The sequence below is a fragment of the Rhinichthys klamathensis genome, unplaced genomic scaffold (genome assembly GCF_029890125.1).
Source record: "Rhinichthys klamathensis goyatoka isolate OS25496 unplaced genomic scaffold, OSU_Roscu_1.1 h1tg000311l_1, whole genome shotgun sequence".
Taxonomy (NCBI): Eukaryota; Metazoa; Chordata; class Actinopteri; order Cypriniformes; family Leuciscidae; genus Rhinichthys; species Rhinichthys klamathensis.
The window spans coordinates 204,659-348,837 of record NW_026606829.1 but is presented as its reverse complement, the minus strand read 5'-3'; the positions used below and the strand labels follow the sequence as shown (position 1 = coordinate 348,837).

The window sequence follows — 144,179 nt, the reverse complement described above, 5'->3', positions numbered from 1 at the left end:
AGAAAGGATCTATCCGTCTAAAACCACTCTCCTGCAAGATACAGCTATTGAACATGAAATCTTACTATATCAAAACCATCACATTTAGCTGTTGTTTATTGCAGTAAACAGGCCAGAAGCGCCTGCAACCATGCACACAAGAGCTGCATACTCCCAAAATGAATGAGTCTGTTTACAGAATAATTAAAATGTAACTGCCTGATCGATGGCTCTGATTGTGTGTTTGATAGGGATGGTCCTGAGGGGGGGTTGCTGGAGCCTGGAGCAGCATGCAGAAACCTATGCGCCTCAGATATTAATTAATGCATGGATTTTCTGTCAGCCACAGCAACGGTATTATAGGAGCCCAATAATGCTTTTAAATACAGTATTTTACATCTCCATTGATCTCTGGGCTTGACTTGATCAGCAGAACAACAAACTTAAGAGTTGGGAAAGTTTTCACATTAGATGAGATTATTTAGCAGGGGGGCAGAGATTGTCCCTGCATTGCAGTATCTTCTGAGGAAGAGAGAAAGCATTGATTCTGCACCATTTCAACATCTGTGCCTGTCCAGAAAATGGATTATGGCAAAGAACTATAGTATTATAATGACACCATCACTGTGCCAGACAGTGATGATAAAACATCTGCTCAAACTGAACCCTTCCAAGTTCCAAAAGGTAACAAAATATGCTTTATTTTATTCTTCTCTAATTGTTACTGTAATATCAGGAGAGTTTTATATTATTGTGAAAGTTAGAGATCCATCCGTGTTAGAGATCCGGGTCGCTAAAGAGCCGAATATGTAGCTAATAATGATTGGCAAAACATTCATGCATTTATGGGTTGAATAAAAAGTTTTTTTTTTTGTTTTTTTTTGGTGAACTATCCATTTAACTTCTATGTTGTCCACATAACCAGTAGGTTTCAATATGAGTCCAATGAAAATCTGGGATTCAAATTATAATTATTTTAACGTGAACAGACATTCTACACTAAAATAATGATAATATTAAGGAGATTGGGGACAGGCCAAAACACACACCCTTCATGATGAAAGAATAAACTGAATACAAAAAAAAAACTTTAGAAATATTGAACATTCTACACTATTTCTATGTTCAAAATGGGTCCAAAAGTAATTAAAAATTCATATCTCATAATGCAAGGGGTCTAGGTAGAAGCAAGGTCTCATATCAGCGGAGAAGGCCAGCAGGGAAATAACACTGGCCCAGCCTGTGTGGGCAATATCTCCTCACTGCCATCCAAAGAGCAGTCACATTTCCCAGTCCCCCATCTGTTACATTGAAAAAGCCATTGGATGCAGGATACTGGCTGCAGTGGCTGACAGTGCTGTCCCATTTCTTTCGATCAGCACATTACTCAGATAGCTCATCAGGGTGACAACTAACCTGCTCGCAGCCGCAAGGCACAACAAGCTGAGACAGTGATAAAGATGCACTTTCAAATCCCTGCAGTGGTGGTCTGCGAGTAGAGGTCTTCGTTGTCATTTCACTGATGTTGATGTACGGACTGCTTGTATGTCATGTCTATTTTTAACACTAGGGAAATTTTGGAAAGTTAGGTCACGGACGCAGAAGGAAGGGTTGATGAATATGTTCCGGTGTTTATCTTCTCTGTGCGCCGCTGTGTTTAATCACAAGTATTGCATCTGGATGGGAAAGCCTGAAAAGTCAAAGGAGCTTTTGGGTCATTCTATTAAACAGTGCCTTTCTGGTTTGATGAGGTGATTTTTAAAGTAAATGTTTGTAAGATTTAAAAAAATCTATAAGATATATAAAATAAAGTGTTTAAGTGTTATTAAATTGGTATGTGCCAATTCAAGCTAAATGTATTAATTATAAATAATGTCTGTAAATAATATCTGCTGGCACATAATTATGCTTGACAATTTTCCAAATAATACATTTAATAAATAACTATAAATTGCACACATTTGTGATGGTTATGAAACTAAAAGTTGCTTCTTAGAAATAATAAATAAAATAATAAAATAAAATAATTGTTGCTGCATTTAGAAAAATGTCTAACATACTGTAAAAGTTATCTGTATGTATTAGGGGTGGAACGGTACACAGAAGTCACGGTTCGGTTCATACCTCGGTTCAGACATCACGGTTCGGTACGATTTCGGTACAATGGAGGGAAAAGCAAAACAAAAATGCAGAAGGCATTGTATTTTTTAAATAAGTTTTATTAATAAAGGCATAGAACCAGTTTATTTGTAGTGCACTGACAATAGTTTTATATAATTCGTTTATTAATTAAATTAATAAAAAGACAAAAAGACCTTGCGATATGCTTGGTAATTGATATAATAATTTGGTATAATGAATTATAAATAATTGATTTCTGTATAAAATAATATTACCATTAAAAACGCATTCGATTTTCTTTTTTAATCAATGTAGAATGTGTAAGATTAGTGCTCCGAGGACGAGAAATGAAAACCAATGCGATATGATGAATGTCTAAAAGATGGGACCCACAGACTGTTTTGAAATGGAGTTGGATAAATATGTTTTGCTTTTAAAACAGTGTGTGTGTGTGTGTGTGTGAGAGAGAGAGAGAGAGAGAGAGAGAGAGAGAGAGAGAGAGAGAGAGAGAGAGAGAGAGAGAGAGAGAGAGAGAGAGAGAGAGAGAGAGAGATTGGGTGACAGTTGTAGGTTACAGTTTGACAAGAGTTTACAGTGTGACAAAAGCACAATGTGGTGTTTTATTGCGAGTGTACACAAATATAAGTAAACACTTTGCAGGTTTAATGATCTGTATGAACAAAATGACGGAGTATGTTTTTTATGTTTCCACTGTTCAATCGCGGCCGCGCCTCTCTCTCTCACACACAAACACACACACTCCAGCATTGCAATCTTGACATCGCAGCCTGTTCATTATGCGGTCACACCAAACGCGAATAGAGCGTTAAATTCGCGTCTAGTTCGACGCTAGTCCAAAGCGAATAGGACGCGCGTATAAAGCCAACGTTTGAAGTGAACGCGCGTTCAGAGCTAAGCCGATGGTACAGATTATGTGTCCCTAAAGAACCCGCGTATCTAACAGTAGTTCCGCATTACATTAATTAATTTTCACGCGAGTTTTATTTATTTTTATACCGTGTATTCTCCGTGTAAATTCGTGCACCGAACCGTGACGCCCGTACCGTTTCGGTTCGGTACGAATACATGTACCGTTCCACCCCTAGTATGTATTTATGGGAAATAAGTGGCACATGCTTTGTAGAATAGAATGACCCTTATAGTGTAGTTTTCCAAAGCTTACTAGATTGTATTGTGTAGAAGAGCTACACAGCTTCTGCACCACATATACTGTATAGATCTATAAAAAGGACGAACACCATGACCTCCATCTGATTACGTCCATCCAGGCATTTCATAAGCTGCCTCTGCTATTTGAGCTGAAATTTCATGGCTGTCACTTTAAAATGACTTTTTTTTTTTTTTTTCACAGCATAAGAGGTCATCAACCTTTATAAGCCTGACTATTTTTCCAATGCCAAATCTCAGAGCCTGCATCAAGAGCAATGTTAAGAAAGCAGCTGCGGCGCACATTTCATTACAGCTGTTTGCGGGAAAAAAAATGTCATGTAGGGCATATGATGGTGGCGGGTGCTATCTGACAGCTGAAATATTCCTCTATCTTGGTCCTGATGGATAAGTAGATGGAAAGGCAAGAATGTGTGCGGTGCATGTCGCAAAAGACATTAATGTAATGGAAGAAGTTGAGGGCCCTCTGTTAAACTCAGTGCTCTTCGCCTCTTCCTTTCCTGCTGCTTGTCTGTTGATTCATGCCAGATGAATTGCCTCTCTGCCAGCCTGCCCTCTCTAACTCGATGTAAAAGCCTTGAGCTCAGTGCATAATTCATTAGCAATGTGATTAGCTTCAAGTGCTACACTGATCGGTTGAACTGAGCTGGAGCTAGAAAAGAGCAAGGCAAGGAGACTTTCAAATAGCTCCAAGCTTAAACATTAAACATGTTCTTCTAGATCCTAACCACATAATTAACTAATGCAAGTATTTCAATATTTTGTTTCTTGATGTATACGTAATACCAACATTATGGGATGGATGTTATTATACTGGTGCTGTTCTGTTTTGATAGAGGCCATAAACTATAATCGCTCTTGAGTACCAGCCTTATTAACCTTTTCTTAAATGGATTGGTACACAAGTCATCAATTTGCTCTAAGAAAACTTGCTTTAAGTTCGCCATCCGTCTTTGTCAGGAACAATCGCCCACTTCATCACTCAAGCCAGGGAGCCAAGCGAGCAGGATTGGCACACCGGTTCTTGTGCCTTTCTTACTCTTTGCTGCCAGATTTGGTCCTCTACCCATCCTCTGTCAGAGGGGTTCCTCCAGAAGGTTGTCAAGGGCAAGGACAGTAGCCATGCCCCAGTGATAACATTTCTTTGCCAACCCGATCAACACACTATCTGCAAGCAGTCAGGCCTCAGCGGAGTGTCCTATCCAGGACCTCTATAATCTGAATGTGTGTGGTCAGAGAGAGGTCAGGCTTCAATGCCTAGCAGAAAAAAAAGAGGGTACTTTGGAAGAGACGAGCATGGTCATACCAGGGTGGTGGACTATTCAGAATTTTATTTAATTTGAATTTTTTAAATACATTTTGAATTGAATTTGAATTGAGGTAGCAAACAGGACACATAATTGGAATTGAAATGTAAGGAAGTAGAAATAAAATTATATCAAAGAAATTCAAATAACTCTAATCTTTAACTTTAATTAAACCATTGAAGGCTTATCAGCCTGATTACGGACGGACGGACGGATGGATGGATTGATTGATTGAAAGGATGCGAATTATTTAATTCTGAATTTTGTGCAACCCTGGAAGAAGGAAGACACAAACAAGAAGCAAGACAAATGCCCCAGTCATCTTTTTTCGCGCTCTCAGCCTATTGTTATTACAATCTCTGATTGAATGCTTCAGTTCACACCTTATTGAGTTTTGTGCAGTCTTTGCCATTTCCTGCCAAGTTGCCTCTTCCTCCATTTCACCCTGTATGAGCACGGGTCTGTTTGGAGCTGTCCATGGTGCTGAAACCTGAGCTTTGCCAAGCTAAACTCAAAGCTTTCCACTCTGTTCAACTGCTTTTGTTTCCCCCCGCAAAACTCCTTGCGTGACTGCTTCTATTTTGTCACCAGGTCTTCTGGGATGACATGCAATACTCCTAACCTCGCCTTTAATCCACAGTGCAATAGTAAAGAAATACAACTCAGAGCTGCACTAAGGGCCAATTTACACTGAGTCTGACTCTTGAGGTTTTTAAGCTCGGGGAGCAAATGAGCCAAATCGATCAGGAATGCCGTCTTCTTTAGTAATGAGAAGACACAGGCCTCCCTCTGGGGAGAAGAACCTGGACTGCACGCAGGCTGGAAGGCAGCCTATTCACAATGAGATCCCCAGAGAAAAGACAGTGGTCCAAACAGCCACAAAGGGCCCTACTGGAGACCAATTAGGGACATTGCAATGTCAGTTAGAAAGTAGGTGAGCTGAAAAGGTTGCATCTTTAAAATCGACAATAACAAGGCGTAGTGCATTTTTGGGTTTATTATCTTATGACCAATGTCTATAGTTTTTACCGTGGATTTCGATCACTTAATACATCAGAATTAAGACAACTAGTGGAGTTTCGCTTGGGTTTTGTTTCCAGTTACCTCGCCGAGTCTATTGTCACAGAGACTACAGCTTGAGAGGGTTACACTCGCTCTCCTCCACACCCCCTGCCATCGCACCAGTGGAGAAATCAGCAGGCGATGACGGCTTTCATTTTCACACCCTCGCTATCTGACAGGCCTGAGGGCACTATGTTTTAATAACAAATCAATAGCTGAGAGAAACTCCATCCTAACGGCAGCCAGAGCTGACAAAGTACCAACAAAACCCAGTTTTCCTTTCAAACGTTAATCTATCCTAACATGTAGCACAGGAGGAGGCAGCTGAGAATACAATCTATGAGAGAATGGGTGCAGCGAAACAAGGTTATTCCATCAAATGTGAATGGGAGATGTAATGATGAAGATAGCAGGAAATTATTTCTATGCATGGGAAGCTGTTCACTCGCAGATATAATATGAGTGTTTAATTGAAACGTGCAGCGCTCCCCACGAGTTCTGCTTTCTAATCGATAGTTTTGCTTCAGGCTGACTTCACAGTTGCTGGAGAATAGGGAGGTGGGATGGGGCAAAAGGGAAAGGAAATGTGCACGCAATTAATTATAAATGGAGCTCTGCAGATTGAGCAAACCGCACGGGTCACAGACTTCGCAAGAACGCAGTTCAGCTGCCGTTTCCCCCTGTAGATTGAAGCCCTCCATCTTGGCCATGGGCTAATGAACGGCCTGATTGCTTTCCCTAATGAGAACCACACTCTGGGAAATAGGTTCCTGCATCAGAATGGAACAGTGGGTCAAGAATTAAGAAAAGAAAAACTAATTTGCCATTGATACAAAATTGCATTACTTCCTAGTCTCCCTGCTTTGGATTTTACAGGCTAATCTAGAAAAGGCAGGGATGCACCATATATCTGTACCACATCTGACTGGTACTGATTTATACTAAATTAACATATCGACTGATATTGGATATTTTATTGTGCATGAACATCACCGTATTAGAATGATATTTGAAGGATCATGTGACACTGAAGACTGGAGTAATGGCTGCTTAAAAATCAGCTTTGCCATCACAAGAATAAATGACATTTTCAAATATATTAAAATTGAAAAGTTATTTTAAATTGTAAAAATATTTCACAAAATGTTACTGTTTTTGATCAAATAAATGCAGACTTGGTGAGCACAAGAGAATTATTTCAAAAATATTTCCTTACAGATACCAAGCGTTTGAACAGTAGCTTACATTGCCATGCGTGTTTAATGTTAATCATTAAAAAATATATACTTTTACAATCCCAGCTGGCATTCGACTGACATTAAACGTTTAAATGTGGTTGAAATAATGTCAGTTTATGAAAAAACATTAATTCAACGTTAAAACAACGCTGAACACCAAATAGTTGAAGTTGTGTTGTTGACTCACTACGGATTCAACATAGAAATATCTAAAAATTTTGAGTTGTACGTCAAATCAACATTATTTTTACAACCATGACTTTTAAACATTTTGTTGAAATATATCAGTAGAAAAATAACGTTGTTCCAAAATCCAATTTGCAATCTGATTTGCAAAATCTAAACAAAATTCAACGGTTATCCAACACTGGCACCTGACGTTGATTCAACAGTGACTCGACGTTAAAATGCCAGTCTAAACGAAATCTCAATATCTCAATATCCAAATCTCAAAATAAAACTATTGTGTATACTGTACACATTATAATGTTTTGCCTATTCACTTTAGAATTTAAAGCTACTGAATATAATTTTAAAATCATACCATAAAATTACAGATCACCACATGAACATAATTATCAGCTTATCTGTATGGACCAGAACTGTAATTTCAGTGCATCCCTCCCTACACGCAATCAATACTGGTAATGGTTGACAAATGGGGACCCATTGGAATTGGGTGTATATTGAGCCGCCTTAGGCCCAAATAATATAACACAGATCTTATTGTCTTGAAAGTGAAGGTAATATTAGGATTTCATCTCTGGAGAGTCAGTTGCTTGTTCTAGCAGAACAATTTACCAGGCTGGAGTCTCATGAATCCGATGTGCATTAATTGACCTGAGAACACAAAAATAACCACAGCATGTCTGCACTGGTTATTGTCAATTAGACGATTCTACATGACTGCATCTCACATTTCAACCTTGCTTACAATTACAGATTATGTCAAGCAGATGACCACAACCCTTCCACTTGCCCTGTGGGTATTAACAAGCTGATTTTACTCTATGTTTTTAATTAACAAAGACATACCATGCTGTAGACAGTAACTCTGGGGAACAGCAGCATTTCATGAATAGATGAGGCACGAGCTACTTTTCCCTGAGCGCTGCGTGTGCTTTACTCTATAAGGATGCAGTAAAAGTCAAGTGGATATATGTAACAAATGCTCTAACATATCAGGCCGGGAACAGCACATGCAAATGAGAGACTGCAGGAAAATTGGATTGCAGAGCTTTGAAGGTTATCACTGCATGTCTGGCCACTGGCAGCTCTGTAGTAAATAAGCATTGAGAAAAGACTGAGAGTCTATCTTAGCAAGCAGGAAGGTGAGTCACTTGAATCTAATAAAGAGATACTGTCAAAAAAGTCTCTTTTCTTGAAATGCATTGCATCATCTGCGGCAGCTGGACTTGTTTAGGGATTTATTTCTTAGATATCTCAAGGGGGAAAATCTATGGACAAGATTTGTATTTCTTTTGTTTCTTTTGGCTTTTTTATCCGTTTTATCCATTATATAGATATAGTATGAGTAAGGGCCCAAATGTGACACTCAGTTTTCATTTGAGAAACTGATGAATCAATTAATAGCCCAATAGTGCACAACACAACAAAACTTACAAAGTAAACAAGCACAAGGCACAACACGGCGTGGCACAAGGAACTGAGACACAACAAATACTGTAGATCAGGGGCGTAGAATTTAGTAGGGACGCTAGGGACGTGTCCCTACCAATATCCAGTGACACTGATATATCCCTAGCAATATTTTCGATCAAAACTTAACATATATTAAATATTGATATCCCCGTCCCCACCAATTTCAAAATCAAACCTACGCCACTGCTGTAGATAGATCCATCAAGAAATCAAGTGAGAAAGCCAACACTACATCCACTGAAAAATCAATTAAGTAATCAACACGTGGATCAATAGATGAAAGAATATGCAACTGGATCATCAAAAATAATAAATTAAATTAAAACGTAGACATTGTACGTTGTATTTTCAATCTGTTCATTTTCTGTTTTAATAAATTGATCATTAGATCTTAAATCTATTTATCCACAGGCACAGCTGATTTCTTGATTTGATGTCTCAATTTTCAGCTCAAATTCTTTAAAATATGCAACTACATAATGACATCAACTCGTAGTTAAACATGTAAACGTACACAGCATGTGTTGGACATTAAAGAAGCAATGACATTGAAAGTTTAGTGATATTATTTCGTTTTTCAACTGCAGGCTGTTAATAAATGCTACCCCAGTTGGCATATCACATTACAAATAACACCAAGCAGCTGGGTTTATCCCCTGGTGTTGCCTGCCAGGCAGATAGGCAAAGCTTGATGTCCCCAGGGAGGAAAAAGAGATAAGAATCTGTGCTTGAAGGAAGGCAGCAGAAGGCAGCACACGGCGCCCGGGAGCGCTGGGCTCAAAACCTTTACACCTGCTTCCTCCGTGCAGCCCATGTCACCAGGCAGCCTGAGTGGCAGCTGATACAGTGGCCCAAAAAACTCATTAGTAACTAATAAAAATGTCTGAATGTCATATGACACTATGGCTCAGATTTGCCTTGACTTTCCTGAGCCATTGTTGGAATGAAACCATGGTTGTCTATTACATTTCTATTACAAATAAATGCTGTTCTTTTGAACTTTCTGTGCATCAAAGAATTCTGAAAAAAACATGTATCAGCTTTCCACAAAAATATTAAGCAGCACCACTATTTTCTACATTGATAATAATAAGAAATGTTTCCTTGAGTATGCTACTAAATCAGCATATTACAATGACCTCTGAAGGATCACGTGACACTGAAGACTGGAGTAATGATGCTGAAAATTCCGGTTTGCCATCACAGGAATCAATTACATTTTAAAATACATTAACATAGAACACATTGTAATAATATTCCACAATTTTTACAGTATTTTTGATTAAATAAATGAAGCCCTGGTGAGCATCAGATACTTCTTACTGACCCTAAACTTGGAATGGTAGTATATATGATAAAACTGAAATGTAACAAATAATATACATATATATATATATATATTACTAACAACTCTAATTCCTATATATTAAGGTTTGCAGAAATATAGTCAGATATACAAAATATATTATTTCAAAACTTGTGCTTTTTTTTTAAAATGACACTTTTATTTAACGATATTTTATCTAATGCAGTGGCATTCAAACATGAAGTGTGGCTTCAATATCCAAATATTTTGATGCCACTGAATACTCGTGCTATATCTGAATAGCTGTAAAACAAAAACGAGCAATTTTGAGACATGGGTTGAAAAAGGAAGAGAGAGAAAGGAAACATTAGATTCAAGGACGGTGCATTTATAGTTTGGACGGATGGCAAAACCTCTTAAATGCCCCTGAAAGATAAAAGGTAATGGAGAAAAAAAGCGTAATGATATCAGTCAGGAGCTCTGGCAGGTTGATATAAGATCAGGTGTCGGCTTTCTTTGGAGCCACGGCAGCATCAGAGGAACACATCTTCTCCCTGCCGCGCTGCTCTGAACAGACCGTGACTGAGGGACGGATGACTCCGGCTGTCTCTGTGATTGAATCGACTACCTGGAGCACAACGCAAGATCCCATAAAATGAGCACAATTTTCTTTCCTGAATCCTGTGCTGACGTATTTACTGTTGAAATGGGTAGATGGGACTTAAAGTAACCATGAAATCAAAATGGCAATTTTTTATGTTATATTCCAGTTTATTATAAATGACTTACCCGTGCATATCATTATTTATTCTAATTCATGTGGCCTCATAATCTTTAATCAAAATAACTTCCCCTCCCTCTTGCAACAACATCTCGGCTGTGTCCGAAATCGCATGCTCTCTTGAGTAAGTAGGCTACTTATTTTAAATAAGTAATTACTTCACGACCGCTAAAAAATTATGTTGTATAGTATTAAGGCGTGTAAGTAATCCGGACGTACTAGATTCGTTGTCATTATCATGTGACCTACCAGTGTCAGTTACGACGCCTCACTGCCATTCACAAATCCTCTCCCGTGGCCTCATATGGGATAATAAAGTGTCCATCATCTGCACACTTCAGAATCTCCCCAGAAGTAGAAGGTCATCCGGGTACTTACTCTTTTATGAGGACTGTGAATTCGGACATACTTCTTTTGTCACATAATGTTTTTTGCCTACTATATACTGTAGTAGGGAAGTATATGCAATTTCAGATCCAGCCCTCATCTCTTCTCTGATGGATGTCACTCACATGACATCACAGCAATAGACAACAATCCAACAATCCCTGATGGACAAAATCTTATGACAAAATGTCAATTGTCTTAATGACAAAATGAATTATAGCTGATTCCATTGATGCTTAAACACATTTCCTCTACCTCGTCCTATGCCTGCCACATCACAGTGGCATTGGAATCACAAACCCAGTCCAAATTTCAGAGAATGAGATGTCATGTTGAAATAACATGCTGTCCGTTTCCCAGTACAGAGCATAACTAATTCATACTGTCTGTCAGTCCAAATCTGACACGTCTCTGTGGATTGGCCTTGTGTTTATGCCACTGCTATTTAATGATTAACAGACCCTGTCTTTATTGTGATAGGCCACAAACTGGGCTTTTGTTGTGCTGACAGGCTCACTTATCTCTCAGTGAGTGATCAGAGGCACGTGTAACGGATGGTGAGTTTCAATCTGGGATTTGCGACTATCAATACAATTCGCTCTTTATGTTGGACTAAGGCCTGTTGCAGAACGCACGCGAAAGCAACATGTAATTACCCCCATTAAGCCCGTTCACACCAAGAAAGATAATGATAAATATATTAGAGTCCACACCAATGGATAACAACATTCTGTTTATTATAAGCGCACAGCAGTTTTGTCAACTGCCGCTTTAAATGCTCAAGCTCAGGCTTAAAGTCAGGTGGATTCTGATTGGCTGTCAGAGTTTTTATCATTCAGTTGTAAGAAAAAACGTTCTGAAAATTTTTCCAACAATACTGTTGGGTATTACTCCAACAATACGCATCATTTTCAATTTAGTTGTGATGTGGACTTCTAACATAATTAGAAGGATTATTAAAACGCTACATAGTTCTATATCGTTCTTGGTGTGAACAGGCCTTTACACAGCTACTCGGAAAATAAATAAACACAAAAAAAAAAAATCCATAAAAATAAGGCCCAATGTATCATGGATTACGGAGCCCCTAAATGGACATGGTGATGGAATGAGATGGGAGGAAAAACATTGTTTTAATACTTTTGCGTTCTCTCGCAAAAGTTTAGCGTTCCCCCGAGAAACTTTTTGTGCAGGCAAAGTTTCTCAGGGGAACGCAAAACAATTGCCTTTTTTTCCACCTCATATTTTTATTCATCACCATGTCCCTTTAGGGGCTCCATAGTGGATGTACTGTACTGGAGGATTAGGGTTAAAAGAAATGTCTGTACACTTAACGGAAAATGTCCTGGCAGAAAATTACCAGTACCGTTTTTCTACAGATTGTTTTTCTTACAGTATATATGCTGACTTGAACATTAGACTTGAGTTGATATTATTTTATAATACTGCCTGTATATTATCTTAATGCAGGAAACAAAAGAGTCTGATACAACTTCAAAACAAATCAGCCAAGTAACAAAATGAACACTGCAATAGTACTACAGTAATAATAATAATAGAGAGGTTATTTGCACTGATCGATAAATCAGGAAACGTCAGAACACTGAATGCCATGATTTATCAATCAAAATATAATTATTTTATTTATAAAAAATATTTTATTCAAGTATCAAATGTAGTGTAATAATATATAGGATATATTATAATATATATACATATATATATATATATATATATAATATATATATAATAGGATATATTATAATAAGAATATAATAAAATCGATTTTTTACCCTTTCGCCTGATTGCATTTCTTTCTTCTGTGAAACGCAAAAGATATTTTGAAGAAAGTTTGTTATCAAACCACTTCTTTGTATGGCCAAACACAAACACACACACACACACACACACACACACGAACACGAACACAAACACAAACACAAATTTCTCAAAAGAAAATCATACTGTTTTGAAATGACAAAGGTGAGTGATATATAATAATAATATATATAATCTAATGTAATAATTTAGATGGTAGCAAGCATTGCAAATCATTTTCAAAGCGATCACCTGGAAATGATAAAGGTTAGTGTGGTCAGCAAAGGGTAAGATCTGGGTAGGCAGAACAGGTTGATGGGCATGTCACCTCCTTCTCCTTCTGTCATCCATCTAGCACTGAAAAGTTTTCTCAGCATAATTTTTTTTTTGTCTTAACCTCAAGGCAATACATCAAAGAATTAACTTTGTGCAAGTGTAACTATGTGCGGTGTGGGAATAACTGCTGATCTGTCACAGGAGCTCAATGACAAGAGTGACTTTGTGGGAGGTAAAGGAAGGACACATACAAAATATTGCAGCAGAACAGTCTGGGATTTTGTGTCAGGCTCTCACACAAATCTCCTGAATGGCCTCCACAAATGTGTAGAAGGGGAGCTGGAGGGGGGTTGTGAAAGAAAAAAACCCCCGCTGAAATACCTAATATCTCTCCATGGACACGCCACAGCCTTGTTCGGTTATCTCTCTATTCATCCGTGCATTATTTTTGGAGAAAATTGCAAATTAAGTTAGACCTTGTGCCAGAACTGCAGTCAACAGCATTGAAAATATACCTTTTGATTTTTAGGTGACCTCATCTCCCAATTGATTTTCATTGATGCTTGTAATGTATCGTTAGCTTTAAAAAAAGGTCCCCATGGTTACACTTTATTTCGATGGTCCACTTTAGACATTCTACGAACTATAAATAACTTAGCAACTACATTCTGTGTTATTCAATTCAGTGGTTGCTCAGGAATTTGATTATGAATACTTTCGCGGGGGGTGGTACACTTCGGGTTTAAGGGGTTAATGCATTCTTGCGAAAGTATTAAAATCTTACTGACCCCAAACTTTTGATTGGTAATGTGTGTGGGAAGAGGCGAATCATATAGAACAGTGTTACACAGTGACCATCTTTTTGCTTACACACTCAACTTGTATCTCACAGGAGATGGATCACATGAGCTCCACTGACTTCACCACAGCAAATTGCTGCTCATTTGCATAAAGTTACATTTTTCTGAACTTTGTTGTGTCGTTGAACATGATCACAGGCGCTGTCGCTCATGTCCTTAGAAATAAACTCTCGTTACAAAAAAAGAACTGCAAAATAAACATAGCTGCAAATCCCTATCTTTCCCTATACAGTATTTCCATTCAAGCAGTTTCTTAGCAGTGTCACATGGGTCATTTTCCTACTCTTGGGCTCATTAGACGAAACAGCCTCCTCTGTACAAGACAGTGATTATCTCCACTGTCACTGTGCAATCTGTCATTTAGCTGGCTAGCGGTTAGTCTTTGCCCAATCCATCAGGGAATGTGTGCACTCCAATGTCAGCTGGACTCTGAAAAACGAGACTCGCTGCTCACAGGGTTGTTTATGCGGCGCTGGAATCATCGGTCTTGTGTGCCGTGGCTGGCTTTTGTTAGCCTTAAACTGTTTATGCTCGCATTGACATGCTGTATTAGTCATTTGAAATGTCTGAAAGAAGGTGCTGAGAGAACAGACACCTAAAAAGAATGCATGGCAGAGACATGAACATATTCCACACTCGCATTTGATGGACTGATAATAAGCGTTAGACGTGTGGGCAAAAAATTAATGTGAACTTTGTGCTGATGGATTTTATGGGATTCAAGTGTGAAGGCTTAATACAAGTCAACAACGGTATAACTGAAGCAATGGTAATGGATTTTTGGGAAGGGGAAAGATAATGGTCAAGGGAATAGTTTGTGCTCACCTCGTAGGCAGCGCTCAAATCTCATTGCTGTTTGTGTACATTCAAATAAGATGCAAAAAGACACGCTTTCACATCAGGTTTCGTATTCATCACAGCAAATGACAGCCTTTAACACAGCAAATAACTTTTTTTTTTGTTCCAGATCAGAAAAAAAGTCATAAAAATGACACGAGGCTGAATAAATTCTAACAGTTTTTTGATCCAACAATAGGTTGAGAGTTCAGCAAGACTAAACCAAAATCTACAAGTTAACTGGGTTTGTATTCTGCTAAAAATAATCTATTTCTTTTTAGATAAGAAAACATCTGATAAATGCTGTTTTGACATTGCAACTGGTCTTGTATGTATGTAATTGCTGCCCTCAAGTGGCCCTTTTGTGTAATGTGTAATGAAAAAAAACAGTAACCTTTAGGCTTGCCAGTCAAAAAAGGCCAGATTTCATACTTTCCCACAATCCTTCCTTGCAATTTGAACCTGTTATTAGTTCAATCTGACTGAACTTCAGCTCTTCTGACTCAAATGGCAAGGCTTTTGAAATTAGTGTACAAAATAAGCAGTTGGTTACTAGTTTGGCTGCTAATTCTGTCAATAACGAGAGACATGCCTCACATCATGTGATGGGGCGGAGAGGAACAGAATCTGACAAAGTTCCCCAGACTGGACGAGATCAAGAGACACAGCTGAGTCATATCTGCCTTGAGGGAGCGCTGAGCTCCTTCCTGTTCCTTGTTCCCCCATCTTACTGGAATCAACTCCCTCTATCAGTCCTAAGGGGGGAGAGCCTCCTGAGACAGACTATCACTTCCCCCTTTCTGCTGGAATATGTTCTCTATTAAATACATTACTTTTTGCTTACTTTTAAATACACTATTGCTAATTTGCTAATCTCAAATGGTTAAAAAGGGACATTTAATTGCCATGCCATGCATGGCCTAAGGAAACTGGGCTTCACCCCTATGACCCTAGAAGGTCATATAAGGAATAGAGAGTATAAGGAGATCTGTTTTGCTGTTGAACTGTCAAATTTCCATTTGCTTATAATAAGCATTCTTTGCAAAGACGCACAACAAATCCTATTAGAATAATTACAGAACATTTTACAATAGAAACCTGATTGTGACACCATGTAGTAATCATTCAGTCATCAGTAATCATGTATCTGTATTTGTATTATATATAAGACTTGTTTTCATTGTCTATATTATTGATTGACTGCAGACACTTTGTTCAACAGTAAATTTGGAAAGTTTTGCAATAATTCCAACTAATTCACTAGCAGAAATCCTGCTTGACTTAAGCCATAATTAACGCTGACAGCAATTATGCATGTGTCAGATGTTTTTAACACACTTCACAAAGAATTTTGCAGATTAACCAGTTTTGCTCTACCACCCACAAGAATTTCAAACTGCATTACTACCACTTTTAACTTTTCTACATACTGTAGCAATGCATGACATATCCACCATCACCTCAAAGTACTAAATAAATAAAACGGGTAATAAAAATAACTTTAAAGAAATAGTCACATAACATATAGGCGCAATTACGAGAAATAAAGTTGCAATTTAAAGATACAAAATTGCAATTGCAAGATGTAAAATCAGTCATATTACAAAATACAGTCACATTAAGATATTTAAAGTTATATTGTAAGAAATAAAATCACAATGAAGATAAATAAAGTTCAATTGTGACATATAAAGTTACAATTACTCTCAGATCATGATTAGATATCACTGTAGAAATAATGTGAATCTTATTGAATGGTCTCATGGTTTAATCAAAATGACTTGGATTGCACTTAATACTTTATATCTTATTGTACGTGAATTGCATTACATTTACATTTAAAAGATAGGTATACTTTTAAGGACAGTGGTTTGAAAAGAGCTATAGTGTCAGTTTAATAATAAGCTGCTTTATTTGAGGGTTTGAGCATATGACAAAAACAAAAGGTGGTAACAAATTCTTGAAGCCAGCCTTTAAGTAACAATAAAATAATTCAATTTCTTTTTGTGACATATTTTTTTAATATTATTTACAATGTACAATCAACTAACACTTATAAAAGAGGATTTTTACCAGGCATTTGCTGTAATATACAGTATATTTTTTAACCTGAGAAATGCATCCAAAAATACTCTTAACGTACACTATTATATTAAACAAAAATTCTAATGCGTTTCACCATAACTAGCATAAGAAAAGTTAGTGCATACTCAGAAACTGCTGGTATCCATGACATTGAAGGTAACTCAGCTGCAGAGCCAGAGATGGGTTAGCAGAATCTGCATAAGTTTCCATGTGGTTCTGATGACAGGTGACCCTTGTCCCATGTTGATATCCAGGTCCTCCACTGTAGCAATCACTGCTTTGGTCCTCCCAGCGGTGACCAAAATGTCCCTGACTGTTGGTTGCGCAGTGGTTGTAGTTTTGAGATGGTGTCGAGTTTGATGAGTCCTGATACATCTCTGTAGAGACTGTGAGCTCCGGCTGATGAGGAATGTAGTTATCCATCGGTTCCTGGAAAGTTCCGGTCTTCCCAGACAGGGAACTGTTCTCTTCCGGCTGCCGGTAGCACTCCATATGGGTACACGGAGGTGCGTGTGGTTCTGTGGTCGAATGTGTCCTCAGATACAAAGACAAAGTTGAAATGTGGTGGATGGCACGGCGGAGCGTGGAGATCTTGGACAGGCGCTTTCCGTTAAGATCATGTTTGAGGACAGTGCGCAATGCATTGAAGGCCTGGTTGTAGTCCAGGATGCGCTTCCGTTCTCGGACGTTGGCAGCGACTCTCCGTGCTTTGGACCTCTTGGGCCGAGTACGGCTCTTAACTGCTTTGACGTCCTCCGTGTCACTTGGGCCGGATGACATTGAGCGCTCTGAACGAAGCTTTCCGGGGCTTTCGTCGTCACAGTCGTCATCCTGACCTAAAGGACAATCTTCCATCTCATCCTCTGAAACTTCAGATTCTGTACTGGTGCTGCCCAAACTCATTGTTGTTGACTTTTGTCTATTTCAAAACACAAATCTTGGCTTTGGTATGAGAGATGAGAACTCTTACGGTCCGTGTGAACTACAAACAGGTATTTTTGCAAAACATCCACATGTTGAAATCTTCTCCTCACCTACCAGTTCAGATCTGTCAGTCTCAGAGAGGGTGAGAGGGGTTTTTAAACGCAATCTGTAGATGTGTCACGTGAGCAAAGGTGTATTCTGTGTTTACAAGTGCCCTCCAGGCAAGCGTAGACATCAGTCAACAGGCTTTGACACACCTCCTCAACACACAGGATCTGATCTTTCCAACTGTACCAAACGCGAAAACGAGGAATGACAATTGCAGAGTTGACAGATGCACGTAACTATGTAGTGTGTAAAAATTAGGCGTTTTATGTTTGGTTTGGACGCTTAGACAGTTAAGTATTGATATTGCAGACATGATTCTTCCTTGTAAATATTATGGAATCATTCATTATTGTGAAATGCAAAAACAACTCTCAGAGGGATACACTCTTAAAAATAAAGGTTCTTTATTGGCATGTAGTTCCCTGAGGAAGCTTTAACATCCGTATAAGCTTTCCATTGCACAAAAGGTTCTTTATATTTAAAAAAAAAGTTATTTGGATTATTAAAATGTTCTTCACACTAAGACAAAATATGGTTCTTTTCAAAAGGTTCTTTTGGAACCTTCATTTTTATTATCACTGGGGTGTGCAAATTAAGAAAAAATATTTGGGAGAACTACATCTTTAGGAAAAGGGGTTCTAAAAAGAACAAGATGACGGTTTTTCAGTTTGCAATCAGTTACCATTTAAAAGTAAAAATCTAGAGAGTGTGTTGACAGTTTGTGTAGTTGTATGGTTGAGCTCGAGGAAACCAATTTAAAAGCTATTTTGAAATACTTTTTTGACAGTTTTACAGATTTTAAAAACAAAAGGGCAGGAATAAAGAACCCTAATCCCCAACACAAAGAACCATTTCAGCATAAAAGGGTTCTTCAACAGAAAATGGTTCTAAATAGAACTACAATTACAACAAGTAAAGAACCTCCACAGAAGACTGAATGTGCTGAGAAGCCTGTAGTATAGAATTCCCAATTCTGAACCATTCAAACATTGATCATTCATAATGCATAAATGACACCAGAGTAAAAGAATGTCCTTGCTAGTTTTCCTTCACCTTTATCCAGATAGATTGTCTAAGCCGTGTCCTGGGTGTTGAGAGAAAAATGGGAACATTTATGACAAATTACAGCTTTATCAGATAAGCCTCTTTTACCAATTTGCCTTTACACCTCTTTTCTGCCAGAGGGATGGAAAAACACTTATCATGTGTCACATAAACTCTGTATCTCTGTATGGTCACAATTAGCTGTTGTGTATTAAGCGATTACTGGCCTTCCTGGGCTGCAACGAGGGACAGTGTAATTTGGTTGTCTGCAAAGTCATAAATCTGATGTGCGCTTCCTACGGGCAAGAACAGACAGTAGCCACCTCACTTCAAAGCTGGGGAAAAGGAACACAGATATTTTACAATTATTACCTGTGATGACTGTGAGTTAAGGGCTTTGGTGCTGTTGCCTTTTTATTCTCACTCACAAACGGCTTGTGTATCCCCTACTTGAACTCTCAGGTTTGTTCTGTTTGCACTGAAAGTGGATAATATAGTGACATTTTAACTAACTCTATCATTCAGTATTTTGAGCCATCCATTTTAAAACCATCCAACTTTTTGATCCCTACCAAATTGTATCTATTTTTTCTTTTTAGATGTATTGACATTTTAATTTACAGTCCAACTATTGCACAAATCAATCTTTTGTTGATAATTAACTATTACAAAGTCACAATCAACTGAGGAAGCCACTAGACAGACCGGTCATAATGGCAAAACGTTCCATCTACTCTTGGGCTGTGCCTATTTTACAGGTAACAAGCCTCCAGTCAAACCAATGGCTTAGGAAATGCCATCTCAGCTAAGATCATATCAGCAGTGGGTGGTGGTGCAATAACCTTTAAACAAGAAATAAGGCACCATTTCGGACATTGCTTCCTTCCTGTCCAGCTTTTACTGCCTAGTTATGACTTCAGCCATCTAGGTTTAGGGGTTTGACTGTCATTCTACAAACAATACAATAGATTAGCTCATATTAGACCAAAACTACTGTGACAAATTCATTTTCCAACCACGTTTTTAATGTAGCACAATATTAGCAGAACAATTACCTGTACCAAGTCTATTCAAACATTCATCAAGACCAATCTTATTGCATCTTAATCTGCATTGTTAAATTGTAAAAAATAGACTAAATGCACCTGAAGTTATACAAACCCTTAGTTGCTGAGAGGGGTTAGTCAAGCCATTTAACTACTGTGTAACTGTAAAACTACTGTTTTTGGCCAATAGATGTGTTGACTTGATGCCCCTCATGGGCGTGGGGTGTTTTCCAGATATGCAGTGAAAGGCAAATTGGTTTTTGTTAGTGGAAAATATAGTTGCTTAAGTAGGAATTACAACATCCTCTTCCTTTTCTTGTTGTGCAATTATAATCCAAAAGGCAGGTTTGTTTAAACACAGGGCTCTGTATTGTGTCATACTGCATTTGCTCTATAATTTGAAATTAGTTGGAAAATGCCACAACCCTTTCATGCTAATTATAGGCTGCTTTGGGATTTTACACTCGAACAGGAATAAAATCAATGAGAATCAGCTCTGTTGACCTGGTAAACATAACAACACTTTTGGGTAAAAAACACCAAGCTTAGTAAAGACGAAAACAGGACAACCACAGCCAGACAGAGGGAGCGTGGGAATGTCAGTGTAATTGTTTCTGACGCTTTTTCTCAATGGTTATGAGAGAAAAAATTAGGGGTCATGAACACAGAAAGGAGAGGCCGATGTACTTGGTAATTAAGGGGTTTGTTTGCAAGGTTTGCAAACTAAAACACTTAAAATAACCGGATTTCTTTCTTTTGCAGGTAATACACGAAATAACAATCATAGACCTTTTACCTCTAAAATGCTTATTGAATTTAAAAAGTTACATTTCATCAATGTCCATTTTTTTTTCTCCTGATATCTAAACTGTCAGCCAAAAAGTAATTTATAAATGGAAACTGCTTTGAACTGTTGATGGTCGAGTCAAAGGTTAAAGAGCACCCTTGAGCTGGACACTTAACCTGAACTGCCCCTCAACACAATAAGAATGGATTCCCAGCTCATCAAATCCATTATTAGCAAAGCAGGTTGGGATATATTCAGAACTGAATTGGGAATGCCTTTTAAATTGCAATTTAAAATTGATTTGGAATTAAGTTAGCAAACAGGACACAGAATATAATTTAAGCAGTACAATATATTAACTGTATAACTGTAATAACTATAAAAGCAAAGTCTGAATGCTGGCATGACAGACAAAAAAGCCCCGATATTTAAAGGTTTAAAGACTTTAGATAAACAGATAGATAAATACTTTTTACCCATCATCCGTTAAGTTTACGGAATTTCCTTTAATCCAAAAACACAACACAAACACAATGCAATGCGAAATTCAAAATACAGGTGAGACACCTGTGAAAAATCAATACATTCATATTAATGGCCTTTTTTTTAAGAGTGGGGTGTTCAAGCAAAAAAAAAAAAAAAATTAAAAAAGGAGACCATTTTTCAGTTCTGAATTTTTCACAGCCCTGTAGTGAAGCAGTATTTGCACCAGTTCACAAAATAAATGTGCGTTTCATTTTCTCTACGACCTTGAATTTATATTTAGTCAGTTGTTCCACTCCATGACTCTGATTCTCTGCACTCCACAACCAGCAGTGTGTGATTCATTTGTAATGGAAACATTTGCACACTTAAATCACTTACTGCCCCAGACTAACTGATGTAGTCCAACACATAAACACTGGTGATTTACAAGAATTGTTGGCAGATTAATTGTCTTGTACGGAGAACTTCAAGCATGCTCTTAAAACCCATCCCCATAGTCTTTTTTTTTTTTTTTTTTTTGACGAATGGTTAGACACTAGTAATTATCAGTCACCATGTATAAATCAAGGTCCTTTTAGATAGCCGTGCACTTGCTGGGAGAACTAGAGATAGCTCGGCCATAACTGTGAATTGTCTAAAGATTTGTAAATCTTAAGTCTGAAGTTAGATAATGAGAAGCTGCTTTCTGGCAGTTATTAGAAGACAGTGGCACAATTATTTGGATACATGGTTTTAAAGGGGTGGTGAGGCTTGAGAAATATGCAGGGAAATTAGAGGTCCACGTGGAAAACATGAATTTGTTACGACATTGTTTGGAACATTTTTTTAGCTGTATGTCACTGTAGGCTACCGGCCACTAATGCTTTAATAAAAGTGCTAGTATTTGTGCTATTCTATTTTTTTATTTGTTCACGCCTTTCACAACCATTGTTGATAATATACAATGTTAAAGAAAACAACATGAAAACATTTTGTTAACTGACGTAAAAATAAAAACTATAACTGGGAAAAACTGAAGCTAAGCTAAAATACATTTCATGACTCCATTATATTATAAAAATTTAACAGTAAACCAGCTTTAACCCTCAGGTGCTCTCCGGTCACTTTTGACCAGAAAATGTTCTGTTTTGAATTTTTTATTTTAAATCGCTTCATCGGAATGGTACGAAACTTGGTGACTTTTATGGCATTTGGAATGTGAACACAAAAAAAAATTGAGGCCATGATTCAAGCAGGCTAAGTGGTCGTAAAAATAATAGTCACACTTGTGCTCTTCGGTCAAAAATTACCAACCATAGGAAATGAATGGGAAATCGATAAAAACACAAAAATTCTCTACAAATCAGCCACGATGCAGAAAAAAAGTGCTCCGCAATGAAGGGGTGAAACTCTAAAACATCAATAGTGCAAAACAGACCCACACACTCTCACACACACAAACACAATTATAAACACAAATGAACTGGTAGGGCTATTACCATACAGCATAATTGAGTCAGAAGACTGAAATAAGAGGTTGAAATGAGATCAGATCCAGATGGATTGAGCTGTGATAAACCATTCCTGTTAAAATTGTTGTAAATTATTAATTGAATTTTAATGTTACGTGTAACAAAAATGCTTTCTCTGTATTCATGTTTGACTGTAGTAATAATAATGCAAAAATGTATACTTCAAAAAAAAATATATTTTTTATAAACCTTATTTGATAATTTCTAAAAAAAAAAAAGAAATAGCCTACATTCAAATCCACATCTTAAAAGTAAGTAATTGTGTCCAAAAACTACTAGAGAATTCACAAGCCTCTCCATAGAGAGCTATACCGGTAACACCATGGAATTACATGTTTTATTTTATTTTCTCTCAACAGATGGCGCTAATCTGACTTCAAAAATTGGATTTTAAAGGCCTCGTCTCTATATTAATCTGAAATACTGCATTAAAGGGTTAGTTCACCCAAAAATTTAAATTCTGTCAATACTCACCCTCATGTTGTTCCAACCCCGTAAGACTTTCGTTCATCTTAGGAACACAAATTAAGATATTTTTGATGAAATCTGAGAGCTGGCTCAATCCTTCAGGCTGCTAGGTAATTTTATCTGCCAGCCCAGAAAAGTTTGTAAAGACATCGTTAAAATAGTCAAGTGACTACAGTTGCTCAACCTTGAGTTTATCAAGCGAAGAGAATACTTTTTTTGCGCAAAAAATAAATAAAAAAATAACGACTTTATTCACCTATTCATTTTTTTTTTCCGTGTGGGCCTCTGATGGGAGTTCACGAGAGCGCCACGACGCATGCGCGAGAACTGAGAAGATGACGCTCACGATCATTTGATGTGAAAGTGTGAAAGGTAAGCCATTCATTTTGCGGCATTGGTAAGGCACTTTTTTTACGTTTTCTCGTTGGTTTCTCACGATTCGGACATCCAGGAAATGCACACTTTAGAAGTATTTTAAACACTACACCAAGACCCATCTGCGTCATCTTCTCAGTTCTCGCGCATGCGTCGTGGCGCTCTCTAAACCTGCCCTAACCCAACAGTCTACTCTAATGAGAGTTATTTGACATGTAGTTGCAAAAGTAAAACCAAATACTACAACTAAGATGACTAAAAAAATAAGATAAGAGTCAAAATCTGCTATTAGTTACAACAGAATCTGCATTTTCATGGGTTTTAATAAAATAGTTTTGTTATAAGAGACAATAAAAAACAACATTGAGCATCAAAACCACTCCTTTCTTGGTAAACAATTTACTTGATTCTCAAAAGTCAACGAATTTGAGACAGACGAGTGTAACATTTTTGACAAGCCAAACATGTCAGTCTCTGATTAACATGTAACTTATTTAAGCCACGAAATAAACTTTATCCCGTAAAACAAGTAGGCTATAATAATACGCAAAAAACATTTCGAACGTCTCTCTAGCATGTTTTATAATTACCCAAAAATCATACATGGTTCACCCCTCACGCACATTACCACGTCCGTCAAAAACTTAGCCTGGCACTTGTTTGGACTATTAGAACTAAAAACATTGGCATAAACACACTCATGGGCATCAATCACTTCACTGATTACTTGCTGGCTAAGAAATAAATAAGTATTAATGATCCATCTGTTTTCAAATCCACATCATTTGAATAACACAACATCGATGTCTGTCAAAAAATAACGTGCACAATACACTAGTATTTACGAGAAGCAGAGATTCAGGGAGTGCACACATTTCCTGGAAAACCCACAATATCGGATGTTTTGAATGAGTCTTCGCTTACCAAGAAGAGGGTGAAAATTGTGGCCTGAGCGGCTTCAACATGCTGTGTGTCAGAGACAATAACGTGCGTTATACACAACACACACGACTATTAATTTGTTCTTCACTCGCTGAAATTGATTTGATGTATATTGATGTAATTGATGACTGATCAGGGAACTGAGTGAAATACTTCACACTGCATGCTAAAGAGAATAAACGCCAATCCAATTTAAAACTTCGCTGGGTTAGTGAACATCATTCAACATGTTGGTTTTGATGGTCATTTTTATGCACGAACTACACATTCTGATTCTGACGTTCCTGATTTGAATATTTTCAGTCTTATTCTTGACTGATGTTTTTTTTTCCTTCAAAATTTTGGCAATAGATGAATTGTTAAAGGGTTGATCTTGAGACGAGTCACTGTAGTCACCCAATTTGACTCATATTCTGATGTAATATATTATAAACTTGATAAGTGATTTTTATAAAATGTAGTTTGATCACTATCTTCTCAGTTTTTTAAAAGACTATAAGGCAATTATCAAAGTTTTACTTTTACATGATTTGTTACATTTAATTAGCCCATAGAAGATTTTGACTCATAAATAAAAATAAAATAAACTGACATCTAAACTAGAAAGCTCAGAAAAAGTAACTAAACTGAAAAATAAATTAAAAACAAAATTAAATTAAAAATTCCAAATTATAATAACCCTGCCCACAACTAACTGCAAGTCTATCTGGAGGACCAGGGCTTGAAACAAATGCATTTACAACATTTGCATATGCATTCCTGAAGCTTTAAGAAACATCACAATCATTCCATACATTACAGTACATTTATTTCAACACAACAAAAGCCTTAGCAAGGCTTCCAACCTTTCTTAGTTTGTTTTGAAATGCTGTTTATTCAGGGGGTTCCCAAACTATATGCTACTATCACTGCAGGCGCATGTAACAGTGTAATGGAAATGTCTGGGACCTCCTTGGCCCTTCATTGAAGCCCTTGTAAAAGAGTACAACAGTACATTGTTGACACATGCCTCTTGATCTGCACTCACCCTTGTAAGTTGGCATGGTTGCCTGAGGTTTGATGAGGTTGTGTTAAAGATGGGTGTTGTGTCTTGTCAGGGGAGGATGGGCTGACCTCTCTTCGTTCCCTGACTCACCATCCACAGCACTGGCTGCGTGTGCTCCATCTACAGATGTAAAAGTAAGAGAAACCCAGAAAAAATGAATCACTTCCAGACGGAGTTAGAAAAAGGAACCAATCCGAACTAAATAAACAAAACAAAAAAATATATTCAGTCGTCTACCAAGACAGAGCTTATGAATATATTTTTAAAAAGGCATTATGCACAAGCACAATACATTACATTAAAGGACAAGTTCGGTATTTTACACTTAAAGCCCTGTTTCAAGATCGTTTCTGATGAAATAGAACGGTTAAGATTAAAATTTGGACACATGCTGCTGTCCCGAGAAATTTCGGTTTCTGTGGTTGCAATATTACAATTATTATATTGTATGTACAAATATTCCAATATTTGTAATATGTAATGCCAGGTTTATTAGACAACTATTATGAAGCAAGCTAGAGAAGAGGAGAAATGCAGAGAAGAAACAAAAGTTTTGTGTGCGTGTGTTATACCCTATGTATCGCTTTCTAACAAGCCTTATTTTTTTTAACGTTCTGCTGAAAAACGAAATCTTGCTCATCAAAATAAATGTGCATGAAGACAGACAACTGAAAGTTGTCTCAGTCAGTACTGCTATATTTGTGATGGGCTTGTCTCCATGGTGACAGTCAGCGGGTGCAAGAGTCAAACTGACTTTTTACAGCCTGCACCTCATTTTTCCCACATTTAACATCAAGTAAACAACCCTAATGATTTCCCTTTCAGGTTTACCAAAGCGAGCGCACCTTAATGTCAGACTACAATAGTCTTCACAACATGCCACAGATTAGAATTATATCATCATGTTTGCATTGATTCATACTGTAGCAAATGCTTAATATTCAAATATTTGCAATAATATGCAAATATTTGTTTTTGAGAAGGTACCAGAACATTCCAAAAGAGTGAAATATGAGCTGTTAATGATACTAACTGGAGTTCAGATGAAAGCGTGCCGACAAGACACAGGAGATATGAAATCACTCGTGGCCTTTCAGGGGTAAGATGCCATGCTCAAGGCTAGTCACCCTGATACCTGTATAACAGCATTACAGAGACAGAGGACTAGCATTATTTGAGCCAGCTCTCTGCAATTAAAAGAGCCAGTCTTTCACTCAAGGTTTGCTAGATTGCTAGATTAATAGAGCCGAGTTATGTGATTTATGCTCTGGCTGGAGTCTGTTTTGACAGAACCTAAAATGCGATGACATGGCCTGTAGGTAATACTTGTTATGGTCTAGGAATGTAAGCCATAACCTTTTTCTCATAGTTCAGACTGCCCTGAAGATATATGCATTTTAGTTAGGTTTAAAACAATACCTATACCTAAAACATTTCATCTTTGAGCATTTTTTTTTTTTTTTACCAATTCCCATTCAAGTATCATTTTAATGATATACTGCACATCTAGATGAAAAGTTGTGCATTATGTTTTCTTTGAAACTTATAAAACACATAACCTATTATTTTCAGCTGGGATAGTCCAAGAGACATTCCGACAAGCTCAGCCATAAAAGAGTTTTTTGAATAGACTATTAAAACTGCTTTTAAAGTCACATCAGTGTCTGACAAACATGGAGTAGTTTTGCTCAAAGGTCCACCATTGCTGATTACACAAACAGTACAGGAGGGCAAGAGAGAATTTTTAACCTAAACATGTAAAAGAAGTGAAAATACAGTTTACAGAGATTACGAAAGGAATGGTTTAGTTTGGTTTCACCTGAGAGAGGAACTTACAATGTAACTTTTTTTAGTGCTTTCGACAAGTACTAACACAGTGCAGGAGTTCAAACGTTCCCAGATGAGTTCACAGAGGCTGTTGTCCATGTCACTCATCCTGATAAATCTGACCCCATCAAAGGATTTGGACATTCTAAACATAGTTAAGGAATTTTATATTTATTATTATTATTACTTTATTATAATGAATGATAACAGATTACATTTTTTTTAAACAATGTCGTTTTATGATTCCATGTTTTTAAAACGTATTGTATGTGTATATATATATATATATATATATATATGTACACCTATATATATATATATATATATATATATATATATATACACCTATATATATATATATATATATATATATATATATATATATATATATATATATATATATATATATATATATATATATATATATATATATATATGACTACAATACCGATTGTCTTAACAGTGTTTGTCTGCCCCCCTCTGGTTAATTTCAGAGAATGCATGGAATGCAGGCTTGTATCACTATGATGGAAAAACATATACACTACAATTTTTTATAAAGTAAATTGTGACACCTGAATTCAAGAGGTTACTTTGATGGTGCACTACAGTTCAAAAGTTTGGGGTCGGTAAGATTTGTTTAAATGTCTCTTATTCTGCACCTGCATTTACTTGTTCAAAAATACAGTAAAAACAGTAATATTGTGAAATATTATTACAATTTTAAATAATTCATATTTTTTATATAGGCTATTTTAACATTTCTTATTATTATCATATAGTTGTGTTACTTTTTTCTGAATTCTTTGAATAGAAAGTTTAAAAGAACATCAGATCTGCAATCTACCCCCACTCTGCTAAACGAGAGCTAGTCCAAAGTGCAACATTCTAGAAGGATATCCATGGCTATCTGTGGTTTATTATATCCCCTTGACCTCTTCAAGTTTAAATAGACATGCAATTGCTTTTGATAATAGTCCAGTCATTTTATGAAAAAAGGTTGAACAAATTGCAACAGAAGCAAACTCAACTGTTTTTGTATCCTCAATATGTCCTGAGTACGAAAAAAAAGCCAAGAAGAATCCCATTTGGAGAAAGTTTAGAAAAAGACCCAAATATATCCCATTCATACGCCTATTCATTCTTTTTCTCACGTGAAAAGGGTAAACATTTTAACCTTTAGATATCATCATGAAAATCACTGAGTTGATTACTTACATCAAGACAAACAAAAAAATGTATTTCAAGTTTTTTTTAATTGTTTGTTAACATGGACAAACGGTGCATAATATAATTACGTATTAGCTAATTTGCATACTTACCCAAACAGATCTAAACATTGGGTAGCAGGTGAAAATGTTTTTTTGAATCTTGTTAACATATAACAGTAAAAGACTTAATGTTAAGGTCTGAATGGAACCCATTTAGGCTACCCATGAACATTAATACAGGAAGAAGTACTTTAGAAACCAGCCTTTATTGCAGAGATGGGTGGACATTGCGTGCATTGTGTACGTAATTAGATTTTTTGATCCAGACACTTTTTATTTCACCTACCTTTTGTCTTCTGCATTCTCCTTACCCATGTCTCCTGTTCTTCCCTCAGACTCATCCCCCAGAAACAGTCCCACTGACCCAGCCCCAAACCCCATCTCTGCCATAATAATTAATAAAGGCTGGTTTCGAAAGTACTTCTTCCTGCATTAATGTTCATGGGTAGCCTAAATGGGTTCCATTCAGACCTTAATATTAAATAGTTTACTGTTATATGTCAACAAAATTCTACAAGACATTTTCACCTGCTATATAGGCTACCCAATGTTTAGAACTGTTTGGGTATTTATGCAAATTAGCACATATGTACTTAGATTATGCACCATTTGTCCATGTTAACAAACAATTTCAAAAAACTTGTAATACATTTTTTGTTTGTCTTGATGTAAGTAATCAACTCAGTGATTTTCATGATGATATCTAAAGGTTAAAATGTTTACCCTTTTCACGTGAGAAAAAGAATGAATAGGCGTATGAATGGGATATATTTGGGTCTTTTTCAAAACGTTCCCCTAATGGGATTCTTCGGGGCTTTTTTTTCCTTACTCAAGACATATTGAGGATACAAAATCAGTTGAGTTTGCTTCTGTTGCAATTTGTTCAAGGTTGACCCCCATTTTGGCTTAAAATGACTGGACTATAGCCTAAGCACTGAATCTGAATCGTCGACCAAACTACCAAATGTACCAAAATTGTACACACCTTACAACAGTGTTGGTGTTTCATTTTGTGAACAAATTTGTGCTTTAAAATGAATATTTTAAGTTTAATATTTTAAGTTCCACGCATTTACCCCTTCACTGAACGAGTCGCTATAGGCTACTGTATGTCGCTCACACACTACATGATTTAAGCCATGATTTTACAGTCGCCGACAGTAATTGTAGACAGTAGCGCGGGAAGGGGGGTGCTGCGGGGGCTGCAGCCCCCCTCGTCATAGCCACAGCCCCCTTGACGGGGGCTGTGGACTAACATAATATTGTACTAAAAAACGTGGGGGAAAAAATGAAAATAGACATGCTGTGTTTGAGTGTTCAAGCTACGGAGAAAATGAAATAAAGTTTGAATTTGTCATGCTTAGTTTGTTCCGATCAGAGCATGTGAGCGGAGAGCGCATTTCTGAATCCCTCCGCTCGCTCATTCCGCTCAGGGTCGCGCGCTCAACCCAGAATGGCCTGCTGGTTCGAAAATATGTGGAATAAGGGCTGCCTCCGACTAAAGTTTTCTTCTAGTCGATTAGTAGTTGTTCATTTTAGCCACTGTGGACACATCGCCCCTTTATATTGATTTAATTACTTAAATAGGCTACAGGATGAGCGTTTACGTAGCCTAATATAGCCGCACTCATAAACCTTGCCACAAAGAACCGGCGAAAGTAATGATTATTAATGTGTCAAAAATAGCAAGGAGACATTTAATTGTTTATTAATAAACAGGTGTTTTCTGTGTCGCTGCAAAGATGAAGTTATGCGGACTCGCCATGAACGCCAGAGAGAAATGCACATTTGATTACATAATCAGAGAGTAGGCCTAGTCTATTTCTTTTCGTTTTGAATAGTTTCGTTTAAAAGAAGACATTTCAAGCTAATAGATATCCTATATTTATAAAATCTGTGAGGCACAAGCTGAGTTTCGGCGCCCTCCAGTTTACGTGCAATGCAAGTGATCGCCGGCGCCTTACATTGTCTGCTATATTTGCTTCTTATTTAGCTATTAAATACAGGCATATGTTTGATAAAACATATCAAAATTAAGATACAATTTATACTAAACGAAAATATTTTTAAAAGAGTCTTTCTTTTGTGAAACTTAGTGAAGGTAACTTAGTGAAGGTAAAAATCATGTCTTACCCACTCCTCGTGACATGTCTCCAGACATTTTGGGTATTTCATGATCTCATGTATCATGTCTTTCTCACGCTGCGCGCTCACTTTCATAATCAACATTGATTAAATAAAAAATAACATTAGCCTATAATATTTAAACATAAATATGAAACTAAATATGTTTTCTTTAATGGCTACAACATATACAGAGAAATGTCATGTCTTGTCGTCAGGCATAACACAATGACGTCACATATTTTACAACCCAGCCCTCAGCCCCCCTCGCATGAAACAGCTTCCAGCGCGCCTGATTGTAGACAGCAGACAAAAGCCCGAAATTGGGTGTAAATCAGTGCTCGTTCACACAGGTGATGATCGACAAAAGACAGGTGTGTGGTGTGAAAAGAACAGCAATCCGACAATTTTGAAAGTCGTGTATTGGCGGCACTAGGGATAGTTCACCCCATCATCACCCGAAAATGAAAATTCTGTCATTACCCTCATGTCGTTCAAAACCCGTTAGACTTTCATTCATCTCTGGAACACAAATAAAAATATTTTTAATTAAATCTGAGCAATTTCTGTCCCTCCATTCACAGCTACGCAACTACCACTTAGATTTCAAAAAGTAAAATAAAAAAACAAAAGCCTAAATTAGGCTAAATCTGTTCATCATATAAAGTGATTGAGTCGCTTCAGAAAATGTGGACTAAACCGCTCAATTCATATGGATTAGATTTAAGATCTCTTATGAACTTTTTGAAGTGTCAAAGTGGTAGGTAGCCTATAGACGTACAGAAAGCTGTCCGATTTCATTTAAAAGATCTTCATTTGTGTTCCGAAGATGAACGAAAAAGTCGTTCGGGTTTGGAATGACATGAGGGCGAGTAAAACAGAATTTTCCTTTTTGGGCGAACTGTCCATTTAAGCCGCCTTTCCACTATTTCTATCACTCTCGCATGCCATCGCCTACAACTAAAGCATTTCGCCCCCTAGTGACATTTGCTTGGAACTTTCAAATTGGGCTCATACCTTCGATTAAAATAAAAACCATTTGGTTGGACTGCTTCATTCAGTTTAGTCGCAAAAGATTTCAAAGCTTAAATTTAGCTTAAATTCAGCATACGCCTCACAGCTCCCGTATACTACTCTCCATTGCTAATAAATTACTTCCGTTTGTGGTTTGTTGTTTTACAATAGAAAAAGTAAAGAAAAGTAAACAACCTAAATGAAATGAGACATCTCGTTCAAACTGAATGAACATTTCACATGAACTGTTCAATTCATCTTCTGAGTTGGTCTAGTTCAGAACTAAGAGAGAAAGATGGCAGAAGAATTACTAATGTCAAAAACTATATTTATTACCATGCCCTGACGCAATGAATAATTCAATGACTCGCTCATTAAGTCGCCACCCACTGGCAGAAAGGGGCACTAAACAAATAGATGCGACTCCGAGACATTATCAAACTCCCCTACAGTGTACAACAGACAGGACTAACTGACACAGCACTGACTAGGGTGATTCAGAACCTATAGATATCTCTATATGGCTCTGGGGTGATTGCACGAGTTTGCGTGACAGCTTCCTGTGGCCTTGACTGGGAAGCATCCACGCCTTGTATCGCGACGCACAAAACACCGCCCGCCTCTCACTGGCACCCCCAAACGCAGGCTGTGATTGGGCAGTGCAAATGTCTCAACTCCCCTCGTCCACCGAGCACCGGTTGAGCACATTCTGTCACTTGCGCTAGCGTTAAATGGAGGAACGTCCCTGCGACGGGGCAATCGGAGTATATATCAGTCATGGAGCAGAGAACGACCCTGATCGATCGAACATATCGCTAAACAATGATCAGAACCACAGTCAGTTCCAGAACGAGAAAACGCAGACGAAGAAAACAGGTTGGTGACCAGCAACGCTTATTGTTTTTCCTCTGACAAGCTTCAAATACATGTCGTGGTATGTTTGTTTACAGTAATACAGCTTGAGTTAAGTCAAACGCGGAGCATGTTTTGCTGACGGAACTGTTTTAAATAGTTACATCCAGGGTTAGCCGCAAAGCTAACTAGCGTGAAGGGACATTGACCTTGTGCACCGGTCTTTCAGCACGCATTACACATTTCCCTGACTTCTAATTCATTCGCAAACATACCTCTCATTTTGGTCCGTTTTAAAGGGATTGTGTCCATCAGAGACCCAGAATAGCCTGTTAGCTCTATCCTGGTGCTGCCACAGCAACATGAACCGGCTCCTGTGGAATGTTCCTGCTCGTAGCTTAAGCTTGTTCTGTTATTTCCTGTCCGCCATGATGGACGGCCAAATCTCACAAACTTCACCGCTGCCCGTTTATCGTACAAAACCGAATATTTCGGTGATACAAATCCGGAAACGTAGTCAGCTCTGTTAGCTTTTGTAGTCCGAGTGAGTATTAATGGTGTATGTTTGGCCAGCTTAGCTCGAAACGCGGCCTATTGCTCTTTGACAGTCATGTGAGTGGGCCTGGCAGTGACTGCCTGGGCTCGCGCTCACCGCCGATTCGAACTCGACACCGAGTGGCCTAAATAGAACGCGTCGGAACATTCTATAACTGTACGAATACAGACGTTCTAAACGTGTAAACAGATGCAACCGGGAAATCCTATACATTAAACGCATAGGCATGTATATTTACAGCATATATTGATAAAATAATTACATTTGTGTTATTTTTATATTAATGTGCATTTTCTGACCCTGTTTAACCTGTCCTGTGTGTGACTGCATGCAACGTCTCGAAAAGCTCATGGCGCCTTGCGACGAAGGCTGCCAACTCTAGAACCCTTATATTTTCGATTTCAAACGAAGTGACAAACAGCTGTATTGTGTACACAGTGACCTGTAGCTGTGAGCATATTATGTGTTCAAACGCACCGCAAGCGTAACGTTAGCTGGGTTAACTTTTGATATTAAGCCATTTGGTAGGTTCTGCTGGCTATTGTGACATGTAAAAGGTCTCACAGGAGTACACCGCTACACATCGTCAAAACTGTTTATATTTGATGGATAAAAACGCCTTGTGTGTTGTATAGCCCCTCTTGAAATATGTCGTTGCAGCTGTCACTTCACAAAATCGTTATAACGTATAAACAATCACAGCTACCTGCGGCTAATCACTCAGGCTGCCCACTTAGCATGCTAAGCTAGCTGATGACTTGGCCGGTTTGTTGACCGAATACGCACAGATAGTCAAGTCGTTCAATCTAAACAGAGTAAAATTGGTCTTTAAAACAAACCATTAACATAGCTAAACAATTTAGTAAATTATTTCATGGAGTATAAACGTTGCTGACTGGTATGTTGGGATTAAACAACCCACCTCAACTACTGTGACTTTACCATACAAATGAGAGCTCACGTCAGGCATGAAATGTGTAAACGGGATTTAAGGTGTATTCAGCTCAGTGTTTTTTCATTAATTTCGGTATTTTAAGACATGTACACCAATGCTGGGGAACTACCCAAATGACTGAGTACTCCATTTTGACACGTCATACCTCCGGTTAAAAATAGGGCGATGTCAGATTTGAGCCGGCCGATGAAAGCACACTTGCATGGACTACTCTCTTCACGCCTCATATTTTCAGCCTCAAAAAGGACAGATGTCGTGCAGACCCGTTTTAGATCTCAAACCTCTTTTTACCGCATTAATGTATTACAACATTTGGGTGTTGTCCTGCTAACTTGTTGATCCAACTTGTTTACATAAACTGTACAAAGACATATTTTCTCCTGTTTGAATTAATTTGAATCTGTATACCAGGTTGCCAGCCCAGAATGGTATTGTTACTGTCTTAAGTTCCTCTGAGGGCTGCCATAAATAGTTTCCACAAAAATCATGAACTCAAGCAGACCTTGCTATACACTTGCCTGACAAAGAAAGAACATCTATTTTTTTTATTCCAAGGACCTCCAATATGATGATCCTGTTGCTAAGGACCCCCCCCCCCCATGTATACCTGTTTATTTTATTATTATAGCGAGTGAAAACTTATATTGTAGTACATTCATTGTCATGTTGTGTAAATTGTTTTCTACAGAACATTCACTTATGTTTCAATCCAAATGTTTTTATAGCGCTTAGACAAAAGATTCTATTTCAAAAATAGATTTAAAAAATATTGTTCTTTTGAACTTAAATGTTTTCAACATTATGGTAATTAAAAATGTTTCTTGAGCCGCAAATCGGCATATTAGAATGATTTCTGAAGGATCGTGTGACTGAAGTTTGGAGTAAAGATGCTGAAAATTCAGCTTTGCCATCACAGGAATAAATTACAGCTTATAAAACAGTTATATTAAATTATAATAATGTTTTAAATATTACTGTTTTTACTGTATATTTGATCTGAGAAATGCAGCCTTGGTGAAAGTAAGATAAATATTATCAACCCCGTGTGTATGTGTGAGCGCACTTAATTTTATAAATGGTTTGAAGACAAAAATTTGTATAATGACATGTATAACTTAAACATGGTTTATGAAGACACTTCCTGTGTCTTCGTAAACCAAACGGCTTTAAAAAAAAAACATACTAAATTGTGTTTTTTGACATTCAAAAAATGCCAAAAGTTTTCTGTGATTGGTAGGTTTAGTAGTGTATGGGGATAGAATACAGTTTGTACAGTATAAAAACAATTATGCCTATGGAGAGTCCCCATGAACCACATATTCGTGTGTGTGTACATTTTGGAGAGAAAAAAAATTTGATGCAGACCCAGATTAAAACCCACTGACCTCTGTTTTCGATTTATTGGCAGCAGTTTAATTTTGTAAGCTACCTCTGTTCAGAAGATGTGGGATTTATGGCTATCAAATCACAGATATTCCAGCAGTTGAGTCATTTTAAACTGGCTTTAATTGGAAGTGCACTGAATACCCTGCAAGGTTGTCCAATGTGCGTTCCAGGAGTGAGCTTGTCATCTGCCTGACCCTGGCTTGGTTCAACTGAACATACCTAGTCTAAATATTCCTTGGTCTTATGCAAACATGGACTAGACTTGACCTAGATCTGATCTGGATATTTGCCAAAAATGTTGGTTCTGTAGATCAATTGATGCAAATGTGCCGTTTGCATTCCACCTGTTTATTGCTTTTTTTCTCTTCTCTGTGCAGAAAATGGCAAAATAAATGGAACTCTGAAGGAGGGAGAGGTGACTCCCATTTCCTTTAACCCTGACAGCTCCCTGCACCCTGCAAACGGCAATGGCGACAGAAACCTGCTAGACATCAACTTGAAACAGAAGCCCACTCGACGGGCCTTCACCACTGACTCAACTGGGGACAGAAAAAGTAGAAACACTAGCAGAAACAGAATGGACTTCAAAAATGACAAGTCCTCAGAGTTGAACACACTTGAGGGCAAAAAAGAGGCTTTTGCTTCTCTGAACGGTGTGGTGTCGCTCAACTCTGTATCACTTACCAACGGCTACCCTTGCAAACCCGGGGCTGACAATGACGGCAGTGGCTCCGAGAGTGGATACACTACTCCCAAGAAGCGCCGGGCCCAGAGGAATGGCAAATCCGTGGACAATGTGACTGCTCCTGCCCAGGGAAAAGCCATGCAGCAGGGCGGCAAACAAGACCACGTAGCTGTGGCACCGGAGTCTGCCTCTGGCTCTCAGGTGGAGAGTGGCAGAGCCGGCTCAAAAGCCGTGCCGCACCCAAAAGCCAAGGATCCACCTGCCTCCGCCACCCCACCTCCTCTGCCGGTGGCTGAACTTCAGCGCAAGAACTTGGACAGCAAAGCGGCTGGAAAACGGTTTGAGGATCGCTCCAGCAAGGTTAAGGTGACTACCTCCACCAAAGAGGACTCATGGACCTTGTTCAAGCCTCCGCCTGTCTTTCCTGTGGACAATAGTAGCGCTAAGATTGTGCCTAAGATCAGTTATGCAAGCAAAGTGAAGGAGAACCTCAATAAGACTGCCCAAGCTGGTGGGGAGGCTCTTACTCCTGCTCCCCAGGTGCCTGGGAGACCACCACAGGTCCCTATGTCTGCGGTGAAAACCATCACCTCTGCTAGCTTTACCAACGGTCCTCTGCCGGGGGAAGGGAATGGCTGTCCCCTGCCTGGCCCCCATTTCAGCTCTGGTCCTCTGCTAGCGACCGCAGCTGTTGCCGCTGAGAATGTAGCATCTCCCCCTGGTAGCAGCACTACGGCCATCGGAAGTTCCATCACCTCTGTGGCTGAGCCCAGGAAGCCCAGCCTGTTTGTTTACCCCGTCACCCCCTCCAATATGCAACTCTCACTCCCTAGTGGCCGCCAAGCTGATCCCCCTGCTGCTGTGACAAATCAGAAGTCTCTGGGGGACATTTTTCAGAATCAGTGGGGCTTGTCCTTTATCAACGAGCCTAGCGCTGGACCAGAGGGCGTGGCGTGCTGCTCGAACGGAAAGGACGTGCCAGTAGAGGTGAGCTTTCAGGGAGGCTGTCCTGCTACAGTGGCCACTCAGACCTCCAGTACCTCTCAGAGACCGGATCAACCACCCTTCCCCAAGGCTCACGAGCCAGATAAACGGACTAACGCTCAGAATCTTAGTCGAGGTGTGAGCGGCGGTGCCACGGCAGCAAGCAGGGCCGTACCTGAGATGCCTGTCTTTAGCTTGGATGCTCAGAGAGAAGAGACTGGGGTTCATGGTGCAATAGTGTTTTGTTCTTCCTCTAAGGACATTTGTGCTGAGCTGCCTCCCACCTCCCCAGCTGCACCCAAGGTGGCTTTGGCCAAGGAGCAGGGCCATACTAAGGGCTTTGACAGGAGGTCTAGTTGGGGATCATTTGATCTAAAAGCTGCTGTATATTATCACACTAAAGGTAAGTCACTATTTTATCCTCTTGCTGAGTACTTTCACTTGTATTACAAGTATATTCTTTATTATGAACAGTGTTGTGTGTAATGCATAACTAAGTAATTCATGTAATTTAATTACTTTTCCCTTAAAGTAAAGTAAGAGATTACTATCATCCAATAATTTACTCACCCTCAAGCCATCATAGGTGTATATGACTTTCTTCTTTCTTCTATATGAGAATATCCTGGCTTTTCCAGGCTTTATAATGGGAGTTAATAGTAACTGAGATCAAAGCCCAAAAAAGCGGATCCATCATAAAAGTATTTCGCAGTGCTCCAGGTGGTTAATAAGGGCCTTCTGAAGTGAAGTGATGTGTTTTTATAAGAAAAATATCCATATTTATTACTTTATAAAATATAATTATATATCCGCGCATTCGTCCGTCCGCGCATTCACAAGAGAGTCAAGTTCTGGCGTATGACGTAGGATGTAGGAGTAGCGAGAGGGTAGATGACTCTCGTGGTTCAAACAAATAGGGCTGGGCAACAAACTCAAGCTCCTCTGACATTTCTCTTTAAAAAGTCTTGTTTTAGACTTCTAATTCATTGTGTTTTGCTCTGTCCTCTGCGCTTCCACGTTCATCAATACGTCATACGTCGGTCAGAGTTTACTCTTTGACTGAAACTCGACTTGCGTACGGAAGCCAGTGGTTCTAGTTTTTAAATATGGATATTGTTCTTACAAAAATGCATCGCTTTGCTTCAGAAGGACTTTATTAACCCCCGGAAGCCGTATGGATTACCTTTATGATGGATGGGTGTGCTTTTGTGGGCTCCCAAATCTCAGTTACCATTCACTCCCATTATAAAGCTTGGAAGAGGCAGGATATCTTTTTAATATATGGCTGAAAGAAGAAAGTCATATACACATAGATGTGGCTTGAGGGTGAGTAAATTACGGGATAATTTTCATTTTTGAAAAGGGTGAACTTAACCCTTCAATTACAGTTTCTTCTGATATAACTGCATTAAATACTGTATAGACTAGAACAATTCTATAAACAATAGTGGATTAAACATCAAAATTGAACATTTAAAGATAAAATGTATGTCTTTAATGTAACTTGCTCCCTTTAAATGCTTTGGTCAGGTCAAGAATAATTTATGCAATTTTACATTTATTTGAGATAATTAAGAGTAGTTTCATGTCTATACTGTTCAACTGCTCAAGGTTAATGTAGGATTTAGAAAGTAGTGTAGTACTTTTTTTGAAGATGTAATTAAAAGCTAGTAATTAATTACTTTTTAGAGTAACTTACCCAACGCTAATTGTGAATGTGTACTAGAGATGGATGTCTGATAACCAATATGCAGAAATGATTTTTAATTGTTTAATTTCTAATCATTAGACTACAATGATAAAACATTAATTTATTATATTTCACTAGTACTGATACTTGTTTATGCCATTGTAATATTGCAAAGTTGTTTGTCACAAATTTTTTTTCTTCTGTTTTTGTTTGTCTGATTGTTAAAGTCAACATGAAATGAAAATGAATCCTATCTATTATGTAAATGCATGTCAATGCAATGTTTACTGTTACTGTGACTTTAAATTGGAAAAAAGCGTGTTATCAGTTAGTGTGCTGCAGATAAATTGGTTTAGACTAGATCTTAAGAGTATGTTACTTGGCCTTCTCAAATTAGAATGTTACTTGTTACTCATGCACACAAAATGATACCGTGGGACTAAATATATATAAATATTATATCTGTCTGTTTATATAAAGCAACAAAATAGCAGTATTTTGAAGCTTTCCTGTTAGTGTGAGTTGACACAGCTCAGTTATTTAGTTCTTTCAAGTCAAATAAAAATGATAGATCTATTTTTACACTGAACTTTCATCTTTCTCTTCTTTGCAGAAATGGAATATATTTTGAATTTGCAAAAACAAGGTAAGCTTCCATTTACCTCTTGTGTTTGTTGACATGGTTATAGACAATTCTTTCATCAGCATGTAATTAAACCCTTAAATGATTCAGCATTTAGATATTGCAACCCAGTGGCCCATCTGTTCACATCCCTTAAATCTTTCCATATCATTTTGTTTGTGGTTTTTAAAGTTCCAAACTCTCACCTTTCTCACTTTTCCGTAGATCCAAATCGAGTAGTCCTCTACAGTGAGTCATGGGACGGACCTGCTCAGTGAAGCTGTGTCTGGACACTATATCTCAGATGAACACTGCTGCAAAAAGATGTGCTTGAGGAACCATGGTTGCTGCCTCTGAACATCCTGAATCAGAACTAATCCAATCTTAAGATGGTTTAGAAAGGACCTTGTTACCCGTTAACAGTCAAGGCTGAGCACAGAGGAACCCAGTTCGCTGGGTTCGCAGTTAGCTGGTTTTAGAATATTAGAACGGGAGCTGTGGAACTCAACTCTAATGCGGTCTAGCGGATATGTTGCTGAAGACAATTTAAATGACTTTGGGGACATACAACTCACACGTCAAACACTCATGATAACCCTGTCATGGCATTTGGTTGGGCGGAAGCTTCTCATTTGAGTACTCACGGACCTAAAGAGAGCGTCCTGGAGAAAAGCATGTCACCATGTGTCCCCTCTTGAATTCAAATAATCATGTAGACTGAAAGTGGTCACATCGAATTCATTTGGGCACAAAACCGAAGAGTGTCGCTCTCCATACTGTAGCCAGAGGAACTACGTTGTTTTTTTGTTTGTTTTTTTAGATTCAGGGGAATCAAGCTCCATATGTTAATGTGTGGGGGGCAGTTAGTTCAAGCCTTTGGGATTAATTAATTGTCTTAATTTAATTGCTGGACAAGATTGGGTCAGTCCTGTTCGTGACGCATCTCCATTTCTTTTGTTTGTTTTCTTCCTCCTTATACTTTTCATTGAAATACTTAAAAACTCCAAGGGCAGGTTATGAGGTACACGCGGATTGGGAAACCGTACGCCCTGTAGTGTGCATGTGCAGTATGCTGCTCTGTGTGTCCTCTTTTGGAAGAGTTCAAAGTGCTATCGTTTAATAGTCTTATTGTCGTCTCTTCACGCTTCTGTCACCTGACAGCCGTTCGAGTCTCTTGCTCGTTGTGTGAGAGTGTGTAAACGGAGGGCAGAGATCATGCTATACTCTTTTCTCTCGAGTGTTTTATGTTTTTATTTTTTTAAGTAGCAGTTAGAACCCACAACTAATCGATAAGATGTGCCACACCACACAGTTGCTTTAACTTTAATGCTAATAAGGTACATTACGGATATTTTCGTTTTGGTTTAGTTCTGTAGAGCTGCTCTTTGAAATAGAGAGCAAACGATCTGGACTTTTTATATTTTTGCTTGAGAGACTAGAAGCCCCTAGCTTTTTTATTGAGCACCACAATCACACTTTTATGCTTTTAATTTCTGTTGTTTTAATTTGTTCCTTTTTTTCCATGCTTATTGGTTAAGTTTGCTACAACCCATATGAGCCTCATCAATAGAACCGCTGTTGACAGGAATTCTGCTGTTGTGTAAATGTTTCTGTTTCTAATGTCAGAAAATGCATTCTAAACTTAAAGTCTATCCTCTGCTTTATCATTTCGCAGATTCATTGATTTATACGTAAGAATCAGTAGCACTTTATGTATTATGTTCTTGAATTGTATTTCCTTAAACATTGACATATCAGTACATATTTGAAATTCTTATTAATCATAGGCTACTAACTTTAACCTCTACCTAAGGACTGTCGGTCCACAATCTCAAAAGAAATGTATACGAAACAAAATTAAAAAAAAAAAAAAAAAAAAAAAAGTGAAAAAGGAAAGAAAATAAAAAGACACTCAGGTAGAATTAGGGCAGTGTTCTTCCATCTAACAAAAAAAAAAAACGCACCAACAGTGTTATTGCCAAAAACGAAAAGAACGTCCCATGTTTGTACCAGCTGTTTTTTTTTAAACTAACCTTTTGAAGGGTTTAATTTTTGACTGAAAGCCAATGTTTGCATATTTACAGGTATCATTTGGCATCCATGTTTTCTGTACATGACCATGAAACACTGCCAGGTGAACAGATTTAAGTACACATGGAAGAAGTCAACCACACTACGTATCTGTATGTGTTTCCTTTGCAAGAGTTTTCAGGTTTTAAATGCAGCATGTAAGGGTTTCCAATGTGGTCCGTCTTCTTCACGAAACGTGGGATGTTTTGCAATAGTTCTTAATCTGTTTCTGTTCTTGAGGTGTCTGAAGCCTGTTCAGTGTCTTAGTTCAAAAGATATTGGGAGAAAGAACTCGAAACAGATGTAAGGTTATTAAATTCTGCTTCATCTTCTCTAATTCCTTTTGGATTACACTTAAAAGCTTTGTGCAATGTAGAGAAATCATGCGATTGATAATTAGCTTGTTTCTTGGCTTTTTAGATGCACATCTCTTTATTGATTCACTTGAGTTTTATTGTAGTTAGCTAAATTTTGTCTTTAAACGGCTCACGTAGAGCATTTTTCTTTTTCTTACTTTTTTTTTTGTATCCAAGGGATTTGCTTAAGGAGTTACTGATGTAAGCATAATTTATAACCATCTGTTATTAGATTAAGTTAATTATGAAATACCTCTGTGAACACATTGTCCCAGTATCCCTGTTTTCCCATTAAAGGGATTGTTCACATAAAAATGAAGATTCTGTCGTCATTTGCTCAACTTTATGTTGTTCCAAACCTGCAAGATTAAGGTCTCATTGAGTGAAATTCAATGGGGCACAGTGCTGTTTTGGACCCCACTGACTTTCATTATATAGACAAAACCAGTTTAAATAGGTTTGGAACACCCTGAGGGTGAGTAAATAATGGCATGATTCTCATTTTGGGTGAACTTAACCCTTAACTCGGTTACATCTTTGTAAATGCTCTCAGCAGAATGAACTTAACCTGGTCTTTGTTTTTCAAAACTCAACTTTAGGGGTCAAATGCACATATAGAGGTTCTATGCACAGAATGCAAACAGAACGAAGTTTATATTTTGGGGGGTTGCACATTAGCTTCATTTCCTCAAAAATAAGCACTTACTACTCCACAAATGATATAATTGCAATATAAATTATTTACATAAATCTTAAATGGTGCCCCTTAGTGTTTAAAGCAATGATGGAACGTACGGATGGGAGAGAGGTACAGTGATCTTTAAATGGTGTGTTTGATTGCAAAATCTGTACCAAGAAAATGCATCGTTGGCATATTCAAATTTCATGTGTTTTCTTGATGTATGAATGATTCTTGTCCTGTCCTGACAACTCAACTCATGCGTGTGGATGCATATGTGTGTTCGTGTGCAAGCATGTGTATTTGTCTTCATTCATGCGCTCAATTATATGCAAAGGTAATATTGCGAACTTTTCAAGTTCAGGGTGCCTGTGTTAAGCGATATATTAAATGGAATCACATCAGAACATGAAAAACTCTTGCTTTTATTTTGCCCCCGTCCCCACACCCCCATTACCCCCCAACAATCTTCAGTTGTGCCATGTTTTGACTGTTAAAAGTTTGAATTAATATGTCATTTTATGTTGCTCTCTCTGAATTTCCTAGTGGTCATGAAGAGGGGTTTACATTTTGTCTCAAGAATCTTTGTCACTGCTAATAAACTTGTTGAAAAAGTTCTTGTTCTCTTAGTCTTCTTTTGAATTAGTCTACACTACAGTGTAATTTGACTTAAATGTTTTTCCTGCTAAAAGAAAATGAATATTCTGGTACAAGCTACGCTTAAACAGAATCTGTGGCCAATAATGTTGATTACCTAAAAAAAAATCATACATACAGTGAGCACTTACAGTGGAAGTGAATGGGGCCAATCGCGTAAACCTATGTAAAAATGATTTTAATTTTGATAAAATTGCTTACTAACAATTTCTGCGTTTACATACATATGGCTCCATTTACTTCCATTGTAAATGCATCACCGTAACCTTGAAAAGGGACTAAATTATTTTTGTGGTAGGCCTAATCGTAATGCCGCCGCCAATGCTCTTGAACTCGGAATATTCCTTTAATACTCAAGCCATAAGCATTCCTGCTCCTTGGACTTACAGCAGCACACCCCACTTTGTACTTCCGTCGTCATTTTTATAACCCTGACTTACTGTTATTATAGCATCATAAACAGGACCGACGCAACCTGTGTTTTCCCAGGGAAGTCCCCGCACCCCTCAGGCGTCTCTGAAATGGCACTGGTGTAAAGGTGAGTCAAGGGAAGAGAATGCTGGAGGAGGTTTATGAGGGCATCGGGATGAAAACTAAATAAAACATCGGTGGTTATTTGAATTGGCTATTTCTTATTTGTCTACACACTTAGTTATTGTTTGATGAACTCTAAATTTAGAAACCACACAATTTTAGCAACTGCCTCGAGTTCAATGTTCTTGGTGTGTGCATTTGTTATGAGAAATCCTCCGCCTCCGAAGCAATTTAGATCTGCACCACTAGATGTCACTGTTGCCCATCATAAAGTAGTGCGAGATAAGTAGCCTACATTAGCCACCATCAAGAGTGAAAAGTGGACTACAAGATGATTAATGGAAGACAAACAGGCTTACGTTCAGAAATCCCTCTCAGCGTATGCAAAAACATTCCGCTATATATTCAAACAGAAATAATTATTTTTCAATCATGCTACAATCTATTTGGAAAATATTGGATGAACTTTGGTAACAAGAAATATAGCTAATAAACATGATCTCATTACATTATATAATATGATAACTTTATATTCAATTCATTATTCATTTCATGGTCAGACTCGTTACCACTGTCAGACTTAAGTATTCTTGAAATTTAAAGATAATAAGAACAGCTGTGTAAAACTGACAGGATGAAATGAAGTGAATTGTGTTGCTTTAAAATTAAATCACATTTGAAGGGAGTTTTTGTATTTTGTCAAATTACTACAGAGAATGGGGCCAAAAATTATGGGCCAAAATATAAATAACTTTATAAAAAAAATGATTAAAAATTAAACATTAAATACATGAGAATAAATGGTGTTTTTTGCACTCTATACGTATACATAGGCATTAAATATGCAGAACAAAAATGGCTGTGTAGGAAAAAAAGGCCAGTATGATCTTGATTCTAATGCCTATAGGGAAAATCCACAATGAAATACATTAATGATGAAGGTACGAAGCCCCCAGGGGGTCTGACGTGTCCCAGCATCTCCTGTGAAGATCTGCAGATGATAAAAGTGGAACATAACGCTTCAGTCTTTCTTAGTTTCTAATAATACCATTAAACATCACACAAACCTACTTGCGTCAAAACAGCACTGCATATTTGGACCGTGATTGACACGTCTAATAAAAGCAAAGCGTGCTTCCTCCAAAGTGATAGAATTGTCACAAAAGGCAGTGATTTCAGTCTCCTCCCCCCGTCCCCCATCAGAAATATGCCCAAGACAGAAGTGTAAAAATAGACAGCAGAAAGATTCCTAGTGCTTTAAATAGAGCTGACTCTCTGAGTATGAGGTCAGTCACTGATTTCTTTGTAGGCTCTGTTCTACGCTTCTGGGACTAAAGTCAAGCTCTCTTTCTCTCTGACGCAGGCTGATCAACAATGCTTCAGTCTCTCACCAGCCTAAACACAGTGTGGCGAGAATGCAGCGTTTCCCTCTGAAAGAAGGCCTGAAGGCTTCTGTGACTGGAGCTGCATGAACGGTGACATTTTTTCATTATACAACCTGATTTTGCAATTAAAACTTGTACCTAGAGTATTGGATTCATTAAATCCAATCATGAATAATTTACATGCATATAATTAAAAAAAAAATCAATTACATACTTCCATGACATTCCTCATGTGGTCTTTTTTCTTCATTTCTTAAAGCCATGTATGAATTATGTTCTTTTGTTCCGCTTTGTAATCTTTATGTTTGAACGGCTTACATGTACTATAGTTGGTCAAAAGAACATGTACAAGCCATAAAACAAGAAACTGGGTCCCCGACGTCAGTGCCTGACCTCAGTGGGTTAGGATGAAATCCCAGGTGCCGCTCCAACTTCTAGTGAAAATCTGTCCCATGAGAATGTTGGCGGTTATAGCAGCAAATGGAGGACCAACTTCTTATTAACGCCACTGGCTTTTAAATTAAATGTTCAACAAGCTGAGGAGTTGTGTTTGGGTGTCCTCTTACTTTTCTGTAGCTCAGGACAGATTACAGCAAATATATGGACACACTGGCTAGTCATCAGTTTATTAACAGTTTTTCCTAAAATCTTAATAACTGAGGTTTATCAGTTGAACTGTGGTGCTGATCGAACACATTGGGAAACAAGAACTGATCTGGTTCTTATTCAGAATCAGAACTGGTTTTAATTTTAAAAACAATACCCAAACCAAACAATGTTCGGTTCTCTTAACAGTTACTGGTGCTGCAGTACTACTGAAACTACATCACAACCAGTACAGTTCGATGACAGAATGAATTACTCTTTTGAGGCAATTCTTTTTAGTGAATAAAAAACAAACAGCGCGATCAGTGTATTCCGACTCCAGAGCAACTGGCAGTTCTTTTTCGTAAATAAAAACACACAACGCAACCAGTGTAGTACCATTCTTGAATGCATGACTCTTAAGAGTCGGTTCTTTTTAGTCGGTCAAACACTCACACACACACACACACACACACACACACACACACACACACACACACACACACACACACACACAGCTGTCAACTAACTGCAAGACATAAATTAGTAGCTGGTTGCTATTTATGACAACATGTAGTTAAAGATGCACATTATAAGATTTGACATTTAATGAAATATGTTAGTATGTACATATATTGTTTGTTTTGTTGAGTGGTGCAATGCCAATTATTGGACTGCATTCACATGGTTTGAAAGTTATGAATAGAGTTTGGGGCTTAATAAAAAGACTGATTAGTTATTATTCCCCTGACAAGATGTGCTGCCTTTGTTTTTTCACACTGTGATAGTTTTAACTGCACATCCTGAGAAGGTAGCACACATTTTCAGAGCACTGCTATATAAAGACTATAAAATGCCTGTGTAAACACATTTTGCAAGAATTAAATGTATTTGTTATTGAAAATATGAAATTGCTTTTCTTTTTTCCAAAGATTTTTTCTTTACGAGTACTTAAAGGATGATCAGTGGAACCGTTAATGAACTAACTGTTAAGAGGAAACGGAACCAAAACCATTATATTATTTGCCATTTCCATCCCTATTCATGATGCACCAACTTATATTATATCGACGATTATATCTACTGTGCTTCTCTGTGTTTTCTTTCGCATGCTCAGGACCATCTGTTTTCTGCTCCACTTACATTCTGCCTGGAGTTGTTCAGCACTACATTCCTGCAGCTTCCCCTCCGCAGTGCCCCAAGCAGTGCTCACTGTCAATGCCAGGGCCTAATTAGGACACCGATTCTCTGTGCAGATCCACACGTCTGGGTTATCCTCGACCATTCACTAAATCCTTGAAGTAAGAGAATAAGGCTGAATCAGTGTCCACATTAGATTTATGTGGGTACAAGCTTAGTACGGCATATGGTCAAAAGTGCAATGATGTTTTTCTATTGCATCCTTTATTCTTTCATCAGTTATTCGAATCTCTATATGTGTCTGATAGCTGATCAAACTGAAAAATGCATGTTATTGAATTATTGATCATGTGTGGTGTAGCAAATTATGGGCCATATTGATGACATCATCAGGCACTGTTTTGCACTCTTATCTCAGTCAATATGTCAAACCTTGCACTCAGTAACAAAAAGTTTTTTTAATTATGTATTATGCAGAATAAAGGAACCATGCACCCAAAAATATACCTATTAACAGAGTATTTCTACAATGGCATCGGACAACTTTGCATCCGTGCTAGTAGGTGTCCGTATAATGTCTAAGACCTCAGTAAAACATAAGCTGAACTAAGCTTACTATTACTATAAGCATACAACTCGTTACCTCTTTGTATTAATAGTATATAATTACAAAATACTTGCACCATATTTATTTATTTTTTTGGACAGAATGGACAATTTCGTCAGAATACAATAAAAAAAACTCTATCTATGGGTGAAGCTGTTTGTTGCATTGTGCTTGCAAACGCACACAGGAAGACATTTTCTTGGCATGTGCAAACATCAGATATCTTATGCATGCAGAATGTCCAAAATGGGTTGTGAAGCTCTTATCAAAACCCATGGACACAAAAGCTTGCTTTTTGCACTTAAAGGCAGTTTAATGCATTTAACCATGGTGCGTACATAATGTGGTTTATTTAAACCACAAATGCCAAATTAAAAGCATAAAACCAAGCACACATATGTCTGTTAGTGCATCATTAAAAAGCAAAATCACATATCATAAATGTCTTAAGGCATCCACTGAATGTCCTTACACTTTACAGAATGGTTTACAGACATAATATTTTAAATGAAAATACATATCCGTCAGCATATTAGTGCTATCAGGAAATAAATGCCCTGTTAAACTATTGTCTCAGTACATATATTTTGGATTCCATTACAATAAAAGCAAATATTACACTTTAAATCACTCCCTGAAAAAATCACACATAGGCCTATTGCGATTTGGAATTTATATTTGGTTGGGAGCCCAACAGCGAGTCAAATTTAAGCTACTTTTGAATTGTACAGCATCCTACAGTATATGGATGCTGGGTAATATCACTCCTGCTGGTGTGACAAAACGCTTCTTATCTCCCTCCTTCATTACTTCATTAATAACCTGCCAGCCTAAAAGTTATTTCAGGCTGAGATGCGTTCACTTAGGAACAACCATGCGTTCGTCGATCTCTACGTTTATAGTCGTGAAGTGTATTACAAAAGAAATATATCAGGAAAAGCTTTTTTGCTGTGAAAGCTGGACATGTTTCATTCATAAATGTAGCCGATAACTGAGTTGACAATGTTAATAGCAGCATGCAGCCTAAGAAATTGATATATCTTCATCTGTATAGTAATAATAAGCAAGGTTCCACTATATGTCCTTTAATTCAGTTTATCAGCGCTCATATGCTGTACTCTCAACCATAAATATTCATGATAATCCAATGGTTATGGAAAACCACATAGTTCCAGGCAGCTGAGAACAGACTCTTTCTAGCAGCATATTATGAAATGAACTTGATTTTTAGTGTCTTGTTTAGATCTATTCGTTTGCATTGACAATAAAGTCTGATTTTGAAGAGATACAACAAATAAAATGATATGAAAATTAGCTGAATTTCTTTCTATTTTACAGTGTTAACTTAATATATTAATATATAACACAAATATATTGTACTGTGAAGCTTTCAGGGTCATGGATGAATTGTTGAACAGACAGATATTCAATTAATTCATGCACGTTGTGGTCGAGAATGAATCAAATCTCTGGAAGTTTTCATGTGCAATACACTGCCTGATGAAAAGATGAAGAGCTGAGGAAGATGACTAAGACAAGATGCAGAATATGGGCATTATCATAATAGATTATAATTAAAATCTTGCATTAAAGGGACAATGTGTAGGAATTTCTCCCATCTAGCGGTGAAAATGTATTTTGCATTCAAACGAATTGTGTTCTCCAGCGCCTCGCTTTTTCAAATGCGCGTTGCATCTACGGTAGCCATTATGTACCAAAAAGCTATGACAGGATGTCTTCTAATAGCACTTCGTCAAATGCTCCTTTGTGAAAACTGACTGTGAAAAACATGAACTATTGTAATAAGTAGTTATGCCTTCTTTATTCGTTATATTTTCTGAAGTGCGTGCATTGTTAGATATCATCATCAACTTTTAACTATAAATGTTCATCTGTCTATAAAATAAAGTACACAACCAAACAATGAAAAAAAGTTTGTTAAGACTGTAACACTGACTTACCTGTCGAGAAGAAAGCAGGCAACTTCAGCGTCTCTTTTGAAATCTTTATCCTGCATTTAGCTCTATCCACCTGGAAAAAGCTATCCCGACATTAACTCGTGTTTTTTGTAATCTCCGGTCACGTTTCCTTTTACGATCTATTTTAGACTTTTCTGGCGACGAGGATTTGCAATGCAGCCTTTTAAACTTGCCGGGGCAGTGACAAGCGCCTCTCACTGCTCTGCTCCTCTGCTTCTGCCGCTGGCTCTGAACGAAAATGCGCTGTGGAAACGCGTTGGCCTAGTACTTTTTGTCCCTCTCTGCTATTATAGTTTTTCAAGATGGCGGAACTACATGGAAGCCTCAGTGGACCTATAAATAATAAAATACATTAAAAAGTACACATTGTCCCTTTAATTATATTCAAAGCTCAATTTAATTTGAACAAATCATGTCGTTGCTTTCATGAAAAGCTACGTTTTCAGGATTCTAACCAGACCAATACCAACTGGGTGATTTATTTATGTAGATTACATGTGTGCACGAGCAAATTCAGCACAGCATTTTAAATGAAAAGATGTAAGGCATTGTGGATGATGCCTTGCCATTATTGATTAAGACATTGCAGCTGCTACATTTAATTTTCAGTGGGGAAAATGTCCAAATCAATGAGGCCTGATTCAGTTCTGGGAATGTTAGTATCCTCGCGGACTCGATGTAGAGCACGTCCCACACATCCATAAGAACTAGGCCTGCACTTAAAGGAGGACACCATGTTTATTTTGGACCTGAGCAGGAGATTAATTATTCTGTTTAAAATATTTCCAGTGGATAATTAGACACGTAGGCCTATAGCCTACTGCATTCATTCTGTCTGGAAGATTCTACAGCTAATCAATTTGGTTTAGTTTCAAACTTTAATGTCTTCGTTAAATTCCAGGAAATTGCAACAATTACATATTTATGCATCATAATGTAACACCGATGTACCAAATCATTTTGAAAGTAGATTAAACAAGGTCTATAAGGTCCACTACCACGTTATAATTGTTGAGAATGAATCAAAGATTCTGCATTTCAGTGGACCCATGGTTGATTTAATGCTTAAACAGAGCATCCCAAATAAACACCTGCATGCTTCAGTACACTGCCAGTGCTGTGAGTGTGAGATCCTGCTGAGATGAAGCATTTATCCTTATGCAAACACATAAGAGTTGAGGTCAAAGGTGTGGAATGTACAGCTGTAGACTCTAAACTGCTCAAGTTAACTTGATTAAGTTTTCCAGTCACACAAACAAACCTACTCTTAAAAAAAGAAAGAAAGAAAGGAAAAATGCATGTAAAATGTACCCTACATGAATTGTTTAGAGCTTATTCAATTATGTTACCTAATGTTTTAATAATAAAGGCCGGGGCTAAATGTCACACTTTGTTTTACCATGAATATTTCTCAGAATGTTAATTGATGTTTAGGCACATACCTTAACATCTGCAAAATAATCTGTTGACTAGAAGAGAGAAAAAAGAGATACACATGACCAAATAGTGGGGCACGCTCTGCCCAAAGATGGAAAAGGTATACAAATATATATATCGTTTTTGGCCAATAGCAACTGAAATGAATAAATTATAACATTTTAAACATATGACATCCTCACCTGTCCTGACATTTAGGCAAAATGCCATTGTTCTTAAAAAACAACAACAACAAAAATATGTCACTTAACATTTCTACAGATTTGCTAGATGTTGAACTTAATGGTGAGAAACTGATTTTTTTATGATAAAGTATCCTACAAAATAAAAAATAAAAAAATAAAATAAAACGCATTCTGACTGAATCATTATGAAAAAAATATATATTTATGAACTATTCTCATGATAGGCCTATGGGCTGCGAAATTAAACTTTACACTTTATCTTTCATAAGTAAAAAAAACGTATTTCAATGCACTGTAACAACAAACTATAAACTTTGTAAACTGTATAATATATTTCTATACTGTACATTGTATAATGTTTGACAGTCCTTGTTACTGTGCATTTTTCTTCGATTTGAAAAACGATTGGACAGCGAATCATGGCTCTCCTTTCAGGCTAGGGACTCACTTCAATGGCAGGTGCTAATTGGATGGCATGTTCGCGTAATAGCTCTGGGTAAGTGGGGCCCCTCGCTCTCCATTCCGGCTCAAGATCTCCATAGACTGTCACTGTCTTTTACAGTATCGTGTAGCCGTAATGGCGCCAGCTTCCACATGCAACAAGGGCCTGTTTATTATGGCTGGACCTCCGTCTCTTCCTCTCGTCCGCTGATTGGCTGTGCTACTTCCGAAGCGGGACGTGATTGGTTCAGAGACCTGTCATCGGACGCGGACTAGACGGGTACCCAAGACGGCAGGGTTGCGCGTGTGCCTTCCCAGGTCCTGGCAGCACCATCCGGCGAGGGGGTGAGGACGCTGGCCGCCTGTTTTATGACTGCAAGAAACACTGGATGTTCTTATTTTGATTTCTTCTTCACTGGATATACATGCCCACGATACTGGGAGCAAGCACGCGGCACGCCGGTGAACGAGCACATCGTTATCGATGGGGAAAATAAGTTGAAAGCTTCGGAAGAATGTTTCCAGGAAAGCGGATTGCTCCGTTGATCAGCGTGATGGGTGTTTCGAGGGGATTTTGACATTTGGAGAGGATCTGGAGGTATCCATCTACAGCTTAGAGCTCGAGCGCAACAGAGCGCCATACTGCAAAACAAGCTTTCCGGATCGATACAGTGTAGCAGCAGCCTTTTCATGCGGGGGAATTGTGCGTTTTAATGGAAATGTAAACAAGTAAGCTGGCGAGCAAGTACCAAGTCAGCAACGTTGGCCTGATCCACGTAACTTCTGCAAACTGCATGCAGCCCTGGCGGTGGAAACAGGGCTGGATGAGCCCAAAATGGCAAATATGAGGAAATCTAAAAGATGAATGCTGCATTCCCCACGTAACTTGTACTATTCGCCTAATTTCCCTTTCCATACTAGCCCGAGTTTAGAGCAAAGCAAGGTGCTCCTCATGCCTCCAACATGAGGGAGATTTAAGGCCGTGCGGAATTGATTTATTATGGGGGGAGCGCATTATTTTGATTTAATCCCTCTCTCCTCTTTTACTTTTCTTTTGTTTATCCTTCGCGAGATTTTTCTTGGATGTCCGCGATTGTCATTTTGCTAGTCTGGAACGTATAACGCAAAAGATCCTCCGAAGTAGGTCAGATCAAAGCTGGAGAGTTGTTAGTATGACACCTTTTCACACTCATCTTGATGTAGGCTATGCCGGACATTTATGCTTTGATTTTTTTTACCCGTCGTTTGGCTCTATGACAGCCAAATGAGAGTTTGACATCTTGGCAGCCTCCCTCTCCATCTCGTTCGCCTCTTTGTTTTGTTTTTCCACCTCTCATTTTCTGGCTGTTGAGTGAGTGAGTGAATGGCTCTGTGCGGAACGACGGCTTCCAATGCCGCGAAAATGATGGCTGCGTACAACGGCGGAACCGCGGCAGTGGCAGCGCATCACCCGCACCATCACCACCAGCTGCCCCATCTCCCGCCACCCGCCCACCTCCACCACCATCACCACCCGGGCCAGCATCACCTCCAGCACCCCGGCTCGGCCGCCGCCGTGCACCCCGTACAGCAGCACGCTTCCACGGCCGCAGCTGCTGCTGCTGCTGCCGCGGCGGCGGTGATGCTGAACCCGAGCCAGCAGCAGCCGTACTTCCCCTCGCCCGCTCCTGGTCAAGCTCCGGGGCCGGCGGCCGCTACAGCCCCGGCGCAAGTTCAAGCCGCCGCCGTGAAGGCGCATCATCATCACCACCACCACTCGCATCACTTACAGCAACAGCTGGATATAGAGCCGGACAGACCGATCGGATACGGAGCTTTCGGTGTTGTTTGGTAAGTGATTAAATCACATTGTACCAACTTCTGTAAATGAAAGTTGATCGTTTGTTGCTGCGGACGACTTTAATTTTGACTTCGAAAGTGCGCTTTAAAAGTAATGTGCAAATAAAAAAGTTACAAAAAAAGAATGCCTATTTGGGAAGTATAATTAAAATTATGTACACTCTCATAAGATGAAGACTCGAGATACATCAGACTAATAGAAAAAAAGCTGTTATTCCACACAGAGCTGGTCTCCCCCTCATGGGTGCCGCCATGTTGATGTCACATGACCAGCTGTGGCGTGCAATTGACCAATTTACTTCCAGTAATGTTGCCTTCACTTGCCTTCGGAATAATTGTAAATACTAGTTTCCTAGTTAAAAAATTGGACATGAGTGCTCTCTCTCAAGTCACATTTTGAATGTGACATGCTCTTAATCACGACTTACGTCACCTACTGACAACGGCCTACTGACAATATTAATATGTTTAGTCAACTTAATCCCCTGAGAAAACGTAACTATTTTACAGAACTGCGATTTTGTATGAATTTGCAAGGAAATGTGTGATTTTTAGACAAAAAGGTAAGCATGAAGATCTACCCCTAACCCTAACTGATTGTACGAAAATGTAAAAAATTAGATTGTATGAATTATTCACCAATTTGCAGACATGTAAAATAGTTATGGATTGCCATGAGAGTGTGTTGGTTTACTGTATAAAATGCTTTACAAAAAATAAACATAAAAGTGCAATATAACAGCTAAAGAGGGATGGTATGGATCAGCATGTTTACAATTTATCAAATAGAATGAGTGGACAAATAGCATAACAATGATCATTTTGCCCATTGTAACAAGAACTGACTAAACCTAAACCAAAACTTATAGAGTGTACCTTTAAAGTGTTTTACCTGTCAGGTTTGTTAGGATGGAGAGGTAACATTTTTTTAGATTCCCGTGTGACAGTTCAAGGGGAATAAGGGACAGCTTTTGGCAAAGAATTTAAGATGTACACTAAGGGAACATCGCTCTACTTAAGGGATAAGCTGACTTAAATGCTCAAGATTTAATTCATGTCAGTTTGTGTGTCTTGAGAAATTCCCAACACAGGTGTTTGCTTCACTCCATGTATAAACCTATAGGCACTGAACCTATAGATATAATATAGTAAAGTAAAGAGATGCTTCACCCAAAAATGGAAATTCTGTCATAATTTACTCACCCTCAAGTTGTTCCAAACCTGTATGAGTTTCTTTGTTCTGTTGAACAACACAAAAGAAGATATTTTGAAGAATGTTGGTTACCAAACAGTTTCTGGTCCCCATTGACTTCCATAGATTATTTTTTTCATACTATGGAAGTCAATGGGGACCAGCAACTGTTAACCATATTCTTCAAAATATCTTCAAAAAACAGTTTGGAACAACTTGATGGTGAGTAAATGATAAAAGGATTTTTGTTTTTGTTTTTTTTGGTTGACTATCCCTTTATGTAAGTGCCTAGTAAATAACTTATGAATTTCTTCCTGCCACAACCAAACCAGTTCACAGGGCAATACAGACCAAAGATGAAAAGTTGAGTAATATGTGTAATTATTTAAGGAAGGAGAGTACTGGTTCTCAGAATGAGTTTGTAACTACAAGGAAACGCAATATCCTTTTTAAGCACACACCCTCCTGTCCTTGTAGAAGACTCAGGCACGACTTCTGTTCAGAGGTTAATCTGAGAGTTAATTCTTGGGACAAGCAATATATTAAGCAGCACAATAGACAAAATGAAAATAATGGGACATTTTCATTCTTTGACTTTTTCTAGCACATATCTTGGCTCTCTATGTGTGTATATCCAAAGGAATCGCCTGTAACTGGTGCCTGCAGAGGGGCTACAAAACTAGGGGTAGCTCTCATCAACAGCCACCCTGCCTACCTCCGCCCATGCAATCTTAGCCTGACCTTTCCTCAAAATCGCTTCCTGTTGCTCATTGTCTGCTTTTAATCTGCACTGTTGCCTGCTGGTGTATTTATAGCTGTCCTCCAGAGGCACGACCATCGATGAAAATCATTTAGGGTTTGCACCCTCTTAAAGGGGGTGTGCAGACTGCAGAACCATGGGTAATTAAATGGATAATTTACCCAAAAAGTTACAAATTGACAATTCTGTCATAATTTAATACCTCTCATGTTGTTCCAAATCTGTATTACTTCTTTGGAATACAGAACAAGACTTTTTAAAGAAATGTGCTATGCTATCTTTTACTTTTAATTACAATCAATGGAAACTGGAGCTTTCATGATTTCATGCAAAAGCATGAATTTCAGTGCATAATAACTTCAATTTTAGATTGTTTGTCACACAAAGCTATTGTTTAGCTTCTCAAAGCATAAGATAAAGTCATATGCTCATATATTTTGATACTTTATGGTGCTTTTGCACCATTTTTGAACTCGTAATGCGTAAACATAAACATAATGGGAAATGTACCAACACAATGTTCTCTTACCATTCCTGATTTTCTAACACACACTCACAGCGTTCGTCTTGGTCTTGAAGCTATCAGTGCAGAAACGAAAGCTGCTGCTCTCCGTGTATTTTCTTAAAACTAGGATGTGTCTCCTTCATCTACTTGTGATCCGATCGGCCAAAACGTATCTTAATACCAGGTGTAAACAGGGCCAAAGACTTCGTAGGGATCCTGTCAATTGGAACCCAGATCCTGTGCTGGGATTAAGGAAGAGTTAAAAAAAGGAGAAGTGTGAGCTTGGTCCTTGTGTTAGCTATATACAGTAGAAGGCTGTTTTGGATGGTGTTTTACATTCTAGTTAGTGCCCTTTCATTCGTGCAGCTGCAAAAGTTTAGATAAATTGGTTTTGGCCCGGCCACAAAGTGTGTGTGTCACAAACTGGTTCTGATGCAGATGGAGTTGAATTTAATTATCTGATATTATAACTATACATAATCTATATTATCTTTTTGCATCTGCTTAATTGCAGGAAGTAATGCTTTATTAAAGTAAGCATATTGTGCAGTGATTTTGCAAACAGGTTTATATTACATCCTGTCTTCAGAATGAAAATGAAAGCAAAATGAAATGGAATATAATTGATGGTTTATGCTTAAGAGACCCTGCGTGTGCTAAGCGTTACTCGATCATATTCTTGTCTGCAGGAAATGAAGTGCAAACTGCTGGGTCTGATGCTTTCTGGGAAAAACCCATATCTGTTATTATATTAATAATACCCTCAAAATTGTCTCTCTAGTATGATTTTAATAGCGTGGAGTGCTTATGTGGAAGATTTAATGGCATAACTCTCTCTTGATGCTCAGTCAAAAAGTTTATTTTGAAACCCCTTGGCCTGCATGTACGCTTGTAGTTTGAGATTGACTCATAGTGTATGTAAACAAATTTACGGGAAACAGGAGCGCTAAATGCTAAACCGCTGTAATTTTAGAAGGCTTCAGTTGATGGTGATGCCTCATTTGTGGGTTCTGGGAATTCCATGTGTGTCCTGTATTATGTTTTGTGTACTTTAATGTGGCATGTTGTAAGTCAGGTTTAGGATGCAGCTTTGGTCATTTCTTGCCTCTGATAACTTTACATTACATTACTCTACATTTACATACATTTTACATGAAAGAATTTTGCAGACATTTTTATCCAAAGTGACTTGCATTGCTTTCAAGGTAAACGTTTTATTAGTTTCCCTGGGAATCATATTCATGACCATGGCATTTTTACGCTCTACTGTTTGAGCTACAAGAAGGCTTTAATTTTACATTATAGTGCATATGTATTTTGTGCATGACATGATTTGTTTGCTATTCTCAACCTGTTCCTTAATTCAGAAGCAAATACACTAACAGGGAGTTCTAAATTTATAATGCTCTCACTGTCAAAATTGTTCCAGTGAACTTAATTTTGCACCCTAGAAATTCCCAGAATGCACTGTAAAAGCTAATGATCATGGGTTTCTCAGTGTATTTGTTTACTGAAAATGTTGTTAAGTTATCAGAGGATAAACACAAGTGTAAATATATATATATGACTGTGCTTTCGAGGATACTCAACCAAAACGGGCATGTTGGCATAAACTTGCGTGCACTGTCTGAAGCGGCTTTCTGCACGCACAATTCGTCTGTGTGTGTCACACAGATAGGAGATTCACAGACGCAGCCAGTACAGCACTACGTTCTCTTTTGTGTCTTATCGCACTTGAATGGTTTAAAAGCATTTGCATGAATAAGAGCATGATCATATAATGCTAACCAAAGGAAGACGAAAAAGTAGTATTTTTAATGCGTTATGATGAAGAAAAAAAGCGCAAAATTAATGTTAATTTTCACAGCCCTAGTAATTTTGTAATTCTTCATTATTCGTTAATTATAATCTGCAATTTCTATTCTATTTATTTTATTATTATTATTTATTTTCCCTTTTATTTGATTAATTTTTATATTTTACTTTATTTATTTGTTTTAATTTATTTCTTGAATACCTGTTTTGCTTAGTAAAATGCAGGGCAAGTACATTTTTCACATTGATACTGTACTTGTTAAAGGTCCCCTGACATGAAATTTTCACTTTCTGAGGTTTTTTAACAGTAATATGAGTTCCCCTAGCCTGTATATGGTCCCCCAGTGGCTAGAAATTGTAATCGGTGTAAACCGAGCTTTGGCTATCTTTCTCTGCCTTTGAGAAAATGAAAGCTCAGACGGGCTGATCTTGAATCTCCTCCGTATGACGTCATACGGAGGAAAGGTAACCTCCCCTTTCTCTGCTTTGCCCGCCCAGAGAATTTGGCTCGCCCATGAGAAAATGAGCTAGGAAGTACGAACGCGCAAGCGTGATTTGAGTTTTTCCTCGAGAGATATCATGGCTTGCAAACAAGCGAAGCATGGCAGTTGATCAGTGTTCGGATGTACAAATGAACACAAAAGTATTTTTTAGTTCCTTCATCCGAGCCTCTGAAGAAACAATGGGTTAATTTTATTTTCTCTGGAAATGCGCCGACACAACTTCCCAAAGTTTTGTATGGTCCAAACATTTCACCGACGACTGTTTCCTCAACTTGGGCCAATACAGAGCTGGCCTCGATGAACGTCTGAAAATAAATCCATCGAGCCACCAAGCAACAATTTCTGATGTGTAGCCTAATTGTTCAAGTTCAGACAGGTAAGTTATTCTTTCTCTCAAAATCGTTCAATACTGTTTATGCATAAGTCAAGCCAGTGACTAAAATATCAACTTCACATCATTTCTTTTAGTAGGATGAAAATAAAATTATTTAAATTGTGAACAAATTATACAGAAAGCGATCAAAGAACAATCTTTCCACACGGCGCGAGTTTATCTGGACAACTCGTTATGAAATCAATGACGCACGTTACACTGCACAACGAAGCTCTTACTGTATGTACATCATCGTGTTTGCATTGGTGAAAGCATTAGAGAGTGCAGAAACTGCTTTGCAATGATAAGATCTTCATTCTCGCGATCAACAGACTGTCATCTGCTGCTCAATGCTCATCACGGCAACATTTTATGTGATGGGAATAGATCTAAATACTTTAAAAACTTCTCACGATTCGTTAATCTGCATAGCTGTAATAGTAAAAACGTATAATAGCTGTAGTAAAAGTATTCGAGAGAGTTTCACATGTAATATGTAGCTATTTCATATGCAAGCATGTCAGCCAATCACAGCAGTGGGCGGTTACACTGAATCCCACAGGGACACGCCCCTTCAAACAGAGCGTTCAAATCAGAGGCTAAAATCAGGCTAAGAAAAATGCCTTTTATTTCTAAATTATGACTATTTTTGATCTATAAAACATACTAACATTATAAAATAATAAAATAACCCCATGTCATGGGACCTTTAACAACTACAATGAATATCATTGCCATTTACACAGCAATGGCTTTGATATATTAGCTATATTTAATGTATGATCTTGCAGTCGTGTTGCAGGTAATTGTGTCATCAGTGTCTTAATATTTTGTGAATCAAGGCCCTCGCTGGTGCCCGAAAGATAAACTGATTCACAAGGAGAACTTAGGAGGCGAGCGGAATGACACAGTCTGTTGCCAACAGTTTGCTCATATTTATATTAACAAACAATACATATCATAAAAACAGATTTGGCCTGTTCAACCTGCGTCCCACAGCCCTCCTGCTGCTCAAACCAGATCCAAAAACAGAGACCTACCAGATAACTATATCTCTGTCTCCATCTTAATCACAGCCCTCATGACTTACTTGTATTTTTACACGTGCGGCCTCCAACCGTGAGCTGTTAGAGCCAGTGCTGCTGATAAAGACGAAATGCCAGACACATGCATTCGCATGTAATGGGTCCCGTATAATAGGCCATTGTTTATTTGCCATTGGGTTTAGTTGATTTTCAAAAAAAATTGGGTTGAACTGGTTCTCCTCTATGCCCCCATAGGCCCCTGTCTCTCAGGGAAGAGGCATGGCTCTGCACAGGAATGTATCTGAGTCTTCGCTGTCCATTAAAGTGTCAGCCGGTCTCTGTTGCGCTCACGGTTTGATCTGTGCGGGGAATGCTAGCACGGTCACGGACAGCTTGAATTAGGTCTGATGTTCTTAAGATCTCGTCTGGCAGATTGATGCACCAAAAATATGCAAAGTTTCTTTCATGAAATGGCTTGGTGAAAGTTCTGGATCCTGCTTTGTTGATTGGCATCATTAAACATTACACTTCTTGTCAGTAATTCTCTAAACAGCTCTTATATATATATATACACAGTATACACACACAAAAAAACTGAATGGTAGTTTGTGTGGAATAAGGGTTATTAGTAAAAGATTACAGCTTAATAATATTAAAGGCTTGAGTTTTAAAGATGTATAACTAAGATTGCATAGAGTCCAAATCTCTGAAGATCACAGAGTTTTCTTTTCAAGAAGTACATATGAAGTTGAGTTTGAGAACTACAGGAAAATGAGCGCAAGCTGTAGCTGCTATTGATGTTATGATTAATTTATTCCCTTCTCCATTGTACATGTAAAATTTAAATGAAATGTGAATGATTAAAGTTTGATGTTTTTTGGAGAGGAACCTCATATCCTCCTCGAATGTCTCCCTGAAATGAACCAAGCTGTTTAGTTGCTGATCAAACATGCTTAAACAACATTAGAATATTAAATATGATTTGTCATGCAGTGTGTGTTTTTTCCCAGTGTGATGAACAGCTCGATTGAACCCGAAACTCTTTGAGTTTTCCTCTCGTCATCTATTATCTAAAATCTAATAATGTCTTAATTAGTCTGATGTGATCGTTTATCAATATGACCCCCGTAATTGAAAGAGTCATTACATGATTGTTGAGTAGATTTTAACTTTCTCTTTTCAACCCGTGGTTTTTCTGCAGCTTTGTTTGTGTGTTTTTTTGGCGAATTATAATGGCAGGCGGCCTGGTGCTTTTATACTCTGAACTTGAAAGGCTCACAGACGGGACAAGTTTTTTTTTTTTTTACAACCACAACAGTCAGAAGCAGCTCTTAAGAGGCTCTGGGCTTGGCAGATGCACAGACCGAGCAGAGAAACAGCTTACCTTTGAAGTGTTGGGGGTGAAAGAGTGCAGGAGTGTGTACGTTAACCCTTCACTCACCTGCCTTTGTCAGCCTATTCTGGGCTTTACTCATGTTGATCTTGACTGCACTGCTGAGAATAAGTCTGTTTTGTTTTCCTTGTTGTTTGGATGAATGCCACAATGGAATGTGCGGGTCATTTGCCCCCAAAATCAAATCAAAAGAAAAAAGTAAGAAATTGCATATTAATTCATTTGTTCGTTCGTTCATTTATTCATTCTCAGAACAAGTTCTGTCATCATGATTCATGTATGCATACATGCAATTGTATGCAAATGTACTTTCCAGTTTAACCTGCTAGAAAATCAAAGCGTATGTCTATGTCTAGCCATGGTGTGTTCCGAATTTGAAGTTGATATCACAAACATTGAGCCCATCAAAAGGATTTAAATGATCATTTCCATTGTATCACAGACAGTGTCAAATTTCAAAACACAAGATGAATTTTAAGTGTTTAAGCATTCAAATGATGACTATTACTAGTATTCAATAGGGGGGGAAAGCAAATAAAAAATCGTACTAAGTCAAGCGTCCCTGTACCGGGACAATGACAGTTATCATGCTATATAATATCTTCTTTGAGAATAATTGTTTTTCTTTTTCACATTACAATAGGCTAAAATAAAATAAGTAAAATAATGACAAATGTTTGTATATATTATATTATATTATCAGTGCATAAAATAAATAATACAGTTAAAATTTGGTGTAAGACTTAATGGTATATAGGCTTCATACTTCATACATTATTGCAAATGTAATTTCTTTCGATCTTGTGGTGAATATGACATTTCTTAATTGTGAGATTCAGCCATTTCTGTTTCGTCCTCTATTCGTCCTCTTTGGCTCTTTTTTTATTTCTCTATGCTTATTAAAGCGTAAGTGTTGTGTTGATGGAGATTTCACCAGTGTTCCTCAGTCAAAACAGGGGAAACGCATGAGGCTTTCAGAGAGAGGATGTGGCTGTGTATTGTGTCTGCCGTGGAGCAGAGGTCCAACTGCTTTAGCTTTAATACTGTGAAGACCACCACCTCTTCCTCAGAGAGCAGAACTGTTAATTAAAAAGCCCTCTGCTCAGACTGAACCGTTCCATTTAGAGCTCTGACACCCCTGACACTTTCTGTGCTTATATTTATAGCTGTCTTATTATCTGCCCGATCTCAGTTCTGCCTAAAAGCTACCTGGATTTCTTCTGAAGCATACTATGGGCGAGTGTCATAGATGCGGTTTGGATCTCCCTCTGTCAGATTTGAATATAGAAACAATATCCACAGACAGGATGTCTTTAAAACAGAAATTTGAATATATCTCTGGCCATCTGTCTGGTTTGTTTGCCATCCATTCAAAACAGAATTGTGAAACACACCCTAAGCAAAACCAGCCCTGTTTATGTACCCTTCAAAATTCAGACAAACGCCTTGAATGTGATTTTGATTGTATTTTTTTGGTTTGAAAGGAATTTTTTTAATGCTAGGCAGTAAGGCTGCACACAATTGAAAAACACTGACATTATGATATCTTGTTTTTCTGCAAAACATATTGCGATGTAAAAAAATACAGGATTTTTCACCAAATTACTTGGAGCTATATTTGGAAATAATTAAAGGTGACCTATAATTCAAAATTGAATTTACCTTGGTATAGTCAAATAACAAGAGTTCAGTGCATGGACATGACATAGAGTGAATCTCAAACTGGACTGTTTTCGCGTTCTCATTTAATTCACGTTTATGAAAAACACCCCTGAAAAACGGTCGGTTCTCCACACAATACCGACTGTGACGCAATAGTCGGGATCATTAAAATGTAGGCCTCCAAATATTTGCATAATGCCAGCCCTCAATGCCAGGCGGAACTGCGCAGCCGAAGCATGGCAGTTGCTCAGTGTGGATGTACACATGAACACAAAAGTATTTTTTTAGTTCCTTCATCTGAGCCTCTGAAGAAACAATGGGTTAAAGGAACACTCCGACTTTTTGGGACTTTAGCCTATTCACCTTATCCCCCAGAGTTAGAAAAGTCCATACATACCTTTTTCATCTCCGTGCGTGCTATAAGTCTGTTTGACGCACCCACCGCTAGCCTAGCTTAGCACAAAGACTGGATGTAAATGGTTGCAGCTAGCATACTAATCCAAATAGGTGACAAAATAACTCAAACATGTTTCTATTTACATGTTGTGATTTGTATAGTCACAGAGTGTACAAAAAAACAAAGTCACATGAGACACAGACATATTTTAACCGTATAAATACTGGGAACTATATTCTCTGAAGGCGACTATATTCTCTGAAGGCGAAGCACTGCTACTTGGGCGGAGTGATAACCGCAGCACCTGAGACGCGCTCTCTGCTCCTCACCACGGCGCGTCTCAGGTGCTGCGGTTATCACTCCGCCCAAGTAGCAGTGCTTCGCCTTCAGAGAATATATTTCCCAGTATTTATACGGTTAAAATATGTCTGTGTCTCATGTGACTTTGTTTTTTGTACACTCTGTGACTATACAAATCACAACATGTAAATAGGAAAATGTTTGCGCTATTTTGTCATTTATTTGGATTAGTATGCTAGCTGCAACCATTTACATCCAGTCTTTGTGCTAAGCTAGGCTAGCGGTGGGTGCGTCAGATAGAGTTACAGCACGCACGGAGATGAAAAAGGTATGTATGGACTTATCTAACTCTGGGGGATAAGGTGAATAGGCTAAAGTTTCAAAAAGTCGGAGTGTTCCTTTAATTTTATTTTCTCTGGAAATTTCCAAACATTTCACCGAGTGTTTCCTCAACTTGGGCCAATACAGAGCTGGCCTCGGATCGAGCTACCAAGCAACACTTTCTGATGTGTAATTGTTCAAGTTCAGACAGGTAATCTTTCTCTCAAAATCGTTCAATACTGTTTATGCATCAGTAAGTCAAGCCAGTGACTAAAATATCAGCTTCACATCATTTCTTTTAGTAGGATGAAAATAATCGTATTTAAATTGTGAACAAATTATATACAGAAAGCGATCAAAGAACAATCTTTCCACACAGCGCGAGTTTATCTGGACACTTGCCAAACTCGTTATGAAATCAATGACTCACGTTACTGCACAACGAAGCTCTTACTGTATTTACATCATCGTGTTTGCATTGGTGAAAGCATTAGAGAGAGTGCAGAAACTGCTTTGCAATGATAAGATCTTCATTCTCGCGATCAACACACAGTCATCTGCTCAATGCTCATCACGGCAACATTTTATGTGATGGGAATAGATCTAAATACTTTAAAAACATCTCACGATTCGTTAATCTCGATAGCTGTTATAGTAAAAACGTATAATAGCAGTAGTAAAAGTATTCGGGAGAGAGTTTCACATGTAATGCGTAGCTATTTCATATACAAGCATGTCAGCCAATCACAGCAGTGGCCGCGGTTACACTGAATCCCACAGGGACACGCCCCTTCAAACAGAGTGTTCAAATCAGAGGCTAAAAGCAGGCTAGGAAAAATGCCATTTATTTCTAAATTATGAATATTTTTTATCTAAAAAACATACTAACATTATAAGGGTAACCCAGGAAACATTATAAAATAATAAAAAAAAACATTCTAGGGCACCTTTAATCATGTGTTAGGTAGTGCATCTGCATAGAAAATAAAAATAATTTTGAAAAAAGATTTTGAAAAAGCAAACCATCCTTTTAGGGTTGAACGATTTAGGAAAAAATGTCAGTGTTCACACTTGAGTTTACTCATTACAAGAACCAACAAGTAACTAGTTTAAAAAAAAAATCTCTTTCCACTTGATTTTTCATAGGCCACATTCTCACTGTTTTTGACCCATTCAATATGACTTTAAAATAATATGATTTTTATTGTAATTATATATTTTTTTATTTCAAAATTAGAAATATATTGCAAAAATACTATTACTGTAGAGTAAAAAAGTCAAGGAATTAATAAGAATAATTAAAATAAAGTTATTCTATAATACAACTGTAAAATGTAAAATCTTAATTTCTTCCTTTTCAAACGATAAACCATCTAGCTTTTATTTCGGCCGTTTGTAAGTTAATGCAACTTTATTGTGTTATCCTTGACAAAGAAGTTGTAATGCAGTTGTATTGCTCCTTTTTATCTGAAATAAACTCAAACTGGCGATTTTCAATTGTCTCATTACTCTTTACATTTCACAAATATTTAGAATTTGAACGATATGATATCATTTGCGATAAATGCGAAATCATGTATCAAACCGGCTCAAGGGCATAATTTTAGCGATACAACAAAACTTATGCAACAATGTGTTCTTTTAAGGATGACATCACTGCGCACACCAATTTACCAGTATAAGGCCAAATGGAAACGGGTTTGAGACAGCAAATGAATAATAATTCACTTTGTCAAACAGGGCAAAATCTGGATTGAAACTTGGCTAATGATACTAAAATAATACTGCTGCATGTGTGTAAATGAACACAGTGCCGCGCTTCACTCTGGAACCCGAAACCAGCAGTACATGTTTTTTTAAATCGCAGACTTCGTGATCGCATTAAGGATATTGATTTTATTTCGATATTTCATGCAGCCCTGCTTGGGAGTTTGGAAGCAACAGTGGCTGATTTACATGAGTGTCTGTCATCCCAGTGAGTTTTGGTTACAGGCTCACACCTGTAAGCTAGCTTTAGCTTTCTACTCTGAGCTGCACTGATGACATGGAGCGCAGGCAAACGGTTGCTTGACTCAGGCTTGAGTCAGTCAGTGTTTGCCTTAACACTCTTTCTGAGTGTGGTGGCGAGAGGCCAGGGATGCCCCCACGCTGTGTGCAGTGGGCCGCTCAAGCATGGCTGTCCTCAGGGCATCACCAATGTGTTTTTCCTGATCCTCAGGCTTGTTCTAGAGTCCTAATAGCAGAGATGCTCCGGGGGAGAAAAAAACGAATATCCGGGAGGGTGATTGCAGATGGGGAGTGATGAGGGACTGTAGGAAGTCGTGGAATGTATGGGTGGGAGTGTCTCTTTTGTCGTAATTATCTCTTCAGCCATTTCCTCAGCACAACAAACACCACCCTGTTTTTGGCCCTGTCAGTATACAGTTTGATTAAGAGCTCCGGCTTTTCTCAAGCTGCTTCTAACTGGACTGAGCGTGATTGGTTCTTGGCGAAAGCGGGAGGAAGTGGCCACGGCATCTGCCATTACTGGAACCATCCTCAATAGGAGAACTCCCTGGATAATAGCATCCATTTGTCTAGAGCATGTTTTGGCCTTCCTAAGTGGCTTCAAAGGGTGATTGAGGGTATTGTTGTTATCTGGACTGATTTGTATTTTCTTCATTCCCAAAACTTAAATTAACCACAAACCTCACTTCCACACATTACTGAATATTTAGACTACATTTAGAACTGGTATGTAACATTATATACAGGTAGAGATTTATGCATAAGAAAAAAAAAACACGTTTCTGTTGTTAGTGGCTGCCAAGGTGTGTGTATGTGTTTTTTAAATGTTATTTTTACTGTTTAGAGGGTTTTGTTTGTGTTTTGGTTGTTGAGGGTTAATTTTTAAAACCACTAATAACCTATTAAAATCAAAAACTCAAAATGAATATCCATTTTAACGCCTAAATTCACTTAGCATTTAAAACAGTTTAATTGATTTAGACAAAATAATGTTTAATTTTAATGTCTGCCTTTTATTGTTTATCAGGCATAATTAGAAATAATTTTCGGTTTGTCATATCAGGGAAAATTTTAATATAGCTGCATCCCTAGTTATATAATTTATAGATAGTTTTTCTCTAGGCCTACTGTTCAAAAGTTGGATCATCAGTACATTATTTTTTTTTGAAAGAAGTCTGTTATGCTCACCAAGCCTGCATTGAGTAAAAACTGTAATATTGCAAAAAATGTTTTCTTTTAATGTATTTTAAAATCTGATTTATTCCTGTGATGGTAAAGCTGAATTTATATCATCATTACTCCAGTCTTCAGTGTCACGTGATCCTTTACAAATCATGCTAATATGATAATCTTTTAATAAATGTCTTAAGTGTAACGTTTGATCAATATAATTCGCCCTTGCTGAATAAAAGTATTAATTTAAATTAATTTGATATCATGATATAAGATTTTGGTCACACCCCCAACCTTAACCACATCCATAAGTCTGAGTTTTGTGTAACCTGCTAGAATACTAAACAGTTAGTATCCATTTTTCTGTGTAGTCAGAATTCAGTTCCTTTGGGCCTCTTTTCCAACAGTTAGCCTTAAACTAAATGGTTTGGACATAAGAACAGATATATATTATGCTAATGTTTTAGCCTTATCCTGCTGTAAATCAACGTTTCTATTCTGCTTTCAAGGTTGGGATCTGATCTAACCCAGTTAAATACTGTTTTATCAGTTTATGACTGTCCTTGTACTATGTCCTGTTAGCAAAGGCTCACAAATGGGATCTGGGTTTCTCTCACCGAGTGGCCCTCGATGTTGTGATCGTGAAAGAGTGTCCGGACTCTCCACCTTAGGGCGTGACCCTGTGCTAGCACTGCCACTGTTATCAGTGTTCAACACATTCTCCTTCTTCGTCATTTACAGTTGCTGCACACGCAAACACACACCCACTCCAGAGCGTGGACAGATCTAGAAGCAGAGTCCAAGTCTTCGCTGGCACTGGGTCTAACGAGTGCTTGGGGCCTCTGTGAGGAAATTAGCCATGCAGTTTCACAGCCAAACAAGCCACAATCAGCCTCCGATGATAACTCATCTTTTAGGCTCTTTGCTTTCCCATGATGCACTAAAATGTTCCAGCAGTGCAGACTGTGCCTGGTCCCTGTACACTTTCCCTTTTCTCTCCCAAACTCTATTGGCAATTTGGCACAGCATGGAATGTTTTCTGCTTCGTTGGATCGTTGCACGCCAGACCGGTCACTATTTTTAATAACTGATTTATATTTGACTATTTTTATGATTATTATTCATTAATCATAATGTAAATCATAAACTGTTAGCCTATTATTAACTTAATTTATTATTATAATTTTTATGTATTATTTAGTTATTTATTAATATGTATTAATAACAATAATATTAATAATATATTATTTTGTTGTTAAATAAAAACATGAAAAGTATATTCACTTTATAATTTTATTTTATTTATATACTTAATTAGTATTATTAATCAACACAGACAGTATAACAATAATAATGTATTGTTACGTATTTAGTTGTTGCTAAACATTAATAATAATGTGCTTTTATTATTTTAATTTAATTGTATATTTCATTTATTTTTAGTAATAGTAGGACTATTATTATTGTATTGTTGTTGTTGTTGATGATGATGATGATGATGACATTTTGATATTTTTAATTTATATTATATTTAATTTATTATTATGATTATTTATCAACGCTGACAATAATAATGTATTGTTATTTTAGTTGTTGCTACATAATAATAATAATGAACTTGTATTATTTTAAGTTATATTATATTTAATTGATTGTTATTGTTATTAGTAGAAGTAGTAATAGTTGTGTATAGTAGTAGTATTAAAGGAACACTCCGACTTTTTGGGACTTTAGCCTATTCACCTTATCCCCCAGAGTTAGATAAGTCCATACATACCTTTTTCATCTCCGTGCGTGCTATAAGTCTGTTTGACGCACCCACCGCTAGCCTATAGCACAAAGACTGGATGTAAATGGTTGCAGCTAGCATACTAATCCAAATAAGTGACAAAATAGCGCAAACATTTTCCTATTTACATGTTGGGATTTGTATAGTCACAGAGTGTACAAAAAACAAAGTCACATGAGACACAGACATATTTTAACAGTATAAATACTGGGAACTAGGCTATATTCTCTGAAGGCGAAGCACTGCTACTTGGGCGGAGTGATAACCGCAGCACCTGAGACGCGCCGTGGTGAGGAGCAGAGAGTTCGTTCAGAGTTTGGGTACGGTACGTCTCAGGTGCTGCGGTTATCACTCCGCCCAAGTAGCAGTGCTTCGCCTTCAGAGAATATAGTTCCCAGTATTTATACGGTTAAAATATGTCTGTGTCTCATGTGACTTTGTTTTTTGTACACTCTGTGACTATACAAATCACAACATGTAAATAGGAAAATGTTTGCGTTATTTTGTCACTTATTTGGATTAGTATGCTAGCTGCAACCATTTACATCCAGTCTTTGTGCTAAGCTAGGCTAGCGGTGGGTGCGTCAAACAGACTTATAGCACGCACGGAGATGAAAAAGGTATGTATGAACTTATCTAACTCTGGGGGATAAGGTAAATAGGCTAAAGTCCCAAAAAGTCGGAGTGTTCCTTTAAAGGGACTCCAAAAAGAAATATCCTATTTTAGATATATTTTATATATTTAAAAAAAAATCTTTTTTTTTATTTGTTTACAAAGCCTAAAGTAAACATTCATTGATTTAAGCTCAGCATAAATAAAAGGCATCTGTTTAAGATGTGTATTTGTTCAAATAACACTGGAAGTGACATGAACAAAACAGGCCTCTCGTATTCCACCATGCACTTTTCTCTGTAGTCTGTCAGGCTCGCTTCGCCTCCCCCCACCACCTTCTTTCAACCTGAAAATCCTCTCCAAATTACTGCTGTTGTTAGGCTACCATATGTTCGTCTTTCTGATCCTATTTGAATGGGTTTACCTGAGGGGTTGAGTGGTGTTGGGGGCAGGGTGGTGTGGAATGTGAGTGGCTGGAGGGGCACATGCAGGACTTGCCCTCGGCCTGGCACGCTGGTGTCCCTCCCATCGTAGGCATGTGAGTCCCGCAGCACAAACACATCACAGCAGAGCCGCCGGTTACTGCAGCTTGACCGTGGCCCCTTGGATGATCCTCTACGCACACACACACACACACACAGGAACACTCAATGTATATGTAGTATAGCCAGAGGGGCCTGTAATTCAGAATCTGTCTAGTTCCACTAATGGGCTCGTGAAGGTTTCAAGCTTCCGGCTGACTGGAGGAAATGTCTAGATTGCTGAAGAACAGTTCTGATGACAAAAATAGAATAATAAGCCCATTATTATGGCAAACCATTTATGAGTCGGTTAAAGTGATAATTCACCTAAAAATGAAAAATTGTCATATACTCGCCCACTTATCGTTCCAAACCCTTCAGACTTTTTTATGTAGGACACAAAAGGAGATGTTAAGCATAATGTTCATGCTACTGTTTTTCTTACATTGAAATGGAATGGGGATGAACGCTGTCCAAATGACAACTTCAAGCCTTCTAAAGCCATACGACAGCATTAAGTGAGGAAGAGAAGATCAGTTGTACTTTTATAGTGCATTTTTGTCACTTGACCTTAAAAACATTCATCCCCATTAATTTCCATTGTATTGCAAAAGTGTCATTAAAAGATGTATGCCTAGGCTATTTTAAATGTTTTGTCAATGTAATCAAACAGGATGTACTTTTCACATATAGCCTCGATTCTGACTAAGGTTTATGAGCAAACTAAGGGCCAGATTTACTAAACAGGGCAAATTAGCATGAGAGCGCAATTCCAAATGTTCTGCACGTGATCTACTGACGACGCGCAAATTAAAGAACACAGACACAGCCGAATCATTTCCAAAATGAGCAACGCAATCTACCAAGAGCAGCGCAAATTAGTTTAAGACATGCTTTTTTGGGCCATTAATTAATGGCGCAAATACCGGTAAATTGACGAGCACAAACCTTAGTAAATCACCTTGCATGGTTAATTTAAATACTCTCCTCCAATGCATATGCAATTGCAATAAGGTCAGCTGCAAATAACCCCGTCCAAGCCTTTTCAACGCTATTTTTTCACCGCGTGTCAATCCTGACAAGATTTTTAACGCCAAAAGAGGGTTTATGCTGGAGCAAGCTGTTAGTAAATCTGCCCCTAAGATTGCATGATGGTTAAAATTTCATTTCCTAGTCATGTTTTGCTAGTTTGTTGTGCAGCACATGCTATAAGCTCAGCCGTTGCGCATTAAGAGCTTTGAGAGATGAAGGAAAGGTGGTTAAGTCGTTCTATGTAAAACGGCACCAGTCACACTACAGGGAGCAGGGAAAGAGCCTCACATGTAAGACTTTGTATTTATCGTCTTCAGAGAGCCACTGTGCATATGCTCACTCACTCTGCCTCCCTCCACATGAGCTTTGTTTTCTCATCCTCTGGGGTGCTTTGAAGAGAGATGAAATAAAATATTTGATTCTGGTTGGAAGGAACAAAACAAATAAGAACAAGTATGGATTAGAGAAGCACTTTCATGTCTCCCTTACTGTTAATGGCTCCCCTTAAATTAATACTTCCCCCAAATGTTCCAATGGCAGCAAGCCCTCCCATTGTCTTGCTGTGTATTTCAGATGCCAAGCCGGAGGGAACACAAAAGAGTTGCACTATAACCCATTATCTGCCATCTTCCCCTTGGGCCTCCACCGTCTCCCTCTGATCGATTCTGACAGTTCCACTGTCGTGTGGATGTGTGTGTCTGTGATTGTGTGTGTTTGTCAGTCTGAGTGTGTGTTTGTCAGTCTGGGTGTGTTCTGTCACTATACCAGCATGTTTGTAGTTTAAAATGGGTAATTTGAATAACCAGATGAGGAAATAATGCTGATTTTACAGTTTTATCATAAATTATTAGCGATACACCAATTATGGATGCATGATATATCGGTATTATATTCGTTACCGGATGATATTTGAGTTTATGTATATATATATATATATATATATATATATATATACAGTATATATATTGTGTATATATATACATATTTGTAACGGGGTTCGTTGTTATGGGAAGAAGGAGGCGGGAACCGGCGAACGTTCAATGATTTTAATAAATAAACAAATACAAAATGAAAGTAAAACCAGCAGCCCCTCACGGACGACTGCTGGCCACAGAAACAAAACACAACATAAAATAAGGCCTGTTCCTCTCTCGATCTTCACCGTCGTCGCTCCTCCTTTATGCCTCCGCTCCTCCGTGAGAGATGCGAGACCGGTGCGTCTCACAGGTGTCGCTCATTACCACTCACGCCACCGGCCTCGCGCCGCTCTCACGTCACTCGGCCTCGTCCTGCTCGCCACATACCCCCATCGCCCCTCACAGGCCGGGGGGTACCCACGAGACTGCGCTCTACTCCCCCCCCCGTCCGGGGGAACCGATCACGGTGGCCGCGGCACCTGGGGGTATAGATAGACGAGGCGAGAGAACAGGAGACGGAAGCATGAGGAGCGACAGATACGAGAGAGGGGAGAGAGGAGAAAGAAAAAAAATCATGGTCCAGTTCCCGGACACACTGCCGCTCGGTCCTCAGCCAGCTGAGAGACTCACTCGCGGTGCCATGCGATGGTACTGGACATCCGTTGGGGAAAGGTTCGACACTCCTCCGCCTCCTGGCGGACGGCGATGGCTCCTCCGGTCGAGGGCAGCCGGCAGCCGGCAGCGAGTCCTCCGTTCCCTGCTCCGCCCCCATCAAGGCCGACGGCAACAGGCTCCGGCCCACGGCGAACGGGAGCGACTCCTCCGCTCCCTCTCGGACAGCAGGCACCCCTCCTCGACCCAGGAGCACGGCAGCGAGGTCCCTGTCCCACCTGCTATTACATCGCTCCAGCACCATCGCCTCGGGCAACAATCGGCGGCCATGGCTCCCTCGTGCTACCCGACCTCCTCAGCACCGCGATCCCCCTCAGCAGCGAGGGCTCTCCGACAGCGTGTCCCTCCTTCCTCCCGGGTTTCGGCACCAATGTAACGGGGTTCGTTGTTATGGGAAGAAGGAGGCGGGAACCGGCGAACGTTCAATGATTTTAATAAATAAACAAATACAAAATGAAAGTAAAACCAGCAGCCCCTCACGGACGACTGCTGGCCACAGAAACAAAACACAACATAAAATAAGGCCTGTTCCTCTCTCGATCTTCACCGTCGTCGCTCCTCCTTTATGCCTCCGCTCCTCCGTGAGAGATGCGAGACCGGTGCGTCTCACAGGTGTCGCTCATTACCACTCACGCCACCGGCCTCGCGCCGCTCTCACGTCACTCGGCCTCGTCCTGCTCGCCACAATATTGTATATATATATATATAGACCACCAGCTGCAAACCTGAGAGCAAGTTTCTAGACAACCCCAAATATAACGAATTGCAATAATTCAATCTGGATTAAATAAAAGCATGAATGACAGTCTCCACGTCCTTAAAAGACAGAATTCTCTTCAATTTAGCGATGCTCCGCAATTGATATAAGCTACTTTTAACTCCGCCATTGACTTGTTTGTCAAATTTCAGATCCGAATCAAAAATTACTCAGTTTCATCACTTGAGTGTTGATATTAGTGGCTAAGTGGCCAAGATGTAGGCTACAGGCCAAGTTTGGCTAACTTTGGGGGACCAAAAATGACCACTTCAGACTTTGAGCTCAGACTCATTGAGCTGCAAAAAAACGTGCACCCAACCATGCCCTTATTTCATCCAAACACTCAAACAAAGTTGTGATGTTGGAGTCGTCATTACATCTCAGGGGCAAATATAGCTGGATATAATCAGCATAACAATGGTAAACCACATTATATTTGACAGATTAATCCCAGAAGGAGCATAGATAGAGAAAACAGAACAGGACCAAGACATGAACCTTGAGGAACCCCTGAGGAAATAGGGTGGGAAGATGAAATAGAGCTTCCTAGTTCCACCGCAAAAACATCTACCATATAAATAGGAGGAGAACCAGTATAAGGCAAGCCACCCTAATCCCACCCCTTCAAACGGTCAAGAAGATCCCCATGATTCACAGTGTCAAAAGCTGCGCTAAGATCAAGAAGCACTACAACCTACAGACAGCAACAGATCATTTGTCACTTTGAGAAGAGCCGTTTCAGTGCTGTGTTGAGACCTAAAACCGGACTGAAATATATTAAAAAAATTGTTTTCATTTAAAAATGCTGAAAGTTTATTAAGAACCACCTTCTCCAATTAACTTAGCCAAAAAAGGCAGTTTGGAAATCGACCGGTAATTATTTAACACTGAAGGTTTTTTTTTTCAAGAAAGGCTTTCAAAGAAACGGAAATCAACCGCTTTTTTATTTATTTAAATTTTTTATTTAATGTTATTATGTTACACATATAAATATTCAAGTCCATTGTTTTGTTAGTTAACATTAAAGGTCACAGTAGACAAAAGAAATTGACAACTCAAAGTTTCTTCAAGTTTCAGCATGCATGCTTTCAGGATAATTCTTTAAAGACTGTTAATTGTTTTAAGAGGCGTATTAGCAAACATTTATTTTTCTCTGCCTGTGTGTAAAATTACACTTTTAACATCTTTTCAGAAAGGCCAATTCTATTCCTCAAGTTTTGTACTTCTACCGCCTCAAATGCTCTCATGTCTATGTAAAAATACAAACCTGAAAACACTAAGGGGCCTATCTTGCACCCAGCGCAATTGACTTTGTAGACTGACACATGTATCATTCCTATTTTGCACCCGACGCACAGCGGACTTTTCCTTCCACAGACGCACGTCAGTAAATTAGGGAATGAACTTGCGCTCCGGTGGGCCGGTTCAGCGTTTCGCGTTTGATACTGGCGTTTCAGATCGTTAAAATAGGGCCCAATTTGTTGATTAACCTTAATAGTCATTTATCAGGCAACATGGTTGAAGCCTTAAATGATTTCAAGACATTTTTCCTTGCAATTTCCAATTAATTTAAAACACACTGAAGAGAACAAAAACGATTAATGAGACAAGAAAGACAGTTAGTGGTATCATTTAGTTGATTGCACACTGAAGGTTTTCAGGTGTCTGACAACAGTATCATGTAAACTTTCAGGAAAAAATTTCAACAAAAATAAACAAGTAATTAAATGTACAATAAAACTACATAAATAATTGCCACAGTCTCCACTGCATGATTATTTTATATAATGCTTTGCTGATTTGATGCTCAGTTTGATTGTGAGGCATGTCTATAATTAAAATGACCAGTTTCCTGTTTTTTTTTTTCTTTAAGCCTAACTTTGTTATTAAACCTACAGCAGTAGAGCAGTGAGTGGTTTTCTTGTTTTTTTCTTGTTTTTTGATAAATACAACTACAAAATATATAGTGGCAGGTTTATTAGGCTGCATTTACACCGAATACAGATCCAATCATTTACCACCCATTTGTGTCCCATCTGTTCACATTCACTTACACTGACATTCACAGGGCTTTTCCTGGGTCAAAAATGTTCTTCTATGGTAGCAGACGAACACGGCCATTCACACACACAGTAAGTACCCTACCCATTTGAACTGCGAGCCCAGTACTGACAATAAAATCCAAAATAAATGCAAAGAAACAGTTTTATTATATTATTATTATTAACTTATCCTATTTATTCATAAATCAGAAGAGAAAAATCAAAAACATCACTCTTAGAACAGACCATAAATCAAAGTCCTTAGAGCTATTTTATATTAAAAACATCTGTAAATATATGTAAAAAACCACTGAGTGACTGATTTGAAAAGTTAGTAATAAAATGAACTACGAAGTAACACTACACATTACATAGAAAAAAGGTCTATTATTTAGCATTTTTCACTTCAGGACTTGATGCACAGATCATTTGACAGTATCAGATTGTTCTGTTCAGCGCAGCGTTAATCAGAATACATCATCCTTCATCCAGCCCACTTGACATTTTGCCGGTCTGTGAAATTGAGGCTGAAATGGGTAAATGTACTGAGAGTAGCTTGTGAGTCAGTGTGTTTTTGTTGTGGGTTGTGAGTCAGTTATGGCCTGGCGATTAGTTAACATGCTGCAGGCATGTTGAGCAGTAGTGCTCATGTAGGAAACGCAGGCTTGAATCCAGCCTGCAACATTTCTTCTTTCTCAGCTGTAAAGTGACATAAACGAACATAAATGAGGCGAATTAGGAAGTAATATTGGAAAGCTGTTACCTGCAAATAATGTATGCTTATTTTTAGAGCATTTGATTTGAGTTTGCTTCAGAAGCCTGTGAGAGAGAATAAATGATGTGACTCTTCAATAATCCCGTCTTCTCATTTCTGCTTTGATGTCACTCGCTTCTTTTAATATTCTTTATCTGTCACCTAAATTACCTCTTTAATCTGATTTATGCCCAGATTAGATTTGAAAAAGTGAGTCTGCTCTGTTCTATTGGGCATGCTCACATGCATCGTTATGTCTCTAACACTTTTAATTTCCCAAATAACTGGGTCATCGACCTAAATCTACTGCCAGCCAGCGAACGATTTGTCTAAGCCACTATCTGCATTCTAAAACCCCTATTTAAATAGCGGAGGTCGAGGACAGATGCACTGATGTGTGTGTGATTTGGTTATCACACATCTCTGTGTGGGTCCTCAGCTCATTCAATTCCTCAGCAAATCTGTTTCTCTGACATTTGAAAAGCTGGCATTATATAAAGATGTTGGGTTATTCAGATTGTGTGTAATTGGGTAGTAAGTGACAGTGGCATGCTATACTTCTTCTAAAAGTATTTTAAACTGTTTTTCAATTATTTTTATAATTATTGGTCATTATAACAACTTTTCAATGTATGTCTGAAATTTTACAAGGTTACAAGACATGTCCCACTATTCATCCAACTATATATATATATATAGTATATATACATTATATATATATAATTAAGCATACACCTTTAGAATGAAAGGCTTTTAAATTCAGTCAAATGTGTTCAAACTTTTGGACGAATTCAGATCATATTCTAAAGTGTTGAAGTTGAAAATAGGAGTTCTTTCACATTCTGTATTTATTTCAATATACAAATATAAATTTGAGCTCTGTAACATTGTGTCTTGTAACAGATAGCAATTCTCCCCATGGGAGTTTGACAATACAGGTCTGTATTTACTCACATTCAGAGCTAAAAGAAAGTTTTACCTCCTTTTTCAGTAAAACCAAAAGTTGTTTTGTTTGCAGTGTGAGGAAGGTGAAGTTTCACACTGGCTCCTTGTTCTGAGCGCTTGTGGAAGTGTCACATGAATCGTGCAGGGGACTTCAGATCGTCTGACACGATGTGCTGCCTTTTTGATTCATTATGCAGACATATGCTAATCCTTGCTAGGCTAATTCAAACACAAAGTTCAGACCCCCCACACCCCGACACCTCCAGGGGACCGGCGTGTTAAACAGTCAGCGTGCGTAACGACTCTGACGCAAACCCTGACTGACGTGCTCAACCCCTCTGACAGGAAGTGTACATCAGTGGATCAGACGCTGTGTTATTTGAGGTTGAGGGGGAAGAATCTGTGCAGAAGGCTGGAAAAGAGGCCGGGCTCTGTAGATTAATTAGGAAAATCAAAGTGGCTGGGGATGGAGAGCTGTGTGGCACTGCCAAAAACCCTACAATCACTCTATCCTCCCAGGGCTCAGAATGGAAAAGCCAGATTCTCTTAGCGCTTTTCCTCTGTGACTGCAAAAAAAGGCAATGTATCATAAATCAACAATGTCTAGTTCCTCATCAAAATGTTGCCCATGAAGTATTCAGTCTGTGATTTCCTGAGTGTGTGCACAGCGTCTGTCATCTCTCAACATGTAAGAAGCAATTAAGTATTAATGCAGTTAAGTAAGTAGTTTATTGTCAAGTGACTCTGCATGTATTTTATCCCTGCCTGCTTTTAGACCTAAGGGCTCATCTGGCCCAGTCCTATGCCTTACAACCAGAGTGAGAGGATTTCAGACCAGCAGATTGAACAATCACTATCCATCCAGTGCTACACTGTCATCTTGACTTGGATTTGTTGGTCATCATGTACATGTGTTTAACTTAACTCATCTTAAACATTTGGTTTTCATTTGGATATCTGAAATTCAGTACAGTTAGAGCAGTAAAATGTGAAAGTTTTTGCAGTGATCGATTCAATCTTTTTGTAATGCTTTCATTTTAGTGCTCAACAAGTATGAAATATTACTTGTTTTTTTTTTTTTTTTTTTTTTTTATGTTTTTGAAAAAAGTATCTTATGCTCACCAGTGCTTCAGTTTTTTGATCAAAAGTATTGAAAACTTTCTATTTTGATTCATTTTAAAATGTTATTTATTCCTGTGATGCCAAAGCTGAATTTTCAGCATCATTTCTCCAGTCTTCAGTGTCACATGATCCTTCAGAAATCATTCTGATATGCTGATTTTCTGCTCAAGAAACATTTATTAATATTATCAATGTTGAAATCAGTTGTGCTGATTCAATTTTTTCAGAATTCTTTGATGAATAGAATTTTTTTTTTCTATTTACAGCCATATTTGTCCCTAATTTCACAGTCAACAGATTTGTTGGCCAAGGTTTTGATTAAGTATATAATGCCAGATGCTGGTATCATACCAAAATTTTGGTATCGACAATCAATTTAGCGACACTACAATCATCCCTTCTTAATCCTGAGGAGATCCACAGCTGACTTTAACCTATTTCTGCCGTAGCCAGACCGACAACTTCAGTTCTACATTGTTTGTGGCTTGAAATGACTTCTGTACACTAGATGACTTCTGTAAAGTATGTTATTAGGAAGTCTTGAATGAACATACAGCTTTATTTTTCTGTTCACGGAGTTCTGTTTTGTGAGCAATTTTTGGGACTGTTCGCAGTTTGGAGTTTAAGCTTTTATTCTTACAAAGCACTGTGCAATTTACCAAACACTTAAGGACAGTTCCTTTTATTGACAGTATAAACAAACACAAAGTTTATCTCCTGTATTTGTTGTCTGTTAAATAAGCCTTTTGGAAAAATACATCCTCTCGCCAGCGGCCTGAAACCTTGTTGGGTTTCTGAAAATACAGTTGTTGTTTTTTTAAACATGCCATTGTCCCTCAGTATACCAATATGAATATGGTCGATGTTGAATTATTAACGACTGAGGTAAAATGTCTGGCCTCGGATTACAGAGTGATCGCTATAGGTTTCTCACAGTTCAGAAAGCCCAACCCAAAGAATAACACTCCACGAGAGAGGCTTTTAATCACAAAGATTAAATTCCCGCCCGTGAATTCAGCAGGAATTACCCACTTATTACGTGACTCCCGTTCCCCTGGTTAGGGGCAGATTTTCATCAGCACATTGTTGTATCCACTAACTGGTATTATATTGATACAAAACACAGCAATCTGTCTGCAATCCGAATCCGCATGTGTTAGCCAAGCAGAATCAATAGCCTTTGAGACTAGAACAAACCTTCAAGGAGTGAGACTCGGCTCCGGCTACGCAAAGTGGATTCGGCTCTTGTAGTATTCATGAGATGATCTGCTTTTTTTGGTCTCATGGATTTTTCGCTGGCTTTGAGGAAAAGCAGAATTCACCTTGAGTTTGGCTTTGCACCAAACGTGTTCTTCCAGATTTCCTAGACCAGCTTTGCAAGGCTTTCTTATCTCCATGTAAACAACATAATTGTAGAATTACACAGTACTATGAGATGGCATGTTATTATGTTTGTTAATGAATGTGTTGAAATATGCCTTCTACCTGTATTCTGTTAAGTAGGCAAGTTTATATTCAGTCAGATTTGTTCAAAGGTAGTACATTGTACAGTGAATGGTCCTAGGATAAGGGCTGTAACTTGGTTGAGACCTACTTAATTTTGATGAGAGTCATTGGCAGAGCATTTGAGGTCATCTTAAAAAGCTGAAAATTAAACAGTCTACACTATATTTAACTACCTTTCAAATGTTTGGTGTTGATTTATTTATTTTTGGACAATATTTTTGGAACGAAGTCTCTTATGATCACCAAGGCTTCATTTATTTAAACTATAGAAAAATACAGTAAACAAGTAACAAAAGTAAAGTTCAGCATCATTACTCTAGTCTTCACATGTCACATGATTATTCAGAAATCATTCTAATATGCTGATTTGCTGCTCAATAAACATTTCTTATTATTATCAATGTTGAAAACTGTTGTGCTGCTTAATTTTTTCCACCATTCTTTAAGGAGTAGAAAGTGAATTTTTTTCTGGGCACAGTTAATGTTAATTTTTTATTTATTCAACAATATCTTTATTATCTTTAATTAGTGATAAATGATTAACAGATCATTTATGAACAGTCAAATATATATGATTATATACGGCACCTGTCAAAAGTTTGGAAACATTAAAAAAAACTTTTTTGAAAGAAGTCTCTTATGCTCACCAAGGCTGCGTTTATTTAATCAAAAATACAGTAACAGCAGTTATATGTATATATGTAGCTTTCATAACCATGACATTTAAATGTATTTAAATGTTTTCTTTAATTAAATAATTATCTTTAAATGTTATATAAATGTAATGGCTTTTATCGGTGGTAGTTATAAAGGGATGATGGTATATCTTGTGTGAGGAGCTCTTAAACTACCTCACATTTTTTACTGGTGATATCTGTATACCATAATTTATGTTAAAGTAAAGGCTTTGCTTATAAAAATAATTATATTACATAAGGTTTGCCCATAGGCTTAACTTACTGAAAGACATGTTACAGTATGTCTACTAATTGCATGGCATGGCTAATTTTTGCATTCGAAAACATAGACAGCGTGCAATGAAATGGAACAAAACAATCCCGAAAGATGATTAAAACGTTGAATTATTTTGAACTGAAAGAGATAGTTCACCTAAAAATGGAAATTCTGTCATCATTCACTCACCCTCAAGTTGTTCCGAACCTGTATGAATTTCTTCCTTATGCTGAACACAAAAGAAAATATTTTGAAGAATATTGTTAACCAATTAGTTGCTGGCCCCCACTGACTTAGTAGGAAAAAAATACTATGGAAGTCAATGGAGTCCAGGTTTGGAACAACCTCTAGCTTACTTTTTAGAACGTCAAACAAGATGTTAAAAGGAGCCATTTTTGTTTCTGAGGACATGTTCATGTGCCCTTAGAGAGAGAAAAGCCATGTTTGAAGTACATGGATAATATTTTTCCCTTTCAGAAAGGCTTTTCATCTTTGAATAGCCACTGATTAAAAGTGGATGGGGAGAGAGAGTGAGAAAGAGATGGAGCGATAGACGGAGAGTGAGAGTGCGGCATATCCTTCTATTTTAGACGTTTTGCTCCGTTATCTCCAGGAAGTAGGCCCTGTGTGTGAGTCCTGAAGAGCGTTCCGGGATCTCGAGTCCAGGCGTCAGTCGAGCTCACCGCTCACGTGGCCTCGTGTTGTCGTTTTCTTTGGCACCCGGAGACGGTGCAGGGAGGGATTTTGCGGCAAGGCTGCTGACACAACTTTAATGAGTTAAATTAGACGACTCCCCCTCATGCACGTCTGTGAAATTAAGCCTGGAAATACACAAAAGATAACAGAACTAATAACAGGGTTTTAGCCCAACAAGGCAACTAATTTACATCACAAATATGATTCATATTTATTTTTAGCACCATATTTTTATATGCAAAACCTTGAATCTAAAGTGTTTCCACTAGCATCACCAAACTGAATTGAAAAAATGATGGTTTTCAAACTGTTTTTAAACACTCTCCCCGATCTGCCCCCCATCAGACATACAGATAGTCCCGCCCCGCAACCCACACTATTGGTCGATATCAGTGTTGCTGTGACGGGGTGGTCAGGATGTGCAAACAAACTCCATCCTTGTTAGCCCTTGGAACTTCCTGTGCAAATCTGATGCATTGTCAGTCACATACAGTTCAGTGTGTACATCTATACTAAGTCTGTCTTTCTTTATTGCTCTATTTTACAAGAAACTTGTCTTCATCTCCTGCCTCCTGCTTCAGCGTTTGTTTTGATACTGAGGAGAGATGGCAGTGCTGTAGTGATTGCCTTTTTATCAAAGAAACATCTTCTCTCTCTCTCTCTCTCTCTCTCTCTCTCTCTCTCTCTCTCTCTCTCTCTCTCTCTCTCTCTCTCTCTCTCTCTCTCTCTCTCTCTTTCTCCTCCCCCTCTCCCTCGTGCTGTTGTCTAATCCAGCTTGTGAATCACATGCCGTGACCAGACGCGTGTGTGCGAGAGTGTTTGTGCGTGTCATTGTGCCGACCCAAGAGACTCTGTTAATCATTCATTTTACCGATCTATGTTTCTTCATACCCTGAATAAACACCTCATTTGTTTTTGTTCCCTAATATATCTGTCATAAATCTGTTCCACTTTGTCTTACTTTTCCCCCACATACATTGTTTCAATAATTGTATCAAGCACATTGTGTGATTATTGTTTGAACATATTGGGATTATATATACATTAATAAATAATATAGGCTATAATAATACATATTTTGCAAGGATGTATTACATTTGATTAAAAGTGACATTGAAGACATTTCTATTTCAAATAAATGCTGTTTTCAACATGGATAATAATAAGGAAATGTTTCTTGAGCAGCAAATCATCATATCAGAATGATTTCTGAAGGATCATGAAACTCTGAAGACTGGAGTAATGATGCTGAAAATTCAGCTTTGCCATCACAGGAATAAATGACATTTGAAATTTTATTAAAATAGTTATTTTTAAATGTAATTATATTTCACAGTATTGCTGTTTTTACTGTGTTTTTGATCAAATAAATACAGCCTTGGCAATAAGAGACAAAAGTAAATATCAAGAGACAAAATCGTTAAAAACATCAAACCTTTGAACTATTTATATTATTGGTACTTCAATAAGCATGTTTTCACTGTAAAACCTTTAAGATCTGCCGTCATTTTCTCCCCCTTCATTGTGATCCAAAAAACTCCCCCTCTTATGGAACACAAAAGAAGATATTTTGAAGAATGTTTCCCATACAATCAAAGTTAATGACTAGTTTTTCTATGGAAAAAATAATAATAATTAAATATCTTCTTTTAAATCTGTTATTATCGGGATTACATGAAACTGTGGTATGTTTCCATGAGCATTAATTGTTTTTCAGTCAGAATGTTCCATTCTGTTTCAGGTGAGGTGTACAGGGACACACTTACCTGTGTACAGTGATCACACCTCTGAGGTTTATGAGACACATTTGAGACAATTATTATAAGACAAAAACAGCTATTAATATATATATAACGCCCCTAAGCAGTTTGTGTTTTGAAAAGCCTATACTGTACATACATTTTATGACACGTCTGTGTATTGGTTTGAGACTTAATGTGCACTTTGTAGTTTGCATAAATATACACTAGATGCATTTCAGAATCATTAACATAATATTTCCCTCTTGAATTGATATAGTCAATGCATAAAAATGAACTGGCATACAGGCATAGTTGCACAGTGGCAAGTTGAAATGACTCTGTATGCCGAGGAAAGGATAGTTGCATTTGTGTAATGTGTTTAACATTGCTGTGGAAAATGTGTTACTGTTCAGGGAAGAAGGAGAGGCACTTATAGCAATTGGCATCTCTCAGTAAGGTCACATCAAGCTGCTCATAGCAGAGTGACGACAAAAGATGTTCACAAACATTCAAGGCCATTACTGAGGGCCCTTCAGCGCTTGCCTTTTAATCAACAAATCATCTCTCGCTTGCTCTCGTCTTCTTTTTGTGTCAAAATTCAACAAAATATATGATTAAATTGAAGAATAGTTGTGGGCGATATATATCAAATATTCACACTATACTTGCAAAGATTTTGCTGACAAAAAAATCTAATTCATCAACAGTATGAGTATCTATTATTTTAATGCACGTTTTATTTGTACATCTAGTTTTCACGCCATGTGACTAATTTCGCAGTCCCTCCTTGTATCGCGACTTCAAAATATTAGCATTAGATTTCATAGATTCAATTCATTTTTATGAATCACTTCAAACTGTCCATTTCAGTGAACTGATTCAAAACAGTCATTCAATGATTAATTCGTGCCACCAACAATGTAAAAAAATGTAGATACATTGTTTTGTATTACTATGTATTGTGTTTTTGGTGAAACTGGTCACATTTTCTTGCTTTCGATCATTTGAGTATAAAAATCAGTGTGGAAACGAGCCTTTATTATTTTTTAAATAGTCTTTTACTGTATTTTACTTCTTGTATTAAACATTTTGAATGATGGTTACAACCTTATATATATACACTCACCGGCCACTTTATTAGGTACCCCATGCTAGTAACGGGTTGGACCCCCTTTTGCCTTCAGAACTGCCTCAATTCTTCGTGGCATAGATTCAACAAGGTGCTGGAAGCATTCCTCAGGGAGTTTGGTCCATATTGACATGATGGCATCACACAGTTGCCGCAGATTTGTCGGCTGCACATCCATGATGCGAATCTCCCGTTCCACCACATCCCAAAGATGCTCTATTGGATTGAGATCTGGTGACTGTGGAGGCCATTTTAGTACAGTGAACTCATTGTCATGTTCAAGAAAACCAATTTGAAATGATTCGAGCTTTGTGCCATGGTGCATTATCCTGCTGGAAGTAGCCATCAGAGGATGGGTACATGGTGGCCATAAAGGGATGGACATGGTCAGAAACAATGCTCAGGTAGGCCGTGGCATTTAAACGATGCCCAATTGGCACTAAGGGGCCTAAAGTGTGCCAAGAAAACATCCCCCACACCATTACACCACCACCACCAGCCTGCACAGTGGTAACCAGGCATGATGGATCCATGTTCTCATTCTGTTTACGCCAAATTCTGACTCTACCATCTGAATGTCTCAACAGAAATCGAGACTCATCAGACCAGGCAACATTTTTCCAGTCTTCAACTGTCCAATTTTGGTGAGCTCTTGCAAATTGTAGCCTCTTTTTCCTATTTGTAGTGGAGATGAGTGGTACCCGGTGGGGTCTTCTGCTGTTGTAGCCCATCTGCCTCAAAGTTCGACGTACTGTGCGTTCAGAGATGCTCTTCTGCCCACCTTTGTTGTAACGGGTGGTTATTTGAGTCACTGTTGCCCTTCTATCAGCTCGAACCAGTCTGGCCATTCTCCTCTGACCTCTGGCATCAACAAGGCATTTCCGCCCACAGAACTGCCGCTCACTGGATGTTTTTTCTTTTTCGGACCATTCTCTGTAAACCCTAGAGATGGTTGTGCGTGAAAATCCCAGTAGATTAGCAGTTTCTGAAATACTCAGACCAGCCCTTCTGGCACCAACAATCATGCCACGTTCAAAGTCACTCAAATCACCTTTCTTCCCCATACTGATGCTCGGTTTGAACTGCAGGAGATTGTCTTGACCATGTCTACATGCCTAAATGCACTGAGTTGCCGCCATGTGATTGGCTGCTTAGAAATTAAGTGTTAACGAGCAGTTGGACAGGTGTACCTAATAAAGTGGCCGGTGAGTGTATATACAGACTACCGTTCAAAAGTTTAGGGTCAGAAATATTTTGAGAAATTAATACTATATTCTGCAACAATGCATTAAATTGATGAAAAGTGACAGTAAATACATTTTATATTTAAAAGGCTTTATATTTCAAATAAATGCTGTTCTTTTGAACTTTCTATTCATCAAAGAATCCTGAAAAACTGTATCACAGTTTGCACAGAAATATTAAGCAATATTTTCGACATTGATAAGAAATGTTTCTTGAGCACCAAATGATTTCTGAAGGATCATGTGACACTGAAGACTGGAGTAATGATGCTGAAAATTCAGCTCTGACAGGAATAAATTACATTTAAAAAAATATTCAAATAAAAAAAAACATTCTTTTAATTTGTAATAATATTTCGCAATATAACTGTTTTTACTGTATTTTTGATCAAATGAATGCAGCCTTGGTGAGCATAATGGATTAACACACTTCTGAGAAAGTATGTAAACATACATTTTGGCTATATCGCTCAGCCTAATCACTCTTTTCTCATCTTTTACTTTTCTCCTCAGGTCGGTGACAGACCCCAGAGATGGCAAACGTGTGGCCCTTAAAAAGATGCCCAATGTCTTCCAAAACCTCGTCTCCTGCAAGAGGGTTTTCCGTGAACTGAAGATGCTTTGTTTCTTCAAGCACGACAATGTAAGCTCCCCACCATCCTCTGTTTTTTTTTTGTTTTTTTTTATCAGTTAGTGTTACCTAACTCTCGCTATCTACGTGCCGTCCCCATGGTGCCATTAGCGGGAGCCTGGCTAGCTCTCGCTGTCCCTGGGCTGCTGGTGCCTGGGAAACGAATGTCATGTGAAGGCTGGTGTCAGTGCCCACGTTCTCTGGCGTCAAAGCTGACCTCTGGCGCACTCTGTCTTTGTTTCTCCACAGGTGCTGTCAGCTCTGGACATTCTACAGCCTCCACACATCGACTACTTTGAGGAAATGTATCCTAAACAGAAAGCTACTTCACCAGCTGCTTTCTAAAGAAGTGATTATGATCCAACCAGTTTGGATTCCAAAGAATTCATCAAAAGTAAAAAGTTCGTCTGATACAATAATTATTTCGGATCGAATCCGGTTTCCCCCTAAATATAACTATTGTAATATTTCTCTGTAAAATAATTTTAAAAATATTTATTTATTTATTTATTAAAAAATATATAATATAATCATAATAATAATAATGGTGTTTTTTGCAGTACAACTGGAAAATTCCAACACTAATATTTACGGCTGCCTTTTTTCTTTTTTAAACATTCAACTATCAAGCTTTTATTTTGAGAACTTAAAGGGATAGTTCACCCAAAAATTAAAATTTTGCCATCATTTACTCACCCTCAAGTTTTAAACCATAGAATTGTTCTTTCAAATTATGGAAGTCAATGGGGTCCATCAACTGTTTGGTTACCCATATTCTTCAAAATCCTATCTTTTGTGTTCAGCAGAAGAAAGAAATTCAAGGTTTGGAACAACTTGAGTGTGAGTAAATGATGACAGAATTTTCATTTTTGGGTGTACTATCCCTTTAAGCTTCTCTTTTGTTGACAACAGTCGTATTATAATCGCTTCTCATGCAGAGATGAGTTCATGTGGAGCTGCATTTACTGAGAACAAGCCGCTCTTAAACACTAAAAACACTGGATCATGAGCTGCTTGTGTGTAAAAGAGCACAGTGTTCACTCAGAATCACAAAGTTGCTTTGATTTATTTAATTAAATCACGGCATTTGCGATTTAGTAATCACACTAAGCCATATCACAATTTTGGTTTTATTTCAATTAATCATGCGGGCTTATTTCTTTGTTTTACCTTTTTTTTCCAGAATCCTCAAGCTTTCTGTTTATTTACAGATTTAAATGGCATTTTAAATCACAGATTTTCTTTGTGGTTTTTAGACCTTGAAAGCTTAGAGCTTGAAAACAATTTAAAAATTGTAAGTAGCTGAATGAAACAATAGCCTGTAGATTTACAGAGCTCTGGTGTGGAAAGGGCATCTGAGGTCTTGTTTTAAAGTCTTAAATCGTGCATATGCTTTTTTTTGTGCCTTTTGTGGTTGCTAAAGTGGGATCAAGCTGAACATTATGTTTAGAGAGGTGATGGCTTGCCTCACGCTGTGCTTGAGTGTTTTTGATGGCAAGAGATCCAGTGTACTTATGAGAATTAGTGTGCCATTTACATTATAGACAAAACAGGTCTGATTATTCTCCTCATTCTTTCCTTTGCCTAATGGGTTTGTTCTAGTGGAATATGGATGAAGTTTCATATGGATTTCAGAAAAAGCTGACATGTTATTTTTAAGGCATTTTTTCTTCTTCTCAACCCGCACTTTGATATTTCCTAGATGTGGTCTGCAGGACGCTAAAGGCAACCCCAGCTTCTTAATTTGGTATATAATTTAATAAGTGGAATTACACGCTTTCCCCATTTACCGCTCTTGCCCAGTCACCCGATATGCACTCTGTACGCCACTTTTCTGAGAGTATTTTTTTTCTTTCAAATACCAAGAGGCTTTCTATGATTTGAGCTGGAGAGTCTTCCTCTCAAATTAGCTGGATTTTTAGCTCTTCAAAATCAGGAACAAAAAAGGCTTTTGTGTTAATTTGCTTGGAGATTTATCCTGCGCTTTTGTATTTTTAGATGTTTCTCATGCAGCGTGACCGCTGGCTGTGGTCTGGATTGGGCTTCGTTTCACAGTGTTTGGAATCATCCAAAACACATATAACATTAGTAAATGATGCTGTGCGTGAGTTAGTCCACTAAAGAATGGGTGAACATGCCAAGCAACATACATTTTAAGCTCTCTACAATGATTGATTTGTTTTGGCTTTGAGATGTAACGCACATTCAATCATATTGCATGCTTGCATTTCTCCATTTTGGCTCCAGGATTAAGGGGGACATATGGTGGGAAACAGGATTTTGAATATAAAATGAATATATTAACCCTTTGATGCGCAAGCTATGGATACCCCTTCTAATGCACAACATGGGTCTAAAAAGACCCGTATTCATTTCCTATGTTATTTCATGCATGGCTTGGCATTTTTTTTGTTTCACCTTTTGAAATCACTTTATTTGAGCATTGAATATTTCATGATCTATAAATTTCATGATTTATGAATATTCAAAATATCTTGGTTTCAATTATCACAAATTCATATTTTAATATTTCCTAGGTTTTGTGTTAATACATCAAGTTTACACACATGGGTCTAAAATGACCCATCTATGCAAGCGTGATAAAACAAAAGAATAAAGAAAACTTTTTGTTAAAATAACCAATGTCACAGTTGTTTAGATCAACACATTTACTGTAACACTTGAAATATGTTTATTGACCACTTTGTCACACATAACACACATATAACCGATAACACTGAAATTGAACTGTAGTGTAGTGCGACATGTTTCTCTTTGGCACTAGTAATGGATTTCAAGAAGGTCAAGGTAACCTTAGCCTAAACGTTCAAATATTAGGCTATATCTATATGTCTTTCACAAAATATCAAATATTTTCTGTGACAAAAAATGTATTAAATAAAACTTACATGCATGAAATATACAAAAGCAGACGTGTTGAATTGTGAAATGTGTGGCAGGTGAATAGTTTTCTGCAGTAAATATATTTATACTATTTATAAATATCAAAGGTTCCTATTTGGGTCATTTTTGACCCATGTGTGTAAAATTGATGTAGAAATACAAAAATCGTGTTTGTTTATAAAGTAAGAAAGGAAAAATAAACATAATGTTTTGTGGAAATCAAAAACAAGATATTTAATGAATACCTGGATTAATAAATGATGAAATACATTTCTTTCAAATATTCAGTAAAGAGACATGAATACGGGTCATTTTAGACCCATGTTGCGCATTAGAAGGGTAGTGACACAAAAACGATTTTTATTCGAAAAGTAAGAAAGGAAAAATTTAAATAAGGATTTGTAATGATCTAAAACAAGTTAATTGGGGAATACCTGGAATACTGAATGATGAAATTAATTTCTTGCAAAGATATGGAAAATGAAAACTCAGTCGGGTCTATTTATTTTAGACCCATGTTGTGCATCAAAGGGTTAACATATGGTTGGCAAAATGAGTGTAAATGTAAACTACACCAGTACACAGAGATTAACCAATCATAATAAGTGGTCATTTACATACTGAAATGCAAATAGTGTCTAATTTTAAGGCTCAGGTAGAGGAGGGAAAAAGATCACATATAATTTAAGACCCTATGGCTATAGTTATTTTACTTAATTTAAATAAATCTGAAACAATATAAAGTATAAATATTAGAAATTACAAAAGAAAATATATGAAAAATTAAACTTAAATGAAAGCTGAAAATATATAAAATATCCCATTATATTACGTTATAAATATGAATATTCAAAATATGAATTATTAGTATAACTAGAGATGCACCGATTGCAATTAATTGATATAAACACAGCTTTAAGTTTTTCAGGTTGGTATACAGTATATTCAGGTAAGAGATTCTACAGAAATTAAAGTAATCAAATGTAAAATAACACTGGATAGTTTTCATTGTAAAAATTAAATACAGATCAATGCTTACAATTAGTTACACAAGTTAATTAGTCAAGAGCAGAGACAGAGAGTGCTTTTCTTTGTCTTTTGTATTAACATGACAGACAGCAGCAGGTTTATTAGGCTGCTGTCACTTTAAGAGCTTATGCACGGATCCAATATACTGTTACATTACATGCATTATCTCTCCACTATTTACTTTCCAAAACTGACTGTTTAACTGAATACTCGCCAAGACGGGCATTCTGACATAATTGTGTGCGTATTTAACCATGTAAGCGCAGTAAGCCACTCATTTTGGTACTTGCGACTCACAAGCTGTTTGAGACTGCGAGGCGGCTTATGTAGGCTCCACCTACCCCTTATTTACACGCGGAAAATCAGCTGATTCCGGTCCCTGGCCAGTCGATCGGTGCATCTCTAAGTATAGTAGTATATAAATAATACTAAAATAAAACTTGACCAGGTCCACAAGGAGTCTGTGCACACAAAGTTTGAATGCTCGTCGTAAACTCAGATCTACAAGTTTCTTGCCTTTTTGCACATTCCATAAATTTGACCCCCAAAATCAGTACAGAAAATTTGGCAGTTGTGCAAGAAATAAAATGATTAAAAAAAGTGTAATATGTCCCCTTTTAAGTAATAAAAAGGGAGAAGCTGTGTCTCTGAAAATGTTTCGGTTTGTAAAATTATCTTCATCCTTTACAGTGTGGGGAAGGCTGTTGCGTTTTCCATGTTTTCCATTATGGTCTTCTACAGAAGCAGCATAATAAGAGATTGTGAACACTTATAAACACACACACACACACACACACACACACACACACAGGTGCAGAGGAACATTCATATTCTGTGTGATAATATTCCCCCTCAGTGCCACTATCTTTGTTCTGCTTAACGTATTTATTTACTCAACGGATTAAACAAAGACTCATATCCTTCTGCTTTCGCACAGCACAGTAGAACCTTTGTGCGCTCATTTGAATGGATTAAGAAACAAAACATCAATGTGGTCGGCTCCTTAGTGTCTTGAGTCGTATATTCTGAAACCTCTAGGTTAGACATGCAAAAATGTGTGACCATTAACATGTACACGTACCATTCACACACAAAGTTAATAAAAAAAACATGTTCCAGAGCCTGGGGTTCTCGCTGGCCCTCAGCAGACCTGTTTGGAAAGGTTATTTCATACAACACTGCCACTGTGTATTCCAGGCTAATTATATCTTTTGCTGAATGGTGTCTTTCTGAGTGACTGATGTGTGAATTGTGCTCGATGCTCCTTGTCTTAATGGCTGTTATTTCTTCATCTGACTGCTCGACTGCAGTTTCATATACGCTGCATTTTACCAGGCGCCTGCGGTGAAAGCATTTCGGTTAATCAGTCGCTGTTGTGTTATAAACGTTCCCTTTCTCTGCAGGAATGTACTTTTTGTCTGTTGCTCTTTTTCAAAACCTAGTGTGCTGCCTGCATAGGGAGCATTTTAAGACATATAGGTGCACTCATAACAATGTGAAGGGAAGGCTAAGATAAAGAAGAACATCCATTTAAAAATGAGTTGGACAAGATGAGAGAAATGGCAATTCTAAATAAACTTATGTCATTGAATACTTAAAATATCCAAAACTAGCTTAGTGTAAATGAGCTATTTCACTCAATATTTTTATTGCTAAATTGGTCACTTGTGCGGTTACATGGTTCACTAGATTTCGCAACAGAAACCGACTCTTGTTTATTTGGTTTTATGGTGCTTTGAGTAGGTAGTTTTTTGTTATATTTGTGTTTACTTCTACTGTTAAACTTAGCTTAGCTTAGCTTCGAAGCTCTGTCAGTGGTTTAAACTGGGGTACAGTGTACAGTATATGAGAGCATTCTTCCCTTTATTTTATTCTATATATACAGTATTCTGTACAAGTAGGAGATTTTTTTTGCAACAGTACATGTGTGGGTACACGTGCTCTCGTGTTCTTGTGTCATAACAGAATCCCCAGGGATGGGATGTGCTGGCTCTCCTCCATTGGAGCCTGCGCTCGCTTTTCTGGAACACGGTCCTGCAGGACGCGGTTAAACACACAAATGCATCAGGGATGCACATTTTGGTCGGCTCGAGAACTAAACGGATAAATCAGCAGAGTACTCGGGGTGGGACAGGGGGGCGATGGAGAGAGTTCCATCTGCGCTTTTTTTAATTGTACATGTGTTGGACCAACGTCTTTTGTAGTTGCATTTTGACTTTTTTCCCGGAATCTCGCACCATGAGAAATGCCATTTAAAGTCTATTATTGTGTTTTCATGATCAGTAAAGCTGCGCATTCCTAAAATACCAGGGTTCAACTGTATTATTTTTATTTACATTAAATTCCCTGCCAACATTTTCTTTGGCCACACCTTAAAAATTGTGCTTTTAATTTTAGCAGCATACATGATATTTATGCCTGAAATATATATTGACAGGTGGTGTCTGAAAATATATTGACTTTATTACTTTTAATGATTGTTTCCTTTCAGAATAAAATGACAACAATTTTTTTTTTTTTTTTTTTTTTTTTTTTGCATCTGCATAAATATTATAGGAGTGTAATTTTTATAAACCTAATAAATTGTTTGTATTCAATTAATTGTTTTTAAAGAAAGATTAACATTTAAATACATAAAATGTGTTGCTAAACATAATATGTGTCAACTTTTGTGGTGGAGCCAGTGGTAGTGTTGGCTGGGAAGGCAGTTTGATCAGTTTTGATGCTATGATCAGTAAAATATCCATACTTCAAGCAGTGTTCACCTCTTTCACACTGAGGGCGAGTGGACCCCGCTGCTGTCTTAGCAGGCTATTTATAGCAAGAACAGTTCTGTCAGTACCTGCCAAGCTACTTGCTGCCCTATCATGCATCTATTATTGAATAAACTGAGAATGTCAAGAGAAGCAACCTTTCGAGTTGTGTGCTGAACACAAGTCAAGCTTGTTTTTAATGCATCTGCAACTTTCTTGTTTTTATCTTCCACGTCTTTGAGACAGTTGTCACGACGAGGTTGCTAGTTTAGGAGGATGTGGATTTCTCTGTGGTATGTCTAAAAGAGTGCTTTTAACAAGTGCCAATGCCACACAAGGCTGTTTCAAATTTTTTGTAACAGCAGTTAGATGAGGTGATTCTGAGTTTGGTAGTTTTGGTACAGGTGAGACAGGTATGTTTTTAAAGGAGTATTTTATTTCTTTGCATTATTTTATTTTGCATCTAAAGCACATTAAGATAAGCCAGTGAGCATTTGTGTGGTATGATCTGAAATGTTTTGGCTGGGAATCATGCGGCGGGTGGTTTTTTTTTTCTGGGTTTCTGGGAAGGTGTGAGAAGTCTCAAAAAATACAGATTGCTTTCATCATTACAGAATGAGTCATGTGTGCTTTAAGGACAAAGACATCGATGATTTATTTTTGTGGCCAGTGACTGAACTCGCATGGCTGCTTGTGATACGCCTTTTAAAGTGCATTTCGCATGTGTCTGCTTTGTTACCTACTATACAGGTATTCCTCATCACTTTTGACATCCCTATAGTCATCTGTGTTTTGTTATGCTGTTCTCCAATGAATCCTTAGAAGCTTAAAATGTGACTTCACCTGCAGAACCAGTCCCATTTCTCTGTGGCTGTTGCTGAGGCAGGAAGTTCAGGATGTGGAAGATAAAAGGCTACAATGGCCAATGGGCTGACAGAAGCAAGGTGCGCTGGGTTTAATTACCGAAAAGACTGTAGCAGCAGAATTAGCAGATCCCCCCCACCCTCCCTCCAGGTCTCCGAGCAGGTCAATTAACACCCAGCAAAGCTGTGAAATACGCCTCCCTCCATCTGCATCTGGCAACGATTACACCTTGTTATTATGAGAGGGGACTTTGTGAAAGCCGTGTTCAGTCTCACACATGGCTAAGCCCCCCTTTCTGTGTGTGTTTGGTGCGCGTTTATAAGAATTCACAAAGCTATGTGTGTGTGTAGGCTAAGTGTGAGCTGCATTTGTGTGTGTGCATGTGCAGCATGTTTGTGGGTGGGCTTTGTGTGTGTGTGTGTGTGTGTGTGTGTGTGGCAGAGAGAGAATAGTCATACCATATCTTAAAGCATTAATAATGACAGGATTGTTGTTTCTGTGGACTGTGAAATTAGAGAGACATTTGAATCGCTATGAATTGTTCATTAAAGAGACATATCGTACACTTTTATTTTTTCCTCGAAGTTCACTGATCTGCAGAACTGGCTGTTTGCCTTACTGTACCTTTAAGACATCTTAGTGTAAATGTTTTTTCTACTCGTGTAGTAGAATCACTCCACTTCCTTCTGTAACCCTCAACTGTCAGTTAGTCATTCTGGAGGGGAGCTCCAGACCACAGGTGCCTCTCCACCTCTACCCACAGTCAAGCTGTGCTAGCTGGCAAAGTGATCCGGCAATACTGGTTAAATGCTAATTTAGTGTGGGGGGGGGGGGGGGGGGGGGAGTCACGGGAGAGAAAGAAAAAGTCACGGGCCACAGAGAACCGGCTGAGTGCCACAGACTTCACTCCTGTAGTCCCCATTCAGCTCTTCAGTATGTGTGTGTGTGTGTGTGTGTGTGTGTGTGTGTGTGTGTGTGTGTGTGTCTGCGGAGAGCCGAGCTCAGAGGATGTGTAATTTGCATTTCAGTGAAGCAATCAAGCATAGCCATCATTTGCATGAGGCTAATTAGGCACGTGACAAAAGCCCTCTGTTCTCAGGCGATTATCGAAATATCGTCTGGAGGTCTGCCTGGAGTGCTCCACAGATCTGCTTTTGGAACACCCTACCTGGTTAAAAAGTCTCACGGGTGTGATTTTTAAAGGTATTGTTCACTCAAGCATGAAAATTTGAGCATTCATTTACTCATACTTATGTCATTCTAAACCTGCATGACTTATGCTGGGTTCAGACTACATGATATAAGCCAGATTTTGGCGCGATCTGTTTGACATGGGGTGACTTGGTGATTCATAAGGCTCGACACACACGTGAAGATTTTTTTGCTCGATAGGGGGAGGGGGAGCCTGAATATGTGGCCTGATTCAAGGCTTGTCGGAACCGAATTTTTATCCAAAAAATTCCTCAAATGTGTGGTGTCATTACGATTATTTTACTGCTCCCCATCGAGTCGGTGCCTTCTCAATCCCAAATAGTACATATCAAACATGTTTGATATTTACGCCTCCGATGGGATACCTGCAATAGCCAATTAGAGCGAGCAAGCTTCACCAACCAGATGATGTGTGCTTTTATAGTTGAAACATGGCAGCAGAGGTGTCATGCCCATTCAAACCAAGGGGGCACGTGCACCCTCACATTTTTGAACAAGATGGATTTTGAATGCAGCTTCCAAATGACAAAAATCTATATTATTTTCACATTTGGCACAATCTCACAGGTGTGATTAGAACGTTCAGTGCATCACGTCATCAACTGCTAAATTTAAATATGTGTTCGCACTTTTGTTGACGCTGAGCCAGATACGGATGCTCTCACTTGTCATGTATCACAACCACAGATCTATATGGAAACGGCAATAATAATCCTTTAGTTTTGAATACAATTTGACGATGTGTTTTATTGATATCTGATGTCATTCGAAAGTTTACTCTATTCTTTTCCCCACCGGCCACTTACTTTGAAGCGGCTGGCTACATGTTGTAAATCCCACAACTCTGTTTCTGAATCGCCTGTTATAGATCATGTAGTTACAGAGTTGTGGGATTTACAACATGTAGCCAGTTGTAATCTAAATCATTCAACCCCCAATGCAAATCAGGTGTATTGGCAAAATTGACAGACTTTCAGCTGTTTGCGGTGAACAAATCAAACAAAAGTAATTGAAATAGCTCAACACAACAACTGTTTCAAGTGGATTCCCCAAACTAAACTGAAAAAGCAACTTTTAATGACTTCTGTAGTCTCAAAATTATTCAACCCATTCATGGCAAGCATCTTTAGTACTTAGTAGAACACCCTTTTGCTGATATTACAATGATATCTTCTCTTAACTTTTTGGACCATTCTCTTGGCCATATTTCTAACATACAGTCAAACGTGACACTCAACAAACCTAGCCAGTTAAGGTATTTCATGTGTTCTAGCTCAAGCACACCTGCTGCAACTAATGAAGCCCTTGATTAATTGCATCAGGTGTGCTTGAATATATGAAAATGAATAGTGATTCATTATTTGAATAGTAATACGATGAAGTAATGGATTTATTATAATGTTTTAGAGGTTTGTGTTGTTTTTATAGTGTTGTCTATTGTATTGTCTATGATATGTATGAGAAACAGCCTGAACTTGTTCACTGAAACCTAATTTCACCTACGTGTATAAAATAAAGGAACCTGAACCTATTTTACAGATTTGTGCTGTTGTGAGGGACTCTATTCAGGGGGTTGAATAATTTTGAGACTGCAGAAGTCACTAAATATGTTTAAATTTTTTTGTTGAATTTGGCAAAATCACTTGAAACATTTGTTGTATTGAGCTATATAAGAACGACTGGCGATGATTGGTCGGGTAGCAAGTTACGTGTAGTCTGACGTGTTTCATGTCCACGACATGACAATAATTTAGGAGTCAAAATTGCATAATCTGACACAGTGACTAGCGTGACAGACAAAAATATTGTGTAGTCTGAACAGTTTTGTGTGTTTTCCTCATGTAAAACTATAAGGCTTTGTATTAACCTCTTTTGAATACTTTTATGGCATTTTTTGTCCTATTTAAGCTTAAAAAGCCCTAGTTCTCATTCACTATTGTCATAATATTGAAAAGAGCTGCGAGGATGTTCTTTTAAAAAAACGCCTTTTGTGAAACCACTACAAAAGAAAGTCAGTCATATAGCTTTGAAACAACATTAGGGTTGAGTAAATGTCAGAGATTTCATTTTCAGGTGTCCTGAAAGATGATGTCCATTGTCCCTTCAACATTGAATACTATTTTACCCTGCCGTCCTGCAGTAAAAAAGTAACTTATTTTTAGCATGCTATTACTTACTTGTTAATTTGTAAATGGTGTGGTTGATAAGTTACACCAGGTCTAGCGAGTTACTAAATAAGTTATCTAATCTACTCTTTTGACTTGGGTGAGTTAGCCCCTTTCTGTAAATCTGTAGTGAGGAACCTTGGTGTCCAATTTGATAGTTCTTTGAAATTTGACAAACAGATCAATTCAGTGGTAAAATCTTGTTTCTTCCATTTAAGATCAATAGCAAAGGTTAAACTGTTCTTGTCCTCCAGTGATTTTGAAAGGATTATTCATGCTTTTATTTCTGTATGACTAGATTATTGTAACTCACTGTATGTGGGTGTAAGCCAAGTACTCTAAAATCGTCTTCAATTGGTTCTAAATGCGTCTGCTAGACTTTTAACAGGGACTCGTAAAATGCAGCATGTATTTTAGCCTCACTTCATTGGTTGCCTGTGCAGTTCAGAATTGATTTTAAATTATTGATTTTGATATAAAGCATTGCATAATTTGTCCCCACCATACTTAGTGCATCTCCTTCATATACATAAACCTTCTAGGTCTCTCAGATCAGCAAATCAGATGAGCCTAGACATCCCAAGGACTAGACTGAAATCGAGTGGTGATCGGGCATTCTCTGTAGCAGCTCCAAGGCGCTGGAATAATCTACCTTTACATCTTAGACTGGCTCCTTCTTTAGGTTATTTTGAACGAAACCGAAACTGAAACCGTTCAGTAGGTTAATTGGCAAGAGGCTCTTAACAGATGTTGGTTTGTCCTTGTTTTGTCTGAAAGTACATTTTATTTATGTAATTTTAGTATGTGACTGTACAGCACTTTGGTCAACACTACGTTGTTTTAATTGTGATTTATAAATAAAATAAATGAAAAATGAAATGAAAATAATTTACTAAATACTTCAGAAATCCATTTTGTGTAGCACTGACAGCAAAGCTCTATTGCCCTTTTGCAGTGTAGTAATGTTTTATTTCCACACAAAGAGCTGTGAAACAAATACTGCTTTTGTTTAAAAGTGGATGGGAAAATCTCAGATAGGAAAAGGGAAGAGAATTGGCTGTTTATACTGTAGTCCATAAGCTGTCGTGTAGTCTTAAGTATTCTGTGGAGTCTAAATTGTTCAGTGTGATCACATTAGTGAAATGTTGGCAAAATTTGTTAAGAGCAAAAAAGTGATTGTCTAATGTTAAAAGTGTCGTGATGTATGAGGCACAGCTCGTAGAGAATTCTCTTTCAAATCAAGCAACTTTCTGATGGTCAATGTGACCAAATTTGTGTGACCAAAATTTCGCCCTCAAGCTGAATTCCCGATTGTGTGGATTCCTTTTAAAATGACTTATTATATAAAACACTAAGGCCTGGTTTCACAGACAGGGCTTAGACTAAGCCAGGACTTGGCCTTAGTTAAATAATTGTTTAAAAACAAAAAAACAAAACAAAAAAAACCTTCCTGGTGTGCATCGTGAGACACATCAATGACACTGAAGTATTTTAAGGAATATTAGTGCAAATTGCTTTCAGTTCAGAAAGCTCAAACCTACATTTTAGTCTGGGACTGTAAAGCCTTGTCTGTGAAACCGGGCATAAATATGTAGAGAGCACTTAAAAAAAACTGCCTAATAGACACAAAAAGAGGAAGAGAGATGCATCCAAGGCTGCGAAAAGAAGCCGTGTCAATTTGCAGTGACACTGTGAAAGATGGCATGAAAATACTTGTGACACTCTTGTAGCTGAGAAACTTAAGGGAAAACCGAGGGGTGGGTAGAAGATGAGCTTGTCCCAGCAGACAGTCAATCAAGCAGTCCTGCATGCTCAGCTATAGTTATCACACACACACACACACACATGCACTGGAGGGTTGCCTCTGCTGACTCGGCCACAGCGTAGATGACTGGATGGGCTTTTTTTGAACCACAGATCTGCATCTGTCAAACCTGCATCTGTCAAGCGAGTGTGAACGCTCGACTGGACCTAGTAGCAGAGAGCGGCTCATCTTTGTGTTTATAAAAGGAAGATCACAGGCTGTTTGTCTTTGCTGGAAGTCCTCCTACGCTTTCTCCATCACTCGTATTTACTGACAACAGACGTGTTGAGTCTGCGCTAATATGTGTTGATTGCTGAAGTTGGTGTTTGTTTTGAGAGACTTGTAGCGCTGAAGCAGATCATTGCTCCTTGTTCTTTCTTTAGCACATGAATGAGTCATCATGTGTGTCTCCAGGTGAAGATTATTCAACATAATATTCTTCTCCACATAAAGGTCAGACCTAAATACTCGCAAGTGTCAATTCTCCAGTTTGTGTTTTTCAGCTGGACCATATATCAAAGAGCAGCTCATCTTTGTCTGCTTTATATTCTGGGATTTGTAATAGAGGCCTAATATGCCACGTTTTTTGAGCTTTTGATGTAATGAAGTGTATTATAGTAAATAGTTGTGTTGATTGGATTACGTTGCCTCTTGGATTCAGCTCACTCATTGACTGTTGTAACACTTTCCATGTGTGTTTTCAACATCTACATTCATCACTGTGTAATTGCCACATTATCACACCCTGATGTTCCTGCGAAACCTCCTAGTGCCATGTGTTTGGCAGAACAGGTGTTAGGACCTGCTGTCTGTCTTAAGAAGAATGTAATGCCACTTTCTTTTTTCTGCAGGTGTGCAATAGCAATAATGACACTTGCATTGCTTGTTGTAAATTCAAAGTAACTAAACAGTGTTGGAGATGTTGTTCTCAAGAATACATAACTGTTTATTTCATTTTCACTTCTATTACTATAATAAGATGATTCTAAAAATAATTCAAAAATGTAAATTAAATAAAAAATAAAAATACTTCAAATATAATTATTTATATTTAAATATATGTTTTGGGGTCACGGTTCGATAGAAGTTTGGCACAACAGGAAAAAGCAACAAATTCCCAATGCTAGGCTTCTTTTCATTTATTTTGACAGGTTATACATTTTGAACAATTTGTTCCACCTAGCAGCATTTAGTCCCCCTTAGGTAGTTGGTACAGTATAGCCTCATATAGTGTATTAAGCACTAAGCAGTAAACAGAATACACTCTTGTAGGGCTGAAAAAAACAAAAGGTATTTGGTACAAAATAAATAGAATAATGAAAAACAAAACTTATTTTTACTAGATTAGTAACATGCAATGGCGGATGCACAAAGTTCAATATTACGCTTATTCAAGAAATTACAGAAAGATGAGCTAGAGAAAGTGCCATCTACATCTGAGCCTACTTCACCTTTATACGACACAAATCGGCACAATGCCAAGTGATTTTGTCTCATTATACCTGCGGAAACAATTTAAAATACTCTCTAATTTATGGTCATACAGATATGACATCATTAGAAACTGTAAAGGGCATATTTATATTTGTGTACACTCACAATAAAAACAAAACATCGTGCTTTTGTAAAATAAAGAAAACAAACAGGATTCAGCTTTCAGCCGTCCCAGTTTCCTTTCCGTGAAGTTTTGGAGGGCGTCACAAAAATGAATAGAAACTCAGCGTATAGGCTACTAGCAAGCTCTTGCATCTGAACTCTCAAGTCTCTTCTTCTGCTTTATTTCCTGTTGCGGTGGTTAGCAAACAGCTTTGCATTATCATGCGCGTCCCCTTCTGGATTGGAGTGTGGATCGCCTGTGACTGTATTTGTCTTCTGACCGTATGCACCGAACCGGGACGTCCGTACCATGACCGTTCGGAATGAATACATGTACCGTTACACCCCTAGTCTCTGTGTATATATTAAAAACTTTGCTGAAAAGTTTTCTAAATATTAAAAGTAATTTTCATATATATTGTAGATTTATGTAATGATTACTTGAAAGAAAATGAATTGATGGCTCACAAACCATCCAAAAAAATATTCACTAAAATGAAGACAATGAAATGAATGACGGAAAAGGTCATTCTAGAACAGGGGTCTGGAATTTGGCCATATTAAACTGTAAACTAACAAGTTTAACAAAGAAAACAGTTTTAAAAACAGCTATTTTTTTATTGCTGGTTACTCCACAAAGCTGTAACTAAAGTCTACTAAACAGCTCTAAAAAATGGTGTTGGAATATAATGTATGCCTCATCATCATATTTTGCATGTGTAAAATCTGTGATTAAAAGAAGTAGCAATGTGTGACTAATACTCTTGACTTTGTGCTCCAGTTTAGGAGAGGCGCTTTAGACAAATGCTAGTCCTCTTCACATTCACCCTCTCCACTTCCCCATGAACTCCCTATCCATTGGCTCTGTTTTTAGATGAGTGTTAAAACTGCCTATCATTCGTAGCGCTGCTGTACTGTATGTGTGAACTTCCTGCTGTTATTTTTGGCATGGTTGTTTCCCTTGACATAACCACAGTTATGTGGTGACGGAATTGATGCAGAGTGACCTCCATAAGATCATCGTGTCTCCACAGCCCCTGAGCTCTGACCACGTCAAAGTCTTTCTCTATCAGATCCTCAGAGGTGAGATACACACACACACACACACACACACACACACACTATGCCCTTTATTTCAAATCTTCAAACTTCACCTTCAGAGGTCAGACACGCACATTCTTCACCCGAGTTTTTTTTCACCAAGATCTCATGGGTAGAGAAACGTGCAGACAAACACACACATTTCTCTACTTCATGTTCCTTACTATCATATTCTCACCAGTGAGGAGGAAGAGTGTAAGAATTGGAATGGGAGAACCAATCAATCTCCTTTCTGATATTTTGTTTACTGTCGGACAACTGACGGGTTTTAAAGGGACCAGTTCACCTTATTCCTAATGAATCACATGAAACGTGTATAACAGTGTTTTGAAGTGACACAAAGCTCTATTGCATCCTAGAGTGATGATACCACCATAGGGCACAAGTCTTGTTTATATGTAAACTGGATTAGATTTCAAACCAAACAAGAAACCTGCACAGCATATGCTTCATATGAATACAGTTTGTGTCCACAAAATGTCTTTGATGACTGATGTATATGTTGTCTCCACAGGATTGAAGTATCTACACTCAGCTGGCATTTTGCATAGAGACATTAAACCTGGTAACCTACTGGTCAACAGCAATTGTGTGCTTAAGGTTAGTGACTAGTCAAAATGTAAATGTTGTCTTTTCTGATAGTTCAGCTTGGATGTTCAAATTAATTTATTATTTCTGAAATTGACCCTGAAAAGTAGTCGGACTCTTAAGATGTTTATATCAGTGATGTAATTTGATTAAAAAAATTAAGTAATTAATTGTTCTGTAATTAATTACGATTAATCACACCTAATATTAATTAATATTAATTATTTTCACACTGAATCTCCAAATTAATTTAGAAACAACATCAAGATATTATAAATGAAAACCAGTATCTACCAATTCTGCAACTAATGTCTCTATTAAATGGATTATTTTCTCAATTCCTGAGGATGAAATGAGTAATTATAGCCTTTCAACATAAAAAGCCATCATTAACTTAAAACAATCTTTACATAAAGCACTATAATAAACGTCACATTTAGCTGTGCTTTTAATATACTTTTTGTTGGATAAATATGAGATTTTGACTGTTTAAGCTCTATTGCACTGGCTTCTTTTCTTGTCTCTGTGCTCTCCTGCTATTTTAGCATTATACACTCTAGCCTATGGGCCTTGAATTCTGTCTTTATAATTCCTTTCTTCCGAGGACGCTTCATATCTATCCAGGCCAGGCCAGGTCTACAGCATATACACACACACACTAACACGCAATCTCTGGCTCCAGGGGGTCAGGGTCCCCTTGGGATTGATTCATCTGCTCAGTTCCTGACATAAATCTTCATTTTGGATCCCATAGCAAGAGCTCAGCTGCAAAGGAGAAAGCAAGGGTGATATGGGAGATATAGGAAGAGAGAGAGAGAGAGATAAAGAAAGAGATAAATTCTCAATGTATGTGCGTGTTGACTTCACCCAACAGCATGAGAAGTGCGCTTGAGGGGAGAGCGGGAATAGATTATGCTATTGGACCACAGAAAGGGAATCATTTAGCATGTGCTGCTTTATTTAGTCCTTAATCCCCATTTCCGAAAAGAAAGAATGTTTCTCTCATTTAGCTCTGACATGCCAAGCCTTTTCTTTTGGAAAATCGAAGCTGAAAATAATACATACAGTATCAATATTGGATGAAAAACTTGGCAACGAACTGAAATAAAATAAGCTGAAGTACCAAAATTACTAAAGCTAAAACCGCTATAAATCTAAATGAAAGCTAAATGGATATTTAAAAAATCACAAAAAAATTTACTAAAATTACTTATCAAAAGTAAAATGAAAACTGAAAATATAATTCAAAATATGAATAAATTCTACAATGGTTATAAATAATGAACTTTTGAGTGCCCATCTAAGAATTTATTTTATAAATGTGTTTCCATCATAATTTATGTCTTTTGACATTTCCATCTAGCATTCTTTATGCGATTTCACTCAAAATATGTGGATGGAGACCTGACTATAAAAATGGAAAACACAGGCTCTTTTGACTTAACCACCTAGCAACCACATAGCACCGCCATGGCAGCTTGTCACTCATTCCATGGATGGAACAAGAAAAAACAAGAAATCATTTCAATAAAGTGCATGTTTTAGTGTTACTTGCAGCATTTGAATTTGTCTTATGGGAAGGCCTAAAATGAGGCCGCTGGGATATACTGGGTGGAGCTGCTTGGGTAAATTGTTAGTAATGCATGTTAGGCTCTTATGTGCCTTCTTTCTGAGAGAGGGTGGAGAGAAAAGGCAGAGATATTTTTCTCATTTATTTATTCCCCATGAGCACTCAAGCAGCTCAAGATGATGGAAAATTGGGTCTTGTGTTTATAGCGCTTTTTAGTGTTTATCTTTTTGGTTAAAACGTGATTGAGCCTCTCCACCTAATTTTCTCAATCTCAATTTATTTATAAAGCTCAATTTAAAACAACCACAGTTGACCAATGTGCTGTACAATGTTCTAAAAAGAATTATAAATACACCTAAACCAATGAATAAAAACAAAACAACAACAGACAGCAAAGGACACCGTGTTATAGGCTAGCGTGAAGAGGTACTAGAGTAAGAGGTTTTGTTTTTATTGCTTGATTTATTGAAAAAAATCGCATTTTTCAACATCGTCTCCATCCCTGTCAATACATGCACACTGCAGACTCCACGCCAACCTAATAAGCGTGCAAATCATGGTAATATGCTCACAGATTTGTGACTTTGGCCTGGCGAGAGTGGAGGAGCTGGATGAGTCGCGTCACATGACCCAGGAGGTGGTGACGCAGTACTACAGAGCGCCAGAGATCCTGATGGGGAGCAGGCACTATTCCAACGCCATCGACATCTGGTCTGTGGGCTGCATCTTTGCCGAGCTGCTTGGCCGACGCATCCTCTTCCAGGCCCAGAGTCCCATCCAACAGGTATTCACCTACGCTCATGCTCAGCACACGATCTGTGGGCAAGAACTGGCCCTTTCACACAGCTCGATGTGATTTATACAAGTAGAACACGTTCCTGTCAACATTATTTATTGTTCTTGGAATAACATTCTTATCAGCCAAATAGACCCCTCTGATTTCAGAACAGCTAAGGACGTTAATCTAGGAACATATTCTACTCACATTGTGTCCTCAACTTACAGTCTGCAGTATTACATGTTGTAAAAGGAAACTTCTAACTGCTCTCATTGCAGTATGATTGTGGATAATTTGGCCTCTCAGATATGTGAAATAGAGACGAGTTCAGCTGCACTTGCCAAAATTTAGTATGGCGAGTAAACAAAACATTGGGCAACAGGTTTCCAACAGGTTTGGCTAGGAACCGCAATGTATTGTATGGATTAAATTGCAAGAACCTTCGAAACAAATACTTAAGGAATTCTCTACGAAAAAATCTGTGATTTTTAACAACTTCTGACAGCTTTTACCTCAATGGAAAAGTTACTATTTCAAATATACTTAAGATAAACTGCAGAATACAGTTTTAATGACCTGTAATAAAGATTTTTGCCTATACATTTATTCAATACAATTTCAATTCACTTTTATTTGTATAGCGCTTTTCACAATACATATCTTTTCAAAGCAGCTTTACAGAAAATGCATGTGTCTACATTACAATTTTTAAAAGTAAAGTAATTTGTTATCAGAGATCAAATGGTATTATGGTATTAAATATTTATGGTATTAAATATATATGTTTAATTCTCAATTCACTTACCATTCATTTTGCCATTAACCTTTGCTATATCCGGTACTGTTTTTGAATGGAAAATATATTCCTAGCTTTGTGACATTATTAGTGAAAACAGAAAATCCTGGACACTGATGTTAAGCGTGTGACCTTAACGTACAGTTTTTTGGCAAATGTAGTACAGCCATGCTAATGAGAGAGTGGAGGCAGCTCAAGGCTCTGTTGTCCTGAAGCCCCAGTGTGGCCACGACCCAGAAGCCCTCTGTCCTTGAAGGCTGTGTGCAGGCAGAAGCAACACCATCACGGCTTAGACAGCATGTCTCTAGCATGTACACGGAGGCCTCTATTTTGTGTAGAATCTCATTAATCTCATGACATATGATGGAGTAACATGAAACAATGTCTTGAGAAGTATGACTATAGATACACTTTTTAGTTTAAAAAATTTCACACAGAAAATTATAAGCCATGCGTTCTAATAATACTGGCCCTGCAGTGTGTCAGAGGCTCTGGGACTGGCTGTTCCTCTGGCTGTGTGTGTGTGTGTGTGAGTGTGTGTGTGTGCGTGTGTGCGCAGCTCCCGTCCCCACAGCCCTGAATGTGCACCGACAGCACATCGACATTCCTTTTAAGGCTCATTAAATTCTCTCCAGTAAAGAATTTGATTTACTTGAACATGGTTCTGCTCTAGTTTGTTTGTGTACAGATCTTGAACATGGATCTAGTGTTCTCATTTTTGGACATGGATCAATGTTCTCATATTTGTCCCTTTGTCCTTCTACTCCTCTTTTATTAAATTCAGTTATTTTCTGTTTTAAATCAGGACTTTCTATTTTTTATTTATTTACATATATGTGTATGCTTTATCCTTTCTGATACATAATAAAACATAGTTGTGTTTCTCTCTCTCTCTCTCTCTCTCTCTCTCTCTCTCTCTCTCTCTCTCTCTCTCTCTCTCTCTCTCTCGATGTCTTTTATTTTGCTTTAAATACGATGTTGATTAGAAGTTTACAAATAAGAACAGAGGCCATTGGCCTGATGAGTGATCACTTACCCGACATGTTATGTGATTGGTGGATGCCATACCATGATTTGACTTTCTTATTGGTTATTTAAAAATTAGAATTTTGTCTTTCCTAAATGAGTCTTTGTGCTCCTGCAATCTTTTAGTAAATCGTATACTTCTAGATAAATTAGTACTTAAAACATAGCAAAAATACTACACTAGCTAAAAACGAATTCCTGGATCTCAGGTGTGTATTTGCGTACAAAGAGCTTGTATTATGTTTGCAACTTTTACAGATGCTGTTCTATATTAATTGTGTATACAACACTTATCTACTCTTCTTTTTCTTGTTATATTCTAGCTGGACTTGATCACAGATCTGCTGGGGACTCCGTCTCTGGAGGCCATGAGGACGGCGTGTGAGGGGGCCAGAGCTCACATCCTGAGAGGACCACATAAACAGGTGAGTCTGACATCGAACAATGTTCCAAAAACCAGGCACAGGTGTTCGAAGCAGCATCATGAAAGACAATGACTCGTTAGTGGATTATATGCTGTGCAATGCTCCCTTGCACTGATATTTTTGGTCCCAGGAAGCCTGATTATAAACAGGCCCTGTGGCGCTGCCATGGTGACTCGCTGTTCCCGCTGAGTGACGGAACCTATTGACCGATCCTGCACCTTGTTTATGGAACCGAGTCGCTCTTGCTGCCCCCCGGAGCGCAGAAATTTCCCGTCAGCCTTTGCTCCAGGATTCCCGGCACTCCACTCGCTCCGGCTCCCTCCCGCAGCCTCTCCATTTCCTGCCATGCATCATATCCACTGACAGACTGATTGATCAGTTGATGAGAGCGAGGAGAGAGAGGAAAGGAGGGAGGGAGAGAGAGCCATGACAGCTATCATTGACATATTTGTGCACAGCAATTTAGTGGTTAGACTAAATATTAAAACAGAAATACTGATGAATGATATAAATTCCATATTGGTTATCAGCTGACATTAGATTGAATTTTTTATTGATCAGGATTGCACATTTCATTGTACGTGCTTATTACCACTACTTATTTATTTATTTTACATTTGCCATTGATCTGTAAAAACACAAATAATGTAACACTGTTAAATGTACATTATAATGTTATATAATATAATGTACATACGCATGTAGCGTTTACAACAATTAATTTTAGTGTTGTATTTCTAATAATTTCTCATTATTTTTAAATGGTATATAATTTTAATATCAGCCATTTGTTGGTTATTGGCCATAACATAATTATTGTCAAGTCTGTGGCTTTTTAAGTTTTAAAACACGTTCTCCTATCCCAGAGACACTAGGGCGGGACTATCAGTTTGTCTAACCAATGACGGACAAGGGGCGTGTCCTGGAAACCTGTTTAAAAAAAAGTCAATATTTGTGCAATTGTGGCTCAGAAGTCACACACTTCAGATTTTATCTTCTGCTGGATTCCTTCAACATGTCTTTATGAATTTATAAAAGGTTAGAAATAGTGCCTTTTGTTAATTTGAAAAACTGAAAGGCTGATGGTTTTGAGTACATAGAGAGCTGTTCTCGGCGTGTGAGTGTGAATATGTGTGTGTTTGTGAGGGTGTATGAGTGATTTGGCGCTGGGTGTTGGCTCTGTGGCTCTAGACAGCTACGCTGAGAAGGCGATACCCTGCAGAGAACAGGAACTGCAGCGCAAGGGCTGTGGACCTCTGCTTCCTGCTTTGCATCGACCTGATGCCTGGCTGCTCACCAAGAAGCCCGCCTTCTTTGCACACACACATACAGACTCGCACCTGCTAGACTAGAGAAAGTCTTTACCATTTAGCTCTCTATGTAAAGAGGCACTTGTTTCTCTGGTCAACATTCACCAGTCTTAATCCCAGCCAGTTACCCACACACACTCATACTGACATTTGGCTGACCTTGTCACTCGACGCTGCCTCCTGTGTGTGGTCGACAGGCCCTAGAGCAGGATGTTTTAATCATGTTAATCAGCTGAGCTTCCTGTTACATGTAACAGGCTTTGGAGACTGAAAGAACAGGGGTCTCTGATGGGTCTGTGGGGTATTGTGATGAAACTCCTCTATGTGTCTGATCATGTGTCTGGGTCAGTGTTTTCCAAAACATTCCGTTTTTAGGTAGTTGGCACATAACATTGATAATAATAATAATAATAATTATTATTATTTTTGTTATTATGTTATAGTAAAATATTAAATCAATAATTATATCAATGAAGTGTACTACTTTATTATTATTATTATTATTATTACAAATATTATTATTAAAAGAAAGAAAGAAAGACAAAGATTTTTTTACTATTTAAAATATATAAATATTTCATGCTATGTAACATACTTTTTTATTATATTACTTTTATTTTTTATTTTAATATCTATCTTAAACAACTCAATGTCAAGTAAACCTGTCAGTATGTTAACTGCTATGACAGTTTCAGCGACTAATTGTTAGACTGATTGAAACTGGTGACGTGTGAATCTTTTTTGCTTATTCAAAGAAACTGCTTGTAAGAGTCATTTGTTTGTAAACTGGACTCTGGTCATATTATTTATTTGTTCTCAAGGGAAGCACCTGGAGATGGCACACTTATCCTACAAGCTGATATAATCACTTTCCTCCTGACTGCTCTCCTCACTATCTTCTTTTCTCTAGAACATGGTTTTTATTTTATTAACATTAATGACAGGAATATTAGGTTGCTGTCACTTTAAGACCGAATGCACGGACCAAATATACTACTGACACACATCCGGTTTCTTTCTCAACGGTTCACTTATGACATAACCAAGAGAATACGTTCCGGGATGGGTATTTTGACATAATTTTCTCTGTATGTGTGCGTTCAAGCTTAAGTAAACGCGAAAGAGGAATCAATTTTGTGTTTGAGCTCTGTCTGAAACACGCCTCTCTCTCTCTCTCTCTCTCTCTCTCTCTCTCTCTCTCTCTCTCTCTCTCTCTCTCTCTCTCTCTCTCTCTCTCTCTCTCTCTCTCTCTCTCCTCTCTCTCTTTCTCTCTGTCTCTCTCTCTGCATGTGATCTTTGAGTGTGTTCGGCTGTGCTCTCAGATAACAGTACGTGATACCCACACCCCTGTATATATATAAAATAAATATATAGAAAGACCTGTTTTGTTCTCTATAGATAACTGCTTTTAGTCACCATTTAATGGGTGAAGGTTGGAGAAGTCAAGGCAATGAAGTACGTTTAGATGAGTGAGGTGGCTTTACAATCAGAGTCAGTGTTGGAGTCTTAATGACTGGTTAACATGGCACACCAGACCTCCACTTTTTGTGAAGGTGAATAGCTTATCAAGATGGCTTTTGAGTGAAAAAAATGACAGCGAGAGGAGCCGATCTCCAGAGAGTCTTGCAGAGGGATTTCAAGAGGCATTTCTGTGTAGTTCTCAACATTGGTGTTGGGAGATGCGGTATGCTTTAATGCCCTTGCTCAAGATAGAGATAGTCGCTCAGGATTTGGCTGAGTGGATAGGTGGAGGAAGAAAGAGTCGAGATCTGTCCAAGAGAAAGCAGGACTTGAGAGATCTAAAAAGAGGCCTGACTCTCAAGATCAACTTGGCTGCCTCCACAGGGAACCTCATTACTTCTATTAATTTTGCAAGGCTCTTACCATCACTAGAAAGAGAGGAAGCTTTTAGCCTCCGCTGGAGTGGGAGGATATAAAGAGACCCTATACCTTAGCTGTCATTTAAAGTCCCTGTAAAGGCAATTTCAAAAAAAAATTCTAAACACATTATAAATGTTAGAAATGTATTGCTAAAACATATTACAAAGACTGTGAACTGTGAAGTACTGAATTGTGGAGTTAGACCGTTAAACAGTTTTTCACCATTGATATTTTACGGATTTTCTGGGCGGGGCTAAAACAGGGCTCGATGACGCACTGGAGCCCTTGAGCTCCTGGACACGCCCCTACTTGATGACGCTCTGAGGCCACTGAGGCTGGCCGCTCCTAACAATATTATAGAGCACATTCACATCAGTTTGCCGCTCAATCGCGAGTTACTGTCAGTACTATTATTAGTAACACAGCCTACAGATTGCTAGCTACTAGCTATGCCTTCGTCACGGAAATGCGTACTACCTGGATGCGATCACCGGATCACGTACAAAACAGATCGTGTCCTTGTTTAAATTTCCGAAAAACGATTACATCAAGAAGAAGTGGATTCATTTTGTGAAGAGCCACCTTGATGGAGAGCTGAGGATCACCGCCAAAACCCGCCTCTGTAAGTGATCATTTTACACTGGATAGTTTTATAAACTTTCGTCGGAGATAACTGTCTGGGATTCACTGATAATCCGCTGTTACTGGTTAATGGGGCCGAACCGACTCCCGCCTCAGCCTTCATCCTCCCGTCGCGCCGACAACTGGTGCCATTCGGCAGTGCGTGCCCACCGTGCGAGCATCCATTCCGGCTGTAGAGTTGAGTGAGGCGAGTCGACGACGGCAGCTTTCCCGCGAGTGGGCGTGGTTTCAGCGCAGCCAGTGGACACGCCCCCAGCGTTTGAGAGCAGAGATTACTGCTCATTTTTTCAAGATTTTGATAGCTTATTTTATGTACTTGCTGGCTTTTTTTATCATTCAAATTTGGCTGGGTGACTAATAACACATTTTTCTGTGGTGTGACAAACTCAAAACACATACTTAATTTTGACTTTACAGGGACTTTAAAGACAGAGTGGAAAGGAAATGAGAGGTTTTGCCCTATTAAAAAGATCAGTGTATGTTGTGTTTTGGATGCTAGTGTCTTTATGTCCTTACCAGGCTTCTTAAAGCTTAACCAGCAAGAGTGCTTTGGTCAACCAATTTTAAAGGAAAGACCAAATTGGTTGACAAAGGAACTCTTGCTAAGGAAAGTTCACTTTCGTTGTCACTCCGAGTTACGTCGGATGACGACGAATGGGGTTTCCCTTAGAAAGCCTATCGACTTCGAGTATTACAAAACGAGCCAATGGCAAAGAAATGCCATGGGTCTGCGGAATTTGCATGGCGCAACTCCGCCCCACCTTGTGGGTATAAAAGGAGGACGCCGGCAATATGCAGATATGTTTTTCGCTTCGGAGCCAAGAGTTTCTCTTCACTCCACAGCCATTTCTGACTTCACTCTACGAGACGAGCGACTCTCCGGTGTTGGTGTGATGGCAATCTCCAGCGAGTTCACACTGCCTGCTGATCTGTGCAGTGATCTGCCTGAGTGTGTTTCTCCCTGCTCGCTTCAGCATCCGCTGAGTTTTTTCCTCTCACAAAAGAGCTCGCACGCGGCACGTCTTTTTAAAGATTATATGCCCGTGCATTTCTGGTTGCGGTCGATTCATTTCTGACTCTGATGGGCACATTCTCTGCTCTGCGTGTTTGGGCATTGATCATGCTAGAGCAGCGTTTGTGGATGACTCATGTTCTCTCTGCGGGAACATGAGCATCGCGTCATTACGGTCGAGACTCAATGATCTCGTTGGAGAGAGAGTCCCCTCATCCACACCCTGATCTACACCCTCCACGAGGGGTGGTACTTCGGCTGGTGGCCAGGGTGACCTGAGGGTGAGAGTGTGGAACAAAACGCCAACTGTTTGTCCGTGGACCACGCCCCCCTCTTCAGTGACGCAACCCGCAAGTGTTCAGTGGATTCCCCCTGGTCTATTTTCGGATGCCCCGCGGGTTTCCCTTGACGCTCCAGATTCGAATCTGATGTCCATCGCAGCATCACAGGGCGGGCTAGAATCTTCAGGAAGTGAAGATTCAACAGTGCTGCCACCTTTATGGTGTGCATATGGCATTTGTCGAGTCTGATCCAGAGATGACGGCCATGCTTTCCCGGGGCGGCCGCAGGCATCGGTTTAGAGTGGAACCCTCCACCCTGTCCCGAGCGCTCACGGCTGGACGATTGGTCTTTGGGTGCGGCCGCCGACCCTCGTCCGCGGCCAACCCGAATACATTTCTTCCCGGACGTGCATGATGAGATCTCGAAGTCCTGGAAGACCCCCATGTCTTCTTGGGACCGCTCGTTGATATCATCCGCCTTTCCTCCCCTCGACGGGGCCGTTGCCCATGGGTACTCTGGGGTTCCCCCGGTTGAACGCTCTGTTGCGATGCTACTGTGTCCTCAGAGTGCTGCTTCTCGGCGCGACCCTAAGCACCCGTCCGAAGCCTGTAGCTTTTGGTCTACGCTTGTGGCGAAATCCTATAGAGCCGCAGGACAGGCAGCCGCCTCACTGCATGCCATGGCCATTCTGCTGGTCTACCAGGCCCAGATGCTCAGGGACATGCACGAGGGTAGGACTGACCCAGGGCTCTTTAATGCGCTGCGCGCCACCACTGACCTTGCTCTCCGAGTGACGAAAGTGGCCGCACGCTCCCTGGGTCAGGTGATGTCCACCAATGTGGTCCAGGAACGACACCTGTGGCTGAACCTGGCTGATGTGCAGGGTGCTGACCGGACTCGTCTGCTCGACACCCCCATATCCCAGGCCTTGAGGACTTTAGCGGTTGAGGACTTTGCCTGAGGCTTTCCAATGTATTCTGCCCCGACGGCCCGCTGCTGCCTCGCCGTCGGCTTAGATCCCTCAGTCTGCCCACCGCCGAGGGCCCCTTCCCGCGGCTCCCACCCCTCCCGCACAGCCCCAGCAGCAGCCTTCACCGGGCTGTGCTGTGGAGGAAGCCGCAGGTAGGCGCCACAGCCCTCTCCAGCCTCGCCCCCGCTAAATGCCGGGCTAAGCGGCGCTCCTGAGACAGGCTCCTCAGAGATGGGACCCAGTTCTTTCCAGGAGGTGGTAGCAGGCCCACTCCTTCCCCCGGTGGAGGGTCGGGGGAGAATCCTCTTTTCTCAGAAAGAACTGACTCTCCCGTTTCTGAGCACAGAGTTCTCGGACGACACGGTGCGCCGCCCTCGAGCCGTGCACCCCTCGTCCTCCTCTGTTTCAGAGTTGGATGACAGTGCGTGCCGTCCCCGGACCGTACCGCTCTCGTCCTCCTCTGTCGCCAGACGCCAGGCAGAGCAGGCCTTCCCTGGCCTCCTCTGTCAGGGCGCGGATGATGACCGTGCCCCCACACCGGGCCGCTATGCCGTCCACGTCCGGGCCGGTCACTCCGCTTCGCTGCCCCACAGTGGGGACGTCTGTGGTTCGTCTGTCCCGCTGGGTCGCACGAACTATCAGGCTCGGCTACGTGATTCAGTTCTCCTCCCCGCTACAGGGGAGTCCGCTTCACTATGGTTGGTTGCAATGCCCCTGTCATGAGAGCGGAGGTTGCTACCCTACTGGCGAAGGGTGCGATCGAGACAGTCCCTCCAGCCGAAATGAGGTCCGGCTTCTACAGCCCCTACTTCATTGTCCCGAAGAAATCCGGTGGGTTACGGCCAATCCTGGACCTGCGTGTTCTGAACCGCTCCCTTCACAGGCTGCCGTTCAAGATGCTCACAGCCAAACGCATTTTCGAATGTGTGCGGCCCCAGGATTGGTTTGCAGCGATCGACCTGAAGGACGCCTACTTCCATGTCTCCATTCTCCCTCGACACAGACTGTCCCTACGGTTTTCTTTCGAGAGGCAGGCATACCAGTACGCGGTTCTCCCTTTCGGGCTAGCCCTGTCTCCTCACGTCTTTACGAAGGTCGTCGAGTCAGCCCTTGTTCCCCTTCGGGAACACGGGGTTCGCATCCTGAACTATCTCGATGACTGGCTGATACTAGCTCACTCTCGAGACCAGGTTTGCGAACACAGGGACCTAGTTCTCCGGCACTGAGCCCGTCTGGGCCTTCGGGTCAACTGGGAGAAGAGCAAACTTTGCCCCGTGCAGAGGATCTCTTTTCTCGGTATCGACATCGACTCGGTCGCCATGTCCGCGCAGCTTACCAGCGAGCGCGCGCAGTCACTGCTGACTTGCTTGAGACAATTTGAGGGCAAGAGTGCGGTTCCACTGAAACTGTTTCAGAGGCTCCTGGGGCATATGGCATCTGCAGCCGTGGCAACGCCGCTCGGATTGCTTCATATGAGACCGCTTCAGCTTTGGCTTCGCGACCGAGTCCCGAGGTGGGCATGGCACGTCAGATCTTCTCCCCGTGGTCGAACCTCAGTTATCAACGGGCTGGAGTGCCCCTGGAACGAGCTTCCCGGCATGTTGTTGTCTCAATAGATGCCTCCACCACGGGTTGGGGCGCCATGTGCAATGGACATGCTGCCACCGGCTCCTGGACAGGACCCCAGCGCCTATGGCATGTCAATTGCCTCGAGTTGCTGGCAGTACGTCTTGCTCTGCACCACTTCCGAGCGTTGCTCAAGGGTCAACACGTACTAGTCCGATCAGACAATACCGCCACTGTAGCGTACATCAACCATCAAGGTGGTCTACACTCCCGCCGTATGTCGCAACTCGCCCGCCACCTCCTCATATGGAGTCAAAAGCATCTGAGGTCGCTTCGAGCCATTTTTATTCCCGGAGCCCTGAACTGTGCAGCCGATGAGCTCTCACGGCTTCAGCCCCTCCCCGGAGAATGGCGACTCCATCCCCAGTTAGTTCAGCTGATTTGGGACCAGTTGGGGGACGCACAGATAGATCTGTTTGCCTCTCACGCCCTGTATTATTCCCTGACCGAGGGCACACTCGGCACGGATGCACTGGCACACAGCTGGCCGCAGGGCCGCAAATATGCGTTTCCCCCAGTGAGCCTTGCGCAGACCCTGCGCAAAGTCAGGGAGGACGAGGAGCAGGTCATTTTGGTCGCGCCGCACTGGCCCACCCGGACCTGGTTCTCCGAACTCGTACTCCTCAAATTCCTGTCTATGAAGACAGCTCTGCTGGTTGCACTGGCCTCCATAAAGAGGGTAGGGGACCTGCACGCATTCTCCGTTGACGAAGCGTGCCTGGAATTCGGGCCGGCTTTCTCTCACGTGATCCTGAGACCTCGGCCTGGATATGAGGAGCTCTTTTCCAAAACGCGATAAACGCCATTTAAAAAAAAAATTAGTTTGTCATGTCATTTTGCTGTGTTCTGAACCTATTCACTGCTCCATCAATGTTTCATGCCAAATCGCTATATTTCCTTGTTTAAAATGTACTGCAAGATGCAGTTCTTTTCCAAACCGCGATAAGCGCCAAACCTATTTTTAGCCTAAACGCGATAAATCCTCTCTCGACAAATCAGAATTCAGTGAGCGTTCTACGCAATCCAACATCGGCGCGCTGAACAGAGGTTTGTTTATGTTCATTCATTCCTCAAAATGAGTGCTTTAAACGGTGATAACATGTTTGATGGCCTTGATGAGCCAGTGAGACCTACACCTGGGGTAGATGCTGCTGCCAAAGGTTTCCGTTTATAATTTCTGCCAAAAATGGCATTCGACAATCAAGGAGCAAAAGTCGAATATCGTTCGAAAATCGAAATTTTTATTTTATTTTTATTAATCAACTGTTTTCTGTGTGTCAGTGTCTGCAAAGATGAAATTGACGATCATCATCTCTGTAGTGAACGCGCCTAGAGAGAAATGCATGTAATGGATTACATAATCAGAGAGTATGCTATTTATTTTCGTTTTTAATTGTTTCGTTTAAAGACATTTCGAGCTTTCTATATAGATATATTTCTCATACGCTGAATTTCGGTTAATTTATGATGAGATGCGCACCAGTTCACGTGCAATGCAAGTGACCACGCGGGCGCCTCCATGTCATGATTATTTCTATAGTCTATTTCCTTCTTTTTTAATAAATCCTGGCAATTGGTTGATGAAAAAATTATTAAAATGAAGATACAATTTATACAAAACGAAATTCACTTTAAAGAAAGGCTTTCTACAAAACCAAACTTAATTAAGTGGCCAAAATCATCCATTTTTGGATTTTTCTTTTGTGGATTTATAGCGTTTTGAAAAAAAAAAAATTACTTTGAATTTATCATCAACAATATTGTTGTTTGATTTAATAATCATTGTTCAACATGTTCAGACTGAGGGGAAAAAACATTTTAACAGGCTAAATTGAATATTCACAAAATGTGTGGATCTAGGTAAAAAAAATCATTTTCCTGAAAACTATTGAAATGGATTTATCGCGTTTTGGAAAAGAGCTCCTCATATGTGCCCAAGGTTCCCACCACTCCCTTCCGGGACCAGGTGGTGAACCTGCAAGCGCTGCCCCTGGAGGAGGCAGACCCAGCCTTGGCACTGCTCTGTCCAGTACGCGCCCTCCGTGCCTATGTAGACAGAACGCAGTGTTTCAGGACCTCAGACCAGCTCTTTGTCTGTTATGGTGGGAAGCTGAAGGGAAAGGCTCTCTCCAAGCAAAGGCTGTCTCACTGGATAGTGGATGCCATTGCTTTGGCATACCAGCAGCAAGTTCGACCGTGCCCCCTTGGTGTGACTGCCCACTCCACCCGGAGTGTGGCGTCCTCTTGGGCTCTAGCGCATGGCGCCTCGCTAACAGACTTCTGCAGAGCTGCAGGCTGGGCGACACCCAACACATTCGCCAGATTCTACAATCTCCGAGTGGAGCCTGTGTCCTCTCATGTACTCGCTTCAACCAGCTAGTACCGGACCCGCTCAGGTGTCTTCGCTTGCTCGCCATTCCACTCCGCGGACTGGATACATGCAATATTTTCCTCAGGTGAGCTTCATCCTCAAGCCCTGAGTTCCTCCAGCACTGCTGACGTCGACGCCAGTGTCTATTGCCTGTGCATTGGCTAGGTGCCTCCGGTCCCCCCTCTGGGTGACCGCCACATGTGTATTTCCACTGTAAGCCTCTCTGAGCATGTGTCTTTCCCTCGGCAAGCCACCTTGCCACCCCTGGGGTTGAAATATTCCACCTGAGGCTGGACACCCCAGTGTTCTCCATATGCATCCCTCTGGGTCATATGTGTATTCTCTAAGTCGTTGTGATGTCTGTCTGTGTTCCCCCTGTCTTTGTGCACTTGGTTCAGTCCTGTTCCCTGTTTTCCCGCTCCCCGTTATCTCTATTAGTCTTCCCAGGTGTTTCCCGTTAACCACGCCCCCTTGTTATCCTGTTTAGATCGTTTGCCCTTGTATTTAAGCCCTGTGTTTCAGTCCAGTCCTTGTGAGTTCTTGATGTTGTAACGTTTGATGTTGTTGCTTCACTGTTCCTGTCCTGAGTTCCGGGTTTCTGTTTCACCTGTTATTTTATTAAACTAGCTGCATTTGGATTCTCTCTCTGCTTCGTCCTTGCTGCATCATTACAATAATATATTGAATAATCTAAAGTATTATTATAGTGTAGTGTATAAAAAATATAATAATAATAATTGTATTATTAATCATATTGGACAGAATTGATACTTGCAATTGATTATGCAAGTGCAACCTCTGCCCATTAAAATGTTTTGTAGTTGTAACTCGCCTGAATGTGGTTGCTGCAAATATATAATAATAATAATTATTATTATTATTATTATTAAATTATATAAATAAACAAAAAACATAATTCAATTAATAATTATAAATAAATAGATTTTCAAATTTATTTAATTATTTATTTTTACTGTTTATCATATATAAATAGCCTGTGCTACACAACTCTTTTTTTACATTCTTTTTTTCTTTTTTACATCAAAACCCTTTTGTGAATGTCTATCTTAAACTATTTTTCATATAAACACCCTGTCAGTAAGTGTGTCAGATGTTAATTCGGTAAATGCCATGACAGATTTATATGTTAGATTGATTAAAACTGAGGACTTCTGATGAATCTTTTTGACTGATTCATTAAAAAAAAAACTGCTCAAGAGTCATTTGGTTGTGCTGTGAATTGAACTGCACTGGTCATGCTGTATGTTTGTTTTGTGTGCATTCGAGCGAAGACAACACAAGAGAAACACTTTCGCAAACCTAGGTAGAAGAAACATCTTGGGCAAACTTGATACTTGCAGTTGATTATGCAAGTGCCACCTCTGCTCATTAAAACTTTCCTCTGCTTTGTAGTTGTAAGTCACCACCTGAGTGCTGTGTATGTAAAAGCCTGCAGGGAGCTCTTGGAAACAGATGTATGCTCGGGTCCATGCTGATTTTTCCGCCTTAGCAGAGAGGCAACATGATCAGATCAGATTTCCGCCTACACGCTCTCTCTTACAGGACACGCACACACACTCGGGTCAGAAAGTGATGACCCCAGTGCTGGGTGGGCTTACAGTAAAGGCTTTTAAAAAGGAGGGAGAATGAGCAAAAGGGGTGTTGTTGAATGGCTTTAGGGGGTCTTGCATGCTGACCATGTGCAGAGCCGGAGCAGATGTGGCCCCTCCCACGTCGGTCACCAGGGGCCGTGTAGCCTGATGTCTGCCCCAAACTGAACTCCATGGCACCTGCTAACAGATGGCGTTCGTTTTATTTTCCCCTCTCTGTGCGACAGCACCGCGTAATAACCCGTGTTCGGTTATTGAGGCAGGCACTGGGGTTTTAGCAAATTCATGCTACTCAACTGATGAATCATTGGCTATTTCCTGTGCAATACATAAATACAACGGGGATGGAAAGTACACTGAAAAAAAAAAAAATATATATATATAGTACACTACCGTTCAAAAGTTTGGGGTCGGTACGATTTTAAATACTTTTAAAAGAATTCTCTTCTGCTAACCATGGCTGCGCTTATTTGATTAAAAATACAACAAAAATCAGTTATAGTATTAAATATTATTCCAGTGTAAATCAGCTGTTTTCTGTGTGAATATATAGTAAAGTGTAATTTATTCCTGTGATCAAAGCTGAATTTTCAGCATCACCAGTGTCAGTGTCTTCAGTGTCAAATGATCCTTCACAAATCAGTATAATATGAGGATTTGATGCTCAAGAAACATTTATTATTATTATCAATGTTGAAACAGTTGTTAGTCTGTCAGTTGTACAGTTTTTTTGTGTTTTTTTTGGATTCTTTGATGAATAGGAAGTTCAAAAGACTTTTGTAACATTATAAATGTCTTTACTGTCACTTTCGATCAAATTAATTATTCCTTGATAAATAAAAGTATTGATTTCTTTCCTCCTAAAAATAAAATTCTCACTGACCCCAAACTTTTGAACGGTAGTGTATATATATATTATAATAATATCTTATTTAACTATAAATATTTGGGAAAAAATTTCACAAAATACTATAATACATTTATTTTACAAAGCCTTAATATTGTATAAAGGTCTGCTTATTAGTTGAAATTGTCTTTTTTTTCAGTAAAAATATCTAATAATGCTTAGTTATATTAAGAATATAGGAGGCATATGTATAATAACGCACTTTTCTTCAAATTGTTTAAAAATAGCCTATGAGAAAAATAAATATTTATTTAAAATGTTTAAAGATTATTAATATTCGTAATAACATTTTATATATTTATATTTATACGTTTAAATGAATTTAAGTATTTATTTATTTATTTTAAATGCAGTGGATGCAACTTTACAGTGTCTTGTTTTCAAGTAAAATGTCAAAAATAGTATTAGGATTATATCATATTAATATTCTAGTTCTTAATATAATAATATTCTTACTAACATTAATATTCATATTATAAAAATGTTCATTTAATGTTGCACTCATAAATGGAAGGTGTCCTTGACCTCATTAGAGAGGCTATGGCTGTAATGTCCCTCTTATCGAAGCATATGAAGTTCTGCTCTCTTGCCAAAGATACAGACATTGTTTTGACGTGGTGACACTTTCACAGCTCCCGATTTTCATTTTAAAGACCAGTCATTAGTGTGTTCATCTTGATGTTCGCATCAATGTGGGAGGCCCCATTTGTCCCATTCCTGTGCTATAAATAGAGAAGATCTGATTTGGGCTGTTTTGAAAGGAGATCCTTCAGGGGCTTTAGGGATCTTCATCCTCACCGTATCGGCCCTAACACTTAGCCAGATTAATTTGGGCATCTGAGTGCATCTGAGAGATACGGTCTTCAACAATGTCTCCACTTCCACTCGCAAACCAGCGCTAAGTGCTACCATTCAAACTGAAACCGGAAACAAATATGCTTTCTCACAGCCTGACTGCGTGTTTTTAAGAGGTGGAAGAGTTACACCCCTGCCCTGCATGAATGTTATTCTATCCCAGAGCGCCACTCTGCTTTAAAAAACGCCACTTCTCTGCCTTGTTTTCTTTCTCTCTCTCTTTTTTCTCTTACCTTGTTCTTATTTTTCTCAAAATGGGTCTCATTGAATAACATCTTAGTACAAGTGTTTTTACTTATGTGCACAGAAAAGGTTTTCACACAAAATTGCATGGTGTATTTATTAGTGCTGTCTATCGATTCAAAAATAACAAATTAATCGCACATTTTTCTGTAGTTTATCACAATTAATAACACCTAACATTATTATTGTAATCATTTTACATTTAATTATATTTAAAAATATTTGTAACAACTTTTAATTTAAGTGAACTTAAAACAATCGTCACATAAACCCATTATAATAAATGTCACATTTACCTGTGCCCTTTAATATATCAGCAGGGCTCAATGCTAAGAATTTTTTTCTATTGGCCCAGTCAGACTGGTTCAGATTTTTCATTCCTTGCAAAAATGCACAAAAAAGTTATTGTTTTACGGGCATTTTGGCATAATTTTTGGTGAGCGCTGTCTGAAACGGCTTTCTGTGCGCACGATTGTGTTTGCGTGTGTGTGTGTGTCACACAGATAGGAGATTCAGACGTGAGCTACAGCACTGCATTCTCTTTTGTGTCGTATTGCGCTTGAATGGTTTAATTTAAGCATTTGCATTAATAAGAGCGTGATATTAGTGTCACTGTCACTTGACGGTGGATCTGGTGAAGAAGCTGTCAGCGATCAAAATATTGATTTTGAATAATATGTTGAAAATGATAGTTTTGAGAATATGTTTAAGAAAGACTCGAAACGTTCATGTATTTAAGGGTTAAATGTGTGCAGGGCGACAAGCTTCAGTCTTGTGGTGAGCGCTTGGCATTAGTGAATGAGACCCAATATCTATTACACACACACACACACACCCTGTTCAGATTCTGCCTGTCGAAGTATACAGAAGGCAGTCTGTTAACTGCTCTACTGCTCAGCGTTCTCTGGAATCACTGTTGTCTCTGTCAGCGTTCGCTCGTTTAATGGCCTGCTTCTATATCAGCTCCCCCTCCCCCTCTCGTGCCCGTAGGAAATGTCCCCTGCTTTTTTTTTTAGCATGTTAACTACAAAAATAAACAAACAGACAAGTCCTATCCACCTGTCTGTCCTCGCTTGGTCTGCTCTCTCTGCACTTGTGGGCCTGAAGGGCTTTGTGTTGTTTTGCTGCCAGGATGATCAATGGCTTGTTTGTGAGACTGGGGAGAGATGGCCCTGACCACACAGCCGCAGCGAGTGGGGGGAGATTATGGAGGAACGCTGGGCCGGTTGGGGAACGCTGTAGCCTGCACCTGTCGCTGAGTGTTGCTGGGGGTTTAGCTGGGCCAGAGGGGCGGTCGGACATCACGCGGGCACCGCTTCACAGGAAGCCAAGGCTTGTTTCTCAACCTTCTCATGACACGCACCTCCTCCTCCTTCCACCAAGAGTTGCGGCCTGGGCTTGTGTCACCAGCCAGGAAGAGGATAAACTTAGCTGTTTTTGTGACAATCATTTAAATTTTTTAAAAGGAATTTACCACTTTTATTCAGCAAGAATATGTATTTCACAATATTACTGTTTTAACTGTATTTTTGACAAATAAATGCATGAGACATTTCAAAAACATTGAAAAAATCTTACCGGACCCAACTTTTGAATGGTTATGTAAAGTTCTTTTTTCCATTTTTTAAATAATGTAAATATGTATTCTAACGTGTTCATTTCTTTTAATAAAGAACTAAATTTTCTTTGAATTTTATGAATTTTCATTCATTATTTCGAGAAAGGTGCTATATGTATTTTTTAGCGGCCTCTACCGGTGATGTTTCAGATTGCAACCAATTTTTACAAGAGCGCGCGTGCTCGAACACAAGAGCGCGCACTCATGGTACCGGCCACACTGAGACTTTCAACACACCGGAAAAAGCATCACACAACATGCTGGAAACTCATGTAAACTCCCACTGCAACGTTACAATAATAGGCTACTTTTATCAGCTTGACGTTGAACTAATGCTCCATGCTCGTACCATGATAACGTTACATTGACTGCATTTAGCCGGCATGTGGTGTTAGCATAAGGCATTTCACTAACTATTCGTGTCTTTCACAATCAGGCAGCAATGTCAACATAGATGAATGTATAATATAATAACGAAAACGGTTAGTGACTAGACTGAACAATTTCAGTGTAACAGTAAGATCGTAGGAAGTAACATTACTGTACTGAACATGTCTGAAAATTATAAACAATATGATAGTAGTGGGATGAGTGACGTTAGACAGTAGATCTAGTACATAAAATGAAAGTTACATCCTAAAGCACCTACTTTTTGTTATCCTGGAACAGTCTTTTGTATTCATTTCATGTCTCATGTATGTTGTAGTTTACCTTGCCATTTCATTACAGTTTACCATTATTTATTTCAGCATATCTGAAAACTTGTAATTTATCACAATAAAAATAGCGGAGGTCTCTCCATAATTCAAACGCTCTGCCGATGTTGATCCGTGTTTTCGTCCTAAGTCGATCCGATTCACGTTTGGCCTGACGAGCTTCAGCAGATACAGTTTTGTTTTTTATATTTATGTGGAGTTTGTGTTGGAGTCTGTGTTGTGCTGGAGGCAGGTCGTGTTTGGTGTTATCAGACTCCATGTCGTCAGCTGCAGTGCCGTCGCATAGACTGTATATAAAAAGGAGAGAGGCTCGGGAGCGCGCATGCACGTCACATCCGATGGCTTTCGCAGAAAATCCGACCCGGAGACTTCACATAGAAATAGGAATACTGGCCTTCAGAGGTAATAGCAAAACCCGACAAGTGGATCATTGTAATGTGTGATTACAACCCCTTCACACACAGGCAATAAAAAAAGGATTCATTTTAGAAGAAAAGTTACATTTAGCACCTTTAATAAACAACACATTTTTAATTCTTTTTTTATTAAATATTCTGTAAAATAAGTTTTCATTTAATATACATTTTTCGGGAGCTCAGTAAATATTGTGTAATATCAGGGTTTGTTTCATTAGAGCAGCTTTGTGTATATCTCATTTGTTATTATAATGTATACATAATACAATTTATGTATATATTTGTATTAGGTCAAACATTGCTCACCCTGCTCTCTTTAGATTTCATAACGGTGCCAGCCATTGAAAAAAACATATTTGTTGACCACTATTCCTTTAAATTATGTCCCAACCAATGTGACATGTTAAGAAGTGATAAAACCTCTCCCGTGTAAACCATTTTGATTTGGTTCTCTTATAAATTTTGCTCAAACCATCTTTACCGAGAGACGGACTATATCTTGGTCTCTCTGATGTAGCGCCTCCACCGATTAGCCCGTCCACAATAAAATCTCATTGTTCCTGAATCCTTCGCTTTAACTGTATATTAAACAAAATATATTCATTGGTTCCGATTGTGTTGCATCAAGCAACATTTCTGCTTATGTGAACAGGCAAATTACTGGTCACCTGAAACTTGTTGCGTCGCACCTGTTAAGGACACTGCATTTGAGAAAAACACTACACAAATAAAACTCACCTGTCACTTACATACTGAGGCTCAAACCACTGATATTGGCTCAAGTTTAGTCAAGTTCTATGTGTAAGGTCTAAAAGTGTGACCTGTCTAACTCCGCAAGCTTGTCAAGGATTTAAAGTAGCAAATTTGCTCAGTCCATTTCTCCCACTGTCAGAAATGTGAGGGCAGAACATGAGCTGCCTGCATGCTTGGGATGACTGAAAGCCTAGGCTGATGATGTCATGTGTCAATCTTCCTGACTCATCATTTGTCTAATTGAGCTTTGAATCATGGGACAGGGAGAGGCCCTTTCCCTCCCTTAACCGTCTGATTCGACATTCCACTTTAATCCTTAACTAATACTGCCTAATTCTCCAGCACACGATCACACCACCCCAGAGGCCATGATTGTACACACACCATCAGATAAATAGCTCACACACTGTGCGCTACGGCCAACTACTCACCAAAAACTTGCCCACTATGGTTCCTTACTCACATACGCTCACACAACCCCTCCACGTCGGTACATCACTGCACCCTGCATGCTTCTTGACTCATAATCGCACAGGCATAGTTTCGGCTCGGCCCACACAGACGCTGACCTACTGGGTTCAAACGCCCATCATTTGATAATCTTTCAGATTTGTCAGAGGTTGGCACACATCCTCCGACACACATAGGGAGCAGCTTCTTTTAGTGTTTCAGAAACATATGGCATTCCCGAATGAATTTATTTTTTATTGAATCAAATCTGCACTGCGCAGCAAATGTGGACCGATTCCCTAAAATAAATTACTCTTATGTGTTGGTTATTTTAAGTGAGTAGAACAAACACTACCTGTCTGAAGTTTAGGGTCAGTACTTTTTCTTTTTTTTTTCTTTTTTGTATATTGCATTTTGAAATTTTAAGCAGCACAACTGTCTTTAACATTGATAATGATGTGACACTGATGACTGGAGTAATGATTCTGAAAATTCAGCTTTGCCATCACAAGAATAAATGACATTTTAAAATATATTCAAATAGAAAATAGTTATTTTAAATTGTAATAATATTTCACAATGTTACAGTTGTTACTGGATTTTTTAGTCAAATAAATGCAGTATTGGTGAGCATAAGAGACTTCTGATCAAAAACTTTTGATTTAATTTTGAAATTAACTGTGAAACTTAAATCAGTGTGATTCATGTGACTATGTAGTTGGATGGAAACAATCAGTTTTGTCAGTAGTATTTTATAAACATTTATTATTTTATTTAGTATATTTTTCTTTATTTTTATAAATGTTTCAGTGTTATTGGTATTTTATTAAATGTATTATGTGACCCTGGACCACAAAACCAATCACAAGTAGCACGGGTAAATTTGTGGCAATAGCCAACAATATGGCTATATTGAATGGGTCAAAATTATCGATTTTTCTTTTATGCCAAAAATCGTGAGGATATTAAGTAAAGATCATGTTCCATGAAGATATTTTGTAAATTTCCTACTGTAAATATATCAAATATTTATTTTTGTGAGTGAATGCAGCACAATCGCAAACATAAATGGACAACTTTAAAGGCGATTTTCTCAATGTTTCGATTTTTTTGCACTCATATTCCAGATTCCAGATATTTATTCTAAATATTGTCCTCTCCTAACAAACCATACATCAATGGAAAGCTTATTTATTCAGCTTTCATATGAATTATAAGTCTCAATTTCAACCATGTGAACCATGAACCATGTGACTCGTTTTGTGGTCCAGGGTCACATTATTATTAGTAGCATTTATTGACATCATAATTAGGTAATAGAATGGGGAAAAAAGGCTTTTTTTAAATAGATATCACTTTAGTGTGTTTTGGGCAGTTGCCGTAAGTTTTGCATTCAGTTGCTAAGGAGTTCTGCATGTTGCTATGCCGTTGTTGTGATGTTCTGAGATGTTGCCAACCTTCAAGTCTTCGTGGTATTCTAGTCCCTAGATATGACTCAGATTCCTTCAATGAAGGTCTGATCACTTAAAGTAATAGCACACCTCGTTTCCGCTTGGCTGTAGTTATGGCTGAAAGAATTCATTCCTTTCGCATCCTCTTCCTCCATCTCTCGTCCGACACCTTCACCTCCATCAGCTATACAGTCAGCCCTGACGACACGTCATCCCTTTTTAAAGGGTGAATCACCAGCCATAGTTCACATCTGTTCTCAGCTCAAAGAACCTAACCAGGGAAAACAAGCAATTACCGGTGGGCTTTTTCAATCAACTCTTTGGCGAGTCAGCTGGGGGGCTTGGGATGGGGGGAAGGTGGGCGGAGGAGATAATTAGACATGGTTAAAAATATCCCAGCTCATTGTCTCCGCTGTCCCACATCCTCAGATAAGTATGTGGCTACTGGCGCAAGGATCATGTGCTACTGGGAGGAATGTTTTAAATGCTTGAGATTGTTACGTGCAGCTGAACGGCTGCTGAGACTCACATGACCAGGGTCGACATGCTTAGAAGAAGCTGTTTGTATGTTTTGACTGCTTCTCAGAACAAGATGAAAATGCTAAGAGCTGGCCACGTTTCTAAATCATGTTCATTCTCACACTTTACACATGCATTTTCACATTTGTTTGATCACATTCAATGTACAATACACATGATGTATTTTCATGGTTTTATGTTTTTTCCCCAAAATGTTTTACTTGTAGTCCCTCCAAATATTGAATCATTGATACATACTGCAGTTGTTTGTTTCTGCCTATATCTGAATATGTATATGGTTGGTAAAAGAACAAATACTTATACAATTTCCTGTTTCTGCAGCCTTCACTTCCTGTCCTGTATACTCTATCCAGTCAAGCAACCCATGAGGCCGTTCACCTCCTCTGCAGGATGTTGGTCTTTGACCCAGTAAGTGTTCTTGATACTCTATTCTCTTAAACTGGAAGATTACAAACAAAATGATTTACATACACACACACACATATATATATATATATATATATATTTTTTTTTTTTTTTTTTTTTTTTTTTATCTAGAGACCTATAAAATATATATATAAAATGTATAAATAATATTACATGAATAATATAATATATTTAAGATTATTTGTATAAAGCTTTGTATTTTCAAATTTTTTTAATGTATAAATTTAACATATATGTATGTAGCTACATGAATTTATATATATTTATATATATATATGATTTTGTTTAATATTATTAAAATTGTATTAAAATTATTACATTTATTATTTTATTTAATGTATACAGTGTGTATATATATATATAATATATAATTATATATATATATATATATATACACATTTCATTTAAAAAATATAAGTAAAATAATATATGTGATTCTATATTATTAAAATGAAATTTTATTTTATTATATAGATTATATTTTTTTTAATATACAAAATATTATATAAAATAATATATGATTATTTATACATTATTAAAATGAAACTTTTTTAAGTTAAATTAAAATTAATAATTTAAAATATTTTTATATAATTTATATTAATTTGTAATATAAACATTTCATTTTCAATTTAAAACATATCAGTAAAATAGATTTTGAAAAGGAAATTTCAATCAGAACAATTCTGTTCCCCAATCCAGTCGAAGCGGATCTCTGCGAAGGACGCCCTGGCGCACCCGTATCTGGACGAGGGGCGTCTGCGGTACCACACCTGCATGTGCAAATGCTGCTACACCACATCCTCTGGCCGCGTCTACACCAGTGACTTTGAGCCTGTCACCAACCCCAAGTTTGACGACGGCTTTGAAAAGAACCTGACGTCAGTTCGGCAGGTCAAAGGTTAGCGCGGCGCTCTCCCCTGTTGATGATGATTCATTCAGGTCTATTACACATTGTGCTGATCACAGTGCATATTACACAACACGTGAGCCAAACATTGTTGCTCTATTAATTTACACTTTTGTCCTGATCCACCTTCGGTTTGTAAACAACGTATATAAGAACTACAGGTCTTAATTGAATTGGGCCTATTTGAGAGAATAGGCCCATCATGTCACTGCATGTTAATCAAAAGTCTTGCTGGGCGTCTCCTGCTCCAGATCCCCTGCTGCTCCTGTTGTTTTTCTGCCTTGTTTTCACCCTTCATTCGGGGCCCCTGGATCTGTGCTTGCCTTCCACTGTCAGTGGGTATTAGTGAGAGTCTGTCGCTAAAAGCAGGCTTACTGTGCTGTCGGCTCAAAATAACTCTGCCCTTCACCCTCCCTCCTCATCCTCCATCCTGCGTGCAACGTGTTTCCACTGGAGGATTAATCTGTGCGGATGGAGCCGACCGCCTAGAGACCTAAAGCGCTTTAGGGTAGGCAGCCGTGTTTGGAAAGCGAGGGGAACCCCTTTTGGATCGGCACATGAGTTTCCACGTTGCCAGAGCTAGTTTAAGCTTAACAGCTCGTCTACTAAATTAAAGAGCACAGCGTTTTAGAAGATATTACAGATATTAGTCTGCCTGCAGAATATTCCTTCAAAATCAACTCTTTGACCTGAAATTTTACTGCTAGAATAGATCTTCACTTCATTCATAGTTTAGATTTGGAGTCCTAGTCTGTAAGGAGTGTCATCCAAGCCAGTTACATCGCTCCACCTTCTTTGTTACAAGGAATGATGACAAACTTGTCTTTTTTTTTTTAACTATGCCTTTAACAGGTAAACAGGTTTAGCTTGCTGTATACTTGTTAAAGGGTTGGTTCAACCAAAAATTTTATTTCAGTCATTAATTACTCACCCTCATGACGTTCCAAAGCCGTAAGACCTTCGTTCATCTTCAGAACACAAATGAAGATATTTTGATTAAATCCGAGAGCTTTCTGACCCCCCCATAGACTGCAACGTTATTACCACTTTCAAGGCCCAGAAAGGTTGTAAAGACGTGGTTAAAATAGTCCATGTGACTACAGTGGTTCAACCTTAATTTTCTGAAGTGACAAGAATATTTTTTGTGTGCAAAAAACCCCCCAAAATAACGAGTTTGCTCAACTATCTGTTCTCTTCCGTCAAAACATTCTGTCATCATTTACTCACACTCATGTTATTCCAAACCCATATTTTCTTCGACATGAGCATAGGAAGAAATGTTAAACATTTTTGTGAACTATTCTTTTAACCATGATTGCATGTAACTTTTAAACTGTTATTATTTACAACTGTAACCCGTTATTATTGCTTATTTCTCATCATCCCTCCTCTTTTTCCCCCACATAGAGATCATTCATCAGTTCATCCTGGAGCAGCAGAAGGGGAATCGGGTACCGCTGTGTATCAACCCCCAATCAGCTGCCTTCAAAAGCTTTATCAGGTGAGTCCCCCCTTTTTCTGTTCATACTCTTTATTTTTATTGGTGAATCTCAAGTTCAAATGTTCAGGTCATATTTCCAAAATTAAAAAAGTGTTTTGGTTCATAAAGATTTGTAGTTTTTTTTTTTTTGATGTACTTTATGATTTAAATAATATATAGTTAATTTGTATTTAAGAAAAAATATATTTTTTATTTATTCAGATTATAATAATTATTATTATTTTACATTTCAGAAGTGAGAATGAGATAATTTTTCACATTACAAGAGCTGCTGATAATTGTGAGCGTGATCAGTTTTATGAAAATAATATAAATAATATTTATTTTTATTATAAATATACTTTTTATTTAAATTTTGTGAGATTCACCTTCATTTCTATGTTCCTAACCTTAGAGTTAACAGACTTGCGTGAATCAAGCGTGAACGTCATGATTTTTTTAACCATGTTTTTGCTTTGGGTTGCCATTGCCAACAAGCAATTATTTCATATTTAGGCAAACTTTTTACGTAAAAGAGTGTTTAATGTATTTTTAAACTATTATTGGTGGTAACAACTACTGCAACTTTAGATATCCTGATGAATCTAGTGCTTTTCAAGCATATCTTGCAACTTATTTTCTAGTGTCTCAACACTAGATGGAGACATCACCTTATCCTTAAAACAAGACATAACAATCCCTTTTCTTTCTTTCTTTCTTTCTTTCTTTCTTTCTTTCTTTCTTTCTTTCTTTCTTTCTTTTTTTCTTTCTTTTTCTCTCTCTTTCTTTCTTTCTTTCTTTCTTTCTGTCCACAGCTCGACAGTAGCTCAGCCCTCTGAAATGCCTCCATCTCCTCTAGTTTGGGAGTAGCTGAGGATGGCGGAGAAGACGGCGTTGATAACAGTGGCGGAGGACGTCCCTCCTGCGTCCACCCTCGTCCCCCACGGACTACTGATCCCCAGGCTTCCCCAAACCTGCGTAGCATTGCACTGGAGTCTAGGACTAGCCATGTCGCTGATGTGTGTGTGTACTGTAATACTTACTAAATGGGAGTTAATAGAAGCAACCACTGCTGATGAGTTCAAGCGGGACACGGGAAGGGTGGGCCTGGTCACGGGGGGTCCGTTCGTACATACCCACTGCTCTGTAGTAGTATACTGAAGGTTCGCGCTCGTGAACCCATACTTTCGGCAGACGAAGTCGACCCCTGTGGACTTGAATGTATTTTGAACAGCAGGGCAGCAGAATCTGCGCCGTATCCCTGAAGGAAAACTCTTAACGACCATGTGTGCGAGTAAATCATGCTTTATTTATTCATGGAAACAGAAAGTGCAGTGCTTCATGTAGTATGGAAAGATTTTATTTTTTTTGCTCATGCTAGCACCTTACTGAAAACCAGGGCCATCGTCTAGAGTGGAAAACCGCTGTCCCGGCCCTCAAAGGTCCTCTGTAATAGCATATTCATTAGGCCAACCCATATAAATTTGTCCCGGGCCATGTCAATTTTAGCGACGGCCCTCGTAAGAACTGTGACCACTCGTTCGGCTAGAGTGAGCTGCTCATTGCGTTTATTTCCTGCAACAGCGGTGTGATTTTTATGACTTTCTTCCATTTATGCTGTCATCTGCGCTCTTCCTTTCTTTCTCTATCGATCTATCTTTGTTCGCATCTCGCTTTCCGTCTCATATTCAACTTTCGTCAGTAAAAGCAAATCAGTATTCTTTAGCGCAGCACTTGGCAGAGATACTGATTCATAGATACTGTTTCATAGGTTTCTCTTAGTACTCCTTAATGTGGATGTGATGTCAGTATTTAGTACTTCGGGTGGGTGAGTGACTGAATGGCACAGCGGTTGAGGATCCAAAGCATGCGACATTGGCTCGAAAACGAAATGCTCGTGCCTAAAGGGTTTATTTGAAGCAAAGGAGTCTTAGAGTGTGTGTCCAGAAATCTTGCAGGTGCTTGTCTCCTACCAAGACTGAAAACCCAACTAGCATGTAGCGACATAATATAGGGAGGTTGTTTTCAGATGACCTTCGAACCCTGCTATCCCTGATGGAGTATCTAGAATAGCATGCAAACCAAATTAAAAGCCTAAAAACTAAAAAAAGCTAAGAAATTAGATAAATAATAGGTTGAAGTGTTGGTCAACCAAACCATTCCTTAATTGCAATGGTATATTACCAAACCTTGTCCGTGAAGACAAGTGACGAACACCATTGTGAGTGCATGTATGGACCCGTGCATGTTTATAACTGACTGTGGCATCACGCGAGTGATCCTGTGTATGTCAGTTCAGTGTCGTCTTCTTTGACCCCCCCCTTCAAAAGCTCTTTTTCTGTTGAAAGACTTGTGGAGAGGATGGATCTGAAAAGGGTGCCTGGGAATGGCATATGTTGTGTGTCTGGAAAGCATTTGGAAGTCGTTTTCACTCACTGTACCATGCTTAAATTTCCCATAATGCTTTCTGCACTCTCTCAGACTAAAAGTAAACAAATGGAAAATATTTAATATATTTTTAGATAATTATTTTAATTTCCTCCTCAATGTGCTATGGCATGCTTTCCCATGATCCACTGAGTATGGTATGTAAATAAGCGAGTAGCAGGTAGATTTCATTAGAAACACAAAATCTACAAAAAACTAAAACAAACGACGTATAAAAAAAAAATCGCCAAACAAAAAAAAAACTATGTAATACTGCTGTATAGAAGTTCAATTAGCCTGCACATTTTTTAGGGCTGTGAAATTTTATTTTATTTTTGAGACTTGCATATAATTGTACAGATTTTTTTTCTCTCTTTTCTTCTTTTTATTTTCCCCTGCACTAGAAAGTGTAGACAAAGAAATAATCCAAAACAGTATAAGTACAAAAACAAACAAAAACACATAACCAATTATGTTAATTGTGTCTTGTGTGCTGCAGAGCTGTGGATATGAGTATTGAAGTAGAGCCCTTTTTTAATTATTATTATTATTATTATTAATTTCCTTTAAAGAAACACTGAACTGTTTGTGTATATGTATATAATGGATTCACATTGTTGGTCTCTACCTCTCGAGCTCAATGACTTGGTTGTTTACCTCCACGCTTTTATTTTTATGTGGAGATTTAAAACTTGAATGTCCCTTCCGACTTTTATATTCCTATAAAACCCTGTATAAAGAAATCAAAGTCATTACATTTGCGATTGGTTGGAGTTGGTTCCCATCATCATATTCTTGTACAAAGTACCATATTCTCACCCCAGTGTTTTCTGACTGTTAGATCACACAGCATACTTGTCCTGCGAGACAACCTAAGATAATTGACATGGCATCCTTCACCGAGAGACATCGGATGAGATAAACGTACAAAATATGTGGCAGTTTTAGAACGTACAAGAAGCAGGCGTATCTGAGATAACGTGCGGATTCAAACTGAGCCTGTGAGACGAGACTAACACGCAAGCACGAATGGGCCAAAAGGGGAAGGTACTGCACTTGCTGTCAAGTTTTATAAGGAAGTTTGAAGTTTATACTCAGAGTTAATGGTATTTGAATACATTTTACGACATATATGACTATAATATAAAATTCGATGCCCTGAAAGCGGAGGAGATGATTCTTAGGGACCGGAAGGACTCTGTGGATGTGTTCTGTGTTTTGAAAAATCACCGGTCTCTTTTCAGAGTGTAGATTTGAAGTACAGTGGTGAAGCTCATTAAATGTTGACATTTAAAAAAGCAAGCTGTTTCTGTCCTTTTTTTTTTTTTTTTTACTTACAAATATGTGGATTTAGCAATAGATTTTTAAATGTTCTTTACTGCATGTTTCATGATCAAAAAATAATGATCAAGTTAAATTGAGCACCGAATTGCTAACTTCAAATGCCAGTATTTGGAAAGGTGTTTAATTTGTGTCTGTCTGTTTTAAAAATGAATTTGCTTATGTTGGTTTTTACTTCTGAAAGGTGCTACGGTCACACTCAGGCACATTATTGTTTTTGTTTAACTTTTATAAATTATGATTATATGCTTATGTACACAATGGCAATTACAGAGGATGTTCCAATAGGATGGAAATAAAAAGGGATTGGGTGTAAACTTAGATGAGGGTACTACCAACTTAAAGTTAATTATGATATTAACCATCGTTTTAAATTTTGATAATATCATACCAAAGAGAATGGAGTGTTTTAGAGTAAAACAACTAATATAAATGTTTGCTGCTGTTTTCCCACCAAAATGATGTCACTCCCTAGGGATGATGTCATTACAGACTCGGATTTTATTTTTTAGATTATTGGTGAGTGCGATTTTATGGAAGACAAACAGAATGGACCATGAAATTTAGAGCACAGAAGAAGAAAAAATCTTATAAATCAGGGAGTCAAGTCTGAAAACCATTCAATTAAAACATTTTGTTTAAAATGTTCGATTGGATTAAAAGAGAAACACTTCTAAATATTTCTTTAAAAATGACCTTTTTTCAGGCATGTGCTCAAACCAAAGTGGAATTATTTAAAACTGTGCTCATACCTGTGTTCATTTAATTGTAATAAAAAAAAACTAATGTAATTTCTTTAACATGTGAGATATAAATGCACTGAATTAGGATTACTTTATTACATTCACACAAACGAAACGACAACAACTATGTTTGTAACGTCATGCAACATTCTTGTAACAGCCAGGTTTCGTTGAGGTGTTAATGCAAGAAACAGCTGAGGTCTAAATGTGACCAATGGAAAAGTACAAACTGTTTGGGAAATAGGCAAAACTGGGGGAATGTTCCAGAAAGTTCAGCTCAGTAAAGCGGTTTACACCTCTTTCAAGTGTAATTTGGTAAGAAATGATCTTTCATTCACAACTATGTTTTATGAATCTTATTTTGAATCTACACTGCTCAGCGAAGATTAACTCCCGGTTTCACAGACGAGTCGTGAAGTGGTTTCAATTGTTCTGTAAATAACTTCGCAGAGATCTTTGATGCCAGACATAATTAGACTTTATTTTCGAACGCCGAACGGAACGGCGCTCTAACGCTCTGGCCCTTCGGCCTTCTAGCGCTCCCGAGTGTTTTGGGATTCAGAGTTATATACATACATCCTTTTCCAAAGATGGTCATACACTTATAGATAGTTTTGGGTGAAGGTCTTGTACCATGTGACATACTGAAATAGAATTGACATTCAGGGTCTTTTTACAGAAGGTCTTGCAGCTTTCAAAGTCACCTAGACAGAGTCATATTAGAGGAAATAACTCATAAAAGAAATAATTGTGAATTCTTATATAGCTAAATTACTTAGTTTCTAAGTAATAAAATCTTCAACATTCCCTCCTCTGAGGCTTATCTAAGCCTCACTTTCACCTTCCTGTAGTTTCAAAATACAGCCCCCTTACTTATGCTACCTAGTGACTAAATTGACCGTTCGCAGGCCCCTCCCACAAAACGGCCATTGTCCAATCACACATCAACTAGTGATCTTAATATGGGAAGTACACAACAGAATAATAACCCTCCTATTAATATTGCAACACCTAAGAACATTCCTAATTTTGCAAACCATGCTTCCAGTGCTCTAAAGTCACGTTTTCCTTAACTTCTGCTCTTAAGCTTTTTTCTCCCACTTAATCGTATGGTTAAATTTTCCCTGCGCAGTATTATTTAGTAAAAGTGCAACACTAATCTCCTAACATTAGAAGTCATTCTACTTTTTTCTCATAATTGTTTTTCTCCTAATGTAGACAAAGCATTATAATAAATCTCTGCTTATTATAGTATTCTAATTGATTCATTCTGCATTTTTGTTTCGCATGATCCATATGACTATTAATTCAAAATATGGCTGGGTAAAAATACCTCTTTCCTATTTTTAATCGCTTCTTATTTTTATGAAGGAATATCAATTCTTAAATTCAAAGAATTCATCTTTTAGTCAGTCCTTTTTAGTTGATGAACGAACAGAACACTTTAGTGAATCTTCTATTTAATTAATCGCAATACACTTTAACAGTTGTTATAAAGTTTTACATTTCACATTCTGTCAATTTTATTTCCAAATTTAATCAATGAATACTCTTTGACTTTTTTAATCTCACGTATTGTAGCTTCTCATTCTCATTGTAGCTCTTCAGTTCAAGACTACCTTAACTGAATACCTTTTCTTCTTTACTAATTTCTAAATAAACCATCATGAATAAACTAATTATGTCTCATGTAATCACTCTAGCTAAGAAAGCTTCAGAGCAATGTTACAATCATACAAGTCATTCAATAAACTCTGACAATTAGAAAAATAACTCTAGAGAACAACTTTTTGCACTCTTACATATTCCTTATAAGTACATTTCTTTTTTCTGTATATCTAACAATCTAAAAGTTTTTATATCAACCATTTAAACCATTAGCATCATAACTTCCTTATTATTAAAACTTCCTTGTGTTCGTATGCAACTTATTTTTAATCTTCAATACTTCTGTTTAGCTGACCCATTATCTGACCTTATTTAGACTTCTAATCTAAGGATTACTTTTCTGTTAGAGACTTAATTTCTGTTCCTGCCCCTGCTCTGTTGATTTCATTGCTTTTACCCATCTATATCATGTCCACATATTCCTTACCAAATGTTTTAATAGTTCTTCTGGTATACTGACATATGGCCTATTTTTGTCACTGTTCTTTTCTTACCTTTGTTTTTGCCACAAATTTCACAAAACTTTGGAAAAATGCCTTTTAATTTAAAATGCCTTTAATTTTAACTTCATTTTAATTTAATTTCCTTATTCTTAATTAATTTTGCCTTAATTTTAATTTTCTTACCTTACTCCCCGCTTTGCGCACTGGTTTAATACCATTGCGCATTTGGATTGAGAATATTCAAAAGTATTGTTGGTTCAATAATCTATGCTTCATGTGAATGCCAAATATCTATTTTTGACCCCCCCTCTGGTACCATTTAGATTGTTCAGAAGGGCCTGTTTGTTGTTGTTTCAATAACTTCCTGTAAGTCTATAAACTTTCTATAAACACTACTTGATAGAACTTTTATAATTAGTCAAAAGCATATTGAATCAATTCATAATCTTATGAATTAAAATCTAATATTTGTTAATATCCAATGTTAATACTTGCTTCAATTTCAACTGTAGCCTTAAATTAATTAGGTATACCCTTGTATTGCCCAATTGCATCTGAGTACCCATTAGGATCTATTTTAAAAGTTATTTTTAGTTCTAATTTTTCCTTCATGAATTGTCTTAATTCCCACTATGCTATATCAATTTCTTAAATTAATCGTTATCATTATTTTTGTTTATTTTCTTAATTTGTCATTATCATTGTTTTTACGTTGCTTTAATATATTTTTCTCTTCAATAATTTTTTGTTCTGGCGGGGTTATTATTAAGTTGATACTAAATCTATTCAAGGGCTAAACATTCAATTTTAAGAAATTTGGTTGATGTTGACTATTGTTGAACTTGTACTCATCTCATCTTCTTTGCACAGCTCTTTGTGAGCTTCCCACATTCTGCAACTTCTCATTCCTGTTTCTGGTCAAGTTTGTCTCCTTTTTCCATTCATGTGTTGACCTTTGTGAGTCGTTGCAATGGGCTTTTCCTCGTTGGCAAGGGAAGATCATTGTCAGCTTCCTTGGTCCCTCACTTCCTGTTGTGGGGGGTTGCTGAACTTGGTTGGCGTATTTTAAGTTGAGAGGCATGACTCAAATGTCACTCTGCTGATCAATGCACAAGCTTCTTCTGAGATTACAAAGCACAGTCTCTGGTTCTTTTTGTTAGAACCGTCCCAGAAACCTTTCCTGGAATTGAGCTGCTGCTATCTGTGAATTAAAGCTTAATTATTTATGTTAGTGACATCAACATGTAATTTCAATCATCTGCTCATCTGGCCCTGATTGTCCTTCTTGGTGTTCCCTGTAGAAAGGTCATGTGGGCTGAGTGGTGTCCTGGCCCCTTTTGGGGCTTTCTGCTGTCATTATCAGCAGGACTTGAATCCATATATTCTCCTTGTTTTTCATCAATTTCAGCTTGTTATCATCATAATTGCAATTTCTTTAAATTTTTCTCATAATAAATTTCCAATGTACTTTTTAAAATTAGTCAATTCAACTCAATTTTCTCACTGTTTTGAGTTAGCACACTATTTATTAGGCATCTTTGACAACACTCAACCCACTTTGTTACAAGACAAAAGTTACCAGACAACATTTCATACTTTTGACAAAGATCAGCTCCTCTTGATATGCTGCAAAGAAAGTCAGATGTGTTATGCGCTGCGCAAATGTGGCACTGTTTTTTCCCTTCTTTTTTATTCTTTTGCCACTACAATTTCAACCAGGAAATGTAACCAAATTCATCCATGGTCATTATTTTATTGGGCAGAATTTGCCCTGTGGGCCCACATATTAAATTTTAGATACAGCTGTATTGGCAAAATAATTGATTTGCCTCAGTGTTTCTTCAAACACCATCTCTCACTCCATTCACACTCAGTCACTCTCACACACACTGTTGTTTTTTTCCCCCTTCTTTTTTCAAATTCTAATAGATTGAATATTTTAGAATAATAGGCTAGCCACTTGTAATTTATCATATGCATTTTGTCATTTGTTGTTCTGATTTGTCCTATTGACCAGTGACCAGTATCATTGTTTTGCCAACCGTAATAATTATTCTTTGACATCTTGTGTCAATCTTTTTCTTTGCCAGAGAATAATTCTATCATGCTTTTAGCCCTATGAACTTTTTGAATATAATAGCCCTCACTATACCAAATCCAGCCTCAGTTTTAACTATTTGGTGAGTTAAGCACCCACTTCTCTCTGTCAATGGACTTTCTTTTTCTTATAGAGCTGGACTTGAAACCTACTGATAAAGCAGAGAGGGTTAGTTTAGCAGAGAAGATAAAGAATTGCTATTAGACCAGTGAATAATCAAGAAGAATAAAGTTAATATAATAATTAACCAAATTTGCAGCAGTCTCTCTAGAGTGATCATTGGAGTTGCCGCACCTGTGGTGCCCGTAAGGGAAGGATGTCAGTCAGTTCTTCTGTTTTTAGATCATCAGTCTGTTGAAGCTGCTCGGCTGTCGCTCTGCATGTGTCGTCAGCCAATGATGTCACTCAAAGGCCTGGTGTCGTAGATTGGAATATAGGCTCTGTTGTTTTTTCTGCCTCTTCTCAGTTTGGGCTTTTTGAACGATCCTGCCACAGTTTTGCATCTTAGGATTGTCTCTTTGTTCTCCGGAAAAGTCTCAAGTGAAAGTTTCACCTTTTCCAGCATTAAATCAGTCTTTCTCTTTGCTGAGCTTTCAGAAAGTGGTTGTTGTGGCTTTTCCTTTCCAACAAACATCATCACTGAATAAGAGACACTCTGAGTCCAATTGAATAGTTTATAAAGTATTTATTCTCTTGCAAGAGAGATCTTCGTCATCAATACACATTCGTGAGTCAGTGAGAAGAGATAAAGAGAAGCAGTGTCTGTCTTTTTTATATCTTGTGTCCTCCAAGGCCTTATTTCTGCCCTCCCCTCACAGGAGAGATATACTTTGTTTTTTTCTATTTCTCCCTGGCCCTGAGAGGTAAATGCCCCCTTAACCCTTTAGGCTATAACATACAAATGCACTCAAGATGACCCCTTGACAACCTGCTTTTCCTTACCTCCACTGACTCCCAACCACAGTAAATTATCACCCAAAGGCCCCCTCTCACTACATTCGTGAGAACAGATGAGGCCATCATTAGGAATCACTGAAATCAGAGTAATAATAGAAAAATTCCATAACAACTCCTCTCTGTTTATCATACTCTGATAACTGATTAATCAAACATTGTAATAATAGTAATAATAAATGCAAGTTCAAGTCATTACATACAAATCATTCTCCTTGAACCTGTGAAGAAAAAGTTTAGAATGAAGAAGCATAAGGCTGTTCTTTGTGGGGGAAAGCCCCATAATTTTCTAGCAAGCAAGTAAACATTTTTACTGGGCCGGGCTAAACGAGGAATCACTGTTTCTGCGTTCCTGCAAGCAGACCCTCAGTCACACCAGTAAGGAATAAATAGTTATAACACAGTAAGAAAACAAACAGATAAAAGTGTAATAAAAATCCCTCAGTTTCAAACCCTGTCCTTGTACGCCACCTCGTAACACGGATGACCGCTGCTTGTAACCCTCTTTAAATCTTTTGCCCTTAATCTTTCTCAGAAAATAAACAAATAGAAGAAAAACAAACAGAACATACATTTAACATATCTCACTGTAGCTCCCGCTAACTGTATCGTCGCATCATTTTGTTCATCCTTGGGATAGACTATCATTTTCACCAATTGAACAGACAGCAGGTTTTCACCTGTCTCTGTAATCATATTCACCCATGAATAACAAAATTATCAGAATAACACACACAATCCTAACTCCTATCATTAAGCCTTTTCCATTAATCCACGCCCATCTCCATATTTCATTCACTTCTAATTCAATTTAGTAAGCTCTATTGAACGCACTGTTTAACAAATCTAACCAGAGAAGTCTTATAATTTTATCCACTCTAACCAAATTAGTTGTTCAAAATTAACTCTAATATCTCCATTACGGTCCGTCTTTTTGCTTGTTACACATAAATTAATAGATTTTCTACATTTGTACCAATCAAATCAATACCTAGTTTGATTCAATCAAACAAAATCATCAAAATCATCACAAAAAACAGATTCTTCTGTTAAACTTAAACCATCAGTTGGCAGTTGGTTCCTCCAGGTGTGTTGATCATCTCGTTCGCCCCACGGACGTTCCGTGTTCACCATGTTGACACTTTGCATGCCGTAGCCATGGTCTTCCATCGCTGGTGAGCGAGGTACGTTACTAGCACGTCCTTGAATCCCTCACTTTGTGCTCTATTGGATGGTTGAGGCCTGTTGGTGTTGTCTAAGGTGAGAGGCTTGGACCCAGGTGTCACACTCTCCAACCATTTTCTGATCCTTATAAGGTTTTCCCTTAAATCATGACCGCACCCCCACTGGAGTGAACCATTTCTTGCCTGCTTTCACCTGTGAATGGAGACCTTAAGTATTTTGTTAGTGACCGCTTGTCTAGCCGCTCGTCCCCTTTGGTGTGACCTGTGGAATGAACAACCTGAAACATTATCTCCGGATAATTTATTGCTCACTTAATAGCACTCAGGGTCCTTTTCCCCTGAAAACACTCAACCCATTTTGGTCATGTCCACAACACAATATTTATACATTTGGAACAGAATCAGTTCTGTTTTCTGCAATCCATCCTGACATTCTGTAAAAGGAAAATTTAAGTTATGCGCAGCGCAGGTGTGGCCTTGTTTCTTTCTGCCACAATAACAATCCAGGCCAGGATAGTTAGTCAAATTCATCCATAACCAATATTTTATAGGGGACATTCTGCCTTGCATCAAAAGTCTGCATGCTCTGTAAAGGAAAACAAATGTCGAGGTTATTTTCAGATAGTAAAATACACGTAGTTTCTTTTGTCTGCTGTGCTGCCGCGGCCTTCGCTGCTGCATCTGCCCTGGCGTCTCCTGTTGAAACAGTCCTGCAAATACACTTACAGACAGCAATTTTGTTAGGGAGAAGAATGGCTTCTTGCCAGGCTTTTACCCAATTAAACCCAGTGTCCTCCCAACATATATTGTCCCTTAGTAAACCATATTTTGTCAATTGTTACCATCCCCCTTTTGATGCATTAATCAACTCATGCATCAATTTAACATAATGGTGTTTGGATGAACAAAGTTAGCCATCAACACTGTCCTTCAGCCAAATTTCCTCCAGACATCTTTCTCTGTCTCTGAAACAAAATATTACATTCTTCACTTAAAGCCCAATCTCATCTTCTTATCGAAGTATTTGAAGGGCAATGGCCCTGAGTCTCACAGCGAATCCTGCTTTTCAGGCCTGTTGTTTGGTCTCTCAAGTCAGTCATCTACAAACATTTCCAAAGTCATCAATTGTTTCTATCAGGTCAGGTCGTGCTGTACAGACTTTGTCAATGTCAGTCAATCATTTCTCCCCCTTTGTTCACAGTAATCATAAATGTGAGGGGCTCTCTTGATAATTTCATGTTGACTTAGCCAATATGTCACTTTGTTGTTGCCATCAAATCTACAACATTTTCATTTATCTCAACCCCGGACAGCGATCTGTGAATTCACAATTCCAATTTACTTAAACTGATCTTCAAATCTACATTATGTATGACAAAAGTATTACTACCAGACAGAGCTTGATGGCCAATCAACTTAAAGCTTGTCCCATGTTCTGTATTGTCTTTTCATCAGAATTATCAGCTTCTTTAAAATTTGTCATTTGCCTTAACCCATCTGTAATGATAAACACATTCCAGAGGTTAATGACGCAATATACACACCATTCAGGCGGAATATTAGTGCCCCAAACTAATACATACAAGACATAAAGTGCTGTCCCCATCACACGCACTCATACTAGACACACATATGTTAACTGCTCATTCTCAATGTTCACTTTTCTTTATATTATTGCTAAAAGATTTAAATTTTAAATAAGATTTTAACCTTTCCATTTTCCTGTAGCTTCTATCTAATTTTACATGGTCTCTTAACCACTTTCAAACCATGTCTTGTTCATTACTCATTTGATTTTTAGACAAGTCAGCTGGGTTGTTTTGTTTCATTATCATTATTTCGCTTCAGCTTGCTCTAGCAGGCCGATAACAGACACAGTTAACATCCCTTCCTCCGCTCAAGCAGTCTCTCTCACTATAAACAAATAATATTTTCCACCAGCCTCCTAAGGCTGTAACTTAGACAAAAAAATGTATTCATTACAATAACCTTTGACCATTCACCTTTGTCATCCAGACTTTTCTCAAATCTACAAAAGCTGTCTTCATCTTTAGTCACCACCATGTCTAACAACCTTCAGAAGTTAAAACATATGTTATAGACATATTAGCTCTAAATCAACACTATAATTTTCCTTGCCCATAAGGCAACCGACATCAAAAAGTTTTATTACTGTCTCCACAACAACTAATGGCAATCCCCTCCTGGTCTCAGCTGGCCCTTGAAAGCCCATTTCTGTTAGCCCTTTATCTATAATCTCCATCAGGGTGTTTTCCCCTGGCATAGTTGCAGACACTTGTCACAATGAAAAACAAGCCATACAACTAATGCGGTTTCTTCTGGCGAGTGGTATAGAGGAAACTCAAATTTTCTGGGTCAGACTGCCGTAACTCCTCACAGCGCATCTCACCTCTCAATGCTCTGCTGACCCCGGTGGCCTCCAGTAATCAGCGCTCAACTCTCATACCTTTCTCACAAATAACACCTCCATCCGGAGGTGCCCAATGTTCGTGACCCCCTGCGTTGGGCTGTCCCCTGGCCAGGAAGATCATCCCGTCATTGAGTAGCCACTCGTACACACGTACACACTGGTGACCGCTCTTTCCCAATACACAATCAGTTTTCTTCAACAGAACACAGCTGTTTTCTGGAGCTTAGGAAAGGCACGTTCAAGAGTCACCAGAGCCATTCCGATTGCCTAATAGTGTTCACACAGGGAGACAGGTTAATAACAACAGTATTTAATCACTTAAATCCATTAACTATCTTAAAAGCAGCAACCTAGCTGCTTAGACTATACTCAGGGAATTTAGATCACAACCGTACATTCAGTGTACTTCACCTGTAGCCGGAGCCATCGGTCCTGAATGGTGGAGACTAAATGAGACAAAGAAGTTACTGGTCCTAAAATAAGCTAATCAAAATGTCACCTCTATCGTTTAAGGTCTGTATTATTATTTTAAATACTTCTTTAAAGTCATTCAGTTTTACTTTTTAAAACAAATTGCTCTCTAAATGGCAAATGTTTCTTTTAACATCTCTGTGTCTATGATCTTCAACTGAAACACTGTGCTTTACTTATTATCACAGATAACAGCTTCTAGCTGACTCATTGAATGAGAGAGACTCTGAGACTCTATTGGATGGTACACTGCTCTCTCATATACTTCTAACATCAAACTTTTATCTACCATCTTTTAACTCTATCCCAGCTTAATGCATCTTTGCCAGAAATTACATGTGTTTTCAAATAAACATGGTTTTATAGTTGTCTTTTGCCCACCTCAGGGAATTTAGACATTACAAATTTCCACTCAGATTGAGTCTCTGTCGCACTGGCAGTTTCAGCCACAGCACACATCAGATTTAGATAAGCGAACTGTTTCATTACAGCCAATAGCAAACTTATCTTTTGAAAGCAAAACATCAGCTTCTAGTTCTTTCATGGTCAACTTTTCAAGCTGTTTGTTTAATCAGCATTTAGCAACTGTTAATCCAGTACTGCTTCTGCTTATTTGTTCTTACATAAAAATAATTATTCTAGTTCTAAATAACGTTTCACATTTCTCAATCTCAATTTTAGTTGTCAAGTTCTCAATTACCATAACTTAATATCTGACTTCAAAAGTTTTTTTTTCTAGGAGTTTATCAGTCTCCAATCAGGATTCACACTAACTTTGACAAGGCTACTCTGCATCTTTTGCAGTTATTATTAATCATCTTTGAGATCTGTCTCTCTATATTACCTGAACCCTTTTAAAAATGTTTAATTAAAACACAATCATCCTTCTAGTTACCTTTACATATTTTGCAACTCACATTTGTTGGAGTCATTCATTTTGCATCAACCTGTATTCAATTCACTTATAAAATTTATAAGTTTCCTTTTCTTCAAAAGGATTTACTTTAAGACTCCAATCTTTTGACCTTGTTTTTATCTCTTATTTCTCAGACGCAAAATGTTAATGTCGTCATTTAAACACTGATCTACTTTCAAACCCACATTATTATCAGAAATGTGTCACTATCACATTTTTTTAAACACCTTCTCGGTGGGCATTTACAGTTACGTGTTAAATGGTCCTGCTGACCACAATCAAGACACTCTCTGTCATCTGGTGGGTTCATGTGTCAGCCTCAACTACAGCATCAGACACCTTGACTATAGTTTGATCACTGTGAGCTTGCAAATGGCTCCAACTTACTGCACACCCTTGAAGCAGTGTGTGTCCCATTCAGGAATGTA

General features: G+C 38.5%; 3 protein-coding genes across 3 annotated transcripts; 2 read left to right on the top strand and 1 right to left on the bottom strand.

Annotated features, from left to right (window-relative positions):
* Nucleotides 1-16,907: 16,907 nt before the first annotated feature.
* On the bottom strand, nucleotides 16,908-18,002 carry LOC130104576 (class A basic helix-loop-helix protein 9). The gene has a single exon (XM_056271198.1). It carries the CDS (start codon nucleotides 17,808-17,810, stop codon nucleotides 17,022-17,024), a length of 789 nt encoding a protein of 262 aa, XP_056127173.1. The 5' UTR covers nucleotides 17,811-18,002; the 3' UTR covers nucleotides 16,908-17,021.
* A 14,466-nt stretch (nucleotides 18,003-32,468) lies between these two features.
* On the top strand, nucleotides 32,469-43,121 carry nufip2 (nuclear FMR1 interacting protein 2). The gene is made up of 4 exons (XM_056271196.1): nucleotides 32,469-32,755; nucleotides 36,006-37,700; nucleotides 39,601-39,633; nucleotides 39,835-43,121. The coding sequence occupies exons 1-4, from the start codon at nucleotides 32,611-32,613 to the stop codon at nucleotides 39,885-39,887; spliced, it is 1,926 nt and encodes a 641-aa protein (XP_056127171.1). The 5' UTR covers nucleotides 32,469-32,610; the 3' UTR covers nucleotides 39,888-43,121.
* Nucleotides 43,122-51,912: 8,791 nt separating this feature from the next.
* Nucleotides 51,913-130,842, top strand: nlk2 (nemo-like kinase, type 2). Its single transcript, XM_056271197.1, has 11 exons — nucleotides 51,913-53,494; nucleotides 85,878-86,007; nucleotides 86,245-86,300; nucleotides 101,299-101,405; nucleotides 101,938-102,023; nucleotides 104,156-104,365; nucleotides 106,505-106,606; nucleotides 126,581-126,667; nucleotides 127,388-127,586; nucleotides 129,003-129,096; nucleotides 129,891-130,842. Exons 1-11 carry the CDS (start codon nucleotides 53,028-53,030, stop codon nucleotides 129,943-129,945), a joined length of 1,593 nt encoding a protein of 530 aa, XP_056127172.1. The 5' UTR covers nucleotides 51,913-53,027; the 3' UTR covers nucleotides 129,946-130,842.
* The last annotated feature ends 13,337 nt before the right edge of the window (nucleotides 130,843-144,179 follow it).

Excerpts from the sequence above, each read along its gene's own strand:
- nlk2 (XM_056271197.1), top strand. The coding sequence starts at position 53,028 with ATGGCTCTGTGCGGAACGACGGCTTCCAATGCCGCGAAAATGATGGCT. Across the intron at positions 53,495-85,877 it reads GGAGCTTTCGGTGTTGTTTG|GTCGGTGACAGACCCCAGAG; the intron begins GTAAGTGATTAA and ends TTTTCTCCTCAG. Across the intron at positions 129,097-129,890 it reads GCCTTCAAAAGCTTTATCAG|CTCGACAGTAGCTCAGCCCT; the intron begins GTGAGTCCCCCC and ends TTCTGTCCACAG.
- nufip2 (XM_056271196.1), top strand. The coding sequence starts at position 32,611 with ATGGAGGAACGTCCCTGCGACGGGGCAATCGGAGTATATATCAGTCAT. Across the intron at positions 32,756-36,005 it reads AACGCAGACGAAGAAAACAG|AAAATGGCAAAATAAATGGA; the intron begins GTTGGTGACCAG and ends TTCTCTGTGCAG. Across the intron at positions 39,634-39,834 it reads TTTGAATTTGCAAAAACAAG|ATCCAAATCGAGTAGTCCTC; the intron begins GTAAGCTTCCAT and ends ACTTTTCCGTAG.
- LOC130104576 (XM_056271198.1), bottom strand. The coding sequence starts at position 17,810 with ATGAGTTTGGGCAGCACCAGTACAGAATCTGAAGTTTCAGAGGATGAG.